Here is a 144,179-nt window from a genome sequence, read left to right as displayed (position 1 = left end):
CAGTGTTTCCAATTCTACCACATTCCTCCTCTCATTTAAACTAATACATTGCTTTGAATATGTTTAGAAACCTGCAGTTTATAGAGTAATAAATATCCTAGTTATTTTGAGAAGGGAATTAAAGTGGATCCATGGAAGCTTTCCAGAGGGCTTGTGGGGCTACCCCTCAGTCTTAGCTAACAGAGGACTCAGGGTCCATCTTGTGCTTAGTGTACTCTCTGCCCCAGAGCAGGAATCCCACAACCATGATAAAGGCTGCCATTCACTAAGCTCCTACTGTGCGTGCTGGTCATTCAGTTCCATTGCTTTTAATCTTCGCAGCAACTCTGCAAAAGTGAGATTGTAAGCTCTATTTTAGGATGAAGATATTGTCATGAATTGCATATGGTGTCTCCTGAAAGGGCATGTTGAATTGAAATTCTAATTCCTAATACCTCAGAATATGTCCTTATTTGGGAAAAGGGTAATTGTTGATGTATTTAGTGAAGTTAAGATGAGGTCATGCTGAGTAGGGTAGGCCCTCGAACCAGTATGAAAGCTGTCTTTATAAGGACAAGAGCCAGACCCACAGAAAGAAGAAGCAGAGACAAGTGCTGCATGTGCAAGGCAAGGGGCACCGAGTGTTGCCGGAAGCTAGGAGAGAGCAGAACTCTGCCCACACCTTGATCCTGGACATCTGACTTCTAGGGCTCTGACACAATACACGCCTATTGCTTTAAGCCCCCAGTGTGGTAGTGTTATGGAAAGCCCTAGGAATCAAATGCAGACATGGAAGCTCATAAAGTAGAAAGCACGCCTGAAGCCACTCCGCCAACAAGTGGCTTGGCCAGGGTTCAAAGTGAGGTTTTGTAGATTCCAAAAGAATCATCTCCACTCCACCCATCTAAGCCCAGATGGCCAGAGAAGATGTGTGAGGACAAGCCTTACCACTGCTGCTCAGTAATGGCCACAGAGGGGGAGGGAAGGGAGAGCCCAGAAAAGAGTGCTTTCTTTTCTGAGCTTGGCAATTGTGCAGGCAGGCTGGCCCAAAGCCATCACAATCACACAGAATCACCAAAACGCCATTGTGCAGCCAAGGAATGTTTATCCTAGGAATACAGATTGAGCTAGACAAGGCTTAATAATAATAACAGCAATAGCAGAAGAATAGCTCAGGTGAAGAGTTTCACACTTCTGAGGATGCTTTGCAAATGCCAGTCTGATTTAAGCATTTCTGCTTTTTGAGACAGACATGGTGAATATTACTGTCCCCAAGCAAACACTACTCCTTTTCAGGGTTTCTTGGCGTCTTTCCTAAAGACACACAGCAGACAGGTGGGGTCTGGATATCAGCCCACACGGGCTGGCTCTATACTCCATGCTGCCCTAGCAGAAAGTCTTTGGTGGTGTTGAGCTAGGGATATGGCTTTGCTGTGTGCAGTAAGTAGGTCATTTCTGGCTGGTTCTCCTCCCAGGATCTCACCATCAGCTTCTGGGGAAGATGCATCTGTACTTTTGGACTTTGGGCCCAAGACCCCTTATTATTGTGACCAGGAGAGTGAGGGTTGCCTAGGGGAATCCTAGACTGCAGGGAGCAGAGAAAGGCTAGAGGCTGCTGGAGGTGAAGGGTAAGGAGCTGAAGGTGATGCCCCTCCTCTCTCTGCTGGTAAGTGTGTACTCAATAATAACTAGTATATAAGAGTCCCTCCTTCCCCAAAATCTGGTATCTGTTGCTTGGCCTCAATCCTCTCCTTTCCCCTCTCTCTTCCTATTCTCCTAGAGCTGAGTCTTGTCCATGGCTAATGCTAGAGAGAAAGGTGGAAGAGGGGGTGCCCTGCACAGAGCCAGCTTGGGAACCAAGGAGAGGCCTCTAGCAGCTGGAACTTGGGGCAGCTTCTTCAACTTTTGCCACTGTCAGTATGTTGTGCCCAAAGCCTTCCTCAGGAATTCAGGGTTTCTTAAGTCTCTGTTTCATTCCTATGCTCTGTCCTTTTCCACAGTGAACCCAGATAAGCCTAGAAAGTCAGGAGTCAGGGTTTCTTTCTAAAGTGTAAAATTTTGATCAGTGAACGTAAGTATTTTCCCATTCAAAAAAGAAAGAAAAAAAAGAGAAAGGTTTTGGAAACTTCCCAGGGTGAATTTCTTTGCTTCCAGCTGTGCTGCTGCTCTCTCTTTCTCATTCTCTTGCTCTCTCACTCTCTCTGCTCTGTCTCCTCTTTCTATCTCCCTACCTCATTTTCCAGTTTTTCAGACATCACAGAGCAGAAAAGAAACTTATCTTATAAAGACTCATCCAGGACATGATGTCCACCCACACACTAAAGGCTGTGGTGGGGTAGTGAGGTTAATCATTTCACAGAGAGAAACTTCTCTCTGGGGAGAGCAGAGAGAGAAGAGGTCGAATTGTTTACTCACTGAGATTGACAAAATAAAATTAGAGAAGCAGGGTCTCTGAGGCAAGCAGGAAAGAAAAATACTGAAAGAACAGCCCCATTGGTTACCCCCCAACCTGTGTCCTTCCTGGTCCCCAGATCCCACACCTGTTACAATCAAGTAGGAACTTTGCATTTCTGACCTCAAACCTGTGCAAACAATAAATGGAATTTTCTTTCAGTACCTGGAACCAATTTCTCCTTGAGTGCCCATTTCCCCCATTGGCAGAAGCTTATTTTCAGCCCACTCAGGCCCCTGCCTGTCAGCCCTCCCAGGGCGCTGTGCTGAGCACTTTCCACAGTCTCCCACGCCCTCCAGGAAGTCCCTCTCTCGCTGGTGCCATGCTGGGCACCCAGAACCCTCTAGAAGACTTAGCCCATCTTCCCAGACACACTATCTCTGATTTTTCTTTCTTGGTAATTCCCTTTTACCCTGCAGCCATTTTCCCCATTGCTGTTGTGCCTTGAGTCACCTGGGGCTTCAGAGAAAGTCTGTTCACAAGAGGAAAGGCAGATGCCCTGTGCCTAAGTTGCTCTGGTCCCATAGGAGAAGGAAAGCTCCTAAACTGCTCCAGGCTGTTGGATTTTTTCTTCTTTCTTATGACTTTAGGGCTCTAAAGAATCAATGAAAACTAGAGTCTTGACCCCAAACAAGAGTGCTGTGCCAGTTTTTACTCATAATATTGATATGCAGACGTGCGTGCACACACAGACACACACACCTGTTGCCACTGTCGGATGTGCTGCTGGACCGTGGAAGTTCTCAGTCACGAGTAGTAGGAGGACAGATGGGAATCAGCAGGTAATATGGTGGCAGGTATCAAAAAACTTAAAACTTTGGGACAGCACCTGTAGCTCAGTAGGTAGGGCACTGGCCACCTACACCAAGGCTGGCGGGTTCAAACCCGGCCCAGGCCTGCTAAACAACAATGACAACAACAACAAAACAGCCAGGCATTGTGGTGGACTCCCATAGTCCCAGCTACTTGGGAGGCTGAGGTAAGAGAATTGTGTAAGCCCAAGAGTTTGAGGTTGCTGTGAGCTGTGATGCCATGGCACTCTACTGAGGGTGACATAGTGAGACTCTCAAAAAACAAAACAAAACAAAACAAAACAAACAAACAAAAAAAACAACTTAAAACTTTGAGCACACATCAGTTCTACTTAGAAGAATTTTAGTCCTGTATAAAAAATTATGTACACACCGAAAAATGTATATACACAATGTATGTATATGTGTATATATCATGATACAATATATATGTATCGTAACACCAGCGTCTCTCTAGATATATATGAAAACATATACATAATACGTATATATATGTGTGTATATTAAAACACATATATACATATTATATATATAATGTACATATATAATACATGTATATATATGTATGTACATTTTCATACACACTTCCTGTCTCATAACTCCAATAGTCCTTGTTGGAGTAATAATGTTGGGGCACTTTAGGACTCAAGATATAACATCTGTCTTTCTGATCTTGTTTGCCTTTCACCTGCCCAAGGCAGGACTCCAATCTGATGTGGATCAAGAGACCCTCATTTCAGAGGGGTCCTCCCCATCCCTGGAGGAAGGAATGCTGCACAGAGAGGCCAGGAAGAATCTGAGCAGACAGGCCTTGCTCAGTTTAGATTATGAGCTTTTTGTCCAATCACATTTCTACATAATTGTCCATCATGCCTGTTTAATGAAGCCTCCATAAAAATCCAAGAGGACTACATTTGAAGAGCTTCCTAAGGGACTGAGACCTCAGCCCATGGGATCTGATGCTATTTCCAGGCAGATAGTGCAGAATTCAAATGAAGGATGCCCAGCCATGGTCCGCTACATGGTGTATGAGAAAGAACCTCCGCATTTGGCCACAGAAGTCTTCTGTTAAGTTTTTGAAGACCACTTCACAGAAATGAAAAACCATTTGATGTTGAAGAAATAGAACTAAAAAGAGAATACATTTATTCAATTGCAAGAGTTAATTTCCTTTTTGTTTGATTTAAGACATTTCAATATGCTAACTTTAAATTTTCAATTAAATGAAAGATACATATGAATGTCCTTATTTTATGAGTAAATTGACCTTTCATCAAAGTCGGAAGCTCTGTGCATAAGCCCTATAGTTATAGTTTTGAACAATATACAGATGACACTGAAATTTCAGCTTCTTTGATGTTTCCATAACTTGTTTTCATTCATTCATTCCTCTGCAATTCATTGGATGTGTTCAAAATATCCTCTTATCGTGTCATGAGGAAGCGAAGTAATCACCTCACTTGGTCTGCTGAAGATATAGGGTATAGATTTAGTCCTTGGCCACTCTGGGACCTGAAGCCCTCATCTTCCAGATGGGAATGATGACAGTATCTTGGGATCTTCTCAGTATTGTTGAAAGATCAAACTTGATAATGGACCAGTGCAGGGTATTTTGGTGTCAAGAGCTGATGGTCACCAGGATTGAAACAAAGGGCCTTCCGAATGAATGATAGTGCCAATGCCATAGGTTGTTTCCCTCCTTCTGAGTAAACACTTGATCAGGATCCCAGCTGGGCATCTCAGGGGGCTAGCTAGGTGTTATCTCTTAGAACTCCATGGGATGACCATTACTTCCTATGAAATTAAGAAAATCATTCCACACCTTCCTACCGTTTTTTATTTTGACTGAACACATCCTTCTGCCCCCTCTGGTCTTGGTAACACTGCCACTTGCAGTTTATCTTCAGAAACAGCCCTTCTCGAAAGCCTTGCTGGAATCTGCCTGCATACTCAGGGAGTTTCCTTGTCCCACACCATTTTCATTGCACTCGTCTTTAGCTGGCAGAGTGGAACTCAGTACATGCTTTACTTCCCTCTCTGTTGTACAAAGTTTCTGTGACCTTTTTAGGACAATTTTCTAAATTGGGCTGGTTGACAGGATTCCATCTGGAAAAGGATGTAAATGGCAATTGGCAAACTGGGGCAAAGGTCAGATTCATTTAAATATATATATATATATTTTTTTTTTTTTTTTGTAGAGACAGAGTGTCACTTTACAGCCCGTAGTAGAGTACCACGGCGTCACACAGCTCACAGCAACCTCCAGCTCCTGGGCTTAGGTGATTCTCTTGCCTCAACCTCCCAAGTAGTTGGGACTACAGGTGCCTGCCACAATGTCTGGGTATTTTTTGTTGCAGTTTGGCAGGGGCTGGGCTCGAACCCATCACCCTCAGTATATGGGGCCGGTGCCCTACCCACTGAACCACAGGCGCCATCCTAAATATTTTTTTAACCTGTTCTTGTCTTTCACATTTTTCTCCTGAAAATCATACAAAATTAAAGCTGGAGTAACCCACCCACTCATTTTATGATAAGAAAATTGAGGCTGAGAGAAATGAAGCGGCCCATGACTTGAGCTTGAACAAATAATTAGGACCCAAGCCAGGGCAGGAATCTCAGGGTCTGGAACTTCCCGCCTCCACCATCCTCTTGAAATCATGCTTCAGAAAAATGACACAACTTCCTCTCCCTGGAAACTTGTCCCCTCCACATAGTCTGGCTCTCAAAATGCTAAACCAGGTACCACTACCCAGAGTAGGAAGTGCAGTGGGTGGGAGGCCAGTTGCAGCTCTGGAAATCTTAATGAGGTGCCTTCCTTGTACCTTGAGTCACCCCCTCTGTCCTTCCAGAGCCCAGTTCAGTGACCTCACCCTCTGCTTTGAACAAGATTAGGCATTTTTTTTTAATGTCCTTAGTTAGTCTCACAGTTCTATTTTTCTTATTTCCTTGTGGTACTTTACTGGTAATTTAAAAAATAATATTAGGGACAGACCAGCTAGTTTTATGCTTGGAACAAGTTCCAAGAGCTGTGTTTTCCAGAACGAGAGTCAGGGGGCATCAGTCTGATCTAAGGAGGGTAGATGAGTAAGTAGTACCCAGAACTGACGCTGGATCCAGGGCAAGCACCGCCCAAATGAGGGCCAGTATCCTCTGAGATGCAGCTAATGGCACCATTGCTTTTGTGGACCTTTCCTCTATAAAAAAAATCTTAAAATATTTTACAGTTGTTATATTGAATGGCTAATATAATCCAGATTAGAGTCACTGTATATATTTACAATTATTATGTGTATTTTTCTTCTAATTTCAAAAGAAATAAAAATTAAGCATATTTGAGGCTTCTAAAAAACAGCCTGGGCCCCAGGTACCAGGTCTCCCAAGTGGATGGAAAAGTCAGCCCTCATCAGAACCAGACAGGCTGCAAGAGAATCGTGTACCCTGAGTTCCCAGAACTTCTGTTTCCTGCTCTCTAAAATGGGGATAATCGCCTATCTTTTGCCCAGAGCTGCTGTGATGATGGACAAAGATAAATGCCCATTAGCTTCCCTCCCTCCCTGGGAGACAGGCCTTGTAGCATTTCTGGTCTGCCCAAGGTCTTGGATTTCTCCCTTCAGAAAACAGAGACAAACCACTAGTTAATGGCATAGCCAGTAGCAAGATCCAGTTCTTTTCCTTCTCAGATAATTTTTTTTCCCACTGGACAACACTCCCTCTGTGCTTGTGGACATGTTCAGAACAGCTCTAAGTCTTCCCTTGAGACCAAGTGATCTCGCATTACCCCCACCTGCTGTTGCACAAACATGAACTATCTGGGTTCAAATAATCCACCCTGGGCATCATTTTTTAAAAATTCACTAAATACAAATACTATTCCAGCCCTGAGAGACGGAGGAAGAATACATGTCCCAATTAATGGTGAAACTAAACAAGACTGATGCATCCTGGAGTATCTGGGGCCTGCCTTACTCATTTGTCATGAAAAATTTTGAAAGATGTTGAATGTTCAAAAGAAAAATGATGGGTCATGTTTATAAATTGATAAGACTCTTGAACAATATGGACTGGGACTATGTGAGTCCACTTAACACTTGGATTGTTTTCAATGAATGTTATCCCAAGGAACCCTGCCTCTTCTGCCCCCACTTCCACTTTCTCCACCTCTCCCTCCTCTGCCACTCCAGAGACTGCAAAATCCACCCCTCCACCTCCTCCTCCTCCGGCAACTCAGCATGATGATGATGAGGATGAAGACCTTCATGATAATCCACTTCCACTTAATGAATAGTAATTATGCTTTCTCTTCCTTATGAGTTTTAAAGCATTTTTTCCACTGGCTTACTTTATTGTAAGAATACAGTTCATAACACATATAACAAACAAGATATGTTTTAATTGACTGTTTATGTTATTGGTAAGGCTTCCAGTCAACAGTAGGCTATTAGCAGTTAAGTTTTGGGGGAATCAAAAGTTATATACATATTTTCAGGCATCTCTAATCCTTGCGTTTAAGGGTCAGCTGTGTGTGTATACACTACGTATATATTTCTCATCTTAATAAGTTAACCCCAACTTTGATTGTCTTTGAGCTCTTTTACAGCTGTTTAAGTTTGTAAAAAACTGATACTAATGCAAATTACTCTTGTTCATATAAACGCAAATTAATTGTTCCCCCCACCCACCCAACACAATTGATTATTGCCCTATGGAGATCAGTTTTAAGATTTTTTTTTTTCTGGATGTTTTTGAGTTTTTTTCCAGAATAATATGAGGGTACATAGGATTAGGTTACACTGTTTCCATTTGTGAAGTCTGAGTTGCAGTTGTGTCCTTCACTCAGGAAGTGTGCTGTATACCCATGCATTGTACCCTTCAGGTGGGAACTTCCTGAACCCTCTCCCCCTTCCCCCTTCTTGAATTTGAGTTTTTCTCTCATGTGAATAGGTAGTTGTTAATCTACTAGCTTCAATTTAGTGTTGAGTACATGTGATACTTGTTTTATCATTCTTGTGCTACTTAGGAGAGTGTTCTCCAAAGCCATCCAGATCAGCGGGGCACTGTGGCTCACGCCTGTAATACCAGTACTTGGGAGGCCAAGGCGGGTGAATTGCCTGAGCTCACAGGTTCGAGACCAGCCTGACCCAGAGCAAGACCTCATCTCTAAAAATGACTGGGTGTTGTGGCAGGCACCTATAGTTCCAGCTACTTGGGAGGCTGAGGCAAGAGAATCGCTTGAGCCCAGGAGTTTGAGGTTGCTGTGAGCCATGATGCCATGGCACTCTACCCTGGGGGACAAAGTGAGACTCTGTCTCAAAAAAAAAAAAAAATCCAGATTAATACAAAACATATAAAATCTCCATTTCTTTGGCTGCATAGGATTCCAGAGTATACACATGCCACAGTTTATTAATCCATTCATGTGTTGAAGGGCTCTTGGGTTGTTTCTACATCTTCAGGACTGTGCATTGTGCTGCTCTAAACATTCTAATGCAAATGTCCTTATGGTAAAATGACTTTTTTTCTTTTGGGTAGATATCAGTAGTGGAATTACAGGATCCCACCGGGAAGTCTACTTTTAGTGCTTTGAAGAATTTCCATACTTCTTTCCATAGAGACTATACTAGTTTGCAGTCCCACCAACAGTGCAAGAGTGTTCCCTTCTTTCCACACCAGTTTTAAGATGATTTATAAATTCATCTTATAATTCCTGTTCCCCCCATATAAATATGTGGCTCTTGGAATTCTCTACTGAACTGATTATAACATCTTACTAGTCCTATTTTTTTATTAATAAGTAAAATAAAATATTTCATGCACTCATTTTACATTTGTATGAAAGTCTGAAAATCATCTTTTCACACATTTCATCACTATTTGTGAGATGACTCTTCCCTTCTTCAGACAGCCTTGTCACCTTTTGACAAGGAGCAAAGCCTAAAGCATGACTGTTAAATCACAGGCCCATGAGGGACCTAGAGTCTCTGGCAGAAAGAAATGATATCAAATAAGGCAGATGTTATAAAATGAACACCTTCATTATGAGAAGTGTGGAAAATCTAATCTCTTGGTTACTGGTTTGATGTCATCATATATATATATATATATATATATACACTCTCCTTATATAAATTTTAAGTGTGAGTAGGTATGTCAAATCATAGGTCAAATCATATAAAATTGCTATATTATAGGTTAAAGTGGTCAAATATTAGCAAATTCATATGGTTCAATCTAATATATATGAATACATAACACACAGCTGTGTTATGCACAGATATACACTCACAGCACACATTTACACAGAATAAACCCCTAAACAATAAGATAATTTTCTGACTAATGTGTGTGTAAGTCAAGACCCATGTTTCTTAGTATATGTATTTGCTTTCTTAAGCTCTCATTTCTGAAGGTTTTTGTAAAATATCAAGAGTAGAGGCAGTGCAGTATTGTAGGAAACCTATTAGGACAGAAATGAAGCAATCCATAGTCTAACTCTTGCTCTAAAATGTACACTAGTAGACATCACATTAGGATTTCTTTTTATTCTGGAGAATTTTACAGTATCTTATCTGTTTTTCCTGAGGATCCAGAATGAATAGGAGATTGGGTTGAGCTGAAGCTTAAAATTCTCTATGTCTGTTTGGTTTGTCTCAGATTTTGAAGAAAAAAATTTCTGATGTAAACTTCTTTTCTGAGAGGACTCTTTCTTCCAAAAAGAGAAAGGAATAAAATAAAATGTGGCTGAAATTCCATTCATCAGCTTTCTAGTGATTCAGAGTTTGGCTCTCCCACATTTTATGGAACACTTCCTCCTGACACAAACCTACACTCTCCTGTGACCATCTTAGTGAAGGAGCCACCCATGATGACAATGCCTCATGAACACTGAGGAGGGTCACACTGGACCCACTCATAGTACTACCCATGCTCTTGATTTTCCAGTCGTGGCAAAGACTTGTGTTGAATTAACTTCATGTTCTTGCCTTCTCCTCTGCAATTCCTATATGATCTCTAAGCACAGCACCCAGCCCTTAGAAAAGATCAACCCATCAAATTTTTATAGAGGGGAAAGAGGTGTAAATGCTTCTTGGCAGGGTACATGGTTGGTGATGTTTGCTATTCTGTACAAAGGAATTGAACTTTCTCCAATCATTAGGAGTTGGTAGCAAATGCTCCTTAAGGAAGTGACTGTTGTGGAGGAATATAGGAGATATAAGGGCTGGGATGAGGGAGAGACAAAAAAGAAAAGGTACATACATTTTTCTTTCTTTCTTTCTTTTCTTTTCTTTTTTCTTTTTGAGGCAGAGCCTCAAGCTGTTGCCCTGGGTAGAGTGCTGTGGCATCACAGCTCACAGCAACCTTCAATTCCTGGGCTCAAGCGATTCTCCTGCCTCCAACTCCCAAGTAGCTGGGACTACAGGCGCCCACCACAACGCCTGGTTATTTTTTGGTTGCAGCCGTCATTGTTGTTTGGTGGGCCCGGGCTGGATTCGAACCCGACAGCTCAGGTGTATGTGGCTGGCGCCTTAGCTGCTGAGCCACAGGCGATGAGCCATACATTTTAATGTAGTAGTTTTATTGAGATATAGTTGATATAGTTCATATACTATAAAAGCACTCTTTTAGGGTATAAAATTCAGGAATTTTTAATACACTCAAAAGACTTAGGTAACTGTCATCTTTATGTAATTTAGAAAATTTTTATCACCTCTCAAAGAAAAATAAAATAATCTTATACCCATTATCAGTCTCTTCCTATCTTCTCCTCCTCCCAGGCGCTGGCAACCACTGATTTAGTTTCCATCTATATGAATTTTTTTCTGTTCTAGACATTTCACATACCTTATATTGTACATTATGTAGCCTTTTGTATCTGGCCTCTTTCAATTAGTATTTTCAAAGTTTTTAAAGTTTATATATATTGTACCATGTGTCAGAACTTCATTTCTTTTTATGGCTAAATAAATACTATTCTAGTGTATGGACATACCACATTGTGTTTATCTGTACATCAGCTGTTGGACGTTTGGGTTGTTTCTACTCTTTGACTACTATGAAAAATGCTGCTACTGTGAACATTCATGTCTTATGTAGATACATGTTTTCATTTTTCTAGGATATATACCTAGAAGGAGAGTTTCCAGGTCATATGAGAACTCTTGTTTAGTATTGTGAAGAACTGACAAATTGTTTTCCTAGGTGGCTGCACCATTTTATATTCCCGTAGTAAACTAAGATGGTTCTAATTTTTCTACATCCTTGCCAATACTTGATATTATTCATCATCTTAATTATAGCCATCCTAATGCGTATAAAGTAGTATCTGATTGTGGTTTTGATTTTCATTTCCCTAATGGCCAGTGATTTTGAGCATCTTTTCATGTATTCATTGGCCATTTATACATCTTCTTTAGAGAAAATGTCCATTCAGATCTTTACCTATTTTTTAAATTGAACTATATTTCTCTTGAGTTGTAAAAGTTCTGTATTTATTCTGGATAAAATCCCCTTTTATTCTAGATATATTTTCCCTATTCTGTGGGTTGTCTTTTTACTTGAGGGACCTTTGCCAATAAAAGCTTTTAATTTTGATTAAGTCAAATTAATCTATTTTATTCTCTTGTTATTGTGCTTTGGTGTTACATCTTGGAAGGCTTTTCCTAAACTCAAGGATATGAAGATTTGCTTCAATTATTCCTTCTCAATTGTTTCTTCTAAGAGGTATAGTTTTAGCTCTTACATTAAAGTTTATACCCATGTGGATTTAATTTTTGTGTATGTAACAATGGAGTTCAACTGCATTCTTTAGAATGATGATGACGTTCAGTTGTCCCAGCACCATTTGTTTAGAAGATTATTGTTCCTCCTTAAATTCTTTTGGAATTCATGCCCAAATCAACTGACCACACATATGAGTCTTTATTCCTGGACTCTCAATTCTTTTCCATTGATCTACATATTTAGCCTTATGCTAGTACCACACTGTCTTGCTTTCTGTTGCTTTATATTAAGCTTTGAAATCAGGAGATGTGTCTCCCAAGTTTGGTTTTATTTATTTATTTTTTTAGACAGAGTCACCTTATCGCCCTCAGTAGAGTGCCATGGTGTCACACAGCTCACAGCAACCTCCAACTCCTGGGCTTAAGTGATTCTCTTGCCTCAGCCTCCCGAGTAGCTGGGACTACAGGCGCCCACCACAACGCCCGGCTATTTTTTGTTGCAGTTTGGCTGGGGCCAGGTTTGAACCCACCACCCTTGATACATGGGGCTGGTGCCCTACCCACTGAGCCACAGGGATCGCCCCCAAGTTTATTCTTATTCTTCAAAATTGTTCTTGCTATTCTATTAATATGGTGTATTATATTGATTGTTTTTTCAATGATAAACCATCTTTACATTCCATGCATAAATCCATTTGTGTTAATCCTTTTTTTTTTTTTTGGGTTTTTGGCCGGGGCTGGGTTTGAACCCACCACCTCCGGCATATGGGACCGGTGCCCTACTCCTTGAGCCACAGGTGCCACCCATTGTGTTAATCCTTTTTATATGCTGCTGGAGTCAGTTCGTTTGTTAGTATTTTGTTAAGGTGTTTTTTTTTTTTGCAAATGAGAAATTTTTTAATTATATCATTTCATTGACCACTCAGGAACTGCAAGAGATAGTAAAGAACATAGAAAACTGTGTACAGATTTCTTACTCATTACATATCAGTTTTATCTATGAAAGCCTTCAGTTACAGAAGACAGAGCATAATTGCTGTAGCATTTGTCACTTCCCTGCAACAGAGTGACTAGAATTCTTGTGCCTGATGAGCCGTGATCGGCCTGAGTGCCCTTTAACAGTGGGTGAGGAGAGACTAATAAGGTCTCTTATTAGTTACTATTGTTCTGCGGAAAACAGTCTTGGGTCACTACTCTGCTGTGTGTTCTAAGATATCCTCTTAAGTCATGTGGTCATTTTGGTCATTTTGCCATATTTTAGTGCCTCAAATTGATTTCTAAATTAGCTGTGCCTTTGCTGATAAAGAGGAAACTAAATTAGTAACTTTCTCTTATTTTATGACATTTCTTTATTTGGGTTGAAAACTGAAGCCTGTAAATTCTAAAACTAGTAATCACAGTGTAACAAATTCCCATCACCCCAGCCATTCCTGTCGCTTTCTCTTGGAGAGGCTGTCACTGTTGTGGATTTTGTTTTACTATATTTTATCATATGTTACTTTTGGGTGTTTTAGAGTTTAGATCAGTGAAATCATACAGTATGTTCCTCTTTTACTTACCATATGTGTTTAAGATTTATTTGTGTCCTGTATAAAATTGTTCTTTTTTTGCTGTGGTGTACTCTGTTGTCTTGTTGTCAATAGGCTGCTTCTTTGAATATTCTGCTATAAGTCTTTATGTGAACATGTATACATTTTATTGGGAAAATATCTAGGAGAGGCAGGTATGTGTTTAGACTGTTAAGGATTTTTGCATCTATGTGTATCAAGCGTATTGGTTTTTACTTTTCTTATGATGTATTTGTCAGGTTTCGAGATCAGGGTAATACTGGTTTCATAGAATAAGTTGGGAAGTATTCCTTCCTCTTCTCCTTTTTTAAACAGTTTGCAAGAGATTGGAGCTAATTCTGCTGTCAACATTTGATGGAATTCACCAGCAAAGCTGTCTGTGTCTGACTTTTTCTTTGTAGGAAGTTTTTTTTTTATTATTACTAGTTCAATCCCCTTATCTGCTATATGTCTATTCAGATTTTTAATTTCTTCTGTCAGTTTTGGCAGTTTGTGTCTAATGTACACATATTAAGGGGAAAACGTTAATGTGTTATTTCTCCCCATCCCTATCATCTACCTATCCTCCTTATTAATTGAGTTCATCTTCTTGACAGCAATTATAGAAAAATGAGAAAGCAAAAATACCATCTGTTTACATATTGCAAATTCCTTCAGATTTTACTGTCCCATGGCTGCTTTTCATATTTTTGGTCTCTCATTTCCTCCTCTTTAAAACTGCTTAACTGTAGAGAAATGCAAAAGAGAAAGACTAAGAGAAAGAACATGTGATGGCTCCAGTGATATTTGAATCCATTTATCAGGGTGGATAAAAAGTCAATACATTGCACATCAAATTTCACAAGTAGACCTGGGCGGGGTGGGCAACCTAAGCCCTTACGGGCTGTAACTGTTAGGAAAGGTGTGATGATTCATAACTTCAGCAGAATTGAGAATATGAAATTCTACATTTCCTTCCTCCTTAGAACTGTTCAGAGGAAGAGAAATGCTATTTCTTCCCTGAAAGTTAATTGCAAGTTTCCTTCCTTTCTCTCTGAATCAAATGTCACATACACACTTTCACACAGCACTAGGTCAATGAAATTACAATTCTTCTATTAATTCCAGAGTGATTGAATAGAGAGGAAATAATCCATCATTTAGTTTTTGCAAGAGGTTTCATTTCTCTTGTTATTAAGAGATGAATTATTGTTTTTAAAAAACAAAAACTAACCACCAACAACAGTAAAAGAACCCTCTAAACTTAAATTCAAACTGCAGTAAGAACAACTATTTTAGCAAAGTTAGCATTTTTCTAGAATTGCTCCACCTTAGCATTTGAGTTTTCCAGTGACCAGAACAGCACTTTGTTATTTTGAAGAGATCAACAGCTTTTTCTATAGGCCATTCCCTTGAGCCCCTCCCTTGAGCCCCTCCTTATCCAGGCCTGCACTCTGATATTTTGTATCAAGAAGTTTTCTGGCTAGGCACTCCTAGCACAGTGGTTATGGAGCCAGCCACATACACCAATGTTGGTGGGTTCAAACCCAGCCCAGTCCAGCTAAACAACAATGACAGCTGCAACAAAAAATACCTGGGCATTGTGGTGGGCACCTGTAGTCCCAGCTACTCCGGAGGCTGAGGCAAAAGAATTCCTTAAGCCAAAGAGTTTGAGGTTTCTGTGAGCTGTGATGTGACAGCACTCTACCGAGGGCGATATAGTGAGACTCTGTCTCAAAAAAAAAAAAAAAAGCTATCTGTTTCTATAAAATGAAGTTGGATTATTCTTATTCAGTCTAGGTGCTTAAAGTTTTCTAATAGTTGTCTACTAAAGGCTTCCCTGCATCTGAATTTATTTCAAATGCTTCTCACCACTGCACACCTATTGAGTTGTTAAAGGAAGACTATCTCTCCATAAACTGGACTCGGGCTTGTGGTTTTGCAATTAACTATTGGTAGAGCTCATTGCAAATTAACTCGATTTAAACTCAATACTGTAAAGTTTATTATATTCTCTTAAAGCTTTTTTAAAATCATTATAAAAATGATAATTAGTGATGTAAAAGTTTTCAAATGAGCCTTTCAAATTGACTTCCAGTCTTGCTGTTTTGGTGTTCCAATGCCTGTATTAACTTTTGTCTTTATTTATATACTTATAAATTTACTGTTTATTATATAATTTCAGATTTACAGAAAAGTTGCAGGAATAATGCAAAGGAATCCTCATTCCATGAAGTGGCAGGCAGGCAACTTATCTTAAAATATAAAGCTCTAACAAGGCAGCATTATTGCTATTCAAAATACATTTATAGCTTCCTTTTTGTTTGTTTGGTTTTTTTTTTTTGAGACAGAGCCTCAAGCTGTTACCCTGGGTAGAGTGCCATGGCATCACATCTCACAGCAACTTCCAATTCCTGGGCTTGCCTCAGCCTTCCAAGTAGCTGGGACTACAGGCACCTGCCACAATGCCCAGCCTTTGTTTTGGTTGTAGTTGTCATTGTTTGGCAAGCCCAGGCTGGATTCGAAACCTGCCAGCTCTGGTGTATGTGGCTGGCGCCCTAGCTGCTTGAACTGCAGATGCCGAGCCATATAGCCTTAATCAGTTTCTTAATCACTTGCTCTTGTTTTCCTTCTAACTTTTGCTTGCTTCTTGAAACTTGTTTCAGAAAGTCTTAGAAACATACCATCTCGTTCATTTAAAAACATTGAAGGACTGAAAAAAACTGTCCTTAATTATTTCATAACTGAAACTAAAGCAAGTTTTAGCATGTCAGTCTGATATTGTAAGCCACACACAGGAAGCCCATGTTCAGTGTAGAGTGTCTTATTCTCGAATGGTAAGCCAAGCATTATTGTTTCTATTAGTTTTCTATAAATTAGAGGTGACACTCATGTATCAGTATTCATAGCTTAGAGTACATATCAAACAGATTAAAGAGACTTTCATTTTCTACCTGATGGTGACAAAGTAATTATCTCAACAGATAAAATCATAACAAAACTCCCAAATATTTGGCATGCCATGAAATGTTTATGTTTTTAATTTGAGAAGACATGACCTTGATACCATAATTACTCTTTCTTTTCCTTTTCCTCTCTCATCTATGGACCTCAGTTGCACAGAATTGGATTATTCATAATCCTTGCTTCACAATACGCTCATTATTGATCTATGGATGGCCCTCTTTTGTTAATTTACTCATTTGTATATTTCTAATAATGTAAAAAAAAAATCCACAAACCCATTGCCCATTACTACCAATATAAAAGCTAGGCTATGACAGCAATTTAATTCTAATGTTCTGGTCCTTTCCTGTCTTCCCTGTCTCTCTCACCTGCCATTTAGGGGGGTAACTATTATCCCAAATCCTGTGTTCATCATTCCTTGACCTTCCCTTTTAACATAGAGTTTTCTCTTTGTGTCTCTTGATTAACATGTTGTTTTATTCTGTTTTATTTTCAAGTTCTTCCCAGGTCCTACTCAGAAATGCCTTTCACATCATTGTATTTGAGGGAGCAGTTTTACTTATCAGTTTGGGGGTAATGAAATTCTTCATTTATTCATAAAACCAACGGTCAGCAAATAATCCCTAGGATTATTCCATCTTCTTGGACAAAAGCCTAGAAATGCCTCCATGGGTAGTCTTGGTTGCCTTGTGTTGGGTCTTTTCATGACACACCAGGTCTGGGAGGCTCCTTTTGCCCTTGGTGGGTACTGTCTGTGGCTAGCCAAACCCATGGTGATGAACACCAGAGCTTCCTTTTTGAGAACTTTTCTATATGATGAATTTTGGCTGAATTTCTATGGCTGAATTTTGAACCCATACTAAGGAAGTTTTAAGGAAAGGAGGCTGACTTTGGAAGCATTTTGCTCTTTTAAGGTCAATAAAGTTGGTTTAGCATTAAGGTGGTATCACAGGGCATTGGAAAGAACTTTGGATTTAGAGCTTGGAGACGTGAACCGTAGCTTCAGTTCTGCTGCTAACCAGTTGTGTGACCTTGAGTAAATGGTTTTTACCTCTCTGGGCCTCAGCTGCTTCTTCTGTAGAATAAATATTTGAACCAAATGATTTCTAAGTGTCCTATCAGGTGTGGAACCTGGAGAATGAATGCCTTAAGGACTCACTGCTTGCTCTTTGTTTATGCATTTGGTTGTGGAATCAACATACATTCCATCAAGTTCCTACAATGTGCCAGGGACACAGGGATGAACAAGGCCCAGAAACCCCCTAGTAACATCACACTGTTAAGTATAGTATTGCATAGTATGTTTTTTAGTCTGCCTTACTAAACTGACATCTGCTTAGGGGCAATGACGTTATGTTGAGACTTTTGACTGTGAGCAGCAGAAGCACACTGGGGCTAACTTAAGCAAAGGAGAAGATTTACTGTAAAAAGACAGAGGCATGGAGTATTTCATAAAAGTCCTGGCTGGATGCACTGGCTCATGCCTGTAATTCTAACACTTTGGGAGGCCAAGGCAAATGGATCACCTAAGCTCAGGTGTTCGGGACCAGCCTCAACTTTTAGCAAGACCTCATGTCTACTAAAAACAGAAAAACTCAGCAGGCATTGTGGTGGGTGTCTATAATCCCAGTTTCTTGGGAAGCTGAAGAAAGGGAACGGCTTGAGCCCAAGAGTTTGAGGTTGCTGTGAGTATGACGCCATGACACTCTACCCAGGACGACAGAGTGAGACTCTGTGTCAAAAAAAAATCCTGAGCGGGAATGTGCTCAGCAAAAGACTAGAGACATTACCCCTGAGTGGGGAGGTAATACCTTTAGAAAGTCATCTTTCTAGAAATGTCTTGAGCCACCTCTCTTCATTTCTTTTTGTTAGCTCAGTTCATTCTTCATTTTTGCATTGCTGCTACTTGGTAGAAAACAGTTTTGACAACCACCATATTTTATGTGGAAGAATACAAACTCTTTGGGACTCAGTTCCCATTCTGAATTCCTAGGGAAGAATTTTCACCAGGCTGGAGTGGAGGTAGACAAGGCTATATCATGTAATGGCACCTCATTCTTCTGCCACAGGGTGGAGGGGGAGATATACATGCCTGGGAAAGGTGTCCTGGCCTCCAGCTCTTGACAGGGCCATGATTGATACCAACTTACTTGTGTGTCTGAGCCTGGCTCTAGCCCTCAGTAGGTACTCAACACATGCTTTCTGAATGAATGCACACACGAATATGATCAACTAACAGTGAAATTATAGGGAAAAAAGGGGTACACCAAGTGAACTCCACTTCTGGCTTTAAGATAAACTAAAAGATATTAACAGAAGAGAGTAAGCCACACAAGCTTAAAATAGAGGTTCCTAGAAGGCAGTGAAACTTGACACTAGACACTGTACGTTTATAGCCACAGACTAGTACGCAGAACCATGCAATAGAGAGAAAAGCTGTCACAACTCTTGCAATACATGTGTGTTTTCATAAGAGGCATCAAACAAGTAGGAAGTGATAATGGAATGACATCACTTTTGAGTTTTCGTGACTTAGAGGTCTTTCTTAGAGCTTTTCACATCCCTTTAAAAGTACTGACATCAACGAGGGACAACCAATGAGGACAAAGAATCCTATTGGCAGTTTGCTTTCTCATAGCCATGACCTTCTAGTCCGTGGAAATTTTCTAAAGGAGAATTGTGGCATTTTAGAGCTAAAATGAGCATACCCTCATGTCTTATTTTTTGTCCTAATCTTACAAAAGAGGCTCAATTACTTGCTGCTAGCTGGAGAATCTCAAGCTTCAATTGCCACCAAAGGCATGTGTATGCAACACCTGAAAGCTACCCTGTTAGCCAGAGCTGACAAGGAGCATGGAAAGAAAATTCACATGTGAAAACCATTCATGACCAGTCATCATTACTGATGCTGGCCCTGATCTGGAAGGCACATGCTGAGCTTTGTGTTAGTATATCAAGTTATTTGCTTAGTACCATCTAAATCAGTTCTGCTATGCTGACATATTGGCCTGATGTGTGCTTGGATGCCCTCATTGTCCCAGACCTGGCTGAAGATGCATGAGTTTGAGCCCTGCTGGCCCTGGGGTGGAGGCTGAAGGAGGTCTCAGATCTGTATTTACAATGTCAACCAGGTGGGCAGCGTATGGAGACATAGTGGTAGGAGAGCTGTAATAGTTTTGTTAAATTATATTTGCTTTTTATGTTGCTATAGAAATATTTATATCATATAGTTATATAAATTTGTTATATATTAATATGATTAATTTTAAAATGACATTTAATATTGTATGTATGAACATATGTATATGTTCACAATTAAGTTTGTGAACTCATCCTAAAAAAAGTGCTACACACCTCCTTGCTGAATATCACTATGGCGGTCACCTTCAAAGTACTCCCCTTGGGAAACTATGGACTGACATAAGTGTCTAATCCACCCTTCAAAGCAATTTTGGAACTCTTTTTCTGAAATGCCCATCAGATTTGTCTTCATATTACCCTTGATGTCCTGAATGTCATCAAAATGTCTTCCTTTCAATATTCCTTTATCTTCAGGTAAAGAAAAAAGTCATTGGGGGCCAGATCAGATGAGTAGGGGAGATGTTCCAGTACAATTATTTGTTTACTGGCCAAAATTCCCTCACAGTCAGTGCTGTGTGAGCTAGTGCTGTGTGAGCTGTTGTGATGCAAGAGCCATGAGTTGTTGGTGAAAAGGTCAGGTCATTTTCATCTAACTTTTTCATGCAGCCTCTTCAGCACTTTCAAATAGTAAACTTGGTTAACTGTTTGTCCAGTTGGTACAAATTCATAATGAATCCTCCCTGTGATATCAAAAAAGGTTAGCAATATTGATTTGGACTGATGGAACTTTTTTGGTCATGGAGAATTGGCTGGCTTCCATTATGCATTTTGACACTTTGTTTCAGACTCATATTGGTACAGCCATGTTTCATCACCAGTGATAACATGGCCCCAAAACATCATCTTGCCTCTTCAAAGGGTCTTGGAAAACTTTGACTCCCCTATGCTTTTGTTCACTGGTGAGTTCCCTTGTGACCATTGTTGCACACATCTTTCTCATGCTGAGATTTACAGATGATTTTCCTGTATCTTCTATTGACTTCTACTATGCTTCTCACAGTTAGCTGATGATTTTGATGAACAATTCAAAAAAATTTTGCAATGTTTTCATCAGTTCTGTTCATTACTGGCTTCCCTGACCTCTCTTCATCAGTAATACTTTCTCTCCCCTCCGAAAAACATTAAATCCATTTGCACACCACCATTTTCTTCATGGCATTATTCCCATAAACTTAGACTTACATATCAAGACACTGTCACCCATCAACATGAACACAGCTGTGAGACATTGATAAAACAAGGTTATGAAACCTTACTGAACTGTTTCCACAGTGCTGCCAACATAAGCACACAGGGTGGCAAGTTCACAAACTTAATTGTCAGGCCTCAGAATACATGTACACAATTCATGATGGGATATACTTTCTCCGGTGTTCATCTATTTTGTATCTCATGGGCCTTTTAAAGGAAAGGAATCTTTGAGATTTAAAAAGGAATATTTAAGTTGACCATGATCTTAGATCAATGATCTAAAACTTTAACTTAGGACAAAAATTTCTTGAGGAAAAAAGTTCAGAAGAAATTCTTCAGCATGAGAATTCCACTTGTGTTATTGAAAGACAACATACCCATTTACAAAGTCAATGCATTTTCCTCTAAAACACTGAATGCACTCTAGAAAAGAAAGAAAAACACTTCCCAGAGAAGCAGTTTCTTTTTGAAATTAATTTTATCTTTCTCTGACTGTTTTTGGTTGACTAATCATGAGAAATCTCCCCTTGATGAGGTAATTCTAATTTTGATGTCTCCATGGGGAGAAGAAAACTTCCAATTTCTCTTAAAGAGGAAGTCTGTACCTCAGACATATAATCACTTCTCTGGAAGAACAACATCTCTTGATGAACATAATTTTTAATGTTTAAAAATGAAAACTGTTCCTTGAATTAATAAAGTGAGTACATTTTAAAGATTACATTTGTAAGTTAAATATCAATAAGAAAGAAAATTTTATGATGGAGCTAAGTGTTGATGGTATAAAATAAAATTTTTTACTTTTAACAATATATCTGTGGGCTTGAATATTTGGTGCCAGTGAGAACCTCTGTCTCAGGACAGCAGAAGGTGTGATACAAGTCCTTTATTTAAAAAAAAATTTTTTTATATTTCATAATATTACAAGGGTACAAGCATTTTGATTATATCCATTGCTTTTGTACCATTTTGGTCAAAGTTATAGGTGTGCCTATCACGCAGACAGTGTGCATTGTACCTGTTAGAGGTGCATTTATCCATCCCCTCTTCCCTTTTCTCTTGAACTTTGATGAGTGTTATTTCTATATGTGCACATAAGTGTTGATTGAATAGTTCCAATTTAATAGTGAGTGAAAGTACCTATGGTGTTTGTTTTTCCACATGTTTCTTGTGACACTTCACTTAGAAGAGTGGTCTCTGGCCATCCATGTTAATACAAGAGGTCTTTGCCCACCCCACCCCTATTTTTTTTGAGACAGAGTCTTACTCTGTGCCTAGGGTATGGGTACTGTGGCATCATAGTTCACAGTAACCTCAAACTCATGGGCTCAGGCAATCCTCTTGCCTCAGCCTCCCCAGTAGCTGAAACTACAGTTTCCCTGCCACAAAGCCTGGCTAGTTTTTCTGTTTTTAGTAGAGACGGGATCTTACTCTTGCTCAAGCTGGTCTCAGACTCCTGAGCTCAGGTGATCCACCCGCCTAGGCCTCCCAGAGTGCTAGGATCACAGGCGTGAGCCACCACATCCAACCTAGTCCACTATTTTTTAAGGCTGAGTGATACCCCTTGGTATATACATATACCACATTTATTAATCCATTCAGGTATCGATGGGCATTTGGGTTGAAGCGCTCAATTGCTTTCTACTCATTGGATCATACCTCATCACCTGGTTGAATTTGGAAAGAGAAACTGAAGGTGCCTGGCTGTGCCTCTCCCTCCTTCTTGCTTTTGGGAACAAGATGCTCACAGCCACCTGTGTTCCCACTGCCCAGCATTAAAACTTGCAGAGACAGAACTCTCCCTGGGGAGTATCTCTGACATTGTCTGTGCTTGGGCATGGAAGCTCAGAAGCTACCCAGGCGTCCTCAAACTTTTTAAACAGGGGGCCAATTCACTGTCCCTCAGACCATTGAAGGGCTGGACTATAGTTTAAAAAAAAAACAAAAAAAAAGCTATGAACAAATTCCTATGCACACTGCACATATCTTATTTTGAAGTAAAAAAACAAAACGGGAACAAATACAATCACACCGCCTCATGTGGCCCACGGGCCACAGTTTGAGGACCTCTGTAATTGAACTTACTTCTTAGTGAGTTAAGCCCCAGGTGGAATGAAAAGAAAGACCCCAATATTGACCAGAAGTCCTCTGCTCCAAACTGGCACACCTTCAGCCACAGCAAAACCTTGTGGAATTTTTATGTAAAATTATTGGCTGATCTTTATTTGTTCACTTTTAAATGCCTTTCATTCCTAAGAAAAATCTAACCCATTGTTGGTGTTTGAGAATGTATATTTATCACACCTCTCCCTATTACAGCTTTCTAAACAGACACTGAAACCAGATGCAAAGCAACAGACTAGTTTTAATCCTTGTAAGACTGGATTAAAAATCTTAGCATGGACCCAAGGTCAAAATGGACCTAAACTTAACTTTACCCACCCACCCATGGGCAGGCCAGCTGTGGGCCTTCCTGGCAAGGGCAGCACCTGGCTCCTTGGGCTCGCCCCACAGAGGGGAGGAGGACAGGTGCATCCTGTGGCCAGCCTGTTTAAAAATGTTGTGAGTGTGTGTTTGTGTGTGTGTGAGAGAGAGAGTGTGCGAGCACACCAAGGGGGGAGCAGTAATATTTATCCAGCGACCCAAACCCTTAGTGGGCAACAGAATTAGTCATCTATGCTAAGTAGGTAGAGGGGGGTAAGGAGGAGAAGGAAAATGTTCTTTGCAATACTTGTAAAAAGACAGAAGTTTCCTTTTCCTGGGGCAAGGCAGGAGCAGATGGGGATAGGGCGGATGGGTCTCCTTTGGTTGGTCATTTCAGTAGCTCACTGAGAATGCTATCATAGTCTGAAACTATAACTTGGCGTTGCCCACTGGGCACCAAAATTTGGAAGCTCAGCCAAAGTTTTCAATAATCATTTTAAAACTTTGCGAAAGCCACTAAATCCCACCTCTTCAATAAAGGTTCTCCACCAGCCAGCACCATGGCCTCACCAGTGAGCTGATGACCCGGCTGCAGCCTCGGGCAGGCTGGGCACCCCCACAGCTGAGCATAGCTGAGCAGAGCTGGGGCCCCAACATCCCTCTCTGGGCAAGGGCAGCACCGTCCCCTGCCCCCTCCTCTTTTCCTGCTGCATACTCAGGTGCCCCTTTTGGCTTAAAGGCTTTTCATTTTACTTGTCCCTGACATCAGCATTGGTGGTTAAGAAATTGAAGGCAGGGTGATACCTGTGGCTCAAGGAGTAAGGCGCTGGCCCCATATACGGGAGGTGGTGGGTTCGAACCCAGCCTTGGCCAAAAAAAAAGAACTTGAAAGCAGAAGGAATTCATTCATAAAAGTGCTAGGATTCTTTCAACAGTTATGCATTGAGCACTGACTGCGAGCTATTCCAGGGGCTAGAAAGGCAATATTGAACAGAAGAGTTTACCTTTTAGTGGAGGAAACATGGTGACTAAATCATTCCCCTCTGGAGAGAATTCTGCCTGTGTGCGTTTGCCTTTTACACGCTTCCACATAAACAGTGTGTTAGCAGGGCATAGGGCAGGCACCTGCGGATATTCACTGAGACTGTTCAAGGGTGGATGTTGTGAGAAGGCATGGAAGACGAACAGACACCGACACAGATTTACACAACTGACTTGTTGATCATGCACACTGGCAGTGGACGCTTTCGTTCTAAGGCTTACTACATTGCAGGAAGCACGTTGTAACCACAGACTGATTCCTTTTTAATGGCAAAAAATAAACCTTGAACTCACCTCTCTGCTTTGTTTTAACCAGATACCCAGGATATCTGGAAAGCTATAATGAAAGTTTTTAAAATAATGAAACTAAAATGCGTGTTACAGAAAGTATGCCATTTTCAAGTGTGCAGTTGGTTGGCATTAATTATATTCACACTGCCGAGCGGTCATCACCACAATCTATCTCCACCACAGTTTTTATCTTCTGAACTGAAACTCTGCTCCCAATAAACCATAATCCCTCCTTCCCTCTACATTCCTGCCCCTGCCAACCACATTCTACTTTGTTTCCATGAATTGGCCTAGTCTAGGAATCTTGTAGAAGTGGAATTGTATGGTATTTGTTCTTCTGCTAGTTTATGTCACTCAGCATAATGCCTTTAAGGTTCATTCATGCTGTAGCATGTATCAAATGTTATTCCTTTTCAAAGCTTGATAACATTCCACTGTACGGACATACAAAATTTTGTTTATCCATTCATCTGTTGATAAACATGGAGTGTTTCTGCCTTTTGGCTATTGTTAATAATGCTACCTACCATTAACACTGACAGACAAATGCCTATTTGAGTCCCTGCTTTCAATACTTCTCATCTATCTAGAATAGAATTGTAGAAGCATGTGGTACTTGTAGATTTAACTTTAGGAGCTACTAACTTGTTTGACTGAACCACCAATGTGAAAGAGCTCCAATTTCGCTATATCCTTGTCAATATTTGTGTTTTTTAAATACTTATAATCATCCTAGTAGCTGAAGTTTTGATAGGACTTTCATAATGATTAATGATGTTGATATTAATAATCCATAGGCTTATAAGCCACCTACCTGTATATCTTCTTTATAAAAATGTCCAAAGTTCTTTGCCCCTTTATTTATTGGGTTATTTACCTTTTTATTTTTGTTGTTGAGTTCTAAGAGGTCTTCATATATCCTGTGTATTAGTCCTTTATCAGATTTATGATTTGAAAATATATTCTCCCTTTCTGTAGTTATCTTTCTTTTTTTTGTTATCTTTCATTTTTACAATAATGTCCTTTGATGTGCAAAAATTTTGATTAAGTCCAATTTATCTATTATTCTGTCTTCTTGCTTGTGTTTTTGGTGTCCTGAGTCTCCATTATTAAATTCAAGGTTGCAAAGATTTAATCCTATCTTGTCTTCTAAAAGTTTTTTTTTTTTAAGACTTCATAAGAGCAGTTTTAGGTTAACAGCAAAATTAGGAGGAAGGTACAAAGATTGCCCTCATGCCCCCTTATCTATGCATTGCCTCCCCCATTATCAAAATTTCTCAGAATAATACATACAATTGATGAACCTATATTGGCACATAAAAAGAACTCAAAGTCCGTAGTTAACTTTATGGTATACTCTTGGTGTTACATATTCTATGGCTTTGGACAAATGAACCATTGCTGTGGTATCATGCAAAGTATTTCCACATCCCTAAAAATCCACTGTGTCTTCATAGAGTTTTACGATTTCAGATCTTCTATTTATGGCATCGATCCATTTTGAGTGAATTTTTGTATATGGTGTGAGGCAGGGGTTCAACTTCATCCTTTTACATATGGAAATCTAGTTGTCCTTGCACCATTTTTAGAAGAGACTATTCTTTCTCCCATCAAATGGACTTGGCACCTTGTGTCAAAAATCAACTGGCCAGTGACTTATAGATTTATTTTTGGACTCTCAATTCTATTCTTTTTTTTTTTTTGTAGAGACAGAGTCTCACTTTATTGCCCTCGGTAGAGTGCCATGGCATCACACAGCTCACAGCAACCTTCAACTCCTGGGCTTAAGCGATTCTCTTGCCTCAGCCTTCCGAGTAGCTGGGACTACAGGCGCCCGCCACAACGCCGGGCTATTTTTTTGTTGTTGCAGTTCGGCCGGGGCCAGGTTTGAACCCGCCACCCTTGGTATATGGGGCCGGCGCCTTACCGACTGAGCCACAGGCGTGGCCCCTCAATTCTATTCTTTTGGTCTATGTTTTTATCCCTATGTCAGCATCACCTTATTTCAATTATTGTAGTTTTGCCATAGATTTGGAAATTAGAAAGTGTGAGTCCTCCAACTTTGTTTTTCTTTTTAAAGATTGTTTTGATTATTCCATTTCTGCAGCAAAGGCTGTTAGAGTTTTGAAAGGATTTTATTGCATCTGTAGATTGCTTTGGGGTAATATTAATATCTTAAAAACATTAGGCTGGCATAGTGGCTCATGCCTATAATCCCAGCACTCTGGGAGGCTAAGGTAGGTGGATCCTCTGAGCTCACCTGAGCTAGAGGGAGACCTCATCTCTAAAAATAGCTGGATGTTGTGGTGGGCACCTGTAGTCCCAGCTACTCTGGAGGCTGAGGCAAGAGAATCCCTTGAGTCCAAGAGTCTGAGATTGCTGTGAGCTATGATGCCATGGCACTCTACCAGGGGTGACAAAGTGAGACTCTGTCTCAAAACAAACAAAAAATACATATATTAAATCTTCTAATCCATGAACACAGGCTATCTTTCTTTAAGTTCTTTTAGAAAGGTTTTACAATTTTTACTATACAAGTTTTTCACCTCCTTGGTTAAATTTATTTGGGGGTATTCATTCTTTTAGATGCTACTGCAAATGGAATTGCTTTTTCAATTTCCTTTTTTGGTTGTTCATTGCTGATGTAGGGAATCACAGCTGCTTTTTTGTGTATTGATCTTCTAAGCTAGAATTTTTCTGAATTTTGGTCTTGTGTATTCTTTGGAATTTTCTCTATATAGGATCATGCCCTCTACAAAGAGAAGTAGTATTACTTTTTCCTTTTCAGTTTGGATGACTTTTCTTTCTTTTTCTTGTTAAATATTCTGATGAAAACTTAGAATGTTGACTAACAAGGGTGAAAAAGTAGATATCTTTATTTTGTTAGGGAGAAATTAGAAAATCTTACAGGGGAAATCTTTAGCCTTACACTGTTGAATAAGATGGTAGTGAAGGGGCTCAGAAAATTTTACCCCAAAATATGATTCCTTGGTAAAAAGAGTATTTTGAATTAAAGGCCCTTAAAGATCAACAGGCCTTTGGAGGGGACTTTCCCTCTATCTGCATAACCAGGTGGACCCATCAAAAGAACAATTGACTTCTCAATACATTGCAGAAAAGAAGATAAAGAATGAAACCAGAGCTGGCCTAAATCGTTTTAACATAATATCTCTCAAGTTTAATTTAATTTGCAAAGAAAATCATTTTCAAGTCAATCTTTCCCCCACATCCATTCATCCTCCCTAGCAACCATTTATTATCCCTAAACAGAATTACCTATATTCCTTGTCTCACCCTTTTAAAAGGAGTATACAAAAATATCTAGATCCCACTGGGATACTGGGTAATCACTCTGTGATTCTCTATATGTACATGGTTAAAAAAAACAAAACAAAACAAAAAGCCCCTCTTCCTCTTATTAATCTTCCTTAATTGTGAGTTAATCTTTCAGCAAACTTTTGAGGGAAAGGGGAAGTTCCTCCTCACCCCTCATCCCCCCCTCCATTAGTTGTGGGTTTTTTATGAATTTCTTTTTATCATCTTTAGGAAGTTACATTCTGTTCCTAGTTTTCTGAGTTTGGGGTTTTTATAAATCATGAGAGAGTGTTTAATTTTGTCAAATGCTTTTACTGCATCCATTGAAAATGTCATGTGGCTTTTCTCCCCCTCTATTCTATCTATTCTATTATCTTAATCAATCTATTACATTGATTTCCTTTTTTTATTTTTGAACCACTTTCTTCACTCCTAAGATAAATCCCATTGAGTCATGATATATATTTCTTTTAACGTGCCACTTGATTTGGTTAGCCAATATTTTGTTGAGGATCTTTGCATCTATATTTGTGCAAAATACTGTATAATTTTCATTTCTTGTGATGTCTTTTACCAGCTTTGGTATCAAGCTAATTATGCCCTTATAGAATGTATTAAGAAGCTGGGCATATGGTGACTCAGGCCTGTAATCCTAGCACTGTGGAAGGCTGACCAGGTGGATTGCTTCAGCTCAGGAGCTCCAGACCATCCTGAACAAGAGTGAGACTCCATCTGTACCAAAAGTAGAAAAACTAGACTGGAGTTGTGGTGCGTGCCTGTAGTCTCAGATACTAGGGAAGCTGAGGCAAGAGGATCTCTTGAGCTCGAGTTTGAAGTAGCTGTGAGCTATGATGACACTATGGTACTCTACCCAGGTGACAGAGTGAGACTGTCTCAAAAAAAAAGAAAAAAAAGAAAGAAAGAAAGAAAAAGAAAATTAGTTAAAAAACATTCTCTCCTCTTCTATTTTTTAGAAAAATGTGTAATGAATTGGTGTTAATTTTTCTTTAAACATTTGGTAAAATTCACCAGTGAAGCCATCTGGCTCTGGACTTGTCTTTGTTGTGAAGTTTTTGATTACTGATGCAATCTCTTAGATTATAGATTTGTTGAGTGTTTTTTATTTCTTCACGAGTCAGTTTAAGTAATTTGTGTATTTGGAGGAATTTGTCCATTTCATCTAGGTTATCTAATTTGTTGGCATACAAACTTTCTCAGTACTCTCTTATAATTTTTTATTTCTATAAAACTGATATCCCCATTTTTATTTCTGATTTTAGTTATTTGTGTCTTCTTTATCTTTGTCTGGCATAAGTCACATTTTGGGTTTGCTGATTCTCTAATTTTTTTAATCTTAATTTCATTGTCTTCACTCTAACCTTGTTATTTCTTTCATTCTTTTACCTTTATCAAAGAAGTTTAGTTTTCTTTTTATAGATCCTCAAAGTACAAATTTAGTTTATTGATTTGAAATCTTTTTTCTTTTTTAATGTAGGCATTTACAGCCATACATTTCCCTTGGAATGTTGCTTTTGCTGCATTCATAAGTTCTGGTATGTTATGTTTTCATTTCAATCATCTCTGAGTATTTGCTAATTTCTCTTGTGATTTCTTCTTTGGCACATTGGTTGTTTAAAAATGTGTTGTTTAATTTCCCCACGTGTATACCACTTTTCCATTTTCCCTTCTGTTCTTGGTTTATAGCATCATTCTATACTGGTGAAAGAATATACTTTGTATTACCTTAGTCTTTTAAAATTTACTGAGAATTGTTTTTTTGATTTAACATATGGTCTACCCTGAGAATGTTTCACAAGCACTTGAGAAGAATGTGTTTTCTGTTATTGTTGGGTGGATGGAGTTTGTTTATTGTGTTTTTCAAGTCCTCTCTTTTCTTTTTTTTTTTTTTGTAGAGACAGAGTGTCACTTTATGCCCCTCGGGTTGAGTGCCGTGGCATCACACAGCTCACAGCAACCTCCAACTCCTGAGCTTAAGCGATTCTCCTGCCTCAGCCTCCCGAGCAGCTGGGACCACAGGTGCCTGCCACAACGCCCAGCCATTTTTTGGCTGCAGCCCAGCCGGGGCCGGGCTTGAACCCGCCACCCTCGGCACATGGGGCCAGCGCCCTACTGACTGAGCCACAGGCGCCGCCCTCAAGTCCTCTCTTTTCTTACTTATCTTCTGTTTGGCGGTTCTAGCCGTTGTTGAAAGTGGGATATTGAAATCTTCAACTATTATTGTAGAACCATTTCTCCCTTCAATTCTGTCAATGTTTGCTTTATGTATTTTGGGACCCTGTTGTTTTAGACATATATATCTTTTTATGAATTGACTCCTACTTTCTTGCCAACACAATTGTTGCTATCAAAAATTTTCATCTCTGAAATGTTTATGGTTCATTCAAATTTCTATTGTGAGTGCAACAGAGTGAAAGAAATCAAAATATTTTACCCCAAAATATACTTCTTTGACATATTTTGAAATGGATGTTCAGCAAGTAGCACTGCAAAGCTGCCTTTTGTGGGAAAATTTGCAACTGTAGAGAAAATCTGCATTGATGCATCCAGATATTCTGCAAGGCCTTCCTTTGTCTGATCTAGAAAAGAATGAGAGTCTAACACCTTGAAACATCTAAAAGAAGCATTCATCATCTAATCTTTCTAAAGACTGCTACCTGTGAGGTTTCATCTATATAAGAAGACCAGTTTACTGGCAAGGCTTTCTCTTATCCTCCCACAACCTGTTTTGCTACAATCGAAGACCCCATTTTTTCTGTAACCTCAGGATGGTATATAAGTTTCTAAAACCCATTGGAGGGTTGGGGTGATCACTCTGTGATTCCCCTTAGTATGCACATTAAGAAACTTGTAGGTTTTTTTCTGCAAATAATCTCTTTTTGTGAGTTGATTTTTTTTTTCAGGAAACTTTCAAAGGATAAAGGGGAAATTTTCCCTTGGCCCCTACGTGGACATCTTTTCATATGATTAAAATCCATTTCCCCCCCCTTTTTTATAATCTCTGCTTGTGTCCTTAGCTCATTTTTCTGCTGTTTAAAAATTATTTGATTTTTGGCTCAAATTCCATCAAACAATAAAATCCAAATCAAAAAAAAAAATACGCAGGCTTTCCTATTTCTACAACTGATTGTACTTACGCATTTTGTACCAGTGGAACTTTTTATACTGGAGATTTTAAAAAAATGGGAATTTCTGTGGCTTGCTCTCGTGGGCCCTGACAATGACTGATTTCAAGTTTGATTTCTGGTTGATAGAACGAAAGTTGCTTTTCTTTTGAAGATTAAAAACTTTGGCTTGATTTCTTTTTTTCCCTTTGCTTATATCTAGCATTAGAATTTTGTCTTAAAAATACAGCGGTAAGTTTCACTTTTTATTCTGTATCGTGCAGTTACACAATAAGGTAATTAGATTTAGAAGTACTCAGTCACTTTAAGTGGATAAATGTATTAGTTAAAACATTAGGGGTTTGCTTTTTTGCTGTTTAGATCCAAGTTTTCCTGATTCTCCCATCCTCATTGTGAACATGACCGTGTAGTTGAAACAGTCAGACTTATTTTTGTAATGTATGTTACTGTGTGATGCGGTTTTCTGCTTCTGTTCCCAATATTAAACCATTTTCCTAAAAAAAAAAAAAAAAATTATTTGATTTTTTAATTAATAATTATCTATTTCTTTAAATATGGATATCCAATTTTGAATCAAAGATGTAGTTTATTGTATCTCAAACAAGAAGCAATACAGTTAATCAAAGTATGTGCCTAATATCAACACAGTTTTGCCATCTTAACCATAGCTTGTGTCTGCCAGGAGGGAAGAAGCCTGAAGAGTGAGTGGCAATGAAATTGTGGAAGGCATTTTCCACAACTTGTTGAGAATTGAATATTTTTCCTTGCAACAAGTAGTCCAAAGTCTGGAAGAAGTGGTAGTCTCATATTTTGTTACCAAATGCTGTCCTTAGTAGAAAAGCCATCTAGGGATCCTGTGAACTCAAATAAAATCTTAAGCCCCCCAGCTGCCTGAATGGACACTCTCTTGGCAATAGTGACCCCAGAAAAACCTATGAGAAGAAGGGATATCAAGACGTGCCTAATTATGTCCTATTCTTTCCAAGGAGTTCTTTGTAACAATAAGATACTAAATCTCTAACAGGCCTAAGGTCATACAAGACAAAGCTTAAACCCTACCTGCAGGCCACCAATTTACTTAACAGACCACTTGAGTTTTAGAAAATCTCATCTGGCTTGACACTGATAAACAGACTTCTTTATCTTAAAATATTCTAAGCCTTTAGACCAGTGGTTTTCAATGGTGAGCCACAAAAGGTACAAAAATATTTAAAGATCATTAATTAAATTATTTTCAAAATAAGTTCAAAGCACAGTAAGTATATTCTTTTTTTTTTTTTTTGATCAACATAATTTAAGTGTACCACAGAAGTTTAACTATAGGTTCAAGTGTGCTGTGAGATAAAAAAGGTTGAATAACACTATTTTAGGCAAAGCTTCCTCTTCTTCTTCTTTTTTTTTTTTTTTTTGAGGCAGAGTCTTACCTTGTCACCTCCAGCAGAGTTCCATGGGATCATGGCTTATAGCATCTTCAAACTCTTGGGCTCAAGTGATTCTCTTGCCTCAGACTCCAGAGTAGCCAGGACTACAGGCCTCTGCCACAATGCCCGGCTACCTTTTTTTTTCTTTCTTTCTATTTTTAGTAGGGATGGGGTCTCGCTCTTGCTTAGGCTGGTCTGGAACTCCTGAGCTCAGGCAATCCACCCACCTCAGCTTCCCAGAGTGCTATGATTATAAGCATGAGCCACTGCACCTGGCCTGTAATCTTGGCCTCTAATCTTAGTCCAGAGACATTCTTTTCTCCTTCCATACAGAGCACCTACTGGGATTTCTACGCAAACAATACCCTTAGTTTTTTGTTTTTTTTTTTTTATAAATAAGTAAATGTAGCCCTACTATAGTCTACTATTTATCTACTGAGCTAATATTTATTCTTCCCCAGCCAAATATTTATCCACTGAGCTGTATCTCTGAATGTTGCTTTCTATTCTTATTCTAATTGTGATGTCCCACCCATCGAGAAAAAGTATTTATAAAGAACATCTCTGATAAAAGACATATGTCTGAAATAGACTGAGTCCTTAAAGCCCAATAATAAGAAAACAAACAATACATTAAAAATCATCAATTTTTACAAACATTTGAACAAAGAAAATTATATAGATGGCAAATAACCACAGAAAAACTATTCAATATTACAATGTCATTAGGGAATGAGATATCACTTTGTACTTATTAGAAGTCTAAAATTATAGAGATTGACCAAACCAAGTATTGGTGAGGATACAGAGTCACTGGAGCTCTCATATATTACTGGTGGGGTTGTAAGTTAAACATAGTCAAATGTGAACCTGCTACATGACCCAGCCATTCAACTCCTAATTATTTACTCAAGAGAAATGAAAGCATATATATGTTTGTACAAAGACTTGTACATAAATATTTATGACAGCTTTATGTATAATCACTACATATTACAGACCATCTAAATTTCCATCAACACATGAAGGGATAAACAAATTTTAATATTTCCATATATTATACTATTTAACATTAAAAATCAACCAAGTATTGATACATGCAGCATCATGGACAAATCTCAAAATAACTATGATGAGTGAAAGCAGACAGATAAAAAGAAGTGTACAAACTACATTATCTCATTTATGTAAAACTCTAAAAACTACAAACTAATCTTCAGTGATAGAAAGAGTCCAGTAGCTACCTGGGGATGGAAGATGGGCAGAGAGGGGCAGAATGGAGGGATTACAAAAAGGCCTATGAGGAAATTTGCAGGATGATGGTTGTATTTATTCCTTCTCCTGACTAGGGTGATGGTCTCATGAGTATATGCATCTATACATGTGTACACGAGTATATATATATGTGTGTGTGTGTCAAAAAAACAAATTGTGCGGTCTACATGCGTCCAAGTTATTATATGTCAGTTACACCTATGTCAATAAAGTAATAGACTGAGGAACAGCCTTTGTAAAATAAATTTTCAAGTTGAGAGTTGGTATTACGTTTATGTGCGATGGTGGAAGTACTGAAAGGTTTTGAGAGAAAGATCATGCCATTGATCCTATGTTTTAGAGATGTCTGAAATTAAATGTGCAACTTAATTTAGGAAACTGCTATTATGGGGAGGAAACATAAAAATATCACCCCCTTGGTAGGTTATAATGAACTATGTGGTACTGGAGTAGAGTTGTAAACATCAGTATGGACTCATAATCAGCTTAGTACAGTTGGGGTAAATACAGAATTAAAATAGATATGTAAAGGAAAATAAACATCTCAGGAACACCCCTCTCCCAACTTCATATGTAAAAAGAAAAGTCAAGCCCGGAAGATGAGTCATGCAACATCCCCTTCCACAGGATTATCTCTTACTAACATTATGTACCAGGCAGATCCCCACAGAAAGGTAAAAGGTTTCTGGCATCTACAAGGACAGATCCTTCAGAAGGAAATTCTTTTCTGGCCTTCCATAAAGAAGGACATGTAAATTTTAACTTTAGGTCTGCAGGCTAAGTCTACCTCCTAAAAGTAAAGTCTGTTTGGTTCCATACAAATAATGCTTATTACAAATTTATCTTCCCAGGTGCAGAATAGAGACAAGATCAGTCACCTACCCAGAGTCACCTGCAGGATTGATTCTCTGTCACTACGTTTTTCTCTTCAAACATTCACCTTATCATATGTAAAATGTAGATTTACTGGATACTAACTAATGTCTCATAACAATGTAATCATTTGACTCCCTGCCCACCCCCCCCTCCTCTTTTTTCTTTTTGTGAGCCCTCTCCTCTTAAATACAGACTTCTCTAATCTCCCTTTGGAAAAACAGTCACAGATATATCTGTGGCTTGGGTTTTTCCAGGGCACATTCACAAACTTTGGCTTAATAAACCTCTGTTGATTGAGATCTTTGCCTCAGTGACTTATTTTGAGTTGTCAGATATGTGTGTGTGTCTATGACTTAGTAAACATCATATATGTCCTAGCTCTGACTACCAGGAGGGCCTTCAAGCAATGAGACCCCAGTAGCAATGGGCACATCTAGTGCTGGTCTCAATTTTTAACTGTTCTTCAACAATGGGAACCAGGGACCCTGAAGAAATAACAGATTCTAGGACTGTTTTGTTTTGTTTGTTTTCTTTTGACAGTCTCACTTTCTCAGCCTGCATAGAATGCAGTGGCATAACTCACAGCAACCTCAAATTCTTGGGCTCAAGCAATCCTTTTACCTCAGCCTCCCAAATAGCTGGAACTACAGGCACCCGCCACAACTCCCAGGTAGTTTTTCTATTTTTAGTAGAGACAGGGTTTAGCTCTTGCTCAGGCTTGGTTCTAGGACTTTAAACAGAAAATCCAAGATGAATCTGAAGTTATATTGTAATGCCAGCAAGAAAAGAAGTACTCAAGAAACAAAATGATTGGAACATAACAAAAGGACACAGGAACCAACTTGGAAGAGCTTCCAATGGCCAAAGCTGTAGCAATCTAGGTTATAATCCAAAGCGTAAAGTAAACATTTATGAGTCCATACTAATATAAATGCACAACCAAATAAACAAATAAATAAATGGAGGAGAACAGTCAATAAAGAAGGACAATAAATAGTTTATGTGGGTACTTTGCCCTCCAGGAGATGTGCTTGTTCCTCCTTCCTGCGTCTTCCCACTCTTAAGTGTGGGCTTACAGTAGGGACACCTGGAGACCACCACCTTAGTCACGTGAACATTAACATCATCAGAGATAGGTCATGTTGAGATTATGGACTCCCCGTATGGTACAATGGGAATGGCACTTCACCACAATGGTTTCCCTCCTAAAAACGCATAACACCAGTCTAACTGTGGGTAAACATCAGACAAACCCTAATTAAGAAACATTCTATAAAATATCTGGCCACTATTCTTCAGAGTAGTCCAAACAAAGAAAAGATTGTCCAAAACAAAGAAAATCTGAAAAACTCACAGACCAGAAGAGGCAACTAAATGATGTAATGATGGCATTCTTTTTTTTTTTTTTTTTTTTCAAACAGTCTCCCTCTCTCACACTGGGCAGAATGCCGTGGCATCATGGCTCACAGCAATCTCAAACTCTTGGGCGTAAGCAATCCTCTTGCCTCAGCCTCCCAAGTAGTTGGACTACAGGTGCTTGCCACAACACCTGGCTAGTATTTTCTATTTTTAGTAGAGACAGGGTCTCGCTCTTGGTCAGGCTGCAGGCTGTTCTTCCAACTCCTGAGGTCAGCCGATTTACCCGCCTCGGCCTCCCAGAGTGCTAGGATTACAAGCATGAGCCATCGTGCCTGGCCAATGATGATATTCTTGATGTGAATCTGGAACAGAAAAGAAAACATTGATGAAAAATATAATGAAATCTAGGTCAGGCACGATGGCTCACACATAATCCTAGCACTCTGGAAGGCTGAGGTGGGTAGATTGCCCTGAGCTCACAGGTTTGAGATCAGCCTGAGCAAGAACAAGACCCCGTTTCTAAAAATAAGTGGGTGTTGTGGCGGGCACCTGTAGTCCCAGCTACTTGGGAGGCTGAGGCAAGAGGATCACTTGAACCCAAGAGTTTAAGGTTGCTGTGAGCTAAGACACCATGGTACTCTATCCAGGGTGACAAAGTGAGATTCTGTCTCAGAAAAAAATAAATAGAAATAGAAAAATCTAATGAAATCTGAATAAAGTAGGGAGTTTATTTATGTACATACCAATGTTGGTTTCTTAGTTTTGACAAAGTACCACGGTTATATAAGTTGCTAGCAATAGGAAATTGGGTGAATGTCATACAGGAACTCTGTACTACCTTTGCATCTTTTCTGTAAATCTGAACCTATTCTAAAATAAAAAGTTTATTGAAAATATTACTCACCTTCTATTGGTATTTGCTCACCTGAAAGTGATTTCTCAGGAAAAAAGAAGATACAGTTATTTTCCAATGTAATTTTCAGCTATCAGTATTGCTGGCCTAAATTCTCAATGTTGTAAAGTTTAAATCTGAAATCTTTGTTTTCCCAAAGTGGTAAATTAAATTACGCAAAGAGACTCCTGAGGGACTAGGAGGGACTTGGTGAACCTGCCTGGAGGTTCCCAGGAGGCTATTCCAGAGGGCAGAAATTGAGTGGATAAGATTCACTATCAGAAATAAAAGTTTAGGACATAAGTACTTGGAGTTCGCAGTTGTCATCTTGGAAGTCTTCCTGAAATGTCATTAATTTCATGTACCCTACTTTAGATTCTAGGTCTGTATTCTGTGCACCCTAGAGATCCCAATACTGTGATTATCTATTATTTCTTTCCCAACCAGACTATAAGTGCTATGAGGGTCATGCTCTTCCTGTGTCCTACTTTCAAAGACCTAACCCCACCTTGGCTTGGTATTTTCCATTTAATAAATCTTTTGTGTTAGTTTCTGCCCTAACAAATTACCACAAACTCAGTGTATTGAAACGACATAAACTTATTAGCTTAGGTCAGAAGTCAGATGTGGGTTAAGGTGTTAGCACTTGTTAACACAATCAAGGTGTTAGCATTCTGCCTTTCTTTCTGGAGATTGCAGGAGAGAATCTATTTCCTCTTCTCTTGGTTTGTTGGAAGAATTCGTTTCCTTGCAGTTGTTGAACTGCATGGAGGTCCATGTTTTCTTGCTTGCTATGAACTGAGAGCCATTTTTGTCCTCCAGAGGTCACTGGATTCCTCAACCCATGGCCTCCTTCCTCCTTCACCTTCATCCCTTCCTTCCCTGGTGGCTTGACCCCTTCACACATTGCACCACACTGGCCCACTCTTCTTTCATTGTCTTCCTACCTTTAGGGATTCATATTTAGATTGGGTCAGGATAATCCCCTCCATCTCAAGGTTCTTAACCTTAATCACGTCTGCAAAGTTCCTTTTGTCATGTGACGGGTTTCAGAAAACAGTACACCTAAGTGAAGGCTTCCGAAGCAAAAGTTCTTCTTTGACCTTTGTTTGTCCTTCAGCCTCTCAGTCTCATTCCTCCCTGGGGCTAGCCAGAGAAACCAGAATCTCCTCCAAGCAAGTTGTAAAAGCCAGAACCCCTTTTCCCAAAAGCCAGACATAAAGTCTCAAATCATTCTGTGTAAAAACTGGCCATAAAGTAATTATTTGATCTACCTTGTTTGACTATAGGTCATAAGACCTCCCTTCCAGAGAGGGTGCTGCCCCATACTTAGAAGCAAGGAATGCTGTTCAGAGAGGCCAAGAACTAAGACAGACAGGTCTTACTGGGTTTCCCCACTCAACCTGTTAGCATTAGATCAAACACTTTGTGTTCAATCATATTTTGACGCAGTTGTCCATACTTTGCTGAACCTAAGCATAAAAATGGACAATTTCCCTTGTGTCTTTGAGTTTTCATTCTGAAGTCTCCCTTGTATGCATATTAAAATGAAGTTCTGTCCTTTTCCTCCTATTAATTTACCTGCCTCATGTCAGTGATTATTTTCAGTGAGTCTTTCTGGGAACAGGGGACTTTGGTCCCTGTTCACATAAGGCAACATATTCATAGGAACCTGGGATTATGATGTAGACATCTTTGAGGGGCCATTATTTTGCTCACCACCCAATTGTTCAATGAACGTTGAATAAAAGAGGCAAAAACTATAGGCTAAGAAGTTCTTTTTTAATATACTGCGGCAATTTTATAAATTTCATACATTTTCATTTGTTCTTGTATCATTTCTGGTTTTCTGTAATGATTAGTTTTGTTGCAACTTCTTCTCAGTACTTTTTCTCCCAACAATTTTATTGAGCTAAATTCATATTCCATAATATTAAAACTTTTAAACTGTACAATTCAATGGTTTTTAGTATATGCACAGAATTGTACAACCATCATCACAATCTAATCGTGGAACATTTTCATGACCTAAAAGAAACCCATCACCCGTTGGCAGTCATCCCCATTTCTACAGATGTAGGTCTCATCATCTAGGGCTGGACATACACCCCATTTTCTCAGCCCCAACAGGCTCATAAACCAGTTTGATGGATGTCCCATCTAAGCTGCCACTCCTGGGGAGGAATGCAATGCCCCAAACAACCACATTCCTACACAACAGCAGTTTTAAAATTAACTTCTGCCCACAGGTCTTTGGGGCCAACAGTTGTGATATATTTTAGGCATACATTCCATTTCCCCACCCCGCCTGCCCACAGGGAAAGAGAAGCTGCATATAACTCCATACTCAAAGAGCCAAAATCAGCAACCCACTTAGAATCCCCTCGGCTCTGCCGGAGTCTTTGCTTCCCTGGTTAGCTTATATATAACCTTACCTATAGTAAAATCTGTCGTGTTGCTTACCTGTGATGGTCCATGAATTCATTCTTTGATTTTCTGAGACCAAGGATGTAGCAGAGAAATTCTGGTAACACTATTCCCCGTCCCCCAGCCTGAGGAAAATCATAATTTACTTACTGTCTTTATAGATTTGTCTATTCTACAGATTTCATATGAACAGAATCATAAAATATTTATCCTTTTGTGTCTGGCTTAAGTCACTTAGCATAACGACTTCAAGAGAATTTTATTTAATTGCATTTTAAGGCTGGGTAATATCCATTGTATGGATATACCACATTCTCTCCCTTTATCAATGGGCCTTTAGGTTGTTTCTATATTTTTATGTGTTTTAAACAATGCTACTGTGAACATGAGTGTACAAATAACTGTTTGAGTCCTTGCTTTCAATTTTTTTGTGTATATACCTAGAAGGAGAATTGCTAGATCCTTGTTTAATTCCATGTTTAATTTTATGGCGAATTGCCATGCTGTTTTCCACAATGGCTACACTATTTTACATTGCCATCAGCAACGTACAAGTTTCCAGTTTTCTCCCTACGTCCTTGCCAATACTCCTTACTTTCTGTTCTTTTCTTTTTTTCTAATAGTACCCATCCTAATGGGTGTGAAGTAATAATCTCATCGTGGTTTTAATGTGAAATTTCCTAATGATTAGTGATGTTTAGTATCTTTTCATGTATTTATTGACCATCTGCATATCGTCTTTGGAAAAGTGTTTATTTAAGTCTTTGGCTCATTTTGGAATTGGGCTTTCTGTTTTTTCTTACTGTTGAGGTTTAGGAGTTCTTTATATATTCTGGATATTGAACTATCAAATATATGATTTGCAAATATTTTAGCTTGTTATAGGGGTCATCTTTTTAACTATATCGTGTTTTTGAGGCAAACACATTTTTAATTTTGGTAAAGCACAATTTGTCTAGTTTTATGTTGTTGCCTGTGATTTCGGTGTTATCCCTAAGAACTATTCATCAAATCTAATGTCATGAAACGATTCCTCTACTTTCTCTTTGTTGCATATGGTCCAACTTTATTCTTTTGCACATGGATATCCAGTTTTCCCAGCAGCATTTGTAGAAAACTGTTTTCCTCTTGAATGGTTTTGTCAACTGTGTCAAAAATCACTTAATCGTACCTGTGAAGTTTTATTTCTGGGTTCTCTATTCAGCTCCATAGATCTATACGTCAGTCTTTATACCACTACCACATTGTTCTGTTTTCTGTAGCTTTGTAGTTAAGTTTTGAAATCAGAAAGTGTGAGAGTTCCAACTTGTATTTTATTAAATTTTTTTTTTTTTGCTTTTTATGGTTCCTTAATATTCTGTATGAATTTTAGGATGGAGTTTTCTATCTCTGAAAAAAATAACAATGTTGTTAGAATTTTGATGGGGATGGCATTGGATTACTTTGGATGGTGCTGATATCTTAACAATATCAAGTCGCAATTCAGGAACATGGGATGTCTTTCCATTTATTTATCTCCTTTATTTCAACAATGTTGTATAGTCTTCAGTATACACATCTTTCACCTCCAAGCTTAAGTTAATTCCTAAGTATTCATTATAATTCTATTGTAGTGGAATTATTTTCTTAATTTTTAATTTGGACTGTTTAAGTGTTTAGAAAAACAAATAATTTTTGTGTGTTGATTTTATATCCTGCTGAATTTGTATACTAATTCTAAATGTGTGTGTGTGTGTGTGTAGATGTGTAATTTTTAACATTTTCTACATATAAGATCACAGAAGTAATTTTACTTCTTCCTTTCTAATCAAAATGCTTTTTATTTACTTTTCTTGCCTAAGTGCTCTGTCTATTCTATGAACTGAATGTTTGTGTCTTTCCCAAATTCATATGCTGAGGCCATCACCCCAAATGTGGTGGTATTTACAGATGTTTTTGTCCATGAAAGAGCATGAATTTTGTGAAATGCTCTTTCTGCATCAATTGAAATGATTATGTGTTTTTTCTTCATTCTGTTAATGTGGTGTATTAATAATTGTTTTTCATATGTTGAAGCATCTTTGAGTAAATTCCACTAAGTCATGGTGTATAATTCTTTTCACACACTGCTGAATTTGGTTTGGTAGTATTTCTTGAGGATGTTTAAATTAATATTCATAAGAGATATTCATCCTTAGTTTTGTTTTCTTGTGGTATTCTTGTCTGGCTTTGGCATCAAGGCAATTCTGGCTTTATTAAATAAGTTAGAAAGTGTTCCCTCCTCTTCATTTTCAAAAGAGGGAATGATTGGTCTATTTCTTCCTTTAATATTTGGTAAAATGTATCAGTGAAGCCATTTAATCCTGGGCTTTTCTTTGATGGGAAGTTTTTGTTTACTGATTCAATCTCTTCACAAATTATAGGTCTATCAAAATTTTCGATTTCTTCATATCCAGTCTTGGTAGGTTCTGTGTCCTCTAGAATTTTGCCCTTTTCTTCTAGATTATTCAATTTGTTGGCATATAGTTGTTCATAGTACTCTTTCAGAATCTTTCATATTCTGTAGAATTTGTAGTAACCTCCCCAATTTCATTTCTGATTTTAGTAATCTGAGCCTTCCCTTTTTTTCTTAGTCAATCTAGGTAAAGTTTTGTCAATTTTGTTGATCTTTTTGAAGAGCCAACTTTTGGCTTTGCTGAGTTTCTCTATTGTTTTTCTATTCTCTATTTCATTTATCTCCACTCTAATCTTTATGATTTCCTTCCTTCTGCTAGGTTTGGGGTTAGTTTGTTCTTCTTTTTCTAGTTCCTTAAAGTGTAAATTTAGATTGTTGATTTGACATCTTTCTTTTTTTTTAATATAAGCACTAATAACTATAAATTTCCCTTTTAACTGTTTTCACTGCATCCTATATTTTGTTATGTTGTTATGTTTTAATTTTCATTTATCTCTAAGTACTTTCCAATTTTTCCTTTGACCCACTGGTTGTTTAAGAGCATGTTATTTAATTTCCACATATTTGTGAATTTTCCCATTTTCTTTTTGTTATTGATTGCTGGCTTCAACTTGTGTTCATAGAAGATACTGTATTTTGTATGATATTGATCTTTAAAAATCTGTAGTTTGGTCCATCATGGAATGTCCCATGTGTATTTGAGAAGAATGTGTGTTCTGTTTTTGTTTGTTTGTTTGTTTGGAGACAGAGTCTCACTATGTTGCCCTATGTAGAGTACAGTGTCATCACAGCTCACAGCAACCTCCAACTCATGGGCTTAAGCAATTCTCTTGCCAATCCCTATCTTTTCATTTGAGTGTTTAACCAATTTACATTTAAAATATTTACTGATAAGGAGGTACTTCTACCAGTTTGCTATTTATTTTCTATTGGATTTTTAGCTTTTTTGGCCTTTATTTTCTGCATTACCGTCTTATTTTGTGTTTAAATAATTTTTGTAGTGGAGCTTTTTAATTATTAATACTTTCTCATTTCTTTTTGTGTATATGCTATAACTATTTTCTTTGTGGTCTCCATGAGAATTACATTAACATCTCAAATTTGTAGTACAGTTTGCAACTCACCTCTGTCTCTACCTTTCAGTTATTAATATAACAAATTATAGATGCTCAGCTGGGCATGGTGGCTCATGCTTGTAATCCTAGCATTTAGGAGGCTGAGGTGGGTGTATTGCTTGAGCTCAGGAGTTCAAGACCAGCTTAAGCAAGAGCAAGACCCTGTCTCTACAAAAATAGAAAAATTAGCTTGGCGTTGTAGAGGGAGTTTGAGGTTACTGTGAGCTAGGCTGATGCCATGGCACTCTAGCCTGAGCAAAAGAGTGAGACGCTATCTCAAAACAAACCAAAACTGCAAAAAACAAACAACTCCCCCCAAACCAAATTATAGATGCTTGAAAATAATGACTAATAATTGTTTTTTTATGTATTAGTCTTTTAAATCATTAAATTAAAGGGAGTTACAAACAAAAACTACAATTATAACAGCTTTATATTTGCCCATGTATATTCTCTACTAGAGATCTTATTTTTCCATATTGCTTTGAGTTTCTATCTGGCATCCTTTCATTTCAACCCAAAGGCCTTCCTTTAGCATTTCTTACAGGTCTAGTAGCAATGAACTCCCTTAGCTTTTGTTCTTTTTGGTCTGCTTGAAGGTGTCTCATGGATCCCTCAGGCTCTGGTCACTTTTCTTCAGTCTTTTTTCTTTCTGTTCCTCAAACTCAATAACTTCCATTGTCCTGTCTTCAAGTCTGCAATTTTTTATTCTGTCTACTCAAATCTACTTTTGAAACTCTTTAGTGAATTTTATAATTCAGTTATCACACTTTTCAACTCCAGCTTGTTTTTCCTTTTATGTTTTCTGTGTCTTTATTGATATATCCATTTGTTCATTTATCATTTTGCTGAATTTGTCCATGTCTTCCTTTATTTCTTAAAGCATGTTTAAAACTGTTGTTTTAAAGTCTTTGTCTAGTAAGTCTGACATTTTTTTTGTCCTCAGGAATGGTTTCTGTCCATTTACTTTGTTCCTCTGAGCAGGCCACAGTTTCCTTTTTCTTTGTATGTCTTGTGATTTTTGTTGTTGTTGTTGAAAACTGGATTTTTAAATCTTATAATGTACCTTTAGAAATCAGATTTCTCCTCTTATCAGAGTTTACTGGTTTTAAAAAATTATAGAATCCTCTGTGCAAGGGATTAGCATGATGTATAAACCTAAGGTTATCTCAAGTCTTAATGGGCCTGCATCTTTCCCTAAACATGCATGGTGACTTACTAAATTTCCTCATATATGCAGTTTAGTTTGAAAGTCCTAATCCTAAAATGTCAGTCAAGCCTCTTCCTGGAAGCTGGAAGCTTTCAAACAGACTTTTTAAAAAATCACTACATCAGACAGATTTTGGTAGCACAATGTTGTCTTCTTGGAGAGAAAATCCCTTGCATTAAATTTTAGAAAAGCTTTTATTCAAGAGCGTGTATATACACACACATACACAAAGTCCAGAGTAATATATGAAATATGTGGCATTTTTACTAGGGGTGTGTGTTGTGTGTATACTCATACACATATACATATATATTTATATACCATATAAATATGGTATATTTATATACCATATAAATATGGTATATAAATATACATGTATATGTGTATGAGTATACACACAACGCACACCCCTAGTAAAAATGCCACATATTTCATATATTACTCTGGACTTTATTAAATTAAATACTTAAAAAATGAAAACATTGAAATAAGAGTTAATTCAATTCTCTGCAACAAAACATTCCAATGAAGACAGGCTGTGATTTGTTACACAAGTTCACTTATCAATGAAGGCACTAAACTGATGCACCATAGACAACCTATCAGTTGAGTACCTGCTACAGACTCACTGGTCAGAATCCCCCATATAGGTAAATGGTTTTCAGAGGGATAAAAAGGTTATGTAACAGACAGCTCTTCATTAAAGGTCTAGCTCATCATTCTCCGAGAATAGTCCCCAGTACACAGGGCTAATCTTCCAGGGTTAGACCTTGTCTCAAGATCCCTGACCTCTCAGCCATAGTTAAGCAGTCCAGGAGTGGACATATGCCTTAACCTGAGCCAATCAAATTATTTCTCCTAGGAATTTAAAATATGGAAGAACCTAGAGATGAGGAGAGTTTTTGCAAGAGAGTCAGATTATGGCAAGAACCTTGAGGTGGAGCAATTATCCTGACCCAATCTAAATATGACTCCTTAAAGTGGAAAACAACGAAAGTATATGTGGTGCAATGTGTGAAGGAGTCAAACCACCACAGCTTTGAAGAAGGAGGAAGGGGGCTGTGAGTGGAGGAATCCAGTGATCTCTGGAAGGCAGAAATGGTCCTCAGTTCACAGTGAGCAAGAAAACGTGGACCTAAGTTCTACAACTGCAAGGAACTGAATTCTTCCAACAAACCAACCAAGGAGTAAACAGATTCTTTCCTGCAATCTCCAGAAGGAAATGCAGAGTGTTAGCACCTTGATTCTAGCCCATGCAACCCACGTTTGACTTCTGACTTAAAAGACGGTAAGCTATTAAATTTGTATTGTTTCATGTCACTAAATCTATGGTAATCTGTTATAGCACCAATAGAAAAGTAATACATACACCTAGTATTATTTCACTAAATTCAATTTCCCTCACCAAGAACTAAAAGAACCTTCAGTAATTTAAGAATTTAAGTTAGTAGAATTAAACCCATATAGTCTGTGATTTATTTTTTAATGTGTTTTCCTCAAACCCGTGATGTACTCCAGGCTGTGCACAGTATTATCTTTCCTTTGTTAGTTCATACTCTAAAAAGATAAAGGCATTTCCACATTGCTATTGATTGTTCCTTAGAATAGATCTGAAGTTGTGGCTCCTTTTTGTGGCTTCCTCAACTGACTTGGATAAGCTCAGCCAAGCAAAGATAAATACATAGCAGATGTTATTCTTTTAGCAAAATTAGAATCACAGCAAATGTCTAGAAATATAAATATATGAAATAAAAAAGTGACTCTACTAATCAGCTCACCATTAATATTGTTAATTTGTTAATATTATTAAAAATTAAATATTACTAAAAATTAAAACAACTTTATTATTTAATAAATAGCTATTAGGATTTCAAGTGCAGTTGTTCTGTGATCATCTCTAATGGAATACAACATAGTGAGTGAATACATGTAACACAGAGAGTTCACCTTAGAGTAGTGTGTAAATATTTATCCTCTGAAGCTGCACTATCTGGGTACAAATATACCTCCTTCCCCTTTGTCCATGATGTGGGAGAGTTACCCTGTCTTAACTTTCATTTTTGATCAGTTAAAATGGAGTAAATATAGTACCTGAGTCAAAGAATGATAAGTATTAAATTCGATAATATATTTTAGACACTTAGATGAATTCTGGTCCATGGTAAATACTTAGTAACTCCTATTATTATCATAATTATAATTATTCAATGAACAGCCTATGATGAATATAGTTTTAAGTGAATATTTCAAGTATCTTCAAAGGGCTGATTCATCATCCTGAATTGGCAAGACCATTTTATTTTACATTTGGACATTATTAAGTAGTATTGTTGCCAAAACATCTGCTTTTTTTTTTTTCTTGAGACAGAGTCTCACTATGTCGCCCTCAATAGAGTGCTATGGCGTCACAGCTCACAGCAACCTTAAACTCTTGTGCTTAAGCAATTCTCTTACCTCAGCCTCCCCAGTAGCTGGGACTACAGGCGCCTGCCACAACGCCCAGCTATTTTTTGGTCGCAACTGTTTAGCTGGACTGGGCCAGGTTCAAACCTGCCACGCTCACTGCATGTGGCTGGAGCCGTAACCATTGTGCTACGGGTGCCGAGCAAAACATCTGCTTTCTTATTGGTTAGGATGCTTTTAGCTGCAAATCACGTAAACCCAATTTATCGTGACTTAAATCATGAGGAAATTTATTGTTTACCCAATAATTATTCAGGTTTTTGTTGTTTGTTGTTGTTGTTGTTTTGCCTTTCCATCTAAATTTTAGAACCAGCTTGATTTCCACAAATAATTGTCCAGGGATTATAAACGGCATTGTACTGAATCTGTAAATCAACTTAGGGGAGATTTGGCACTTTAACAGTATTGCATTTTGCAGTTCATGAAGTACATGGTACGTATATATTTATCTAGATCTTCTTTGATTTCTATCATCAGTGTTTTATTATTTTCAAACATACAGCTCTTACTCATGTTTTGTTAGATTTATAACTATGTGTTTTCTATTTATTAGTTCATTTGCTGTATAATACACTATAAGTACACAGTTTCTACTTCTTTATTGCTATCATGGATTTAAAAATTGATATTTTTATATTGACCTTGTATTCTGTGGCCATATGTAATTCACTTGCTAGTTCCAGCCATTTTGTGTGTGTGTGTGTATTATTTGAGATTTCTCTATGTAGGCAATCATGTCATGGACAAAGCGTTTTATTTCTTCCTTTTCCTCTGTATTCTTTCCTGTCCCCCCTTGCTGTATTGATGAGGATGGCTAATAATGATCTTGAATAGGAAGGTGACAGTGGACATCTTTATCTTGTTCCTGATCATAAAAGGAAAACATTAAATTTTTTGCCATCAAGTATAATGTTAGTAGCAGATTTTTTGTAGATGTCCTGGCTCAGGTTGGAGAACTTCCCTTATAGTCCTAGTTTGCTGTTGGTTTTTATCAGAAATGATGATGAATTTTGTCAAAGTTTTTGGGGGTTTTTTTGGTCCATCTTTATTTAAGGCCCTCATTCTTTTTCCCAGCCTTTCTATAAAGGTCTTCTATCTGATCTCACACCTTCAGCCTTTCTTACTAGAACAAGTGAAAACTGGTTCCTGCTGTATGTTCAAAGCAGCAGAAATGCTCCTTCCCAACATTTCACCCATGAAGTGTAAACACAAAGGAAGGTGCTTAAATAATAATGACGTCTTTTTTTTTTTTCACTTGATTCACAGAAATATACCAAGATGTAGGATAACCAGCTGTCCCTGACTAACGGGGCTCCTTTAGTCACACATCACATTCAGTAATACTTACCCTGACTTTGAAGTTCTAGAGTTTCTATTACTCAGAAGGAAAATAGAAACATACTTTTACATGAAAAAGAAGCTTCACACCATCACTCAAGTAAAATACCAGCAAACGAGGACTGGTTAGTCATCCTACACAATATATGCTTTATACCCCCAAACCAAATTATCTTCCTCCTTTCACGTGATGACTAAATGTCTTAGAAATAAGAACTACAAAATTAAAGTGCACCAAGTAACTAATACAACTAAAACCATATGTCTCCTGAAGGAAATAGGAAAAGACACCCAAGGGATTATGTATCTTAACTCTGTGAGACAGTTGTATTTAATCAAGAACTGGAAAACACGTTTCCAAGGAGTGGATCGGCTGTCAACCATCTGGTTAGACATTTCATTTCTATAGCCCTGTGACACTCAGATATGTCATTCTAGCAATCAGTAGCAACACTTACTGTGACTTGGAAGTCCTAGAGGTGATATTACTCAAAAGGAAAATAAAAACATACTTTTACACAAAAAAGAAGCTTTATATCATGGCTCAAGTAAAATACCAGCAATGCTGAGAGCTTTGCTTGGTTGGTGGTTATCAATGTGACAAAAGTAATAAAACTTTAAACTTTAAAAAGCAAAATTTTGTCTTAAGTTGCACATATTTTGAAAATCATTACAGCAAGGAAAGATACCTACACTGTCTGGCATATCAGTTGTCTAACTTTCTGCCTGTTCCTGGCACTTGTCCACTTATTGGGCTGTTCTAAAAACAGGAGGGAAACTGCCATTTAAAAATTATGAAGTTTTGGGTGGCGCCTGTGGCTCAAAGGACTAGGGCACTGGCCCCATATGCCAGAGGTGGCGGGTTCAAATCCAGCCCTGGCCGTAAACTGCAAAAAACAAAACAAAAAAAAAAAAAAAAAAATCATGAAGTTTTCTGTCAGTGGAAACAGGGATCTTGTATTACCTTGAAAACAAACTGTGCTGCCATCCCTAGGGAAAAATCCCCACCATGGACCCTTTAGTTACATCAGAGGTCAAAGTAAGCACTGCCTTGTATCTTGGGATAAAGTGGGGAAAAAATGATCCATTATTAAGACAAATAAATATAAATGGGTTTAGATGGAGACGTTCTCTTGTCTGTTCAGTAATATGAGTTGTGCATCAATGAAACAGGGCCAGCTTTGGTTCAGGCTTTTCTGCCCTTTTTGTGGGGAGGTGAGGAAATCTTTCAGAGGTGAAAGAGAAATATATCCTGACCTTGTGTGATTGTGATTATGCTGCTATTGTTTTATCCTTTTAAAGGTTGCTTATGGGGGTCTGGAGTTCAGGCCCCATGTAGAAAGGGCACACAAGTGTGACAGAGAAGGTGAAAAATACAGGTCTTGAAGGTGAGAGATTATCTTTTTTGGGCAGAGGCAGCCCCTCTCTTGCAGACCAAGTGGCATTCTGTGAAAAAATGCAAGTGCCCTGTTTTGGAGAATAAAGAAAATGATCCTGCATCCACTTCCTAGCCTCAGAAGCCCTTAATGTATGATGATTTTTTCACAATTCACAGGATTTTAACACTAAGTAGTCAAAATAATGACAAATATTAACAAAATGCAAAACCCAACAGGGAGTGTTCTTCATGACAGTGTTATGTCACATGAAACGGACTTCCCCTCTCGGGGCAAGTGAAATTTCTCTTGGGACATTCCATTCTCTCAGGAAACCCCCTGCTCCCTGCAGCCCCCTACTCAGACATTTTTCAGTGTCTTCACATCCAGTTCAATTTCAGTTTCACATAAAAGAGTGAATAACCAAAATAAACACAAGTGATGCAAAGCTCGGCACCAGAGAAGAACGCAGGAGTACATTCAGCGGTGTTAGGCTCTTCAGGGAGGGCTGCCTTTGCCCAAGTCACTTCCCGTGCTGTCCTCCCTCCTGTCTTCCCTTCTGGGCTGGACCTTGGTCCCTGCAGGCATTTGAAGAAGCAGCAGTGTGCTTCACAGAGGGTGGCTGGCCATGTAGGTGCAGTAAGTGCAGGCGGATGGGACCTCGCGACACTTAGGGACCATCTTGCTTTCCACAAGATTACAGCCTACATGGTCACTTCAAATAGGGTTTTATAACGTTCCGGAGATTTCAATGAGAGTTCTACATAGAAGGCAAATGGCAAGGGCTTCCGGAAATGCCTTCTTATGCTCAGGTGAGTTAGGCTGTGAGAACGAGGCCAGAGTTGTTATCTTATTCCAGTCCTGTCAGACACTGATGAAAAAGATGATTATTCTCCTGAGATTCAAAAGACAGTAGTCGTTCAGATTTTGTTAGTTGTTTGGAATAGAGCCATCAACCATGAAAGTTGTTTTTATTTTGTTCTTCTACCAGGGGTCCTCAAACTTTTTAAACCGGAGGGGGGGGGGGCAGTTCACTGTCCCTCAGACCGTTGGAGGGCTGGACTATAGTTTAAAAAAAACAACTATGGGGCGGCGCCTGTGGCTCAGTGAGTAGGGCGCCGGCCCCATACGCCAAGGGTGGCGGGTTCAAACCCAGCCCCGGCCAAACTGCAATAAAAAAATAGCCGGGTGTTGTGGCGGGCGCCTGTAGTCCCAGCTGCTCGGGAGGCTGAGGCAAGAGAATCGCGTAAGCCCAAGAGTTAGAGGTTGCTGTGAGCCGTGTGACGCCACGGAACCCTACCCGAGGGCGGTACAGTGAGACTCTGTCTCTACAAAAAAAAAAAAAAAAACAACTATGAACAAATTCCTATGTACACTGCATATCTTATTTTGAAGCAAAAAAACAAAACAGGAACAAATACAGTCACACTGCCTCAGGTGGCCCGCGGGCTGTAGTTTGAGGACCCCTGGAACCATAGAAAATTTTGAAAGACTGTTTGTTGTTTCAGGTAGACTTTCCTTGGCAGAGACTGGGAAATAATATGGGTCAAATCAAACCATTCCCAATAAGGAAAATACCTACAGGTTAGGCCAGGTGCAGTGAGCTATCTCTACTCAGAGTGACAAAGTGAGACTCTTCCCCCCCCAAAAAAGAAAGAAAATTACTACAGATAACTTGCAAGATGGACATTTATAAATAAAACCCAACTTTTTTTTTTTTTATTTTGGAGACAGAGTGTCATCTGCTGCCCAGGCAATAGTGCCATGGCCTCAGCCTAGCTCACGGCAACCTCAATCTCTAGGGCTCAAGCCACCCTCTTGCGTCAGTCTCCCCAGTAGCTGGGACTATAGGCACCTACCACAACACCCAGCTAATTTGAATATGATGCCAAGAGGCAGAGCTACTGCAGAGTCCAGCCACATGTGAAAGCATTGTGTGACAGCGTGCCACACATGCTCTCTCTCTCTCACTCTCTGTCAAATGTGTACTGTGTAATCTGTTTCAAAAACAGAAGATAATAGGACTTTGATCACTTTTACATCTCAGGGCCATCCCATATGGAAACCACACAGATGTAGAAAAGGAAAGACAGGAGAGGCAGTGTTGGTGGAGTATCTGGTATACAAAAGGATGAATTATTAGTGATCTTCATACCTGGACAAAATCAACAACCTCCCAGCTATGTTTCTTTCCTCAATCAAAAAATATCTAAATGTTTTCTCGCATACTGGGGCTGATAACAATTAGTCCCTACCTTCATGCAGTTATAATTTTGAAAAGAATCAGCTGTACTGACAAAACACAGGCATACATGTTAGACCTGTGAGCCAAGACTGTCATCTTCCACCCAGAAACAGGCCTCTGTCTTATTTCCCCTTTGCCTGACACACTATTTTATAATTGCCTTATATATCGCTTGATAATGTCATCCCTGAAGCCCCTGCCAACATTCCCAGGGACTCTGCTGCAGACTTTTTTGACTCCAACTACACGCCTGCAGCATCTCTTACCTGCTCCAATTCTCCATGCTGGGCATTTCCCAGAGAGCACTTCTTCCTGCTGCTTTTCTCTGAGCCCATACTCTCCAGATACCTGTGCTCTGAGATCTGAGCTCCTTATATATAAGTGAAAAAAGGAAACCGTATTCATAATTAAAAGACTGCTTGGAAGACTGGAAATTGTGACTTTTTAAAGGTTGAGGCTGTACACCATAAGTGCCGGTCTTTGTGGCTAGGCTGTCTTGTTTGGTCGGAGAACTCAAGTACTCCACGGCACCCTCTCTTTGGATAACGCTGGAAATGGACAGTCAGTGTTACAGTGAAGCTTCTGCTTCAGTAGTTAGTCCTAGATTCCACCTTTTCTTTTTCTTTCCACAAATCATTAGATTCTTCTACTTTCAGTTATGTTTTGGCTAAATTAGCTCCTCATTTTAACATTCTTGTTTTTGATTCATTAAGAATTAACAAGTATGTCTTTAGAATTCTGCAAAGAACTGACATGATCTACCAGTGCATATTTAACTGGTTATGGAGGAAAGGGAGGTTGGAGACATTTCTGATTGCCATGACTGAGGTGGGTGCTCCTGGGATGTAATGAGTAGAGGTCAGGGATGCTTCTAAATATGCTACAAGGCCCAGGACTAGACCTCAACAAAACTCTCCCCAGCCCCAAATGTCAGTAGTGCGAAGGTTGAGAAACCCTGACCTACAGTGTGTTCAAGGGGCCAGAGAAGATAATTACTTCTTTTTTTTTTTTTTTTTTTTTTTTTTTTTGTGGCTTTTGGCCGGGGCTAGGTTTGAACCTGCCACCTCCGGCATATGGGACCGGCGCCCTACTCCTTGAGCCACAGGCGCCGCCCGATAATTACTTCTTAACTGGGGAAAGTTTTATCTTCATTCTCTGAAATTATCACTAATAGCTCTAATGATGTGGCTGACCTTAATGGCTCAGCTTCTTTTGTGAGCCTTTACACATCCTTACTTTAAAGTTCAAAGTGACTGCTCACTAAATACACCATTAACCGGTTATCTTTAACCATGGGTACACAGCTGGACCACATAACTTGCAGACTGTTCCTTATTATGCACACATGGAGGCTTTACTTGCTTGTGAGTTATTCCTACAATTGTGATGTTGGCAGTACTGAGAAAGAGAAAAATGGCAGGAAGAAAAATGGAAGTAAAAGTCTTACAAGGAGTGAAGACCCACTAGGCTTCTGATTCCTTAAAAATTTTACAAGAGGGGTGGTGCCTATGGCTCATTGGGTAGGGTGCCGGCCCCATATACCAAGGGTGGTGGGTTCAAACCCGGCCCCGGCCAAACTGCAACAAAAAAATAGCTAGGCGTTGTGGAGGGCACCTGTGGTCGCAGCTACTCGGGAGGTTGAGGCAAGAGAATCGCCTAAGCCCAGGAGTTGGAGGTTGCTATGAGCTGTGTGACGCCACAGCACTCTACTGAGGGTGATAAAGTGAGACTCTGTCTCTAAAAAAAAAAAGTTTACACGAGACAACACAAATGGTCCACTTTGGATGTGAAACATGGTACCTTTGTTTAGCAGTTTCCTTTCTTCTCTGTATAATCAGGAACTAGAAAGAGTAAAAGTCACAGAATTGCAAGACATAAAAAATGGATAATTATTGTGTTACAGTATAGGGAGGTGGATTCTAGGGTTGGGGTGGAGGGGAGTATAGGAAGATAGAATCTCTTGTGGAAACCCCCAATACTTTCCCCCAAAATAAAAAAACAAATTTGACTCTTTTGACTTCTGGTGTTAAGTTTGTTTTCCCATTTAACCAAAAAGAAAACTGAGATGAGCTCTGGGCAAGTGGGCCTTCTAGGGACCACACTAAATTCAGGCCAGAATATTGATTTTGACTCTAGGAGACAGCCACAGCAGGTTCTGAACTTAGGAGGGATTGTCTTGCAGATGATCCGAGCTAGAAAAATAAGTTTAGAGGAATAGTATGACTAAGAGAAGAAATGTTCCAAATGGATGATAGAAGAAAAAATTGCATATGGTTTTGTCATTTATGGGTAAGTACCAATTATGAACTGATTGTGTTTTTAAAAGTTCACCTGACTATTGGAAATGATAGCATAAGGAGAGTGGAGGGAAACAGAAGTAAATCATTGATTGCTGGGTTGGACCTTCAGAAATTCACAGTTCAATGCTTGGATTTTAAAGAAGAAAAAGATAGCTCAGAAAAGGTGATCATCTTGTCCAAGATCACTGGGAGATTTAGAAACACAAGCTGGTCTTGGGACTCTCCCAGCAGTCCAGTAACAGTACTGTGCTGTCTCTAAGCAGGAAGGCAGTAACATAGTGAGGTAATGGGATGAGCTGTCCAGGTGACTGGGAGGCAAGAGGGAAAAAAGAAAGGCTGGGGGGAAGGGCAGAAAGGACACTACCTAGTCTGGCTCCCAAGCTACCTACAGAAAGTGCAAGGGCACACTGAGTGGGGACTTCCTATACATGGGCTTCTGATACCTTTTGTTGCCCAGATATGGTGTGGAAGGAGAAAAACAACAACAGTTGGAGACTGCCAGCCTTTGCAAAATGTTAGCATTCCTCAGAACTTCACCACTGTTTCCCCAGCCCACAAGAATTCATTAATTTGACAAATATTTATAAAACCCCTATGCTGTCCCAGGTCTGGTGACTCTAGTGGGGAATAACACAGACAAGGTACTTTTATTCTCTGAAGGCTGCTGTCTGCAGAGAAATAAAAAGCAAATAAACATTACTATTTCTGACCAATAATACAGAAAAACTTGAGTGACTGGAGGATTAACTTGAAATTGGGTGGTCAGGAAAAACCTCTTTGAAATGACATTTGGGCTAGATCATAAAGACGGAGCAGCTATGCAGGGAGCTGGAGATTGAGATGTCTGGTAGAGGGCACAGTTCAACAAAGGCTCATGGACAGGAACAAGCTCGACAGGTTCAAGGAACACTAAGAAGGCCAGTGCAGCTGTAACTCCAAGAGCAAGGAGGAACAGACAAAATGTGGTCAGCAGGGGTAAACCAGGTCACGAAAGATTGATGCACATGTCCATTCAACAAATATTTATTTAAGCTCTCACAACGTTCAGGGGACATGGCTGAGAATATAAAATTAAAACTTTGAGAAACCACTACCTCAAGGATTCTGTCCTCAGAGAGCAACTTAAGAGTTCAGTAAGGATGACAAAAATACCCAAAACAATCCTCTAAGAGGTTAGAAAGCCATCCACTCCAGACAGCACCACATGCTGACAGGAAGAGGCACATGATCTGAAGTCGCGGAGTCTGAGGTCAGAGGGCCTGCCATCGGCTCCACCAGGGCAGGGAAGTCAGGCCTCTCCAGCAGTGAGTCACCTAGCCCACCTTTCCCCACGGGCCAGCCTTCTCGGTCGCGGTGGGTGGGGCAGGGCCGCAGGAATCCCCCCGGCCTAAATCTGTCGCACTCTGGAAATCCAGGCAGGGGAGCCCCGAAGACTGGGCCTCTGATTAGCACCTGATTCACCGAGGCAGTCAAGGCAAGGCAGCGACTGCTGGTAACAGGCCCCCAAGTCGCCCCAGGGGAAAAGGCCACCAAGGACTCGGGGACACCCCAGCCGCAGAGACACGCGCAGCTGCCGAACCCGGGCAGCGCGGGCGCGTCCAACGGGCCCCGCCCCTGGCGGCGGCGTCCTTCAGCAGCGCGGTGACTCGGACGGCGCGTGCGCCCTCGGCTTTGCCCGCTGCCAGGAGCCGCGGCGGCCGCCGGGAAACCAATACGCAACCCAGGGTGCGCGCGGGCGCGCGGAGCGGGGACGCCTGGCCCGTCTAGTGCTCACAGGGGCGGAGACCGGCCGAACGAGACCATTTCCCAGCAAAGGCGCCGGCGCCTCTGCCCTGCTCCGGCCGGGAAGTTCCGGGGCGGCGGAGCGGAAAGCCCTGCCGTCCAGGTCGGGTTCCCGGAGCACTCCCAATCACCCGGACCGCCCCCGATGATGATGATTGTGGTGGGGGTGGTTGTTTACACCCGGAGCATTCAATCCTTCCTGAGCGCCGCCTCCCCTGCCCGTCCCACCTGCTCCTCCCTCCTGTTGTAACATGCCATTAGCGAGCCTGCGATCACATTTCCAAGGGCGCTAGAGTTCGCAGCCAGCCACCATGGGGAATGGGATGAACAAGGTAACGTGTTTTTCCGTCATTTGTGCAGGGTTTGCACTTGCCTCTCCGGCCGGTGCGTGGGCGTCGGGGCAGTGGCTGCCCACCGTTTCGCCCGCCCCGCAGCGCGGCTGTCGAGACACCGGGTGCACCTCTCTGCGGCTGGGGGCGCGGCGCCCAAGTCTGTGCTGGAGGTGTCCCCACCCCCACCACCTGCTTCCGGGGAGCAGCACTCCCCCGACTCCTTGCCAGCCGGCGAGTCTTGTGGCTGAAACAAGCAGTGCCCTTTAAAAGCGTTGACACTTGTTCTGCCGAGATCTCAGCTGGGCTCTGAATGTGTGTGGTTTCTTCTCTTTTTCCTTCCCCTTCGCTCCCAAACTAGACTCTTGAAGCATCACCACCCACATCATTAGTGAACTGGTGTAGATGGGTGTCTTCTGTAATTTCCTCTTTCTACACACACAGAGTGACAAATAAGTTCTTGAGGACAGAGAAATTGACAAGAGACCTGGGCTGTTTTTAAATAACTGGGGTGAGAGAACAGATTCAGAGTTGATTTCTTAGGTAATGTGGCTTCTGCTGCGAGGGCAACCTGTAGACTGACTGCTTGTAACTGTGTAACTCTCTTTGCCCCTGCCCTGGCCCCCCTTTGTTCCCCAGTCTCCCCATATCCCCTTTGTAGGCTGTGGTGCAATGCTTGTCTTTCTTGTGGAGGGAGGGTGCCAGATTCCAGCTCCTGCCCTTGAGAGTTACTTGGGATGTATTCATGTGAACCACAAGGTTAAGAGTTTTGTGATTTGGTACTCACTGGTTTAAAGGAAAGACTTACAAGACTTTTTTAAAAGCCTTCAAAAAGGGCGAGATTTGTCTCTGGCTTTCTGCTGCTCTTTTCCTTTGTGTCCTACCCATTCACGTCTGCCCATGCATTCGGCCTCCCTATTTGGTGGGTCTTAACAGTGTGGTATTCTTCTATTTGTCTTAGCATTGGGGTCTACAGTGGTTTGATTCCTTCAGCAGAAGTGTTGGAAGTGGAGATTCAACAGTTAGGGAAAGAAAAATGCAGTGGGGGAATCCTGTGTACCTATGTGACTCTCTTCACCTGCCCATGTCATGTTTATCCTATCCTGGAAGATACAGTTTATGAAAGAACTATTGTGTTTTGGGGCCTGCATATCACTCATTGGTGTATTTAGTAACCACAATTTTATTTATTTATTTATTGGCCAGTGATCAAGTTTGGAAACAGACTCTCTCATATAAATACTTGGATTTTATTCCCATTAGTACTAGAACCCATCAACACCATGAGCCACACACCATCTGCTTTTTAAATTAGAACAATAAAGATGTTCACAACTTTATGGGCTCCCTTTGCCTTTCCTTTCAGTGTGGTCATTCTTAAGGTATCCATTGGTCATTTCTGCAATTTTCCCCTCTTGAGTTGTTTCCTGTGCACCTCTTTCGGCATTTAATTTGTAGTATTTTTATATTATAATTTAAAAATATATTTAGGAATTCAAAGGATTGCCTAAGGGATCAAGATTAATTACATGCTTTTCATAAAAGCAGTAATATTCATATCATATTTTTTACCTTTCAAAGTGAGTAATACATTCTTGACTATTTTAGTATCACAGTTATCTTGTATTGTAAGTAGGCACATTATTTCCAGAATAGAAATGGAAAAACGTATGTACAGAGAGACTTAGAGACTTCTCACATTTGGGAGCAGTTTGGTGGAGGGAATGCAGTGGTAAATAACACGGACAAAGGTCCTTCACAGAACCCTCTGAATAGACTGGCACTTATGTTACATGAGCCATATGTGTAATTTAAAATTTTCTAGTAGTCACATTGAAAAAAAGGTGAAATTAATTTTCAAGGAAAGAATTGTTGATTTGCAAGATCAGTGATAGGTGCTAACCAAAGACATGCTTTTCTCAGAATATTTATTTGTAAGTGAAAACATGCAGTGCCTTTAGAATTAAAAATGTTACTTGGAATGTGTGAACCCTGAGGTTACTGGGACAAGATTTCTTTCTAATGTCATACCAATTGGTGATCCTCAGCAAGAGAAAATTTGTGTACTAAACAATGCAGACTCCATTCTGCTTGCTTTGAGGATAGCAGTTTTTATTTATATTTTATGTTCCCATGGTGGATCTTCTTCTCAATATGTCCCAGTGTCTTATAAGGTAGAATGTTAAGCCAATCTCAGGTGCTATTCACAGCATTTTGCACAGAGGAAGCAATGGAAAGAGGCTTCTATGTTCTGGCCAAGTAAAAATGATGAGGAAATAGAGAATGCAACACAGAAGTTGTGAGCTATTATTTTTTGAGCCTCATAGCATTGCTTGCTCTTTATAAAATCTAAGCCTCACTATAGCCTTGTGAGATCAGACTGCTTTATCCTCTTTATACAAATTGGGAAATGGAGACTGAGAAAGGTTAGGTAGCATGACTAAGGTTCCTAATGCTAGGAATGGCAAAATTGGGTTTGGACTCCAGTTTCTATTGATTTTGAAGATAGTATAAGTTTTTCCTTTGGGCTATGATGTCAGTTCATCCCAAGTAAATTCTAAAGTCCCTAAAAACTAACTGTAAAGCTCCCCATAGTTTCAGATTACTTATGAGATAAATATAATCACTTCCTCTGTTCCTTTATGTTTGACACTGATAAAGAAGAGGTCAAAGAAAGGCAGCCAAATTATCTTTTCAGTGCTTTTGTGTAATCTCCCAGTAGCTGCCCTGAGCTGGCTAAAAGTATAATCTCCAGAGAGCTTATGATGTGCCCACCTTGTCTTGAGAGCTTCACCCAGCAGAATAACTCATCTGCTCCTTACCATAACCTGTTTAACAGGTGATGTGTACAGAGGTTAAGGGAACTGCCCAAGGGAACCCTGCTGGTATGGCTCATCCACCATGCAGAGCACTACACTGTGCTGCTAAGAGATCAGTCTAGCTAGTGGCTCTGGTAAGGTTAGATGAAACAGGCTGCTGTATGCAAATGTCATGTTTCTCTGGAGCCTTTGAAAACTGGTTGACTCAAAGTTTTCTTAAGAGTCTAAACCTCCAGGTTTTTACAATATCCCCACCAAAAACAAACAAAAAAACTAGTTTCTTTAGCCAAGCATCATGTCAGAGAAAGTGGCTCCAGATACTTGTGTGCAAATCTATCTCGATAACTTAAAAATGGGCTGACGCCTTGCAGTCCTACAGCAGGATGAAGGCCCTCTGGCTCTGATATGTTGCCCTTCACTGACTGTGAGGGTTGGATCAGCTCATCAAACATCTCACTACCTGGCCTTGTAGCCTTTTCCTTCCTCCCTGCTTTCTGTCCTCAGAAAGCATCCTGTCTGGTGGGAATAGCGGGCTTCCCAGGATTTCATGGGAAACTCGCTCATGGTTCTGGAAGGCAGATACCTCTTTTGACACATCTGTTGAGAAGCCCACTGCTGCTATGGGGGGAGGTTATTGAAAAACCTCATTTGGGGTATCTCTGCCATTCCGCTACTTGGATGTGACCTTGAACGCATCACTTCATGTTGCTGAGCTTCAGTTTCTTTATCTTCCTGAATTCATAAATGTTTAGAACTAAAAGACCTTCAGTGATTAGCTATTCCAGTCTCCTTTTTGGCTGTAGAATGAGTATAATAATACCTTCCCCTGGGACTACTCAAGTTCTTGGGAGAAACAACCAAGAATTTATTAGAAGACATTTTTCTAAACTGTATAGAGTATGAATATACTCTGTTACTAGTGTTCTTGGATTTGTCCCTACAATTGTGGCAGTGATGACATCTGCTTTGGATTTGGCTGACACCTATTTTAGGATGTCTCTCTCCTTAGGAAGATAAAGGAGTTTAGTTGAGGAAGGATTATAGTTCCAGGGGAGTATGTGCCCACTAGGCATGACCAAGGATCCTCAACCTTGGCACTATTGATATTTTGGGCTGTGCAGTTATTTGTTGTGGGAACTATGGTTTAGCAACATCCCAGCCCTTTACCCAGTAGACACAAGTAGCATCCCTCTCCATGTTGTGACAACCAGAAATATCCCTGGACTTTGACACATAACCCCTTGGGGGAAATATCATCCCTAGTTGAGAATCACTCGTCTTGGGTTCTTCATCGCAGAATCTCCAGAAGCCTGTGTGATCTGTTCATGGGTAGTTATAAAAAGGTGGAATGGGACTTTAAAACTTGAGAATCACAGTTAGAATGGGAAGGGGTTTATCCATTCACCTGTTCATCCAATTATAGTAATGAATACCTACTATTGTCAAGGCACTGTGTTAGATGCTGTAATGGGTCATAAATATGAAAGACTTGAAGTCCTTGACACTCAAATTAGGCCTAGGCAGTTTACAGAAGAGCCCCTGAAGGGGTGAACACAGCCACGGCTGCAGGGCTGACTGACAGATGGCTGTGTGCTGGGGTCTCTGTCTTCCCTCCTCCACTGCACTCCCTGAAGGTCTTCTCTTTTCTCCTTTTAATGATACATTTTGATTTCACATGGGAAGACTACATGGTCAAGGCAGCATTCCATGGCACAAGAGTATTCTCAGCTGCTTCCCCTTTTATGTGCAACCTGGTTAAGTCCATGACCAAATGGCATTAAGAAAGTCTCTGACATTTAACCCTTCAGGGGATCCACCAGAGTTTCCCCTTCATCTCTGGCCTTGAAACCCAGAAGGTCCTTTCTGACCTAAAAGAGTTAAGATTCTATCCCCCCTCCCCCACTCTTGTACACAGGGCCTCCTGGTATTGCTTAACCAGGAGTTCATCTTTTACGCCTGTTTGGGTGGGGCTCTTAGCTTCCATGGCATCCTGAAGTACTAAGAGGAATGTTTAAAAAATAAACTCAAACTATTTCCTGCCTTAGAAGCAGTATTCTTTTGTCCTTAAGTACATATTTGTGGCTGAGGGTTTGTTTTTCTTGCATTTCTATGTTGCCAGAGTTAGCACAGTATAACTTGTGTGTGGAAGGGTATTAGGGACCAAGAGGAGCCCTCACCATAGAGAATCTTTTGTATGATCTGTAAGTATTTCTGCAGAAGGAGTCTTTCTTTATTATCTATGCTCAGATAGTCTTGTTAACAGAAATCAGGAATCTTTTTGATGGGCAGAATGCAGGGAACATCTTCCTCTGTGGTTTGTTGCCGTTTCATCCTGGTTTATTCGCTGATTACCTCTTCGTGTGCCAGACTTTGGGACAGGCTTTTGAGACACACCAGGGAACAAGACAGTGCACCTCTTGCTTCAAGGTCAAGCAGAAAGTAAATAAGACCATTTTAGGTACTGACAAATGAAGAAAATAAAACAAAGTGATATGAGGGTGTTTGGGAGTTTGATGGTCAGGAGAAGCCTCCCTAGAAATATCACTGTGGGAGACCTGAGAACACAGCTAGGTGAAGAGTGGGGGAAGAATGTCCCTCATGGCAGGAAAGAAAGAAAGGCCCAGAGATGATTAGGACTAATTCTGTGCTTACTCGCATTCCCAAGTTGCATTTACTGGCTTTTTCTGGTTGTAGTTCTCAGTATTGTTTGGCAGGCCCAGGCTGGATTCGAACCCACCAGCTTTGGTGTATGTGGCTGGAGCCTTAGCCACTTGAGCTACAGGCGCTGAGCTATTTACTGACTGTTTCTGACTGGTCCTTGCTTCCTACCAGAGTGGGATTTCACTCCTGCTATGTTCTCTGTGAATAGGCTGGTCAGTCAGATACCAGATGAGCACTTATTCTTCCCCGTCTCCTCTGTAAACCATCCATCTGCCAGACAATTATCTTATTCTATTTTATTTTCTCTTTTTCTATGCTCAGGAATTACCAGCAATAATAATATGTAGTAATAATATATGACCATCTAATAAGTAGATGGGTCAGAATTTTTGAGCTTCAGGTTTGAATTACAAAGCTGGCTAGGGTGGAAGTTTAAATATTCATGGGCCCACACTAATACGTCCCTTCTGGAAGGATGTTTGGAGAATACTTAGAGACCTAAAAATAGACCTGCCATTCAATCCTATAATTCCTTTACTAGGTTTATACCCAGAAGACCAAAAATCACAATATAACAAAGACATCTGTACCAGAATGTTTATTGCAGCCCCATTCATAATCACTAAGTCATGGAAGAAGCCCAAGTACCCATCGACCCATGAATGGACTAGCAAATTGTGGTACATGTATACCATGGAATATTATGCAGCCTTAAAGAAAGATGGAGACTTTACCTCTTTCATGTTTACATGGATGGAGCCGAAACATATTCTTCTTAGCAAAATATCTCAGGAATGGAAGAAAAAGTATCCAATGTACTCAGCCCTACTATGAAGTTAATTACAGCTTTCACATGAAGGCTGTAACCCAACTATAGCATAAGACTATGAGAAAAGAGCCAAGGAAGGGGAAGGGAGGGGGGAGGTTATGGTGGAGGGAGGGTAATGGGTGGGGCCTCATCTATGGTGCCTCTTAGAATGGGTACAGGTGAAACTTACTAAATGCAGAATACAAATGCCTACATACAGTAACTAAGAAAATGCCATGAAGGCTACGTTGAACAGTTTGATGAGAATATTTCAGATTGTATATGAAACCAGCACATTATACCCCTTGATTGCACTAATATACACAGCTATGATTTAACAATAAAAATAAATTAAAAATAAATAAATAAATATTCATGGGCCTTTGGTCTCCTTGAAACCAGCCCTTCTTGATCTTGTTTTGTAATTCTACATGGAAGAGAATCACAATCTGACTATGACACAGGAATTGAATAATCTTGTTTTCTATTTTTGGCCCTTGAAACTCGTGCAATCTCCTGGTCTGAAAAATGAAGTTAAAAGTTGACTGACACAACTCTTGTCCTCTTTCTTCACCACTTAAAAGTATTTAAAATGCATGTGGAATACACATCCTGTATTTCTTTTAGTAAGATGCCTCCTTAGGTTGGACTGTCTTTCCCATGGGTGGCTGCTCTGACCCCATGCCAGCCCTGCCTCCATGCTGCCAGGCACTGTTTCCCACATGGAAACTCACTGGGGGCACAGAGGGCCAATGTTTGATCTCTCTGGCAAAGCTTGCATCGGGCTTTGCTCCCCATCATTTTTTAATCTCTCTTTTCCTCCCACCTTGTTCACATTGTCTGTTCGTTCATTCATTGAACATTCATCGAAGAAGCATTTGACTCCCCTCCCAAGGGAGAACCAATCAAGTTTAGAAAAAGATGTATTTACAAATAGGACACAGACAGCAGAGAGAAGTCAGTCAGCCTACAGATGCATTTTAGTTATCGATCATAGTATTTAAGTTATTTTAAAAATTTTACTTGAGACAGTATTTGAAAATGATAGTTTCTAGTAAAAGCTGTATGCTAGAGTTGGGGAGCCCTGGCTTATGACTATACTTGGACACATTGGCTGGTCATACCATGGCAAGCACCTCAGATGTAGGTGAAGTTGGAGAAGACACTTGGGGTGGGCTGAGGCTGCAGGCATAAATTGGCTCACTCCTGGAAGGTCTCACCTGCCCAGGTGTAGAATGTGGGTGTCCTGCTGAGAGCGCCATTAAATCCTAAGAAGATTTAAGCTAATGAGTAATTGGAGGGATATGTCTGGATGTGAGGAGACCACTAGCCGGCTGTCATAGTGCTAAGAAGTGAACAAAGACACACTAAAATTTCAACAGGGGCAAATATTATGAATTGAAGTAGAAGCGGATGCCAATTGAGGCCTGATGGAATCCAGAGGAGGGCAGGCAGGGGCAGGTGGGGGTCTCTTGTCAGCATGCTCTCCAGGTGGCTCCTAGTTGAGCTGCTCCCAGCAGGACACTTTGGTTTTGTTGGCAGAGGCAGGCTGGGAAGGGGCAAGTTATGCCTAGGACTTGCCTCAAGGTCTGTGCCACTCTTCTGCATTTGTGCATTTTTTTCTGTTTGAAAGCCAACATTGGGGTCCTTGGTCATAAGCAACAGAATCAAGTGCAGCTACTTAAGCTAGAACAGTACAGATAGCCAGGAAGGCTGGAGAACCAGATTCAGGGGCTATCCTGCCGGGAGCAAATCCCATAAACCGGTCAGGTGAGAGCATTTCTGGGGCTGCCCCAAGAAGTAAAGGCTATGGCCAGCAGACACTAGATGTGCTGCCAGCCCCAATGCCTCTGGCTGCCAAAGGGGACACTCTAGGTTGTCTCTGGATTCTAGTTGGTAGCAGAGATAGAGAGAGATGTGTTGCACTTGAGTCCCACACCCATGCTGTAGCAGATACAGAACTGTTTGCAATTACTGCTATAAAAGAAAAGTTCTTATTTAAAATGGCAAAAAAGACTTTATTCAAGACTATTGCAACAGGGGAGAGATCAGCCTTGACTCCCAGTATAGCAGTGGCAAGTGGGGATTAAAAGGCAACAGGCAGGGTGAAGGAGTAGATGGAAAGTTACCAGGGGAACCTGATGAGATGTCGGGGGGAGGGGGGAGAGAGGAGCTTGGTGGGGTATCAAGGATTGGGGGATCCAATCCTGCTAAACTGGCTTAGCAGGACTCAGTAGGCCAAGGACAAGCCTCCTTGAGAAAAGGACTCAAAAGTGTCCTCAGTTTGATCAAAGAGGGAGTCTTCGTCACCATCAGCCAGAAAAGTCATTGATGTGTGATCTTTAGTGTCTCATGGCACATCCTGATAAAGATAGGACCCACCCTGGAGAATGGGAGATTCCATGCGGAAAAGCTCCTTGCAGCACCAGCTGCCAGTGAACAACAGTTTGAGCCATCTCCAAGATGAACTTGCATTGTTCTCATGTTTTAAAACAGGAACGATGAAGTAACAGCACCACCACCCTTCCTCCCAGGAGAATCCTAAAGGCTGATTCTATTTCCAGAAAGATCTGTCAAATGCTGTAGGTCCTTGGCAGGGGATGCTGGTGTTTTCCTCTGAGACGATGTTTCAAGTACTTTTGGTTACAGAGTAACCTGCCTGCCTCTGCCTGTGACTTCAGTCATGGACATAACTGACCTCACAGTCCCATAGGGCACTCCCCAAGCTAATTTTGCACCCCTCGGTATTGAGAAAGCCACTGTGATGGCACAGCCCTGTGCCCTGGTCACTCCTAGGTTTTGCCTATTGTCCTAGAGTAATTAACAATACCTCTTTTCATTCTCAGAGTGTCCCATGTTGGTCAATATATTACATAGCTCCTGGGCTTGGGCATCCTTTGCACAGAGGCTATCTCTGGGCCTGATATTGCTGTCCTGACAGGCCACAGCAGATCCCTGCAGTGACTGGACACAAGCTGTCAGTCTTTTCCAAGGCAGCTGGTGACTGAGGAGATGCTTGAAGAAATCAGTGCTGCTTATGACTTCTCAGTGGGCATAGACAAAAATAGCGGAGCTGACAGGGCGGGAGTGGTGATGAAAGGAGGCCATGACCAGGCATCAGGGATCTGTTGTGAAGTGTCACTAGAACCTGCCTGCTGTATGCACTTGGAAATCCATCGAGGGTGAACATAACAAGTGCAGTGTTCACATTTGGATTTCAGAGTGTTCACACAAAGTACTGGCAGGATGAGACTTGGCTTTGTGTTTTGCAAGTGATGATATGCTTATAAAAATACTGTGCCTGATTCTCATCTCAGATCTGCTGAATCATTCAGTATGGGGGCTGGAGAGAGGGGACTTGCTGGATTGGGCTTCTAACGGGTAGTCTGACTTGAGAACCATTGCCTTAAAAGTAGACAATTTGAAATGAATTGTCTTCTTCTAAGGCAGTGGTTCTCAAGTCAGACGGAGGGGCATGGAGGGCTGTAGCCAAGGAGTCAGGGCCCACCCCAGATTCAGGGCTCAGGATAGCCTGCCCTAGGTGGGAGGGGGGCAGAGCCAGATAGAAGGAAGGGGGAATGGAGACAGCTGTTGGGCAATGGGGACAGCATGTTGAAAGCATGGCTGCTAGGGCTGAAAGAGTTGGGGGTTTAGGCAGAGTGGAGGGGATCTTCAACTCTGTAAGCTGATGGGCACCAGCGTGCCACCACCCACAGGTCGTTTGAGTGGGCTTCCTAGTAGCTGTGGGTAAGTACAAGCCTGGACAGGGATGCTGAACCACCTGTGTCCTCCATCCAGGGACACGCAGAGACATGGGCATGCTGGGATGGTGGGGACCTTGGGTGAGGGCCCCCGACGTCTGCAGCACTCATGTCTGTGTCTCTCCCCTAGATTCTGCCAGACCTGTACATCGGCAGCTTCAAAGGTGAGTTTTTTTTTTTATTACTGTGGTAGAATACATATAATATAAAATTTAACCTCTTAAGTAATTAGCATTGTTAATTACAATTACAACCATCACCACCATCCACCTCTAGCAGTTCCTCATCTCCCCATCCCTCCCAGCCCCGTCCCTAGCAGCCACTTTACTGTGTGTCTCTATGACTTTGACTGCTCTACATACCTCATATGAAAGAAGTCACATTTGTGTTTGTCCTTTTGTGATCGCCTTATTTCATTGAGCCTAGTGTCCTCCAGATTCATACACTCAGCACGTTTTGGGAGTTTATTTTTAAGGCCAAATAGTATTCCCTTGTGTGGATTTACCATTTTTCCCCCCATTCATCTGTCCTGGGTTGTTTTCCATCTAAGGTGAGTTCACTTTTTAAAAGGTAAGCTTTAGACTTCTCATGTATGATTGGCAGGCAAGGTGTAGACTCCCTCTATACACAGTCTGTTCTGGAAGCGGCCACCACTGGTGCACAGGCCCCTTCCTGGGCCCTCATTCTGGTTCCCAGCCTGATCAGATCAAGGGCTGGGCAAGTGATGTGAGGCTGTGCAGACTCCAACTGAACTTCAGTTCCTCCCTTTAACTTTCCATGATTGCTGGGTCATTATTATCAAAAGATGGTGAACAACATTTATCAGCCATGTAATTTATTTATAATTTTTTGCCACTTCACTTTCATTTTCTAGTTGGTTTTTTTTTGTTTGTTTTTGTTTTCGTTTTTTTGAGACAGAGTCGCGTTATGTCGCCCTTGGTAGAGTGCTGTGGCATCATAGCTCACAGCAATCTCAAACTCTTGGGCCTAAGTGATTCTCTTGACTCAGCCTCCGAAGTAGCTGGGATTACAGGCGCCTGCCACAACGCCCGGCTATTTTTTGTTGCAGTTGCAATTGTTTAGCTGGCCTGGACTGGATTTGAATCCGCCAGCCTCGGTGTATGTGGCTGACGCCATAACCACTGTGCTACGGGCACCGAGCCCATTTTCTAGTTTTAGCCTACTTTTTAAATAAATCACCTGGGATTGATGAAACTGAGTGACAGTTTCATCTCTGGCAGGTTATTCTCATCTTGGGTTGTCGTCTCGTCTCACATGTTTCCTGGGGGTCACCAGGCTTTCTGGATTTCTAGGGAGGGGCCTAGTCCTTGTGCTGTGTGATGTTCTGAGTTTGTATAAGTGAAAACACTGGCTCCTTGCCTTGAGATGAGGTGCCCTTACTAGGATGGAAACGTGCAGGGAAATTGGCAACAAGCAAGTCCTCACTTGTTTTGGGTTGGACAAAGCTATGCCTTGTCATAGGCTTCTCACGCTCCTCCCTCCCCTAGCCAGCCAGAACACAGGAAGCACCGGAAAATACTCCAGCTGGTTTTCTGGATGTTGCTTAAATTTGTGAGTTCAGGTTCCAATTGATTGTGCAAATAATCTTTATTACTTCTCTTCATAAGTTTATTTCCTTTTCTTCCCCTCCACCTCAGATTCCTCCATCAGCTCCTAGCACCTCTGATCAGCCTCAAAGACAATTGAGTACAGGGGACTGAGAGCTACTGGTTGCTACTAGGACATGTTAAAAATAATACTGGAATCTGAAATTAAAAGAAAAAGAAAAAAATATTGGAATTCCTAAATTAGTAACTTTTGTATTCTCAAAAAGTGGCAAGCCCTTTTTAGTGGTAGGCTGGGATACGTTAACTAAGCAAGTATCTTCATAGAGTTACTAAGTGGGTCATTATTAACTGCTTTCCTGGTGTGAGGGAGTGTCTTTGAGTTTGGACTTTAGGATAAGTTCTTAGAAGTAGAATTACTAGGTGAAAGGTTTGCAAACTAAAAATTTTAACAATTATCAACCAAATTTAATACTTCTGCCAGCAGTATATGAGAGTTTTCTCCTTCATCATAAAAGGTCACCTGTAAGAAGAACATGCGTGCACAGTTTAAAGGAAATACTTAACACACTTTTTATCCTAGAATCGATGCCTGTCTTCTAACTATTCAGTGAGGTAGGAACCCCTTGCAGTTCCTTGGATTTCTTTTTTTGTTTGTTTTTGAGACAGAGTCTCACTATGGTGCCCTCGGTAGAGTGCTGTGGTGTCACAGCACACAGCAACCTCAAACTCTTGGGCTTAAGCAATTCCCTTGCCTCAGCCTCCCAAGTAGCTGGGACTACAGGTGCCCGCCACAACACCCGGCTGTTGCAGTTGTCATTGCTGTTTAGCTGGATTGGGCCGGGTTCGAACCCGCCAGCCTTGGGGTACGTGGCTGGTGCTGTAACCACCGTGCTATGGGCGCCAAGCCAGTTCCTTTGATTCTTGCTTTGTGTTAGAGTGTTCTAACCAGCCTACCACCTGTCCTTGTTGAGACAGTTGTTGTTGTTGCCTACAATTAAATTAGTATGTGGTATGTTTTGTTCTCTTATTAATTCACCAGACATTTGTTAAATACTCCCAAGGTGCAGGGCTTACCTAAAACAGAGGAATGCAGTGGCTCACATCTGTAATCCTAGCATTCTGGGGGGCTGAGGTGGATGGATTTCTTGAGCTCAGGAGTTCCAGACCAGCCTGTGGGAGACCCTTCTCTAATAAAAATAGATAAAACTAGCCAGGTGTCATGGCAGGTGCCTGCAGTCCCAGCTACTCGGGAGGCTGAGGCAAGAAGATCTCTTGACCCCTAAAGTTTGAGTTTATTGTGAGCTATGATACCAGGGTACTCTATCCTGGGCAATAGAGTGAGACTCTTATCTCAAAAAAAAAAAAGAAAGAAAGAAAAAAAAAGAAAAGCTGGAAGGAGAGGCAATGTTGCTTCTCTGTAGTGCTGTGAATTAACTCATTCATTCTTCAAGCATGTCAGGAGCACACAATGTGCTCAGAGTTAGATGTGGACAAGGGTCCTTGACTTTAGAGGTCAGAGTCAGCGGACAGGCACAGAGCAGAAGGGGCCCACTGAGTGCCATAAAGCTGTCAGCTGGCCTGCCTTGGAATCCCAGGCGCCCCACAAGCCAGGGAGTGTCCTCAGAGGAGTGACATACACACTTGGGCATGAGAGTGAGGATGGTGACATCATCCTCGGGCTGTGGTGGGGCTGAGGCAGATAGTGCTGTGACGCTGTCAGTCAGCTCAGGGCCCAGTACCTGGTTCCCTCCCTGTCTGTGAAATGGGACCTGTACACTTACTGCAAGCTGTTGTGAGTGCCTGGTAGATGCTCACGAAACACCAACACCTTGCCAGGTATGCAGCAGGCAGCTGGGTGCCATTAGCTAGCAAAGGTGGCCCCTTTCCTTCTCCTAGAAGGTGAATCCAGCTGCTATCTGTGCTTGAGCATGGCATCTCAGTCATTTAGCCTCTTCTTCTTAAATTGTAAGTGATGCAGGCCCTTTGTAATACAACTAGTGAAGTAGAATGTTGTAAAGAAACAGTCACTCCCTTCTCCTGGCCCAGCTCCTTCCTCCCCTTCCGTCTTGTCCCCTCCCTTCCCTGGCCTCTCTCCCCTCCATCCATCCTTCCTTTCTCCCTCTTTCCCTCCCTCTGTCCCTACCCCCCCTCCTTCCTTCTTTTCTTCCCTCTTTCTTTCCACTGGGATTCCTCCCGTCTTTCTGAAACTTCCTTTTTTTTTTTTGTCTTTAACTTCTCATTGAATCACAGTTTTCCAACACCTGGTGATTTTTCCACCTAGAAAAAGCCCACAAACAACCCAGCTCTGGAGCCTGTCTCTGATGTGCTGACAGCCCCTTGGTTGAGGGGCCAGCACCCAGCAGCCCACTCTGCCCCACACGCCAGTGGGGGAGGCAGGAGTGGATGCCCTGAACAGCAGCCCTTCCTTTGGGCCACAGGGTGGGGTTTGTGGCTTCCTCACAACAGACAAAAGTGGATGTCAGCTGACAGAGAAAGCCCTCATTGTTCGAAGATGTCCACAAAAAATCTAGAAAAGTAGAAACAAGCACAGTCACCGTGCATGTGGGGGTGATGTGCACAAAGATGATGTTCAAGGTCTGTTCCTGGCAGTAGGATCCCTGTTGCTCAGATGAGGCCCAGCTGGTGAGCATGGGCCTGGGGTGAGCCACTGTCCGCTTAGCCTGGGAGAGCTGGGTTACTGTGTCTTTGCTGTAAGTATGGATTTGGAAATGTGCAGAGGTGATGGATTGAGGCCCACACCATAGCCTTGGGACTTAATCTGTTCGTGAAAATAGTAAAAACGATGGTGAAGACCATGCATATACCAGAACTCAGTCACTGTTCTAAATCATTTAATCCTTTCAGCAGCATTTGGAGATTGTTGCTCTTACCATCATTCCCACTTTACAGGTGAGAAAAGTAAGGCACAGGAAACCTTGTCTGAGGTCAGCACACTAAGTGTCAGAGCCAGGGTGTGGTCAAGGCAGGCCCTGTCCTACTTCAGTCCCTGGCCCAGATTGGTATGTATCCTTAGAGGTCAAACCTACTGACAGCTAATTTGTCTAAAAGTTGTTGTACTGTGTGGTAACTTGTAACTCTAGATGTCATTAAATGTGGTCTAAATGGGAAGCAGAATGCAACCAACGGGGCAACCAACATTAGAAGGTTGTTACTTCCAACGGGGGTGGGGATCCCTTGCTGGTTGGTGAGCATATTCTCAATTTGGAAGACAAAAGGTTTAGGGAAATGACCCAGACATGGTGTGGGGTTCAGAAAAGAGCAGGAGGTAGGTCCCCCACTGCATTCTTTCCTTCAAGCAAGCGCTCAGGTTTAACAGTGTTAGTTTCTTTTTTTTTCAGTGTTAGTTTCTGCTGCTTGCTCCAAGATATTTTTGGTAATTTCATTCAAAGGCAGCTCTGCTTGACTTTCACCAGATTAGTTTGTTTCCCGTAGCCATGCTGGCATTCCGTGCCTTAGGACTGGCCTCCCTGTTCCCCCCTGCATCCACACCCATGGCAGAACTGGAACACTAATTCCCCTTTTAAGGAAGCATGTGGCTGCTGCTTTGCCCTCTGAGGATAGCATCTTCCAGCAAAGCCACCTGCTGCCCCAGTGAAGGCTTCCTTAGGCTATGTGGGAACTTCCCCGGAGCAGGGTAGAGTGTACAGCCTGAAAGGAGGGAACGGGACATTTCTGTGTCAAGGCTCACCCTGTGTGAAGGGGGCTTCTGCCTCTTCAGAGGGCATGTGAGGCCTCCAGGGTAAACAGAGGCAGGCAGCAGGGGTTGGGCAGAGTCCAGAGACCTTGGAGATACTACAGAGACGGGAAGAAAACACGATTAGCAATGGGGAATTGACTCTTTATTTACTCTTTATCACATTTATTTTGAATTTTATGAACAGTATTTTTTAGTTTTTCCAAGTTAAAAAAATAATGCAGGCTTATCAGTTAAAAAAACATTGCAACCTGATAGAAATACTTATATTAGAGAGAGTGAGATGTCCCATAACCTCATATCCTGAAATAACCGTGCTTAATAGGGCAGCATGTGTCTCTGTAGATTTTTTTTCTTCTTCTGTGTGAATGGAAAGTAGCTATGAGTGATTTTTTGGATTAGGAATAGCGTTGCTATGTCATAGTGGTGAAGGGGCCCTTTGGTACCAGGTCGAAGGTCATTCTCTGCAGGGCTCAATATGTAGAAAGTACACCAACTTCTGGGGTTCTTATTAAAGTGCAGATTCTGATCAGTAGGTCCAAGGTGGGCCTGGGAGTCTGCATTTCTAAAGGGCTTCGGGTGATGCACGTGAGAGGAACTCAGAAGAGCCTGTTGGAAGCATGTAGGCTTGTGTATGTACGCACTAGCAAGATTGACTGCAGAGCCTGGTCTCACGATGTATCCACAGCCCATTACACCCGTCCCTGTTGGTTGTAGGTCACCATCCTAAACAGTCAAGCGTGTGAAGTCAATAAGAATAAAATGTCCAATGTCTAGGCTCTGCAATGTTGATTAGGCATTTTATTTATTTATTGATAGAGTCTCACCGTGTTGCCCTGGGTAGAGTGCCGTGGTGTCATAGCTCGTAGCAACCTCAAACTCGTGGGCTCAAGCGATCCTCCTTCCCTAGCCTCTCGAGTAGGTGGGACTATAGGTGCCCACCACAACACCCAGGTACTTTTTCTATTTTTAGTAGAAATAGGGTTTCGCCCTTTGCTCAGGCTGTTCTTGAACTCTTGAGCTCAGCCGATAAACCCCCCTGGGCCTCCCAGAGTGCTAGGATTATAGGCGTGAACTACCCAGCCTGACTCAGATTTGGTATTTTATGCACTCTAAATTAGGCAGATGGAGCTTTGTGGGAATGGGTGACCCCACAGTAGCGCATCAGTGCAGACAGCTCTGATGCAACAGAAAGCAGCGGGAGGCGCTGGAGCGTTAGCCAGGGAGTTGCTTCCCTTTTCTGTGGAGTCTAGGAGTCAGTTGGCTGTTTTGTGGTATCGAGTAGTCTCTGTATCCACACATGTATAATTTTTTCCAAAACTACTTTAAAAAAATGTTAATCTGTATTGCAACAGTATAGTTATAGGGTGATAAAAATGTTCTGAAGTTAGATTATGGTGATATTTACACAACTGAATGGATTAAGAACCATTGAATTCTATACTTTGAAAGGATGGCTATTGTGATATGTGAATTATATCTCAGTACAGCTGTTGTAAATTTTAAAAAGTCTATCTAGACAAAAGTTACTAAAATTCAAATGTTGGGCAGGATTGGAATCCTAAAGCACCCTATGGCTACCTGCCTCTCCTGGTCACTGCCGCCTCTAGCTGTGTAAGAAGCTTCAAAAACTCCAGTGTTTAGCTTGTTTCACCGTTTATCTAAAACATGCTCACTGGTACTGATTGCCAAATGACATTTTGGTGTGAATGTGGTGACTGCCTATGGGTTCAAACCCATTCTAGAGCCTGCCTAATTCACAGCCAGCCTTGCCCATACCCCCTCATGGAAGTTGAGCCCCTCGTTGACCCCCTGTTTGTGCAGCGGCTGTCCTGCACATCAGAGTCTAAAACTCAAGATGGTCAGAGCAATTAAGAGTTTTAAAATAAAACCAATACTTAATATTACTTTTCAAGATTTTTTTCCTGACATTGCTGAGTATTTATTAAAGAACAATATTTCTTGATTTCTGCCTCATCATTGAGGCTTATTAGAAGTAGATTCCTCAGCCCCATGGTAGGCCTGGAACTAAGTTTTGGCTCAGGAATCTGCCTTTCTAACAAGCCTCCCAGGCATTCTATAGACATGTCAGACTTTTAGAACCACTTGTGTACAAAACACACACACACAACTATAAAGAAGAGAACTCATAATTCCATCTCTTAATTGGCACTGTCTTCATCCCAGTTCCTCTCCAACCCCCACCCCCGCCCCATGAGGGTTTGTCTCTACATTTTTACATATTGAGTTTATATCATATTTATAGCACTTGCTTCATCCTTCTACTTAACATTGTATCCTAAGCATTTTCCATATTGTTAAGTATTCTCTGGAAACATAATTAACCATTTGCTTTTCAATCCATTTTATCCTGTATCATTTTAAACACCTTGGGCAGGCCAGGCGCTCAGGGAAGCTGACCTCCTCCCTTCTTGCTGGACCTCTGTTCTGGTTGCCAGAAGGGTTCTAATTCAGGGGATTGTTGTATTCAGACTGCTTTCTACAGGAGGAGCATTGGAAGGGAACAGTATTTTGGTATCTTCTTGATTTCATATTCAGGTAATTTAATAGCTAACAGATAATTGATGGTCAATTCTGTTTGGAATTCCCAGAAAATGTTCTGTGTTTACTTTTGCTCCAAAATGAATGTAGACATTATAAAGCACAGTGCTGAGTCCAGACCGGTCCTTGCTTTTGACATCAGGGTAAAGATATATCAAATAGATTCTTCTATCTTCTGTAGTAAGTGGGTGTTTTGAATTCTGTTTTTTTAAGGGTATTAATCATTAAGAAATAATTGTGTTTTTAATATTTTAAATATCTCTATTAAGTGTTTTGTGCAAAAGATTGACCTAAGAGTCAAAAAGTTTGCATTTACGCTACAGCATGATTGCCTAAATTTATTTCCTTTGATCACAATGTTTATTAATATTTATTAATCTAAGTACATTTCAAGTTTTAGGTTAATATTTTGGATCAAAAGATATGCCAATCAGAAATAAACTTAGGCAAAATACATAAAAGCTGTAGCCCTAAATTTCTCAGAGGTATGGTCAATTACGAAGTTTTAAGAAAGAAATAGGCAAGCCATTTTAAGAAGAAATAGGCAAGTGTATTTTTCTGGGCTAGACTTTAGGAGCCATTAATTTGCACAGAATGTTAAGATGTCCATCCTCCCCTTTCTTCCCTGACAGATGCAAGAGATGCAGAGCAATTGAGCAGGAACAAAGTGACACATATTCTGTCTGTCCACGACAGTGCCAGGCCTATGTTGGAGGTAAGAGTGAGCCGCAGGGTGTGTATGTGTGTACATGTGTGCATGTGTGTGTCTTTATTTGTACTCCGTGGGGGTGTATAAGACGTTAGGGAGGGCAACCCTAACCTCTCCCATTCCAGTGTGTCTGTGCTCTCTGGCAGGCCTGATTTGGGCTCAGGCCGTATTTCTGTTAGTTCTCTGTTGGTAGCATGGCAGAAGGGGGTGCGCTTTCTGATCATACTTCTGCTACGTTGCTAACTTGGCTTCTTGGCTAAACACCAAAGAATAAGCTGATGCTGCATTTCCCTCTGGATTGTAAGGACTTTTAAAACTTATTTTCGTTACTTTCAAAATATCTCTGGTTTCAGAATCCAAAAGAATTCAGGCTACTCATATCCTGATTATTTTACTTTTAAGCTCAGGTAGCTACTGTTTATATTGAAGGGTAAAAGAAAGGAAGGTAAATTGTCTTTGGAGGTTTCCCAGGGCTGCTCTGGTGCGGAGACTCTCAGTGTAGAAGCTGTTGTTGTGTTTCAAGCTTTCAAGGTAAACAGGGTGTGTCTGCTTATGTACTAATCCAAAAACCTCTTCAATTTTACCCTGATAAACGGTTTGAGCTGTTGGCCAAGGCTCACATCTATTTCTGTTTATTGGCCTTGACAGAGCCCAGATTACCTCTTTTTAGAAAAGTACACATATATGGTGTAAGGTGTATGTTTTTCTATTTTAGGGTGGGGTGTTGGAAAGGGAGGGGTGGCTTTTTCTAAAAGAAATAATCCTGGTTTGGGTTGTTTAAATTCATATTATGCAAAAGTAGGTAATGCTTTTTATTTTAAATTTATCTGTTCTCTTTAGCCGTCAGAGCTGCCAGATTTTAGTTAGTATGAAACAATCTAAAACAATTCAGAACATAGACTAATAAATGATTCTATTGAGCGTCATAGCATCAGAGAATCATAGGTAGTGAACAAACCTCAGTTCACTTCTCCAGCTCTGTGAGTGCTGACTTCCTTCTGTTGTTTTAGCTCACGGTTCTTTTGCTAAGGTGCTATAATTTATGTTGCAGCATGATTTTATGGGAAAGAACAACAAAACATTTTTTGGAGCCTAACAGTTCCTTTGAAAATAGCTACTCGATTTTTAAATCAGTCATCGATAGTTAGTATTTAAAATATAGCTATGGCCAAGATGTTAAGTTAAACTGCAAACTGGTCATGATTGACTTCCTCTTAAATCACAAGATGAGGCTTGAGGTTTCCTTTATTTTAATAAATTGCATAGATGCCCTTCCAACCCTCACTCTCCAGGCCAGCCTCACTGCTTTATGCTGCATTTATTGAGACACATTGTCCTATATCTCGTGATCTTTAACAGTTGCAGACCAATGGGGGCTGATGATCAGGGACATGAGAAAACAAACCATCCCCAATTCCCCCCACCTTGGTGTTCGACTTTAAATCTATACACATTTTAACTTCTGTCTAGATATAAGACTTTACAGTGTAAGAAATGAAAAAGCTCTGGCTCTTATCACCTGGGAAACCAAAGGCTAGAGGGGAAAGCAGGTGGATTGAAACCCAGGTATAGAGACCACTGAGTATGTAAAACCTCAAAGCTTCAGGTAAATGTGTTCCCCCATCAATGGTATACTATGTGTTGTTTTTTATTCCCTGTATATCTCAGTCTAGAAGGACAAATTCTGCCATGAAGGAGAGAGAAAAAGAGAAAAAAAGAAAGAAACTCGGCCCCTTTTCTTCCTAGGGAGGGCTTTTGTTGAGAGACGTCCTTTTGTAATCTTTTGGTGCTATTATTACCTCAGCTAGGTAAGAAATACTTCCATGTGATTTTATATTTATTAACGGTTATACCACCATTGCATAGCATACTGTAGTTTAGCGTTGTTCCTCTCATCATTTTATTCATTTTTAACTTCACAGGTAGTTCACAAATATATCCTTATTTGCAAAACTATAAGAATTGCCTGATTGCACAGGTGGGGAGCCTGGAAACTGAGGCACCAGAAGCTGTTGGAACTAGTGTGCCAACTCTTAAGGCCCAGAAGTTTCAGATCTTTGTTTAGGTCTGACAGAGGCCTAAAGGCAGTCTACTATCTTGAATATCAAATTTAGTTCCAAAAGCCATGACCTCACCCAGCCTCAGGATGAGTCAGGGAAATCCAGTGATTGGAATCAGTAGGGAATTAACAGATGAGTTTGATTCTTTAGCGCCCTTTTCTGTGCTAGACTGATCCTTGGAGGGAAGTGGAGGGGAGAGGGAGATAATGTGCAGGGATAGCAGTGTGTGAGCTGATCTCCGCCTGGTGGTATGTGGGCCCTAATTGAAGGTGAAGGAAGAAATCGAATTGTGGGAGAGGAGGAGAGAGCTGGGCCCTTTTGTGAAACTTTGTGCCAAGAAGCCAAGCACTGTGCATTACACTGTAGATGCTTCTTTGGGTCGTTTCCAACAAACATCTCAATGAGTTTTAAAGCTCTGGGATGCTTAGCATCAATCGTCAGAAGCATTTAGAGTCTGTAGGCCTGCTTCTGAGGCCTTGGGGGCTAAGTACGAGAGGGTCGATGCATTGTTGGGTGTGCTTTCTAGAATAGAGGTCATAGGTCAGGGGTGTCTATGGACTTGCAAAGATTAGGCTGTTGAACAGTAGGCCTGGGAAGTGAAACTTTAGGGAAAAAGGAAGTTCAGGGAATTCAGCACACTTTAGGCCCCTCTGGAAGTTTCATAGTTGTTTTGATAGAATAAGGTTCAAAATCTCTGTAGTCAGACACATTGATCAGCCTTTCTGAGCAGGCGTGTGTGTGTGTGTGTGTGTGTGTATTGCACGTGACACAACACCTACTGAGATCTCATGGAACTCTATTCTGTGGAATCCATGGGATCCCAGCAAGGAGGCCTATGTGGGCCTTGTGCCTCCTGGCTGGTACTAGGCCAGAGAGCTGGTTCCACAGCTTCTGAGCTAATGCGGCTGGGCTGGAGCAGCCAGCACCTGCCCTGGACTTGTTGCCAGCTGAAGCTACCTTCCTATAATTGAGAATCTGCCATAGATAGAACAGAAAATTGTACAGTTTTTGTACCCATTACACTTTCCGTGGATGTAATAATCTATAACTTGTCATAGTTACTGCCAATGACAATGCTATGAAGTGTACTCACCAGGACAGGTCTGATGAAGACATTTTTGGTCATTATTTATTTACTTATTTTACTCAGGAAGGAATTAAGGAACTTTGGCCTTAGTTGCTTTTAGGTGGATTAGATCTGACTGTCCATGATCTGGGTAATGTTTTTAGCAGGGGATGGAGTTTCCAAAATATCATCCATCAGGTCTTCTCTTACTCTTCCTAGCGGCTTGCCTAAAGGAAGAAGGCAAAGGACTGTGTTCAGTTTTCCAGCTTGGCCAGACCTTGCCCTTGCTCACTGACTACAGCTGGGTGGTCTCTGATGCTTCTTGGTGGAGGAGATAAGATTTGTTTATTCCTTGGACCATGGGGTGAGGTGGTCAGTCCAGGGAAAGAGGCCTGTGAGTTATTTACTGTGTCTTCCGAAGAGTATTTAAGGAATAGATCTTCTAGAGCAAAGGCTGTGAGGAATGCTATAGAAACATAGAGACCTTCAAACTCACCAGTCAGCCCTAAAGGCACAGATTCTGAAGAGCCCTGACATTTCTGTACTGCTCTTTGTCTGGCCTAGGTATCCTGGCTAAATGGGATCTTAGGGATCATTTGGTCTTACTCCCACTTTGTGTGGACAAAGGCCCTGAAGCTGGGAAACATGAAGGGACTTGCCCAGGATCCTATAGCTGGTCTCGGAGCTGGATGGAAAGCCCCGTCTTCTCTCTCAATCAAGGAGCTAATGATTTATTCATTACATGAGCTCCTACTTTGTGCCATTCTCTGGGACATGTACTGAGGGTAACAGAAGTACATTCATCCTATCATCTGCCCTTGGTGAAGCCCTTAAGTGTATAAACAAGATATGCGTTATGATACTTTATGAATATTCGTGACAGTCAGAGAACAGCTATGGCTCAGGGAAGGTGACTAATCAAATGGAACAGAGTCTGTAGAAGCCCAGAGAGCAAGATCCTTCTGCCACATGAATCTGGAGGCATTTGCAGTGACAAGGCATTTGATTGGGTCTTCGGTGATGACTAGGAGTTCCAAAAATGTGGTCTGTGACATTCAGCTGGTAGAAAGCTGGTGGAGAGTAAAAGGACATGACTTCCTCTAGTACAGCCTGGACTTTATGCCATGATCTCCTTGATCTTGTGAGAACTCTGAGCCCAGCAAGGCACATAGCGTTGTCCTGACTCGTTCATGGCTTAACCCAGCTATGTGACTTTCTCATGTCACCTGAGGAACAGGTCTTCTTCCCAGATGTAGCCCTTCGGGACTATAATATCAAAACTTTGGAGCACATGATACTAATGTTTTAGGGTGGGGGAAATCATGGTCACATATGTTACTTCCAAATAGAAACTAAGTCCACATCTTTAATTGTAATGTGTAGAGGGAAAAGAAAACTTCCTTTGTCATCGTGCTTAGAACTTGATTGGGAAGTTGTTTGCATTTATTCAACAATGTTTTCTTATTGGGGGTATGAGTGTGAGCAGGTGTCTTCAGCACCTACTAATGGCTCCAGGTTTGGGGGGTGGTGAAAGCTCCTATTTCAAAGATGGTCATCTTTCTTTCTTTCTTTCTTTCTTTCTTTCTTTTTTTTTTTTGCAACAGTCTTCACTTTGTTGCCTTGGGTAGAGTGCTGTGGCATTACAACTCACAGCAACCTCAAACTCTTGGGCTTAAGCGATTTCTTTGCCTCAGCCTCCTAAGCAGCTGGGACTACCGGTACCCACCACAAAGGCCAGCTTTTTATTTTCTTTTTGGAGATGAAGTCTCGCTTTGCCTCTGGCTGGTCTCAAACTCCTGAGGTCAGGCAATCCACCCACCTCAGCCTCCCAAAGTGCTAAGATTATAGGCATGAGCCAGCAGCCCAGCCGCTGTGATCTTTCAGATTAGAAACCTGATGCTGTTTGTAGGTGCTAAGGAAGTAATAATGAGCAATGAAAGGTTTCTCCCTTCCCCTGAAAAAAGAAACAGAGCTGTCTTTCTAATGTAAAAATTTCACAGTTTGTTTCATTTTTCATTCTTTGTATTTAACCAGAACACCTGCAGGAAACAAAACTATTTTTCACTATTAACAAAAAATGCTTTGAAAAGTATTCTCATGCCTTCACTAGGCTGATAACACAAAGCATTTTAATTTTTAAATGATCCATATTATATAATGAAATAGAAAAAAATTACATTTATACAAATCAGGGTATTTCAGGTATATATGAGCTAGAATTTGGCTTAGATTTAAATATTTTGTACTTTAAGTGTGTCTTTTATAATTTGAACTGTTTTTCTTTTTTAATATATAAAGAATATACAGACATTCTTGGTGATTCTGTTTTCTACTTCCAATAACATTAAAGACATTTTTTGAGGTGTTGGCGCCCAGAATTTAATTGTGTTAGTTTTATTTGTAGTCAGCCTCTTCTCCTTTTCTGATATTTACTATTAGCTATAAGTCTATACTGAATGTCAGTGTAAGTCACTTACCTGTTTCCCTGTGAGGAAACTCTCAGCAAGTTGACATTGCCCAGTCAGTTTGGACAGTCCTGTCCTTCCACACTGAGTCTGTGACTAGGGGCTGAATGGCCAGGGGGCAGTGGGGCTCCCAGAGGGTCCCTGGTTCTCCATTCCTCTTAAACAACAGTTTGCTGGCTTCCCAAATGTAAAGCAAACTAAAACCAAGATATCAGATCGTATTTATTTATTTATTTATTTTTTAAGCGGCAGAGTCTCACTATGTTGCCCTCGGTAGAGTGCTATGGCATCACAGCTCACAGCAACCTCCAACTCCTGGGCTTACGCTATTCTCTTACCTCAGCCTCCCAAGCAGCTGGGACTACAAGGCACCCGCCACAATGCCTGGCTATTTTTTTGTTGCAGTTTGGCCAGGGCTGGGTTTGAACCCGCCACCCTCAGTATATGGGGCCAGGGCCCTACTCACTGAGCCACAGGCGCTGCCCAGTATCAGATGGTATTTAAAGTTTCAGAAAGAATGCTTCTATTCTGCTTCTATTCTCTCTTCTTTTTTCTCACTCCTTCTTGCCCACCTGAGCACCCCCATCCCTCAGAGCTCAGCCTAGCTGCCCTTTCTTTGAAAGGGATATTCCCAGGCCCCTCCAAATTCACAGCTTCTTCCTTTTTCTATAATATCTGTAGTTGGTACCATTGGTTGGACCACAGATCATGAACGTTTTGTGACAGCCTCTCTATTGCATCAAGTGGCTACTGAACTTCTACTTTTTGATCTGTCCTCAAGGCCATGTTGTGCTCCTGAGCTGGTCTGTAAGGTCCAGGCAGGCACATGCCATGCTGCGGCTTCTCTGGTTCCCCCAGCACTCAAGTTGTGAGCACAGGGGGCCCCCTGTGCAGATGGCTGCCGATGAGCAGAGAGCTGGGTGCATTTTCAGGTACATCCCAAAGTGAGAAATCATGTCTTTGGTCACTTATGGCTCACTGAGGGTGTGAAAGGAGAACCATGGCAAGAATCATTTATTAATCATGAGTAATCTGTGAAGCTAGAGGATCCGGTTCATGCAGTGCAGCCTCACTTTTGCGGGCTCTTTGTGCGGTGCCCCATCTGTCAGTAAGCATCAGCATGTGTGGATGTCCTATTCCACAGAGCTGCTGCGTCCTCTAGTTCGGAATCATCTCTCTCTAAGTTAGTACAACCAAGAATCCCCCCTGTAGCTTCTGTGACTCTGATTGATCTTCAAAGGTCTTGGAGCTATTTTTAGTTAGCATTAAAGGCTTGCTACTACAAGGAGAGCCAGGTATCTAAGGCACAGACAGTGAATAATCAGTTAATAGAGGATTTGCCACAGTCAAGGCTGCATGCCCAGAGTGGGGACATGGAGTTGGTGGAGACATTCTCTCAGTCTTCATGGAGGGCATAGTCAAGTCATAAGAAGCTAAGGGAACATTCAAAGCACAGGGACTCATGTTCTGGCTCTTAAGGGAGAGCCTCATTGCCTATGGTCTTCTGCTGGCAGCCCCTGAGGCCGACCTGTGGGACATCAACTCCAGCTGTACCTGGTGACCACATCAGCCTCAGCTCTCAGGATCCAGGGGCTCATGCCCTCCAGGACCTGCAAGTCGCAGAAGCTTCGGGCTGCAATTTCTGGGCACAAGGAGCATAAACTCCAAAAGCCACACATCTCTCACACACAGAAGTGTACAGAGGTTCATGGAAGCTCTCTTTATAATGACAAAAAATTGGAGCCAGCCCACCATTCAACAATAGGGTAGGGGTAGTGGTCAGTTACAGTTCAACCATGTTAAGGAATATTTGGTAGCAATTCACAAAGAAGTGGAAGGTTTCTGTGTGTTCACAGGGAAAAGTTGATTGTTAAGAAAAAGATGCCATAGAATAATACCCATGGTATAATCTCATTTGTGTCAAATTCAAAGTTGACGGTGTAGCTCTTTATGTATATACATAAGCATGAAAATGCACAGATGATTCTTAAGAGTAGTTATGTCGCAGAAGAGAGGGGGAGGGTGTGAGGAGAGGGGAGGAAGGATGATTTCTACTTTTTGCCCTCTTTTCTTTTTTTTCCTTGAGTTCATTTGTCATAATGAAAGTATCTCCAAAACTATCTTTCTGAATGACAAAAGGAGTGGAAGGCAGGCAGGAGGTGGGTCGTGTCTGTGGTAGTGACAGGTAGTAACATTGGGCATTCGGGCCCAGCTGGAAGGAGTTCTGTGTCTGTGGATTCCTGGGTGATGCATGACATCAGACCTCAGACATGCTACATCCTTGTCTACAGTCCACGGACACATACAAAGCAAGTACATCATTCGGTTCAATCCAGTCTTAGTCTTCAGAAAGAGAAGACCACTCAGGATGCGTAGAGTCAGTGTGCTCTGCTTCTGCTTCATTGCTTGTGTATTGAATGACTTTATGCCCTTTTCTTAGAATTCACAGATCACCTGGGATGCAGCTTGAAGCATTGGCAGGATTTCCTGGTTGACCAGGCCGCTGTTCTCAGTGTGGGTGACTTTAGTTGTCTTACAGAAACACCTTGGCTATCAAGTCTCTAAAGAGGTCGAGGGCTTTGCAAACAAGTCATTATCTGACCTGGAATTATTTTCAGATTGAGGGATGTTTTCTAGTGAACTTCAGTTGTTTTTGCCTCTCTAGGAAAATCTCTTTGATGCAGGAATCAGTGGTACCTACTCTTACCAAAAGCTTGCAACATCTTTCATGTGTTGAGGCAAATTTGTTTGAAGCCAACCCCAGATTTAAATAGATATGACTCAAATAGAAATGATTATGGTAGGTATCGAAAACTGTCTAGTAATCGCTCTTTCTCAAATTAAGCTGTGTCTAGGTTCCTCGTGTGTGGGCAGTCAAGTGCATGAGAGCGCGTTCCTCTCTGCCTGCTGTGCCTTCTGCCACAAATCCCCTGTGAAGGTGGAGTTCTAAACTGAGAATTCCAGCGTGAATGGACCAGAAGGACTTGAGATCTTCTGGCCCTTAATCAATTCTAGGGAGGAAACAGTGTCTTCTACATCTCTAAATGAAAGCGTGCTGCATTAACCTCCTTTTGGCTGGGCATCCTAGAGTCACTTGGAACCTTAGCTGTGGACCTTCCCTCTAGTGCAGGGCTCACTGACCAACCTCCACATAGCTGAAGATGTTCACTGAACTCTCTTCCTAGGTCCTTCATGTCAAGTCTCAGTTCTGGCATGGTTCCTACCAAGCCCTGTTTTGTCCCACATCTCCTGACTTCTCCATGTGATCAAGTACTAAGTGTGTGTGTGCCAAGAATTGCATTCTCAGAGCAGGTTTTCTGGCTTGTTTGTACCAGGGTCTCTAAACCAAGGTCTTAGAAGAAGCACGTAGCATGTGATCTCCTGTGTGTTTCGACTAACTGTGTTACGTGTAGGCACATCACAGCTAGATGGCATTTATGTGCTGAGGTGTGTGACATAGAAGGTAAAAGTGCTGTCCGTCTCTGCCAGGTCCACAGGCCCATGGGCTGGGGGGTTTGGGGAAGACTTTGGGAAAAGAAAGATGTTGAGACAGACTCGTAGGACTAGGGTGCTGTGACTCAGTGGGGAGGAAAGGTGTCTGTTTTCAGTAGGAGCAGCCCTTCAGGGCAGGAAGGAGGAAATGAGCCCTGAAGCCCTAGAAGTTGCCAGAAGGACTTCCACCTGCTCATAGACTGGAGGGGGGTGTCAGTACAGAGGGGTGAGGGTGATGCCACCTTTAATTCTCCTTTTGGCTAAATGGGGAGTTATTCCTGCAGATTCAGCAAACATTTACTGAACGCCCACCTTGTATCAGAGATTGGGGATAGAATAGAAGGAGAAGTGACATGGGCCCAGCATGTAAGAGAGATGGGCACATAAATCCTGACAACAGTGCAGAGTTGCAAATGCATGTCAGGGGCAGGGATCCTTGGAGCACCCAGGGGAAAACAACCAACCCTACCAGGGCGGCCAGCAAAGCTTCACCAAAGAAGTGACACTTTGGTGTGGTCCTAAACCGTAAGAGGGATTTGACTAGGTCAGTGGTTCTCAACCTTCCTGATGCTGCAATGTATTTTCATTGATAAACAGGGGTCGCGACCCACAGGTTGAGAACCGCTGGACTAGGTAGTGATGGAGAGGAGAGGCAGCTGGGATTGGGTGGGCTGCTGGGCAGGGAGAGCGGCAGGAGCAAAGGCAAGGTGTGTCCCGGCACTTCTGAAGGACTCAGCAGAGCAGGTCTGCAGGGGCCAGACTGGAACAACAAGATGAGGAAAGGTCTCGTTTGCCAGGCTGCAGAGTCTAGACTGTATCTTGTGGTAAGCTGAGACTCAGCAAAGCTTTGTGAACAAAGTCAGCTGACACGTTCGGATTTATTTTCCAGGATGCTGACTTGGGGTGGAATGGAGTGAGGGAGATGAGTGACCCAGAGACCCTGGGGAAACTTTGATAATCCTGGTTAAAAATAATAAAAGTTTGGACTGGGACACCAGGGAGTGGGTTTTTTTTTTTTTCTTTTTTTCTAGAAATGAAAGAGTCAGATTAGATCTGAAAATCTTCCGCAAAGAGACACCTCAAAGTTGAAAATGAAAGGATAGGAGAAGATTTCTCTTGCAAACATGACGCAAAAGAATGATGACATAGCAATGGTTTGATCAGATAAAAGTAGACTTGGAAGCAAAAAAAAAAAATTAATAATTGAGATAAAGAGGGGAACTACATAAATGGAAAAAGGAATAATTCATTAAGAAGTTTTAGTAGCCAGGAATTAGTAGGTACTCCATAAAACACCTTGAAAATATAGAAAGACCATGATTGCATTAATGTACACAGCTATGATTTAATAAAAAGAAGAAGGAAAGAAAATATAGAAAGAAAGTTGTGTCTCAGGTGAAAGAGTCAGAGATGCCTGAGGGTATAGCTTGATGGGCTGAAAGCACCTTCTGTGAACCGCCAGTGGATGTGAGCATTTTGAGAGGCAGAGCTGAGACAGAAGAAAGGGACCAACCTCAGCACTGGCTGATATGCCTACGGGATGTTCCCAAGAGGATGGACATACAGATCCATGACTCAGGGGAGAGGTCTAGGCTGGACATGAAGATGTGACCATCACAGTGTACATACATAGCTAGAGGCCACTGGGGTGGGATAAAACCATGCGAGAAAATGCCATGGCAGCATAACCAGAAGACAACGGGATGATGCCCTGCTTTCAGATGGTGCTAAGTTATAGCATTCAGAACTTGTGAACACATGAATGATCTCATCAGCCACATCTTTGTTTCTCCTGTAACCCCTTGTGTGAGGCTATGTGTTAGACTCATCTCTTCTGCACATAGTTTTTGGGTTCCCTGCAGGAGTGCCTCTGGGCACTCTGGCCCCTTGTGGAGTTTGTATTTTGGTTCACCCCACACTGAGAGTCTGCAGCTCCTCTATCAACAACTTTCACACAAGAAGATCCTCCTGCACAGGTCTGTGAACCCATGAGCAGTAGAAAGGGGAGAGTGAGTGACATGAAAAGCTAAACTGGGAAGATTTGAGAGGGGATGCAGTTCTGCTCAGGAGTTTGAAAGGAAAGAGTGGCTTAGTTTGGTGCAAACAACCAAGGAAAGAATAGCAGAGGGAAAGTGTGTTTCTGGTTCTGGGTCAGGACCACACTGTGTGTGGCCAGGGGAATGGCAGAAACTCTGAGATTCATGATGGTGATGGAAGAGGACATCTACCCCATGGAGATCCTGTGGATTACCAGCTGCTTGGATGGAAGGCCTTCATGTCTACAGTCAGGAGTTTGAATAGGAAGTTAAAGGTGGTCAATTGGTTAAGACCCAAAGCAGGGCTAAAGAGCTCTTGTGAGCTCCACTGTTGTTTTTAGCCATAAGAAAAATAATTATTTAAATGTAGGCTGGTTTACCAAAGACTGGTGTAAGCAAATTTGCTGTTTTCAGGTGCTCTTAATAATCCATTGCCTGGTAGGCGATGCAGGTGTACCTTGAGCCTGCCCACACCTGCAAGGGAAGTGATCTGACCTTATTTTAAAATTCTGAGAGTGAAGCCCTAGCACCTAGTTTCGTCACCTCAGTGTAGGCTAAGTGGCCAGGCTCTGTACATGCTGCTTTTGAAAATGTGTTCCCCTGTTTTTTATGCAACTCCCTGGGATGTTTGGGAGGTGTGTGTGTGTGTGTGTGTTTGGGTGAAGGACAGTGTCACACCCTTTGTTTGAATTGAGAAATTACTTCTCTCCTTTCAGTTACCACCACAACTAGTACAGATGGCAAGTTTCAGCCTTCATCACTGAGCAGGGGCATCTTTTAGCTACCTCATGCCCCCTTTTCTGATGGGAAAGCAAATGAAATGCATGGTGAAAGTTTAGGCTACTTATACTGCTTTCCTTCTAGCCATAGAAGAGAAGCTGGTGCATCTGAAATCTATAGCCTGATTCTCCTGAGCTCCAACTTTTGCTTCTCAGATACTTTCTCATCTAAAAGGGGATAATCCATAAGGCACTTGGCATCTTTGGTAAGAGCTTTAGCCACTGCCAGAGCAAGGGAAGGACATGAGGGAAGCAGCCAATGGATGGTCCTTTTGCCATCCTAGAATAGCTGCAAAGGGACAGGCTTCTCTGTCGTTTTGTAATTCTGAAGTAAGGCATCTCAGACAGAGCTGAGCCTAAACATTGGCTTGAAACTCTTGCTCTTGGAAACTGTTCCTGACCAGAGTAGTTCATGGATCATTTCAGGTTAATCTGACCTTGGAGGAGGCAGAGCCTGGTAGTGGTGGAACAGGTAAGGATTAAATTGGTCTGTTTTATGACATATCTTACTCCAGGAGACCAGTCCCACGGCACCAAGCAGAAAGCAGTTCTTAGTCTATTCTAAATGATTGTCAGTTTAACCCACATTATGGAATGCCTTGACTCTGTGCCCTAAAGAAAAAAGAAATCTCATAGCTAACAAAGTAAGAATAACATTTCCAAGTGTCTTTTGGTCTTCTGGGTTTTTTTGTTTTTGCTGTTCTTTTAAACGGAGGTTTCCTGCATTTTCTGATGAAGGCCTCTCCAGCTGCTCCCACACTGGCAGCCGCTCAGTGGCTTTGGCCAGTCCACTGGCCTCCGTGGTGACCCCAGCGGGGGTACTCTGGCCTCTTTAGTGGCTGGGGCTCTTGGCCTAGTGCTTCCCCACTTGGGTTCTGACCAGCGTGGCCTGGGGTTTCCTTCTGTGCCACAGCGTAAGAGGATGCAGCTGTCAAACAAAAATAGCTCTTCAGATTGCTGGCAATGGCGGGGTGGGGGAGGGGCTTGGTGAAACACAGGCCCTTCAAGGGAAGGGCGACCCACTGGTCCTCAAGCAGAGTTAGCAGCACCCCCAGGCCACACCTGCTGCGTGAGAACATCAGGCAGTGCGATAGAGCACAGAAGTGTACTGCCATCACTAATTATTCACATTCACCCACATCACGGAGGATGTTCCTCTCGTGTTGAGAGAAACAGAAGAGCTGCCCTTCTTTGCTTTCCACCTCTCCATACTACCGCCCCCTGGGCCTGCCTTCTGCCTTGAGCACCTGTAACCCTTCTCCTGTGGCCCATGTACCAGCTTTCACCACATCCAGCCTTTGTGTGTTGTGAGCCATAGGACTGGCCAGCCCTGGAGGGCAGCTTCCAGCAGATGGGTCAGCCGTTTGCCTCAGTCTTGAAGCTGTTTCTAGGGTCTGATCTCAGGGAAGGGATGTGGTGTTTGGCTGGAGGGGTCACACTTGCTGCTCAGAAAGGGCGTGCTTGGGGGTGAAGACGAGTGGCAGTCCACAGAGTACATAACTTACCTGCAGGTGATGCATCACTCCTGCGCAGGTGAGGGAGTCTGAGGACTCACGGGTTAGCCTTCTGCGGAAGAGGCACCAGTATGTGTGCCTCCCCAGTAGAGCTGTGTGTGAGGGAGGCAGGCCCGTCCTGTGCATAGGAGCAGCCGGCTTGGTGGTCTGCCTGTGGCAGTGCAGCACACACACACAGGCGCTGTCTACGCGGCACTGTGTTGGCTGATCACCCAGCAGATGGGACTGTTGTCAAGGGGCAGCCACTGCAGACAAACCTGTCAGCTGCCATATACTGAGCATCTGCTATACCCTGGCACTGCATTTAGTGTTTCTCATGTACTACATCTAATTTCCTTGTTTAATAAATTCCTGCATTACAGGGAAATCCCATCGTCTTTCTCTCTATTGGAGTAAGGAAGAAGACTGAGCACAAGTGCTGATTAAGAAAGTCGCAGTTCTAATAAAGTGGTCTGCTGTGTCAGATACCATTTATTTATTTTATTAAATCATAGCTGTGTACATTAGTGCAATCAAGGGGTACAATGTGCTGGTTTCATATACAATCTGAAATATTTTCATCAAACTGTTTAATATAGCCTTCATGGCATTTTCTTAGTTATTGTATGTAGACATTTGTATTCTGCATTACTAACATAAAATGAGTTTCTAGTCATTGAAATGACCCTGTGGAATGGGACTGTTTAGACTGGGGTTCAGCACAACTTGTCTGTCAAGGCCCAAAAAGTATCTGCTGGCAGCCACCCTACCCTCCAGTGTGGTGTGAGGACTCGCAGACAATACTCAAGTGAAGAGGTCAGCAGTGCCTCATAAACACAGGCCCCAGTTTACCCAGCCTGAACTTTACCCCTGGGTGGCCGGAGCTGAGTCCCTGGGAAGTGCCTCAGTGCTTCCAGTAGTGTGGGCCAGGTCTGACACTGAGGCCATGTGGGCCCCAGGTTAATGTAGACCTGAAGATGCCCCCAGCATCTCTGCCTTGTCTTCATCTGTTACATGGAATTCTCCATCATCAGTCAGTCTGCTCACCACTGCTGGACCCATGTAGGGTGTATAGTAAGAGAATGTGGGAGCACAGGCCACCCTGGCAGCCTACACTGGACAGTGACTCTAGGGCCAACTGTGGGCACCTCAGCCAGCTTGGGAGCAGCCTGGCTTGGTGGCCATGTGTTTCTAAAGAAGTATCTGGAACAATACTTTGGCTTGGTGGCCAAATTCTAAAAATGCATCTCCCATCCCACGCATGCATGCTTTTCCTTGGCAACCCTGTATCAGCGAGCAAGGACAGCAGCTCTAGGATGCCGATAGAAAGATGACTGCCATGGCACTTGGTAGTCAAGGAATTTGAGGGCTTTGTTATGGGGTCTTTGGAATAGGAACCAGAGTCTGCTGACAGGGAGGCCCAGGAGCAGAGGGAAGGCTCTCTGGGGAGCCTGGTCATGTTAGGGGTGGTCTAACTGAGGAGTAGCCCTAAGGAGAAGGCTATTCCAGAGAGAAGAGACCACAGGAGCTCAGCAATGGGAGAGGGAGGGAAGTACAGGATGTTTGGGGAGACCACAACAGGCCAGGGTCCCTAGAGTTAGGTGAGCTGGGGCGGTGGCAGGGAGATGCGTGGGGGTGACAGGTGTTGAAGGACTTTGCAGATGGATCTTCTTAATTTTGCAGACAGGGAGGAGTGACAGAGCGTTTTTGAATATTTTTGAATATCCATCAAATATTTTTGAAATATTTACTACTGATTTCTCCTGGTGATCTCTAAGCAGCATCTTCCATTAAGGCAATTCTTAGATGTAGTTGTTTAGCATTAATGTTCATTAAGTAATGCCAAAGAATGACTTGGTTTGGAGCCACTGAGGAAACTGGCCCCGTTTTCATGAGTCACGATGTGAACATCAGCGAGCCCTCCAACTGAACCGAAAGCACTCAAGAGGGCTTTCAGTGGTGAGATGGAGCCCCGGTGAACGTCCCTGGCTGTCTTCCCATACCCACCCCGTTCTGGCTTGAGGAAATCCGATGTTCTGACTGTGCCCACTTTAGCCTTGCGTTGAAGTATCTGGAACAAAAATAAGCATTCAAGTCCTCATCTGTTGATCTGACGAGTCAAATGTATGTCGTTTTTTGACTAACCTGAAAGAAGCCAACAGGTGTTGAGGGTTCTCATTTGCATCTTTGTCTCACAAAATCAAACCAAAGGCTAAATCTTGTCTCTCCACTCGGACCTTCCCACCCCCTCCCCACCCCAGCTAGTACCGCAGAGTTCTTGGAAGTTGTTATTTGTAGCAAGGTTTCCTAAATTTAGCTCATGCAGGAAGAATCAGGGGCAAATGGGTGCTTTAAGAAAATGTATCGTCAGGCCGGGTGTGGTGGCTTGCACCTATAATCCTAGCACTCTGGGAAGAAGCCAAGGCGGGTGGATTGCATGAGCTCACAGGTTTGAGACCAGCCTGAGCAAGAGTGAGACCCCCTCTCCAAAAATAGCTGGGCGCTGTGGTGGGCACCTGTCATCCCAGCTACTTGGGCGCCTGAGGCAAGAACATCACTTGAGCCCAAGAGTTGGAAGTTGCTGTGAGCTATGATGCCATGGCACTCTACCAAGGGTGACAAAGTGAGACTCTGTCTCAAAAAAAAAAAAAAAAATTAATATATATATTCAATTTAGAAACCCGGACTTAAAACATGAATTATGTGGGCTTGGCACCTGTGGCTCAAGCGTCTAAGGTGCCAGCCACATAAACCTGAGCTGGAGGGTTTGAATACAGCCTGGGCCCACCAAACAACAATGACGGCTGCAACCAAAAAATAACCAGGCGTTGTGGTGGGCTCTTGTAGTCCCAGCTACTTGGGCAGTGGAGGCAGGAGAATTGCTTGAGCCCAGGAGTTGGAGGTTGCTGTGGGCTGTGATGCCACAGCACTCTACCCAGGGCGACAGCTTGAGGCTCTGTCTCAAAAAAAAAAAAAACATGAATTATGCTTAACTAAAGGACTGCTTTTATCTTTTGTGATGAATTTCCACAGTAATTTCATTGAGATTTTTGCTGTAGTACAAACAATAAAGAAGAAAGGTAGTCTCATCTCCTAGACTTTATCTATTTTTATTTTTTAATACTGGCTTCTAGTTCTTTTTTTTTTTTATTTCCTGAGACAGAGTCTCACTTTATTGCCCTCCGAAGGTGCTGTGGTGTCACAGCTCACAGCAACCTCAAATTCTTGGGCTCAAGCAATTCTCTTGCCTCAGCCTCCCGAGTAGATGGGACTAAAGGCATCTCCCAAAACGCCTGGTTAGGTTTTAGAGACAGGGTCTCGCTCTTGCTCAAGCTGGTCTCGAACCCATGAGCTCAGGCAAACCACCCGCCTTGGCTTCCCAAAGGGGCTAGGATTACAGGCGTGAGCCACCGCATCTAGTTGTTAGTCTAGTTGGCCTGGCTTCTAGGTTTTAGTCCATAGGCATACCTAAGTTTTTCTAGTTTGCCCTGGAACAGAGTATGAACGAATATCGTGCTGCTTTTCAAGCTGTAATCTTTTTAGGGATGCAATTCTGAATATTACCTTTTACTTAAACATTACATAATTTCTACAAATGTTATGGGCTGTGAAAATTCTTTAAATTGAGGAGGAATAATCAAAATGCATGTGCCATGCACAGGGTTTGGCGTCCACACACATAAACAAGGCGGAAAATCTGCATATACTCTCTCTGGAGTGGAGACCACTCTGCAAAGAGACCTTGAAAGGGAGGCTGAGAGCCTCAGATCTGGAGCCTACATCCACAACGCACCTCCAAGTCAACAGTGGCCGTCTCTTGGGTCTGCCACCTTCAAGAGTGTGGCCAGAGAAGTTTTTGCAAAGTTATACTTGCCTTTAGGTTTATATAAAAGTGCAGAATTAGTCGGATTCATAGAGACAAAAAGGAGGATGGTGGTTGCCAGGGGCTAGGGAGTGGAGGAATTGGGGAGTTGTTTAATGAGGACAGAGTTTCAGTTTGGGAAGATGAGAAGGTTCTGGAGATGGATGGTGGAGACAGTTGCACAACCATTTGAATGAACTTAATGCCACTGACTTGTACACCTAAAAATAGTTAAGAAGGTAAATTTTATGTTAAATGTGTTTTACCACCATAAAAAAAAAAATTATAGAAAGTGCTTGTCTCCCGTGGGGGAAGCCTTTGCTGTGTGTGTTTCTCATAACAGTGTTATAACCTGTGATCAAGTAAGGGACAGTCCAAATTTAAGATTTGTTTTCAATTTTATTTTTCTTTTTCAGGATCAGCTTTTTTGAGGGGGAGGTGATGTGGTAAAATTAGCCCCTGGTTAGGTGACTGGCTTTTTTCGCTCCCCTTGTTAGTAAGCGGTAGATGATCGGTGTGAATGGAGAGTTGCGTGCTGCGGAGGCCGGGTCGGCAGAGTCCAGCGCCTCTTCCACAGGATTGCTGGTCACAGTAAAGATAAAGAGGCCGTCTCTGCAGAATGGGCTCACCCGTGCTGCATGGGCTAAGATGAGAAACCAGGGTTTCCCATCGTGACATTTTTATGAGCAGCTAAAACACCTTTTCCATTATGTGGATGTCCTGATCCTGGCCCCTTAACTTTCCTCCTCAGGTTTTGGACAGCACCCCCTGCAGGGATCCAGTTAGAGTCCATAACTGGTTTTGGTTAGCTTTCCTGGGAGACAGAAAACGCATCTGAAGGGCTTGATCTTTCATTGAAAAGTGGGATGTCAACAAGGTTCTTGAGAAGACTCTTACTTACAACATTTCAGAAAGAATAGTGAATGTTAGAAGTCATATTTGAAACAAGCGAGAGTCTGATCTCTTTCCTAGTCTTGAAATCAGAGTCTTAGTCCTGCCTTTCAAGGACCTGCTGATGTATCGTTTTAAGTGTAATCTTTGGTTTCAGACCCAAAGAAAGACAAAAACCTTACTTTTCGTGGTTACTATACTTGTTGAAACAGAAAACTGAAAAATATAAGAACTTTTGAGAAGATGGACTGAGGCAGCTTGAACCTTTTGTTCAAGAAGAGCCTCTGGAACATTTTCTGAGCTTTCTTTGCCAAGTGACATCTATTGTTTCTTTTGAAACCTAAACACAAAAGCTGCACCAGAAAGCTCTCCTTGGCAGATCCCTTCTAACTCTTTTGCTTCTCTCCTATATTTTCCAAATTTGTGCACAGTATCATTTACTATTTAACATGTTGCTTGGTATTATAAATGTTGACTGTATATAGGTGGTTGCCTCCACCTAGATAAAGACATTTTCTTAATTCTTTTCCTTTTCTCCCTCTGGTGCCAGCATCATCAGTACTGGTATAATTCTGTGAACATGGTAAGCCACTCACAATGCCATGCCGGTCTTAAAGGATAGACAGAGCCCCTTTGCCTTAACTGATTTTGTTTTTGTATTTCAATGAGAAACAAAGACTCTGGATTGAAACACCATAACTTGACATTTAATAGCCCCATAAAACTTTAATTTTAATTGACTTTCCACCAATTTTTTTTCTAGAAACATCATAGAAAATGCTGAATTTTTATGTAGCGAAAATTTTATTTCAAAGGAGAAGATAACACTTTTTATTTTTTTAAAATATTAGCAGTAAATAATCAGCATTTCCCTAATCTTCCTAAGTGCATTTTTCATTATATTTTGCATAAGTGTTTCTTAGCATTAGCAGAGTAAATCATTAAAATTTTGTTGTGAGTTGTGTATGCTAAGTAGCCACAGTGGGTGATAAGAAATTCCTTCTGCATCTGTGTCAATCCATGGTATGCAGGAGTCCGTGCAGTGAGCAAGTACGAAGACTAGTGAAGACTTGCCAATTTTCCAGATTATTCTGGAATTTTCATAAGTTCTTTTTTAAACCTCTAAGTTTGCTATGCTTTTTGTAGTTTAGCTAGACACATCCTATCCCTTATCTCTGTCTCTGAAAAGTTCAACACCAGAGAGTGGTTCTTTGTTTAGATCCTATTAGATGAAGCATCTGTTCCATATCACATTAAGACACTTTTGCAGAACTCGATTCGTTAGTACTAGGATAATTTTAAGGTGGCCTAGCTTTCTTGTGGCACTGAGGGACTCATGCTGCTTTCTAAATTAGTAATTAACTGTCATGAATTGTACACATGTGCAGACTTCTGAAGCCTTTTTCAGGTAGTGCGGGTTCTATAGTCTGTGGCCTCCACAAGGGACACTTTCATGCTTTGTTAATGACTAAGCCAGGATGAATAGGTGTTCTTGGGCAGCCAGCAGCTGAGCCTTTTTGACAGTTTTGACTCCTTTCTTGACTGAATTTGCATACTTATTATTGTAGATCACCGGTGGTGACTGATTCTTAGCTGCCTTTGGTTCCAGGGGCCAGGAGGGAGGCTGATGCCCTTTGCATGGTGTGGCCTGAAGGCCTGCTCTTGTTTTCCTGGTCACCAGGATAAGGGATGGCTGCCTGGCAATATTTGTCTTCCCTTGCACTGTTCTCATAGAGGGATGTTTTGTGTTAATTGCTCTCCTCATTCTGTCTCATCCTTTAGCCAGTGCCTACCGTGTGCCAGACATCATTCCAGGGAAGTTTGTTTTTATGATTGTTGTTATCTGTCTTTGAGAGAGGGGGACCTCACCTTACCTTTTGTATTTTCTCTGCCCTGCCTTAGCTGCGGGGGGTCCCCAGGGAGCCACCCTGTTCCCCTTTACCAGTCTCACAGATGGAAGCTGGAGCTGCCACACCCACTCACCCATCCCTGTGTGAGGGTGGGGCCGGTGTGGCCAGGAGTTGCCACTTCATCCTCTGCGGCTCACAGAGGGAGGGAGAGATAGCCTTCCCCGTCTTCCCATGGCCGATTCTCCAGCCCATCTGACAAGGTGTCCCTTCCTCATGAGGCTGACCTCTTTTTCCTTTTGAGCATTGGGCACCACAAAAAGGAATGTGACCTCATCTGGGGCTGGGGACTGCCTAAAGGAAGCACAGTGCTTTCCAGTCACGCTGCTATTGGTATTTATTGTGAATGCTCTCAGTAAGCAAAGAGATGTTTAACCCACCCTCTGTCCATTCTTTTCCTGTTCATCTTTTTTTCTTTCCTCTGAATGTAGGGACTGGCATGATTTTAGATTTCCTTTAGAGTAAAGTGGCTGTCGGTCAACATTTGTAGTAGGCAGGCATTTCATCCTTTCTCAGAAGGGATCCACTTCAGTGTCCTGGCTTGATATAAGTTAAGCTGAGACTGAAGGTGGCCTGAGAAGGGAAGGTGGGAACTCCCTCCTGGAATTGTTAGTCTAAAAGGAGGGTGGAGGAAGTGTGTGGGAGAAAAGAATTTCACAAACTTCTGGTCTGATCCACTGCCAGCTCTCAATTAAAAGTAAATGAAAAGAAGTGACTGAGTCATTTCAATGGCAGCCGTAGGAAATGATCAGTGCATGTATCTATAACAACAAAGTCACTGGGTCCCCATGGAGGGAAGGAGTGAGATTACTTTTTTTTTTCTAATAGTAGCATCTGTCTTTCAGGCTTCTTGACCTTTAACTCACAGCTGGGATGCCTCTCTGTATTTGGAGGTGTTCTAGGATTTCAGACAACTGCTGGGTGTTCAGAGCAGAGCAGAGCCTCCAGAGTCCAGGAGAAATGACGGAAACAGAAGGGGGCAGCCAGGGATGATGAAGTGAAATTTGAATGACGGAGAATCTGCTCTTGACTTTTCTCTTCCACTAGATGGTCTTTAAATCTAACCCTTGGGTCAAAGCCCATTTGATCTCAAGTGAAGTGTTCCCATGTGGATATCAACAGTGGTAAAATTCACCTCCTTCAGGACCCAAAGGAGCCTGTCTGAGAAGATGTAATTATTAACTCAACTGCTAGAAACAAAATACACACAAACTATGCAGGGGAAAAAGTGGTTTTATGTTTCTGACCCTTCATAACTGGGGGAGGCAGGGAAGGGAGAATGGTATCACTCAGGTCTTTGTGCAGACAGGAGTTCCCACTCTGAACCAGTTTCAGCAGCAAGGAGTTGATTAAGAGTTAGTTGAAAATGCCAGGAAGGCTATGTTAACCAGTGTGATGAAAATGTGTCAAACGGTCTATAAAACCAGTGTATGGTGCCCCACGATGGCATTAATGTACACAGCTATGATTTAATAAAAAAAAAAAAAAGGAAAAAAAAAGAGTTAGTTGAATGCTCATGGTTTCCTCAGAAGAGATGGAGAAGCTGGCTTTAGGCTGAAGTTCCAGGAAGGATCCCCAGACCACATAACACAACTGGCCCAACAGACTGTATTAGAACTGCCCTCTGCACCTGCACCAGCAGAGCACACGCACTCTGTGCCTCTCCACCCAGCACAGAGTTCATGCACTCTGCCCACCTGTCTCTGCCCACAGCAGATTGTGAGTCTGCACCCTAATATCAAGGGAGATTGGGAAATGGCGTGTATATGGCTCTTGTGTTGGAAAAGTGAGATTCACAGAGTGCAGAACTACCAAAATGTAGAGAAAGTGTGGACGATTTGGGGCAGTCACAAATTTAGATGTTCGTTACAAGACTATGAGCAAATATAGCACAGAAATTTTTAATGCTGGGAGTTAACAATAAAAATTTTAATAAAAAATTGAAACTTTTTTTTTTTAATAATTCTAGAAGACATGCTTTGCAACGTTGTCTTCTGAGGGACCTATGTCCACATCACTGTGCCACCAATCTGTCCTTTTATTCTTTTAGGTTGGTTATTTCTCTAGTTGCTGATGTGTCTTCCTCCCCCAGTTATCCATAACTTGGTGACAAGATTCTGTGAGGTTAGGCAATTAAGAGAGGAAGGTTTAAAAATGGTCTGTCGAGGCTGGGCAAGGTGGTTCATGCCTATAATCCTAGCACTCTGAGAGCTGAGGCAGCTGGATCACTTGAGCTCAGGCGTTTGATACTAGCCTGAGCGAGACCTTTTAGAGTGAGACCCTCGTCTCTACTAAAAATAGAAAAAAACTAGCCAGGCGTGCACGTACCTATAGTGCCAGCTACTTAGAAGTCTGAGGCAAGAGGATTGCTGGAGCTCAGGAGTTTGAGGTTCCTGGGGCAACAGAGTGAGACTGTCTCAAAAAAGAAAAAGAGGAAAACGTTTGTCTAATTCTTCTTAAAGTCATATTCTTTTGCAAAGAGAATATCAGATTTTTGTATTTTATATTTTTTCCTTTTTAATTTTTTAAATTTTTTGGCAGTTTTTGGCTGGGGCCGGATTTGAACCCACCACCTCCGGCATATGGGGCTGGCACCCTACTCCTTTGAGCCACAGGTGCCACCCCTATATTTTATATTTTTTCTTACCATTCAAGACCTTTTGAACTATTCTTTCAATCCCTCTGAAAGAGAACCAACCAGGTTTTTGATAAAATTCATATTTAGCATGATGTTTGTAGCATAGATTTACATAAATTATCTTTAGCATTTTATAGAGAACTGTGAAATCATTTTTTTCCAAATTGAGCCATACTTTAGAAACACCACTTTTGTACACAAAATTTTAATGTTCTGAAAACCAAGTAAAATAAAGCAAATTGTTTCCAGGACATAAGCATCAATCAAGTATGTCAGTGAAACTGTTAACTGTCATGATACTAAAATTGGCAGAGAAAGCCATAACATGACATTATAGTTTTCAGTCATTATGTTATGATTTTTACTACAGTGCTTCCTATTTGAACATTGAGGATCCTACATTAAATGTATAATAAGTTTGAAGTACATAAGCAAGCATCTGAGATGATAATTGTAAAACTTGTTGACTCTTACTGAAAAATACTCAGCTATTTCACGTTTTTGATACACCCTTTGAATTCTGCCCAAACCTACAAGCTATTTACAATCTAAATCATGAGTATTTGTATGCATGGTCATGGAAAATAACCAGAAACCTTAATTAAAGAGTTTCCCCCGTTCCTTGGCAACAAAAGGCAAGTGAAAAAACTTCTCCTTTTTATATTTTATTTTTTGACCCGAGTAAATAGTTCCTTTAAGTACTTTTCTCCACTGAGTATCATCTTTTTAATTTATTTATTTGTTTTATCATTCTACAGGGAGTTAAATACTTGTGCATTCCGGCAGCGGATTCACCATCTCAAAACCTGTAAGTTTTTTTGTTTTTTTGTTTTCTGTATAATTTGGAGATAGATAGTACAAATGAGTACAGAACGGTAAAGTCAAGTGAAGGGTTGCGAAGTAGCCAGAGCCCACCAACCCATCATGTTACCCCAGGGAGGAGGGTGTGAGCCTGCAGAAGTCAGCACTGGTCAGCCTGGGACCGAGCTGCCACCAGGGTCACCTTGTTGTGGCAATTTTATGCAGCAGGACTGAAGGGATCTTCACAAGGAGGGTCTGATTTTTAAATTGGATACCTTAAACCAAACCTTTAGCATTATTGCCATTTCTCTAGATGCAAATTAAGGAATCTGTTGGGTTTTGTCTAAAGCAGAACTGTTTAATAGAAATAGAATATGAGCCACAAATTCAAGTAATTTAAAATTTTCTAGATGCCACATTTTAAAAAGCGAAAAGAAACAGGCAACATTAGTTCTAATAATATATTTTACTTAATCCAATATATCTAAATATTATCAGTTCCACATGTACTCCATATAAAAAAAATTGAGGTATTTTACATCCTTTTTTCCCCCCATACTAAGTTTCAGAAATCTGGTTTGTTTTTTACATTCACAGCACATCTCAGTTCATAGCAGCTGGCATTTCAACTGTCTAGTAGCCACGTGAGGCTAGTGGCTATGTAAGGGACAGCGCACTTCCCAGGAAGTTGAGGGAATAGACCTTCCTGGTTAAGGAAAGTCCAGTCCTTTGTTTCTTCATGGCTGAATAAATCTTTGGTGTCACTTTAGTTCTGTTTGCACTGATAGAGATTCATAATTGCTTCCCTTTCCAGATAGTAGCAATTCGATGGGAGTGGGCTTTGGCAGAATGCGGGTAGAGCTCTGGAGACCCAGGATAGTTACGGTTTTAACATTCACACTTGGCAGTCCAGAGAAGACCCAGAAATAGCATGACGTGGAATAGAGTATAGTTTTCCTGAAGCATGGATTTGACCTGGCAAAGGCTGGAACAGAAGTAAAGTACTTATCCATGCCCAGGCATCCCTCTGGGCCTATTCGCTGACTCTCAGGCTGGCCATGGTCTGTGCATTGGAGCGAGAAGGCACAAAAGCCCTCCTAGCATCCCATGTTACTGGATTTCATCGGAGAGTTGTGAGCTGTGGTGGTATTAGAGAATTTGGGAATCTGCAGGCTTGTGCAGACTCATCCTTTGTGCCCTCAAGCACTGGTGCATAGGAGTCCTACCTGCCACCTATCAGGAACACAGACCACATTCCCTAACGTTCTGTATTAAGTGTCCAGCCTCCCTGAATATCATCAAGCTGACCTTGAGTTTTCACTGCTGCAGAGCAAGGAAATCACAGGTTGTGTCAGATGGATGATGTGGATGAAAGAGCACAGGACGTGGGAGGTTGAGGCTACTGTGCTACCTAGGGGCTGTGTTCCACACAGACCATTCATATTTCACAGAAAGGTAAAACTTAAAGATTGAGGGTGGTGGAGAGGAGATTTTACTAGGAAAATAAAGTAGTACCCTAGGCCTGGAAGGAGAAGCAGCATTAGAGAACTTCCTTGGTTACTAGTCGTGTCAAGAAACAGAAGTGGTTGGAAGGGCATGGTGTGTGCGGAAGGAAGTGAGCCACTGCCTTTCTCTGAAGACCACAGCAATCTTCTGCCCATGTTTTGGTGGCTATTTTTAGAATGGTTGCTTTGCTCTTATCTCAAGCGAGGATTCTAATGTGCTGTTAAACCTGTCAATGTCTAATTAGTGATTTGATTCCTAAAGAAGAATCGAATTTTAACCCGTTCTGGGGTTGCTGTCAGGGTAGATGGCCACCTGTCCTGGAGCTGTCCCCAGGACTCCTTAGCTTTGCCAGGAGCCAAGTGCTGTCTTTGATATTAATAATTACGTAAGTATTGAGTGGTCCTGTGCTATAGACAAATAAGTAGTAGACCTAGATGTTAGAAAGTCTCTAATTTAAAACAAGTTTATCTACCTTGAGCAAATCATTTTAAACCATCTCTGCCTTAGATCTCTTATCTGAAAAATGTCTGCCTTTAGCATTTTTGGAGGCAAGATCATGTATGTAAAAGTGTTCTCTATGAACTCTAAGGCATTTTCAAAAACGGATCCATTTTTACTCTATTTGAAGTGTATTAATATATCTTCAGAGTTACAGAAAAAGTATTTGAAGTAACAAGTTTTGGCATTCAGAAACCTACTTTAGTTATTTGAGAGATTTGGGACATATGTGTACTTGGATAAGGGAAGCAGATATTATGACAGTTTCCTTTTTTAAAAAATTATTTCAGATTAATATGAGGGTACATAGGATTAGGTTACATTGTTTGCATTTGTAAGGTAAAGTCTGAGTGGTAGTTGAGTCCATCACCCAGGAAGTGTGCCATATACCTGTGTATTATTTTGAAGTTTTTTTTTTGGCCAGGGCCAGGTTTGAACCCGCCACCTCTGGCATATGGGGCCAGCGCCCTACGCCTTGAGCCATAGGCGCCACCCATACCTGTGTATTATTGTTGTCGGGTGGGAACCCTCTACTCCTGCTCCCTTTCTTGAATTTAATTGAGTTTTTCTCTCTTGTGGTCATGAGTTGTTAATTGAATGGTTTCAAATTAATATTGAGCACATGTGATGGTCATTTTTTTATTTCAGTGATACTTAGGAGAGTGTTCTCCAAATCTATCCAGGTTATTACAAAAGATACAAAATCTCCATCTTTGTCTGGCTGAATAGTATTCCTCAACAAGTTTTTTTTTTCTGAGTTCCATCATCTCGTGGGTCAATCCAGAATTTCTGTGAAAACCAGCGTGAGTTTGAGGCTGGAGGACTAGCTCAAAATTTTTAATTAGTTATCTCCTAAACTGGATATGTAAAGAGGTCCTGTTAAGTTTGTTATTTGCCTTTTTAACCTCTCCTTCTATTGGCTGACAGTATGGGCTGGGATCCCAGGAAAGACAGGCTTGGGTAGTTTGTAGCAGCACCATCCTTTGGGCTGATGTGTGGAGAGCGTGCTCATGCCCTGTTTCCAGTAAAGTCCTACAATAGTATGACTTCTGTTTAAGTTGGAAAAGGAAGTTAAGACCAAAGCTCATCAAAAGGTGGAAAAGTTGGGCCCTTTCCTATTATGCTCATAGACACTTATGTAATAATTTGGAGAGACTTTTATTTTTAAATCTATTAGCAACGACCAGATTTATGCCTCCGTTAAGTCCATGACACTATAAATATTTCTTGTACTTAACTTACACGTGGAGTTGACTTTGGAATTCTGAGTGCACTCAGTTTATTAAGAGACAAGCTGTGAAACAGCTGGAGTTTCTTTTTACCTGTTGCAAGTGTTTCATGGGGGGAGCATAGCTTTTTAGTGGTGAGCGTGCTTTCGTGGTATAATCAAATGATTCACCTAAAGTTGGCAGGCAAAACACCCACCTCTTTGGGTAGCCTGTGTTTGTTACTCACCAAATGTTAAGTACTGACAAAGAACTTTTGCTTTCTGTATCATCAGCCAGAGGGGAGACATATATATTCTTAATGCTCTTGTTAACAGAAACAAGAGAAATCACACCCGTCTCTTGGAAAATGTGCTCTTGATAACCCAAACAGTTAGAAATAGTAGCTCTTTAGCCATTTTTAATCCCTGATACCTTAATAGTTTCTCTATTCAATGACAAAATAAATTCTGAAAAACTATATTGCTATTGTTTTAAACTTAGGGACAGTTTTTTAAAATGAGTTTCAGCTTTGAATATCATTTAACACATTATATCTCAAATCTTTCCCTGCAAATCCCTGCACCAACATGAATTCTGGCTAATTATGCTTAGTAAGAAGTTTGTGACCTTTGAGACAGACTATTGTCAGTTGACATTCAGTTGCTACAAACTGCTCAGAAAGGTCAATTTTCTGTCTTGGCCTTAATCCTCTCAAATCTCCCCCTCTGATCTTCAGAAATCTGGTTTGAAACAACTTTAACACATTAGAATTTCAGCTCAGTTCCCCCAACCACCTAGCCTTGCTGGGTCAGGAAATGTAAAAGTTCAAGTTCTCAGAGTTGTAATAACCCCACAGCCCCACTGTGGTATGTTTTGCATGATTTTGTCTTAATTAGAGACATCATAGAGTTTGTATCAAATGCACACACCGCATGTTCCTCAAGTGGCCAGCTGGGGATGGGTTAGTGAATTAAGGGGTTTAGAAATGTTTATTTGCTTTTGCTTTCTTTTTGGGCTTTGTTAGGCAAGTCATTTTAATCTCTCATCTGCCAAGTGCTGGCTCACAGGATTTCTAAAGTATTAGGTGAGATGATACAAGTGAAAGTGTTTTATGTGAGTACTAAGAATTTCTGAAAAAAAGACTATTTTCTGTCCACTCAATTAAAGACTATTAATGTGTTTTGAGAGTGACTGGTTGGCAGTATATATTTACTTGGATTTACTCATTCTTACTTTGTTATATGTTAAATTGGCATTTTAACATATAACATCATGTTAGACATCATGAAGCAAGTAATTGTCTTTGTTTCTTCTTCTTCTGTGAAGTCCAAGGGCGTTTGGTCTCTGCCAGGCCGTGGAGTTAGTCATGTTGCATCATCAAGTAATGCTCCGTGACATTCAGTGGTTTGAGAATCTACCAGGTCTCTAAATTTCTTGAGGTTTTTGTGGGAAGAAGACACATTAGCAATACAGAGAGCTCATATTTAAAGCGCCAGTAAGCCATCCTTGCTTTATTCTACCTTCCTGTCTGTTTGCCTGTGTTTTATTTAGTTTAGCTGATAGCTTCTATACTTCCAGCTCTCTTTTTCTCTCCTGTACATTTTTCTTTACTTCCATTATAAAACAGTGGTTTTGCAGGATCAGACCTAGATGGCTCCTTTGTCAACTGTGAGCCTGCTTCTCAAGGAGAAAATGAGAGTTATCTGAAAAATGAATATGCTATTTTTCATAAGACTTCACTTTCTGCATCCTTCTTAATCTTAATCTGCATCCATCTTCTTTTTTTTTTTTTTAGTGTAGCGTAGTATGTTTTTTTATTTTCTTTGAGATGTGATACAGTGAATGATAGAGGTTTTTTTTTTTTTTGTCTTTGTTTTTTAATTTACTTTTTAAATGACCTTATCTGGAACAATGAAAAATATGATGTACATATCCCCCCAAGTTTATGTTTAATGTTGACAGTGCATCAAATATCAGAGTTAGGGAATCACTGGTACAAGCATGAGGCTGTGCACCGGGGGATCAGTCCCACCCATGTCTGTGTGGTGAAAGGAAGATTCCTCCACATGCTTCTGGGCGGGGTGGGGGCTTCACCATCAGAGTTCCAGCTGGAAGGTACACTGGGACAGGGTCTGATGGGCCCAGACCAGTTCACCAAGAAGCAGCTGTCTAAATCTCGGGTCACTTTCTAGAACCCGGGCCCAGTAAAATACTCTACCTGTCTGCTTTTTATAAAAACAAAATGGAACATTTGTTTTTATAAATGGAACACAAGGGTGTTTGCCTTTCCTAGGTTTTTTTTTTTTTTTACCAATACACATGCACATACACGTTCATGCTAGTGGGAGGGAAGGAAGAGCTTCCTGCTTTCATGTGGACTTTGCTGTCTATAAAAGCCTGGTCTGGTCCAGGGTTGGGTTTGGAATAAGAGCAGCTGCCCTGTCTGCTCAACCAGACCTCTGGGCTCCCATTCCAGCAAGGGGAGTCCTTTTGAAGAGTCCTTTTGAAGAGGACTCCCCTTGCTGGAATGGGACATCACTGCCTCAGATCCCACCGTGGGGATCATGGCCTCCAAATCTCATACTCTTGGAGTGAGAAGTGGTTATTTAAACCTCCAAAGCAAGCATCATGTGGTGTGGTTTTACAAGGCCCTTCTCCCGTCCTCTCTTGTACTCTCTGAATGTCACTAGCTCTTAGCTTCTAATGCAGAGAGGGATAGGCCAAGGAGGGCCCTAGTCAGTGAGGAGGAAGGGGACAGTGGCTGCCCTGGTCTCTGTGCAAATTCCACTCAGAGGACATCTCTCCATGGATGTGCCCCAGGTTTCCCCCCAGGTGCCTGGCTGGACTTGGCATGGTCACCCTGAGGCACTGTTTGGTGAGTTGGGAACACAAGCGTCCACTGTGCTTCCCTCTGGATGCGCTTAGCATGTCTTTGTATGGAAGTACAGTCAGCTGCCTAAAACAAGAGCCAGAATAGGGAACTTGTGTTCATTGAAACAGCTTGTGGCAGGATGGTGCTTCAGATTTGTGTTTCTGCCTCATATTGGAGTTGAGCAACAGAAGGACCAGGGTCGTGGGTTTTTCCCACTGTGGAGGAGGGAGTTTAACAACCAGAGCTCAGGCTTATGTCATCAGCTTCCCTGGAAATAACCCCCCATCACATCCCATACCAGAGCCATAGTGAACTGAGTTGATGCTGGCTTTTCCTGGAAAAGGCACTTCTAGGAATGTCTGCCTGGCTTGGCTGCCTGCCTGATTGTGTATGTGTGTTAAGCTGCACAGCAGGGCTCTGAGCAGCGCCCCACCCACACCTCCTCCACCCTCCACTGTCATACTTCACACTCCCAGGCTGCAGCCTCTAGTGGCTGTCACAGTATCTGCCTGGGGTCTCCACACACAGCACAGTGGAGGACAGGAGCTGTGCCCCAGAGGCTGCCTAGACTTGACTCTTGTTATAGGCAGAGCTAAAGGGGGATCGAGCAGTCGGGGCAGGGTGGGTGTTCACCCCACAACTTCCTTAGCTCCTTCCAGCTCCCCCTTCCCTCCTGTTTCAAGACGTGGCTGTTTCTCAAACCCAGATTTAACCCCATAGTATGTACGAAGCCTGGTTCTGTCGTTCATGTGGTTTGGGCTCTTCAGGTGAAAACACTAGATGTAAGGAGTGGTTCCCACTCCAGGATTTCAGTGAAGGAATTCATTTGTACTCTTTGCAAGAGTTTGGTGAGCTCCATAGAACCAACTGTATCTCCAAGACTCTGAGTCTTGTCCCGGTTTGAGGAGCACTGCAAACCTGCATTGTCACCATGTGGTCTTTGCAGTCTGTTCTGAGGTACTGTGTGGTTATTCATCAACTCAGGTGGTTATCATTCATTTCTAGATTTGCTTTTGCTTTTTTGGCTGCTACAGCAGCTCTCCTCAACCAAAAACAGACCCACAAAGAGCAGGTAAGAGCATGTGCTGCAGGCAGGGGACAGGCTCTCGGGCACCTTTGGGGACCACAATATGGATGGCTTGGTGGGCCAAGGAGGGTGCTGTCTGGCTGCACCCCGCAGCTAGCCTGTCAGCTGTCCTAGCCTGAGCAGCAGCCTGCAGTGGAGAGGGAGCCTAGGTTCCGGGAGGCCTGTCATGTTCCCAAGTCTGTGGCCCAGCTGCTTACAGCCCTGCCCGTCCGCTGTGCACCGTGATCTGCAAGGAGAGCAGGCACCCTGCATCAGCTACGAGGCCGCCTGGAGCTCCTTCTGGGACGGATGAGTTGCTTCGGGGGTTAAAAATTGTTGAATCAGTTGCTGATAACAGGTAGGGCACATTGGTCATAGTAGCAGAACACAGCACCTGACGTTCTAAGGGAGAGAGACCACTGGCAGCCCCAGTGCAGCTCTGAGCAGGGCCTCACAACCAGGTCTCTACTTCCTTCTCTTCTGGAAGGAGAAGCTTTTAAACATTCCCTGCCCACAGACTTTCTTTTACTTCTCCATGGCCAGAGCTGGAGGAAAACAGGCAATGCGAAGGGTTCGAGCACTATGCTGCCCCCCAAAATATCAGTGCAACTGACCGTGTCTTGCAATACTTAAGACCAGGACACTGCCGCCAATTCCAGGTGAGGGGACGGGCACTGGCACTGAGCCTGCCCTCCAGCCCGACAGTCAACCCGACCTTGCTGGTCAGTCAGCTGGCCCAGCCTTCCCAGCTCCTTGCCAGGCCCAAGCCCCTGCCCAGAATGTGCCCTCAGTGTCCTATCACTCTGCACACAGCTGACCTGCCCAGCTGCCCTGGCTTTTGCTCTCAGGTCTCTTTCAGCACTGATACCTCAGATGTCAGGATTACAGCGAGAATACATTTTTTTGCTGCTGTATACCAAGGCGGTGTTTGGGAGAAGAGTTGCGTTTCTCAGCAGCATCTTGTAAATTTACATCTGGGGGCATTTGTCCCTGGAAAAATTAACAGAAGCAGATCTTGCAGTGTTGTGCTGGGTGGGGATTTCAGGGGTGGGTCTGGTCTAGAGCCCTTGGGTTGGTCTTGTGGTTCATGGCAGAACACGAGTGTGCTTGTTTGTGTGTGCATGCACACGTTCTCAATTTCTCCTGCCCCCTGCCTGTCCTGATTTCACTGATTATCTAAGTTTGGCTGTTCAGTTTCTTTTGCACTCAATACTTGAGTGAGTTCATTATGCCATGCCTGAGTTACCCGTCCATGTCCCCTGGCATTCTGCTGTTGGGCACTGCGTCCTACTCATCACTGAACATCTTACACTGATCAGAGTTCCTGCTAAGTCAATATGCAGTCAGTGTTTAAAGGGAAATTAATTTAGTCCATGGGCAACGTTGGGTGTTTTGCTGCTTCATAAGCCATCCGAAATAGAAGACATCAGAGAAGCACATGCTGTCTGCTGAAGTGCCTGTATTTAGCCCACCCAGAGCACAGTCTAAGTGGCGCCAGGCGCACACACTGCTTGGGAACTTGCCAAGGTGGGCTTGAGTCCTGCCCAGTCTTATATGTCGTGGCCTCACCACAAGGCCATACAAGTGGGCTCTCCCTGAACAGTTAGGGGCTGACCAGGTAACCAGAGGAAGGGGTAGTCCAAAACCGAAAAAGCTAAGGGTAAAAAGAAGAAAGCATTACAGCATTCATCATCTTTAGGAAATTAAGAATTTGCAAAGCACACTGGCACACATTATTGTTCATCCTTAGAGGTACCAGAAAATAAGTGACTTTCCAGAGGCCACATGGCCAGGAAGTGGCAGAGAGGGATTGGAGCCAGAATTCCCATTTCTCTCTTGACATGCAGGCACAACTATACCAAAATCCACAGAGACCAGTCTGGGAGAGTGCTTTTAGGGATTCCAGATCGTCAGAAGTAAACTAACTTTTAAGCCTTGGAAAGCTCACACAACACGGGCATCCTCCTTCTCTGGGTCGCTACTACTGAGTCACATTCACCGCTGAAGTGAGGGTCCCTGTGTGCTGCTGAGCACCGAGGTGCTCAGATTGAGCAGACCCTCTCCCAGCTCCACTCAGTGGTAACTGTGTATTATAAGGATTCCTTACAGAGAAATCTCAAAATTCCCAGACAACTGACAGCTTTCCTGAGACCTCAGCTTTGTGAATGACGTGTTCTAAGGCTGAGGCAATGTGACCAGGCTTTGAAGGTGTGGAGCTCTGAGACCTTTCAAGAAACCTCAAGTGGATTTTTCTTTTCATCATATGTTGAGTAGAGAGATGTCACTTCTCTCTTTTCTTCTTCCCCTAGGACAAGACATTTCAAAGAAAGTATTAAATTCATTCACGAGTGCCGACTCCGCGGTGAGGGCTGTCTTGTACACTGGTACGTCTGTCTCTAACTTAATAGTACTTCATCATGCTCTGCTCAGCTTGATTTCTCATCAAGTGTCTTTTTGTGGTACAATTAATTTTTCATCTCCCAAAAGTTTCCTCTAAGCTCTGGATCTCAGACACACACTCCACTTCTCCCCTCCTGTTAGTTCACCATTGTACACTTTTGTTAAGAGAACCTTAACTCTGCTTCATTTCACCCACTGCTAGGATCTCTGTAAGGACAGTCAAGGTCGCTGTCCTTGCTACTTCTAGCATTTCCTGAGAACAGCCTCCTGCAGAAGGTACAGATGCTGCAGGCTCATTCCTGAAACCTCAGTGGCTTTTTCAAAACACCGTTTCTTTCAGGAGAGTTTTGATTACAGCTGTGAGTGTTCAGCATTGCATTACTGTGTCAACAAAATGACCAGTTCTCCCCCTACTCATAGGATGGGGCATTTATGTGTGTTCAGCTTACACCTTTGCTTTTTACAAAGGCATGAATAGACTCTTAGAATTAAACAGTTCATTGACAGCTGTCCACCTGCATTCTGGTATACTTCGCGTGTGTATATAATTTGTGTGTATACACAGGGGCACACACACACGCACACACCATGAAGAGAAAGCTACTATAATGCGCCTAACCCAAGGATGGTGCTTTAGATGTAAAGCTCTTGGCAGTGTACCTGGCACATAGTAAATTCTCAGCAAATGTTGCCCATCATTTTTATTACTGCTAATAATCATGCTAATAGCATGGCTAATTTGTCTAGTGAACCAGTAGCGAACATTCTGGAGCCAGGGCTCTGCTATCTGTCAAAATGTGGGTTGGACATGTCCCCGGTCTGTCTTGAATGAGGTGTGACACTTATGAAAACCATGGTGTGTTCTGAGGGGAAGGGACCCATGATGGGGACGGGGGGGAACACTAGACAGGTCAGTTGTTTTGAGAAGGGTCTTCTACAGTTGCACAGTTCTTGAAAGAGTGTGTTTCTGACTTCACATTTTGTTTTTTTTAGAGACAGAGTCTCATTTTGTCACCCTCGGTAGAGTGCCGTGGCATCACAGCTCACAGCAACCTCCAGCTCTTGGGCATAGGCAATTTTCTTGCCTCGGCATTTGGAGTAGCTGGGACTATAGGTGCCTGTCACAACACCCAGCTATTTTTTGTTGCAGTTCAGCTGGAGCCGGGTTTGAACCTGCCACCCTCGGTATATGGCGCTGGCATTCTACGCTGAGCCACAGGCACCACCCCTGACTTCACTTTTTTAAAGAGTCAAGTGTAATAAATACAAATAGTAGGATTTTAACATTTATTTACCTTTACCTTTACAGCCCTTTAGGGGATTAATTGGAGCTAATTTCAGGGGAAGTCTAAAGCTCCTGCCCCTCACCTTCTCCAGGCCCCAGGTGAATGTGAGTCTCCAGGGCTGCAGCCCAACAGGATTGTCTTGTAAAAGCTCCCTCAGTGTTCTGAAATGAAGCCCTCAGGAAGAGCCACTACTCAGACTGGGGGATATTATTAATACATATATTTAAATATGAGTAGGCCTGATGTTCTAGGAATTCATAATTCATACACGTGTATATATCTGAATGAAGATAGGCTTTTCTAAAAGTGAGAGATTTGCTGAACTTCCCCATCTTAAACCGTTGCTAGAACACTCTAAGCGTGAAGCACAACCTTTCTGTGACCACCTTAATTTGCATAGGTATTTAAAGTTGGTCCCCTTCTTCAGCCTGTTAGAGGTGACTAACTGTTACAGCCTATAGAGCACCTTGACCCCACACTGTGGACACATGGACTGTGCCTGCTGTGACATTCTGCTTTTTATATCAAAAAAAAAAAAAGAGCAGGAAAGTAGTATTTGGTAAGGGCTTCTGTATCTCAGGGGCTTAAAAACTTAGAGATCCAGCCCTCATATAACTAAGAAAACCAGACTTTAAAAAACACAAAGCATTCCAAACTAATACAGGTCATAAATGGATTTGTTGTGTATATCATAGACGTCTCACTTTCTCTTGGTATACTTCAGTTATCTGTCTGAGAAAATGGGAAATACCTGAGGAAGGGTTCAAGGGCAGTTGAGACTCATCCAACTAAGGCATCAGAAGCCATATCCCATAGAAGTTCAATAATTGAGGCTAAACAGCTAAAGGATACCGGAGATTCTAGTGTCATGAAGTGGAGGGAAGCTGGTATGCATCTGAGGGATCTCCTGGTGGCGTGCTTGCAGTGCTCAGCAGGAAGACTTTCTAAAACGATGTCCCTAGAATCCCCTCTCCCAATGGATGGGGAGATGGATCTGTGCCCCTGCACATGTGTTTCTCTTGACCCTGCAGCCTGGCTGGGGTTTCCAGGAGTGTGACGCTGGTGATTGCCTACATCATGACCGTCACCGACTTCGGCTGGGAGGACGCCCTGCACACTGTACGTGCGGGCAGATCCTGTGCCAACCCTAACCTAGGCTTCCAGAGGCAGCTCCAGGAGTTTGAGAAGCATGAAGTCCACCAGGTAAGTCATCTTCAGAGGACTCTGAGATGCAGGCAGTTGCCCTTGAGACTGTGTCCTCAAGTCTTCCCTCACACACCCAGAATCACGGAGGCTGGAGTTGAAAAGGCCCCACGGTGCCCATCCACATCCCCTCAGAAGATTTCTCGGCTCTCTCGTGCACTTGCTCAGCCACAGGCTCTTACGCTTGGTCACATTCCTTGTTCCTAGTAGCCTGTATTAGCTTCTGTTTCCCTTTTGGGGTGAAGGACCATTTTCTTGGTTTGGCTTATTTTCATGTCCTTAGGCCCAAACCCTGAAGGAGCAGTTATTTCTCGTGCTTGACACTGGAGGGCTGACTTCAGAGCTGTGATTGCCCAATGCCAATTTATTTCCCTGTTTGTGCAAAGATCTCTATCATGAAATAGTAGGTCGAAGTCTACATAAACACAGATATCTCTGTGTGTGTGACATTCAGGTTTGTTTCCTCTCCAGTATCGGCAGTGGCTGAGGGAAGAATATGGAGAGAGCCCTTTACAGGATGCAGAAGAAGCCAAAAACATTTTGGGTAAATATAAAGAGCAAGGACGCATGGAGCCCCAGCCTGGCGCGCGGCGGTGGAGCAACTTTCCGAGCCTGCCCCCTCTGGCCTACAATAACTATACAACGGAGACCTAACATCGGGACCTGATGCCTGCCTTTCCACTGCTTGTTTCTGGTGCATTCTGGCGCAGGGCGGTGTGATGCAGTGGTGCCTGACTGTCCCCTTCGCTGAGAACAGGAAAGGGAGGTGGCCAGGGCCAGGTAGAGCACTCTGGGGTCCTTCGCAGTCCGGCCCTGCCCTGCCCAGGCCCCCCCACTCCATTCCATCCTGCCCACCCCCCTCTGCTTGCTGCCCCTGGGATAGCTGCCACGCACTGCCGTGTGTACACGTTGATGTGTGCGCGTGACTGTGTACATGTGTGTGCGTTGTGAGCAAGTGTGTATGCGTATAAATGTGTGCAATGTATGTGTGAACTCTTTCAGGAGGTCACAAAACTTGTGCGGCCAGGATTGGTGGCCACCGTTCCCTTTGTCCAAGACTCCACACGGAAGGCATTTAAATAGAGCAGCCTGTGCCTGTGAGCAGACAGTGAGGAGAACTCAGGGTGCCAGTGGGGTCTCTCCCCGAACTTGGGGTGGTATATGTAGTGGGGGGAGCAGGGGTCAGACTCCTCCAGAGTGGGGGTGGTTCCGGGACCTTAGAAAGTGAGTAGCATGAGGTGTGCTCTGTCAGTGTCATCCAGTGTCAGTGCACCAGGCCGCTAGCCCATAGATTCCCTGCTACCTTGAGTTAAGGCCCCTTTTCAGCCCATGGTGCCCTGAGTTCTCCTTGGTGTCTGTCCTTTTGGACTGGTCACATCTGCTCTCTAGGGTGAGCACCACTCCACCAAGGTTGGCCTTACCAGAGGGCCCCTCTTCTCTGCTCCTCACCATCTTCGCTGCCTCCCCTCCTCTCGCTGTCCTCCCTTCCCAGGGCCCCTTCTCAAGGTTTGCATGCTCCTGCAGGAATTGGGAAGAAAGAACATTTCTTAGGCACTGTCACCTTTTGCATTTAAAAATGCCTGAGCATTTATTAAGCTTCTTGGTATATGCTGTGGGTTTGATAATTTGATCTCAGCTACCTCATTAAATGTTTTTTGGAATGATGTTTTTTGTTATTCCAGTCAACTCTGCCTCATAGTTGAAAATGTTTGGTTGTGATTGTTTTTGAAGCCAAAGGGAAAGGCATCATTGAGCTACTTAAAGTTTCCAATATGGATTTTAATGATGCTTTCTGGTGGGCAAATTCCACATTCAAGCTATGAGAGAGTCTGCAGGCTGCATTTGGGGCATCAGGCTTCCTGGGATGCTATGCACAGCTCTGTGGTTCAGTCCTTTATACCAACTCAAATTTTTTAAGCACGCAGAGCCACACGAATGAAAAAATATATTCGACCTCTCCCTAAAAAGATGTGGCAACCCAGTTTCTTCAAATTCCACCACAAAAGAACCCCTGACTAAGAAGAGCAGTTTTCTCGTGCATGTAGAGGGTATGTCAAAGGTGAGCTCTTTGGGGATGGGGAAAACACAGTTGACTGGCCCTGTGCACATGTCCAGGGCCCGGACAGACACTGAGCAAGGGGCCCATGGCTGTAGAATCAGCCGTCAACAGCTGCAGCAATCTTCCCTCAACCAAGAAGAAATGTAAATATATTAAGAGAAAAAAATATTTAGAATATTAACCTGAATGCTTAAATGTGTGCACTTCTACAAACCTCTAAATGTATTCTTGTAAGTCTTGCAATGTTATTTTAATATTTGCTGCCAGTAATGTTCTTTCTTCACAGCTGCTCCGGGAATTCTGAAGTACTGGGCCTTTCTCAGAAGACTGTAATGTACCTGAAGTTTCTGAAATATCGCAAAGCCAGAGTGTAGGCTGGTGCTGCCAAAAAGAAAAGCAACCTAGAGTTTATTTTTAAGAATTGATTTATAAACTTGTTTGTCTTTCATGTAAAACTCAACACATATGTAACCATGTTGTGATACGTTGAAGACTAAGGATATTCTTTAGCAAGAGAAAACATACTTTTACCTTAACTCCACTGCTGTGGCAGTTTCTTTACCTTACTTTGATGCCTAAAAAATATGTTCAAAAGCTTTATTGTGCTGTCTTGGTTACTGTTTAGTAATCCTGATCGTTTCCCTTGAACAGTTACCTAAGGGGGAACCTGGCACCCCGTGGTTATACTACAAAACTCTGCCCACGTGTTCTTAAATTCTTCAGCTTGGGGAATATCTTGGTGTGTGTTTTAGCCATGGTGTGTGTTCTTCATGGTAGAATTTACCAAAAGCTAGCCATTTTTGTTAATAAAGGGCAACGTAGCCAAGTTTAATGTCATGTGCAGTACATTCTTCCTTAGCTGAGGTGTGACAGTTGCATGCCTTTCTGCCTATGAGGGATTACAGAGCAAGATTGAAGCCTGCTCCTGGTTTTGTTTTAGAGGTCTTGTTTTATTTTCCTCCAGAAAGTTATACAGCAGATGCTATGAAAGATGAATTAATGTCTTTATTAATTATTTCTTATGAAAGAAAAATTGATCATTAATGTGAGGTGAAAGAAATTCAGACATTGGCATTACACTATACCTGCACAGAGTGGGGGCAGAATATTGGGCACCCCTGGAATTGTATTTAACAGAAAAGTGCAGCCCAGGCATGCTGCAAACATTTGCCGTACATACTGAGCAGTTATTCTGATTCCATATTCGGCTCTGAATTTGAAGGAAGAAACTGACTTGAAGACCACTTTAAGTGAATTTTCTGAATTTTCTTTGTCGAAATCCAGTGGGAGAGTAAGGAACTTTAACTTTTACTCTAAGGATAAGTTTGGCTTAAACTGAGGGCAAATGAACTCAAGAACTAATACACGAGGGTCTCTGAAGGCCTCCAACTCTCGGAGACAGTCGTCATAGACTCTGATGTCTGGAAGCTCCTGGCCTGGGCTCAGGGAGGGGTGAAGAGGACCTACTGTGCAGGTTGCAGCCCTGATGGGTGTCAGGAAACAGCCTGTCAGTTTCAGGCAACAAGAACATGTCGAGCATGAAAGTACTTAACCAGACTCTACACAGGTCACCCTGCCTGGGTGCCTCTGAGAGCCCCGACTGCTGTAAGATGTGGGGCTCACTCCGGGGGTAGCAGCCAGGCCCTGGCAGTCTCAGGAAGCCCTCCCTGGGGGAATCAGGGTGAGAGGCAGGGACATCAGCAGAAAAAGAGGTTTCAGGCAGCAGCTCCAGTCTGGCAGGGTCACCCATCCTCAAGTCTGGATGTCACTTCTTACTGCAGGACTGTATCTGACACCAACATTACTCATCATTATTGTGTGATGCTCGGCAGATCCCAGACTGTTACTTCTGGGCTTCATAAACCTGTGGAGAAGGCAGTGTTGCAATGACTCACAGCTCAGAGAGGCCTTGAACTGAGAATGTTAGCGCTGCTGGAACCTGCTGCATCTTTTGGTCCCAGATGAGTGAGGGAGGGAAGACGGGAGCAACTGCCGGCTTCGTCTGGAGGAAGGAGCTCAGCAGGCTCACACCTATACCCCACACTCGGGTCTGCAGAGTGGGCTTGCCAAGGGGGGAGCCTGTTGGAGCCAGAAATCTCCACTTGCCTGCCCCCCTTCCAGTCTCTCTGGGGAGTTCGTTTTGGGCCATCGTGGAATGGTGTCAATTCTTGACCTTGCCTGGAAGCTCAGAGCCATTCTGACTTGTTGGCTATGCTTAGGTGTTAGAAGCCAGAGGTCCTTTTTCCATCCATGACTAAACCAAGTAGGTGCTCGTGGGCCGTACTGGAGGTGGGGATCGGCAACCTCTGAACCTGACAGAGACCTTGCTATGGAAGGTGAGGTGGGTGGTGGCTCAGGGAAGTTTCCTTAGGCTGTTTTTTCTTCAGTTTTCTTGGAACACAGAGCCATTCTAGCCTGGAGCCCAGAAGCACAGCATACAACCGGGGAGACACACCCAAGCCGCCCATGCTTACCTCATTCATCTGTTTATCCCTTCATTTGACAGATCTGTCTTCATCACATCAGGTGCCGTGGATCCAAGCCAGGACTCAGACACACTCCTGGCTCTCAGTCTGTGGCCTGGTAGGGTTGGCAGTAAGGACAATTGTCACTTACAGAGCAGCATGATAAGGACTGTTAACAGCTGCCCGTGTCATGAGGAGGCATTAACCCTGTCTTGGGGACTGGAGCATTTAGGGAATGTGTCCTAGAAAAAGCAAAAAGTGATGCCTAATGTGAGACCTGCAGCATGGTGAGGTGAAGGAGAAACCAGGCAGGGTCCAGCATGTGGGAAGGTTGCAGGCATGAGAGACCTCAGAGCTGGAGAAGTGCAGGCCAGCACTACAGAGCCTGGCGGCAGCGGGGGATCACGCCTGCAAGGCTGCAAGCACAGCAAGGCCTGGCCATTTGGTAATTCATGGTTACAGCTACTCCTGGTTTGCCAAGGACCTGAGACACATGAGCTGGGTTGCATCTCACCCCAGCCCTTGGAGCTAAGCCCACTCTGAGGCACCTGGCCAGGTTCCCAGAGATCCGACGCCAGAGCTCAGAGCCTTTAAGTCACGCAGCTGCAACAGTGGGGACACTGGGGCTGGCTGCACAGTGCTAGGCAGCAGGCCGTGTGATCACTGTGCCGGTATCGTGCAGGGTAGGGCTGCATGCGGGAGGTGAGTCAGGAGGCAGTTGCTGCCAACACCCAGGTGACAGAAGACAGTGACCTGAAGCAGGTCCAAGCAGGTGTTCTTGGTGCCAGATTGAGCGTGGAGGAGTGAGGGCTGTTCGCTCCAGCATCTTGCTGCCCATTTGATGGCTGTCGTACATGGAGCAGCACCTTCCCACACTGTGTGGTGGTGTGTGTGCCTCTGCAATGCTAAGGCTGGATTTAAGAAAGATATCACAGCAGGGGCTGGCTGGACCCCAGATCTGGGGCCTCTTAGGGGACAGGTGCCTGTGTGTAACCCAGCACTGAGATTAAGTGCTCAGATTTGTCCCTGTACCCAGGGACATACTCCCAGGGACCAGACTCATGAAAATGAACATAGAATTCAGATTTCCTATTTCCTAATGACTATGAAGGATAAAATATTGATGTACTGAAGACTGATTTTATCCCCTGGCCAGACCTGCTCTCTTTCTCTCATAATCCAGACTTTGGGGACTGGGCATTGTGCAGGGCGCATGGATGTTCAGGACACAGGGGCTCTGTCCTGACCTGTCATATCCCCTGGCCAGAGCACTGCTCACGCACCGACAGGGCTCATATGACCCACCGTGTTCCCCAGGCTTTATCCCCACCCATACTCCTGGTGGGGCAGGATTGTTTGCTCCCTGAAGCCACCTTTCCTGGGTCCTAGGCAGATCACCTCCCTTTACAGACTGTTTGCCCAAGGTGATTCTTTCTCTTAAATTGCATTTTTTCAGAGCACCTTCCTTAACCTTGGGCATTTTCAGGTCTCCTCAGTGTCATTTATGCTACTCCCTGGGTTCCTGCTAGTGGCATTTTTTTTAGTTTACTTGGTGCCAGTTCTTTCTATACTAGTTTTGTCTCAGCGAGGAACCCTATTTCGGCTTCTGGGACTGTCTTGTGTGACTTGCATGGGAGACAACTATAAATTCTGCTGAGTGGGGTGTGTGTGCACACATATGTGCCATGTATGTTTTACTGTTTTGAAATTTTATTTCAAAGAACTTCTTAGCCCCCAGGGGAGTCACGTGTACAACATCTGGGAGCAAGCCAAGCTCAGGTACCTGAACGCTCAGGTGGCTCGGAAGGCAGTGCCCAGGAAAATGTCCAAGCCCACACTGCACAGCCAGAGTTGGTCACCAAGCGTCCATCTGCACACCAGCTTCTAGTCATAAAAATAGGGAACACACTAAGAATCACACCCCTGTGATCCCACATCAGATGGCTCCTCCCATCCTGAGTTATTAATAATTTTATTAAGAATGTGCTTTCAACATGCTCATATTTATATATGTACTTAGCAAGAAATCACCAGAACTGCAGAGAGCAGTTCCTCTTCCCTTTCCTTTTTATTGCCCAGAAACAGGGAGAAACAGAAAAAAAAACTGCCTCTGACTTGTCCATGGGAGGTTTCTTTTCCCTAGCTGTAGCCGTGTCTCCACCACTCAGACGCAGCTTGCTTTGAGACTGCAGTATCACAATTAGTGTTCTGTTTTGCAACTCAGGCTTAACCAGCCAAAGTACCATCTGCCTGGAGGTTGCAAGTGCTCGATCTGTGTGTCTCTTTCCATCAGGGGAAAGATTGGCCGGCGCCTGCTCGAACATCTGCAACTTTGGGTTTATTTTGGCTCTAGATCTCTACGCAAACGGTTGATCGTGAAGACTTAGTAGTTCACAGTTAACTGGAGCTTCTAGTTCAGTTATTAGAGTTAGGTGTCAGACAGAGCTATTTTAGCAGATGCCTGAAAGTACAGGCAATTCAATATCCTAATTGCATGTGGGGATAGCTGTTGATTTAGAGGTACTAGTAGAAGAAATATTTTGGGTGGGCTCCTGACTAGGCTTGTCCCATGTGCAAAGGCCTGATTCAGAAAACTAGATGGTGAGAGTGAGGTGGGTTTGATCATATTTGGGTTGACAATTCCTTCAAGGAACAATGTCCATGGGAAATGTGTTCAGAAAAGTCTCAATCCCAGTACTTGCCATCATCCCGGCTTGGCCCAAGAACACATCAGCGTGTGGCGGCCCTACCGCCCAGGTGCTCAGCCCCAACCACGCACATTACTAGCAGGTGATGTGTGAGAATGGAACATACCAGAGAGGGAAAGCTTAGCCCTTCTCCCATTGGATCCTCGGATTGGAGAGCCCCACCCTTGGACTCAGGGTGCCCCACCCCACCCCCCGAAGCAGCCTGTCTGGCACAAACAGGAACTGTCCTTTGCTGGCGAGCAGGTTTACTGCTTGTCGGCCAGTTCTGGGTTTCCCCGACACACTGATGGGAGCCTTTTTGGAGAATAAAAATCATAAGGCCCCTCCACGTGCATCAGAGAAATGTCACCTTCTGCTTTACAAAGGGTGTGCCCTGCTCATGGCAACACAGGTCCTAGAGGCACAGGACTTCCTCGGAACCAGTAGTGGAGACAGGCCTGTCACATGCAGGGGTCAGCAGTCGGGGGTCCTCCTTGGTTTTGTGTGAAGCTGCACTGATGTGGTGATGGAGGGAAAGGTGGGAAGGTGTGAGAGGAGAGGAACCATTTCCTGGCTGTTAGCAGCAGCTGTTTGCACATTTAGCTGTGCCTGAGAGGAGGCTGCAGGGATTGGCTGAAGTCATTTAACGACTTGATAGTCAACTGCCCCACAGCAGAGAGGACACCCCTTCCTGTGTCCTCATCCTCCACCTCCCAGGAGTGGGGGACAGGTTGGAAGTGGAGGTAGCACTCAGCAGATGAGAGGCCTGAGGCTTCAGACCAGTGACCAGGAGGGCCTGGGAGTCATGGCCACGTGGGCCTGGCCAAAGTCCGGAGAATCCTGGTTCTCTGGAATACCTTGGGGAAGTCCCGGAGGAGGCAGCCCACTCATGTGGGGAACTTCTCGCCCAGACTGCCATGAAAGAAACTCCCCAGAAGAGAAGAGCAGGGCAGGATGCCACCCTGTCTGGTGGCACAAGGAGGTGATAAGGGCCTGCCTTCCTGAGTGGCATGTTGTGCCTGGGAGGGTCCCTCCTGATCCCGGAAGACCTCCCATCCTGATGGCAGGAGATCCACCTAATGGCCAATCACTGCACGTTACTTCCTGCCGAGAGCGGGCACTGAGACTTTTCCTTTTGAAATCACGTCCTCGTGATGATCTTGTGGGGTAGGTTTTACTCTTATCCTCACTTTTCAGATGAAGAAACTAAGTTTTATTCTCACAGCCATGAAGTGGCCAAGTCAGGATTGAAATGCAAGCAGTCTGCATCCTCAGTTATAGGCTAGCTGTGCCTAAGATTCTCTGGGCCTTTTGAAATGCTAGTACTGCAGGGAGGCGGCAGTCACCTAAAGTCCTTTCCTTAAGGTGGGTTGTTAGATTACAGGCCCCATGATGTGTGGGGAGATAAGGGTGGAAGATGGGAGTGGCACAGAGTGATTCTTTTTTCTTTTTTGCAAACAAAGCCTGCTTTGTGTGTGTGTGCCATGGCCACTGTACATACCTATGGCTGGGCCCTTTCTGATCTAGCCTACAGTAACTGGCTGAGCACGGGGGTGTCCTGGGCCCCATGATGCCCTTTGCAGGAATATAGAATTTCCTGGGTGTGCGTGAGTGGAGAACTCAGTACTCAGTGCAATTGGCCCATAGCTTTCTGTTCTTGAGGCTCCATTCCTGTGAAAGATGAGGAGCACTGAGTGTCCAGCAAGGTATTTGCCGGAGCTCAGAGATTGCATGCTAGTACAAGAAGACATTGTTATTATGCAGAACACCCACACTGGCCGTTCTTCCATCACCTGGTACCAGGGTCCTGGCAGGAAAAAGTTTAACTCAAATAACTCAAGGATGAGTGAAGGAGAGTAGCCATGCACAGCAAAGCAAGCAGAGACCAGCAGAGCTCTCTCTGGCCCCTGGGGCTAAGGGGCAGCACTGGGAGATGGTGGTGCCAGAGCCCACTGAGAATTGGAATGTGGAAGGGTGTACAGCAGGCCTGGGCAAGGTGGTATCTATGAAGACTGGTGAGGAAGCTACAGGGACAGGACAGAAATGCCCTGTGCTGTGTCCCCCTGTCCTGTCTTCCAGGGGAGCCTGTGTGACGTGGCCCCTGGCATGATCGCCTTGCACACAGGACCTCTGGCCCTCAGCCATGGGCAGGGCTGGTGCTTGATAATAAGATGGAGGAAGTGCCACCACTTCCAAGAAGCATCTGAGTGTCAATAAGCAGATACTAAAAGTGGGTCCGAGTGGGGAGTCTCCTACACGTTACCCCAGAAATGTGCTATTTGCAGCTTTGCCTATGACTCACTGCTTTCATCTTTAGAAAGACTTCTAGAAGCATTTGTGCCCATGTACCCCCACTGGTCTGTGCTTTCCCTGGTGGCCCGTCTAGAGAGATGACATCCTCCAAGGAAAGATCATCTGGGTTGGGTGGTGTCTGAGCATCGGCTATGGCCTGTCCCCTCCTGAGAGGCCTCCTCAATGAAGATGGGGGAGGGCATCGTCTCATTGCCCACAGCTCAGGGTAAGGGCAAAGCTGGCAACGTGCAAATTGCCAGGAGGGAAGAGAGTAACTAAGCACGGCAGCCCTGTCCTCAGAGGCTGTTCAGTGCTGCTGGGGAGAGAAGGCCATCGCTCCGGATATTCCCTGGCAGATGCAGAGCATCAAAGTCCAACTCTGGGCAGAGAGAACCACAGATGCTCAGTGGAGAATGCCCAGGGTGGGGATTTTGAAGAGGGGTCATTAGTATTTCTCCTATCTATTTGTATATCCCTTGCTTATTGTGAAAGAAATTAGTGGCTCGGAAGTAAAGCCACAGACCCAGAGTGGGCCCTGCTAAGTACTTGGAAACTGCTGAGAACCTGTTGTGCAGGAACTGCAGGAGGCTAAATCCGGTGCCTGCTGGGGACAGAAGGGGAGGGCTGTTAGGAGATAAGGTAGGAGCCACCCCAGACTGGGTGCCTTGGGGCACCTCTCCCAATGGTGATGACTCATGGACCTTGCTGCCATGTGGTAGTGCCTGGCCATGTTCTCCAGCAGCAGAAATAGAGTTAAGGGAACTAGAGGCTCATCGGGGGTCACACCTATGACTGGAGGGAGAGGAAGTCATTGAGACCAGGGACCCTCACTCCTCTCCACCAGCCCCATGGGGCTCCCTACTGGGAATGCCCTTTGGAAGAGCCTGGAAGTACACATCGCTGGCCCTGAGCCCCACCTTGCCCAGGTGTGGCTAAGGGCCCCCAGAGGGCAGCTGGCAGGTGAGGCGAGCCCTGAACCGACCAGAGCCCAGGAGTACCCACCATGTTCTCTGGAGTGGGCAGCCTGGATGGTCTCCCGGGGGTCTGGTCCTAAGGGACACCTTGCAGAGATGAGTATCCCACAACAGGACTGCCAGGGATGTGTTGCATAACAGGGCTGTCCCATGTCCAGCATGCAACTGTGGAGGTATTATCTGGGAGCCCTGGTGGCTTGAAGGCCTCCCTTCTTCTTCCTCTCCCCCCACCTAGATTAGAGTGGGGTGCAGTGGGGAATTATGAAAGCAACTACAGGGGAAGGGGATTCCATCTGTCCCTCCTCACAGTAACTGAAGCCTCAGGACTCTGCCCCAGAGCAAGAGATTTAGGGACCCATAGGCTATTGAGCATTAATAAAAGCAAATTGTAATACACAACTGAAAGTTGATCTGGTTTTTTTCTTTTTCTTTTCATTTTTTTTTTTTGCAGTTTTTGGCCGAGGCTGGGTTTGAACCCGCCACCTCCGGTATGGGGCCAGCGCCCTACTCCTTTGAGCCACAGGCACCGCCCGATCTGGGTTTTTTTATTATCACCCAGGGCCGGCAATCCTGAAACATTTGGTGATAAAATACTCCTCTCACCTCAAAATATTCATTATTGGTCTAAGATGACGCAATCACTGTGTTTGCTATAGAGTTTTAACACTGTGTAGGTAAATTTTAAGTTAACATGTTTTTTCTTTCTTTTTTTCTTTTTTTTTAGAGACAGAGTCTGACTTTATCACCTACGGTAGAGTGCCGTGACATTGCAGCTCGTAGCAACCTCCAGCTCTTGGGCTTAGGCGATTCTCTTGCCTCAGCCTCCCGAGTAGCTGGGAGTACAGACGCCAGCCACAACACCGGGCTACCCTGTTTCCCCGAAAATAGGTGTGCTCCCAAAAATGCGCTAGATCTTGTTTTCAGGGGATGTCTTATCTTTCCTGTAAGTAGGTCTTATTTTCGGAGGATGTCTTATTTTCGGGGAAACAGGGTATTTTTTTGTTGCAGTTTGGTGGGGTTTGAACCTGCCACCCTCAGTATATGGGGCCGGCGCTCTACTCACTGAGCCACAGGCACTACCCCAAGTTAACACATTTTTTTTTGTCTTACTAACACGGGTTATTTTTTTTAGTTTATTATTTTTTTATTAAATCATAGCTATAGACATTAATGCAATCATGGGGCACCATACACTGGTTTTATAGACCATTTGACATATTTTCATCACACTGGTTAACATAGCCTTCCTGGCATTTTCTTAGTTATTGTGTTAAGACATTTATATTCTTTTTATCACGTATTCTTTCCTTAACCAAGTACTCTATATAACATTACCCTGGAGAACTCCCAGTTAATAAGCCAAGCAGTACTGACTCCCAGAAATGCAGCCAGTAAATTTAGAACAATTTGTGATCTGAGCTTCATGGGAGCAGCTGGGTCTGCAACACTGTGGTATTCCATTACTGTACTTAAAGAAGAGATCTGAAAATTTGAAATAGCCTCTGAGATCGCAGTCACTGCCATTCTGGCATGCCACATGACCACTTGGGATATTTACTGGTCTTCAAAATTTTTGACTGCAGAAGTATTTGAAAGCCACTAGAATGGACCCCATAAGACATCAACATGCTACAGTGGAATGTGTTATGAGGTGGGACTTTCATGAATGTCTCCTGATCCCATCCTTTTGCTCAGTACTTCTCCTAACTATTTGTATATCCCTTGCTTAATATGAAAGAAACTTTTCAAAATGAAAATAAGGCAGAAGTGTTCCATGGTCAATGAATGAAGGCAGATTGCTAAACCTGACGTAAAGAGAAGTTCAGTCTTGACCAAATCATTGCCACATTTGCAGAAGTTAGGGCTTGAAAAGAGAAATTATAATTATTCATCAATAGATAGAATAACTTCTCCCATTTTTCAAAATATCCATTATTGTAATTAACAGATCTCAGTACACGACTTCCCTGTTTTTCTAGCATGATAATAAACATAAAATTCAGTAAAAGAAAACTTTTCCTGCATGCATTTCTTTTCTGTGCCTTATTATTTGTTTCATTCCCTGATCATTAATGATCACCAGCTAGGGGGTGTCAGATCCACTAGATAAGCCTCTTGTTCACAAGCTCCTTCACAAAAACAATGACTTTTATGTGCTTTACTTTCCTCTTTCTCTATCAGCTCCCTTTTTCTTTGGAAATACTGGAGGCCCTGGAAGCCCATCTGATTTGTGATTTTGCAGGTGTCCTGTCTCTCTATTCTAATTAGGTTTTATCAGATTTCCCTAACACCTGAGACTTGGCCAACTGGTTCCATTTCATTTTTTCTACAGAAACAGAAGTGAAAAAAAGATCATGAAAATTCTCTTAATTTTCACATGTTCCTTTTATTTCTTCCAGTCCTTTCTTCAAAGATAATCAAGGATTCTGTTGGTTATTGTCAAGGACCCTGGACAAGAAAGCTGCTTGGTTTTCCCTGTGCTGTGTTCTCCTGTGGGTGTCTTTTCCTCCAAGAGACTCAATATAGGACAGTCTACCTTTCATAGGGGTCAATAGAGGCTGAAAGTCCCCCTTCTCTCTGTCAAATAATTCCTTTCAGAATGTCTTTAAAATACTATCACCCCTGGAGCCTTTCAGGTTCAGATTTATAATCTATGTAGATACAACTTAGTAAGAAAACCGTACAACAACAACAACAACAAAAATTACAGGACATCTCTATCTGGTGATGTGTGTTGATTTAAATATTTGTGAATTTTTGAGGAGCCCTAGTCATAAAATGCCCCTGTGCTCCTCATCACCATGCGTTTTTCTTTAAAGTTGGGCTGCCCCTCACCCGCCCTCAGGAAGGACTTGGTCAAGGTCTTTGTGGACTCTAGTCAAATCCTGTGTCCCGGGGGGTATCTCTGCTCTTCCTTCCCATTGCTTGTTGCCCAAGCCTTCCTATGACCTTGCTTCATTTGCACAGCTGCTGCACCCCCGTGGGCCAACAAGGACAGCTGTGGGACCCCCAGCCTGTCCCTCAGAATCTGAGGCCTGACGTCTGAGGCTTCCACCCTCAGGACTCCTTGCATGCCCTTGGAGCCATATGTGAGCCATCTGGTTTCCCACGTGCTGGCTGAGTAACCTGCCCGGGAACAAAATCCCCTCTTTGCAGAGTCCTTCCTACACAACCAGTTTTTAGAAGCATGCTCCACTTTGGACCTTCTTTGCCCTCTGCACAGTGAGCATGCTGGGAATTGTAGAAATCCAAGCACAAGGCGGACCAGGCAGGACCTGGTTTAGTCTGCCTGGAGCTTCCTGACCTTCTCCACATGCTAACATTCTTTGTTTCTGAACTATTTATTTATTTTTATTTATTTTTGGAGACAGAATCTTGCTTTGTTGCCCTTGGTAGAGTGCCATGGCATCATAGCTCACAGCAACCTCAAACTCTTGGGCTCCAGCAATCCTCTTGCCTCAGCCTCCCAAGTAGCTGGGACTACAGACACCTGCCACAATGCCTGGCTAGTTTTTAGAGATGGGGTCAATATGCTCAGGCTGGTCTCAAACTCCTGAGCTCAGGCAATCCACCTGCCTCAGCTTCCCAGGGTGCCAGGATTACAGGCATGAACCACCGTGCCTGGCTTGAACCATTCTTTTAAAAAAATGTTTTGAAAATCAAATCTTAGAATCTTATACTTTCTTTTTTATCTAGGGAAACAGTAGCATCCTAACTTTTATTTTGCTTTCTTAAGCCAAAAACAAACAAAAAAATAAGCTTAAATGTTCCTTTGCTTTTTCTGTACTTAAATCAGTTAATCAAAATCATTGGTGGCCCCCACTGTCTACCCATCAGTGTGTGGGACACCCCTCAGCTGATCCATGTGCCCACTGCGAGGGTGTAGCCTGTGCCTGGCTGCAAAAGGAAGGCCACTCCCCCCACACCCCTGTGTCCTCTGTGTACTGTGGCTGCAGCCCAACCAGAGCCGCCTTCCGCCTTCGGGTTTGGATTTTTAAACTGTTACCTGTTTCTTAGCCTGTCATTGACCTTATTCTTGTCACCTTTCACTCAAATCCCTGCAGTTACATCTGATAGCCTTGCCTTATTTCCTGAATTTTTTCATTCACTGTCTTTCTGACAATTTACACTCATTTCTTGGAAGGGTGTGATGCTGATTGTTTGCTGTGAAACTCGCTCTGAACAAAGTTCACTGCATCAGTTGAAACGGTTGTTTTGAGCAACTTTCCTTTTAGAGATTCACAGCTTCTGCTGTGTCATAATACATTTATGCAGGGGAATTGCTTTCCTCACAGGTATGCCCTGAGGACTTTGAACCTGAACTTGCAGTTGAGGCTCACAGTAGACGTGAACTGGCTGCATCTGGGATCCCACTGAGGAGTTCTGGCATAAGCCATGCAGGTGGCATCTCTGTTAGAAAGGGGCAGCAGGTGGCTACAGGTCTATCCGGGAGTGAACTTATTGGGAGAGTCAAATGCAAAACCAAGAAAGACAAAGGCGCTGAAAAGCAGCAAGAAGACCCTCAGACTCTATATGGGAAAATGGATGAGGTTAGTTGCCCAGAACTAGGAAAACAGAGAGGAGTCTAATGGGTGAGGATGACTGTCCAGGTGCCAGGTGTGCTCCTGGGATCGCTCCAAGGCAGACTGAAGCCACTGCTTCATCTGTAGTGGGGCAGGTCGAAGGTGGGATGGTGTGTTATGAGAAATACAATTCTGGGCAGGGCACAGTGGCTCACACCTATAAATCCAAGCACTCTGGGAGACCAAGGTTGGAGGATCACTTTGCTCAGGAGTTCAAGACCAGCCTGAGCAAGAGACCTGGTCTCTATACAAGATAGAAAAACTAGCCAGACACCTGTAATCCCAGTTACACAGGAGGCTGAGGCAAGAGATCACTTGAACTCAGGAGGTTTAGGTTACTGTGAGCTGTGATTTCAGAGTGCTCTAGCCTAGGGCAACACAGTGAGATATTGTCTGGGGGAAAAAAAGGAAGAAAGAAAAGAAAGAGAGAAAGAAACAGAGAAATAGAGAGAAGGAAGGAAGGAAGGAAGGAAGGAAGGAAGGAAGGAAGGAAGGAAGGAAGGAAGGAAGGAAGGAAGGAAGGAAGGAAGGAAGGAAGGGAGGGAGGAAGAGAAAATTCTGAACCAGTAACAGCTACTCTAGTCTAACACAAAATCATCCAACGTAAGTCAATGTCCTTTTAAAGCCATATAGTCAATATTCTCTTGACACAGAGGTAAGAACTGTTTTGCCCCGAAACTTCACTCCCCCCAAAATTTCTCAAGTCCATGGGGGGAAAAATGGACTTTTTTTCAAAAGATAAGTTTGAGCAGAAAAGAAAGCAGTAGGGCAATTAAAAAGCAGTGATGACAATCAACCTTCTTAAAAGGCGTAAGGAAGTGGAGTGGGGACTGTCACTCTGCCTTCCCCAGTGGATGAGCCTCCTCACCTGCTGAATCAGCACCCACTGCCTCTCAATCTCTGTTTGTTTGTTTGACAGTCTCACTCTTTTGCACAGGCTGCAGTACAGAGTTTGACATTTTGGAAAGTATCCTCTCATGCATCGTTTGGGTGGCAAAGATTTGACTTTGACCCAGACGTATGTTTTTGTCCTGTAATGATGTTTGACAACTGTCCATATGTAGAAAGAAAACTCTTCAAATGGCTTCTGGAGCTTATATTTGTTTATTTATTTATTTACTTGCCAAAAGGAAGCAGGCAAGATTAAGGGTTAAAAAAAAAAATCTTTGGATCCTCTTCAGTGAGGTCACCTTTTTCTTATTTCCATATTTTATGAGATCATTGTTTTTACAGTGTGTCTGTTGTCTGAATCCCCTCAACAAGCTGTCCCTGTAAGATCCCAGCATGTGTATTTCACAGAATACTGGTTGGGCCAACACTGCTGTCCTGTGCATCTTTTGGTGTCTGTTGACCAGAATAAACCAAAGAGAACATTCTACGTGATGTTTTCTAGGAAACATGTGAGACTTATCAACAAAAGGTTAAGTGCCCTTCCTAACCCTCCCTTCCAGTTTGCAAGTGGGGCCTAATTAGAATTATTTATTATTTCAGTGACTTTTCCCCACAGTGTCACCAGGCACCGTTGGGCTCAGAACCTCTCTGGGGCCTTCCTGCCTAGGTCCTGTGTGACTTCTCCAGTCCTGGGTACTTAAGATAGGGGCAGGATTTCTCAGAATTTTGATGTTCTATATAACATATCAGATGGATAGGTGTTCAAAGAAGAAAATGTCTTTCTTTGTGTGGCCCTTAGGGGAAATTAGAATTATTAAAACGATCTCTTCTCTTCATTGTCCCCACAATTTCCAGCTAAAGGGAGAGAATGAATTTGCTACCATCAACTATCTTTATCAAAACTTTACCACACTGAGGTTTGGGGTTAATGCATGCAACAGCCACAATTTCTAACCCATTTCTTGCTTTCCTATCTCCATTAAGGTAAAGATTCTAGAAATGTCAAGAGTTGCCTTACACAAAGCCGTGTGTTCAGCCAAGTTAGTGTTTATTACGTGACCAGGAAAAGCCACTCCCAGGCAGCCCCAGACAGGTCATGAACCCCCTGAAAACCACTACATCTCCAACACATTTTTTTTACAGTAAATTAACAGCCAAACATTCTCCAGCAACACATATTCTGTCTCATTTATACTAAGAGAGTCCTCAGAATTGTTTTGAATAATGTAATGCAAACCAAACGAGAGAAACCTTTTTTTGTTGTTGCAATGGTAGAGTTTTGAGCAGACAGTGGGGAATTCTGGGTGGTTTCAAGCCTTTTTCCTTTTTATACAGCATGTCACATTAGGCATGTTTTATCATTGATGCAAATTATTTTATATCTGCTGTATGAGATGTGCTCATACTGACCTGGGCTGCCTCCCTGGCCGTGTTGAACATGGGTGCTCATGCGTGCACATTATTTTCCATAGAAGGATACATACCAGAACTAATTAAACAGCCCGTTGGGTTGCATCAGGTGCTAACAGACATTGCAGCTGTCTGACCAGCAAAAATATTGTGGGCTGCTGTAACCGTCATCTGGGTAGGGAGAATATGGGAAACTGAGCCCTGTCTTTAGATTATTTCCCATAGTTGAAGGAAATCACTGGGATTCTTCTTAATTTCTTGTTTTGATTCTCTTACAATACATTATTCTTCTCCTAAGTTTTTCTTTTTTAAAAAAATAAAACCAACTTTTTACATCCCATAAGTTTTACCCTTCTAAAATGTATGATTCCACAATTGTTAGCAAATCTACTGAGTTATGCGGTTGTCATCATAATCCTGTTTCAAAATGTTTTCATCACCCCAGTAAGATCCCCCAGTCCGTTTGTAGTTAATTCCTGTTCCCATCCCCAGCACTGACCACCACTAATCTTTCAGTCTCTATCGACCTGCCCATCGAGGACATTTGGCGTACAGGGCCTCCTTCAGTACTACAGTCTGTCCCAGCTGCCTTCCTTCAGCTAGCATAAAGTTTCTGAGATTCAGCCATGCTCTAGCCCGCATCAGTGTTTCCTCTTTCTGGTTTGTTATTTATTGGAGTTAAGGACTGATCACTAGTGGGTTGGAACAGTGGTTCTCCACTGGGGCCAGTTGTAGCCCCAGTGGACATTCAGCAGTATCTGGAGACATTTTTTGGTTGGTGCACCTGGGGTGGAGGATGCTCCTGGGGTCAAGTACATTGAGACTTGGGAAGCTGCTAAGCAACCTCCCATGCACAGAACAGCCGCACAGCAAAGAATCACCTGGCCCAAACATCAGCAGTGCCAAAGTTGAGCACCTTGTGTTAAACTTCAGTAAATTTTCACTTATCCTCAGGGTGACCTGTTTAAAACCAAGTGGTACAAGATGTAAACTTTCCCTTAGAGTGTACTGCATGTCATTGTGTTGGGGCTTCGTCTAAATTTTATGTATATTTAAAATATAAACATTTTGTGGAATTGGAAAAATATGAACATTTCTTTTTTACCATTAGTGTAAAGTCTGGAATCTCCTAACATCATTCATTAGTATGCACTGTCCACAAGAGAAAGATGAGGAGGAGAAAAGTACAAGTCTTGTCTCCTGGTTGAGATCTCAACCAACCTGGTTTTAGCAAAAGAAAAATAGCGAGTGGTGTTAGCTGGTACAGGCTAAGATCCCAGGAAGCTGTAGAAAGAATTGGGAGGCTAATACTAAAAGCACTAAATAAAGTATATTCAGTTTGTTCAGCAACAAATTGCACTATAATTTTTGTGGTGTTGAGGACCAATGTTGTGCATTCTGGTTACACTTTACCAGCACAGCTCCAGAATTTTGAATCTGCTGTTATTCTTTTTTTCTTTTCTTTTCTTTTTTATTAAATCATAGCTGTGTACATTAATGTGATCATGGGGCACCATACACTACTTTCATAGACCGTTTGACACATTTTCATCACACTGGTTAACATAGCCTTCCTGGCATTTTTTATTCTAAATGTGAAGGAATAAAGTTCACATGGGGGCACAGGTCAAAAGAAAACAGATCTTCGAAAACAAAACTGAAGAAGTTCTTATCATCCAGTCTTTGGCGCAGCCTTAAACCCCTCTGGGAGTAAGGAGAAATCAGCCTGAATTTCAATATTTTGTTTTATCTGAGACCAGAGACCCCCTAAAGGCTGACTTTTTCCCTCTGGGGTAAAGATGCCAGGAAATGGAATTCTATCTCTCAGTTCTTGGGAGCTCTGTGTGATGGTGAATTAGAAACAAGTATCCCGTTTGGAGTTTAATAACGTAAGAGGAGACTGCTGTGATGCGAGTGGTGAAGTACTTGGCAGGAAGTACCTTAGGGAATGTGACAAATAAACAGTGGCGTTTCAGCTGCCCGGAGTGATTTCTCCTGCTCTGAACCCTCTCTTGCTCCAGTGGGCAGCTTCTCCTCAGCCCTGTCTAGAGGGTGTGCTGGGGCGGGGCAGCTCCTGTGTCCCTCACCACCTCTCCTGTTGACCCCAGTAGTAAACCACACCAGAGACAGGGGGTAGAAGCAAACTGACAGCGAAACACACACACAATGCAGAGACACACAGAGTGTGCGCGCGCACACACACACACACACATTGATACATTGTACATGCATACACTCACTGTGTGTGCACATACACAGACGCACAGAAACAATGCGTGCATACGTACATCCAGGGTGTGCACAAATGCACACGCACAAGGAATGCATACATACAGTGTGTGCATCACACACACAGACGCACCATACATGCGGACACACATACAGGGTATGCACATACACACACCCAAACACACATATACGTACACATATTCTTCGGAATTATTAAAGGCGCCTTGACGCCTTATTTACTCATCACTGTTGCTTACACTCAGGCTAAATAATTTGCTCAGAGCCACACAGCTAGTAATAGAGCCTGGACTGAAACTATGTTTTCTCTAAATCTAAACCCCAAAGAGAGAAGCAGCACAAAAGAAAGTATTGCCTTTGTAAAGGCATAACTCCCCACAAGGGCTTCAGCCCGGTGGTTCCCACCCTGCTGAGCAACTTTCACAGGTGATTCAACAGGGGCAGTCAAAAGCCCTCTGTAGGTCAAAGGGTCTGCACATTTAAATACCCTCCAAAATATAGGATCAGATTGTTCTTCATACAACAGTCGAACCGAATTCCCTCTCTGTCTGCCCCCTGAATTTGAAGCGTAATAGGGCGACAAACCTAATTCTCCCTCTGTCTGCCCCCTGAAAAAACTAGCAATTTTTTCTGAAAATAAAAATAATTATTGCGAATGTTATTGCTGAAATGGTATACATGTATATGAAATATAAAGAAGAAAGTAAAAATTATCTTGCCCCTTTCCCTAAAGATAAGCAATTTTAACATCTGGTGAACATGCCTCTTCCTGTCTCCCTGGGCAGGTTACCTGGATAGAGGGTACAGTTTTATATAAATGATGCCGCCACGTAGATAGTGTCATGCAGCAGGCTTTTGTCATTCAGTGGTGTATGTTGATGCTCCATGTCTACATTTCTAGTTTGATATCAGTATAATGGCCACGCTGGCTCATAAGCAAGATTTATGTAGCCTCTGCTCTTTTATGGACATTGAGATTGGAGTCACTGAGTTTTTTTCAGTGTCATTCATTCTTTCAGCAAATATTAACTGAATGCCTACTCTGGGCCATGCTGTCTTCTGGATCCCTGTGCTGGGGGCACCTATGTTCTAATGGGAGGGGAAAGAAAATGAAGTATGTGGTAGAAAGGAGGTTAGGGCTGGTATGACGCCTGCACAAGTCTAAGTGATTTCCTCCTGCAGATAATTTCCCAGAAGTGCCTTTGTAGGCCAGGCACGGTGGCTGACACCTGTAATCCTAGCACTCTGGGAGGCTGAGGCAAGTGGATTGCCTGAGCTCAGGAGTTTGAGACCAACCCAAGTAAGAGTGAGACTCCGTCCCTAAAAAATAGCCAGGCGTTGTGGCAGGCACCTATAGCAGCTACTTGAGAGGATAAGGCAGGAAGATTGCTTAAACCTATGAGGTTGAGGTTGCTGTAAGCTAAGCAGATGCCATGGCACTCTAGCCTAGGGCAATGGAGTGAGACTCTGTCTGAAACAGTTAAAAAAATGAAGGGCTATTGTAGGTCAAAGGGTCTGCACACTTAAATACCCTCCAAAATATAGGATCAGATTGTTCTTCATACAACAGAGAAGAATAGCAGATCATGGCTTTCACTTAACTTAGAGAGGCAGATGACAGATGTTTAATAGATGATAGACGATGATAAATGACAGATATGATGGATAATGTGTGTTGGAAAGATAGATGATAAAGATAATAAATGACACATAGACAGATAATAGATATGATAATGATAGACAATAGAGAGACTGATAAATTGATGGAGAGATGATAGGTAGACAATGATAGATGATAGTTGATGATGATGGTATATAATAGATAAATAGATAGATAGACAGACAGACAAAAGTTGATGTGAGTGAAGCCCTCCACCACCACCACCAGTTTTCTCTATACTATTCTAGGAATAAGTATTTTGATTTTTGGCCTTAGGGGATGGTCTTGAGAGGGGGAGTAAGCGTTCTGCGAATTATCTCTGTGCTCATCTCTCTTCAGAGTTGATCAGAGAGAGGATGAAGCTCACAGAACCCCGTCAAAAATGTGTCTGTTTCTGCGTGAGGGCAACACTCTGTGCCCCTGAAACTGTTTGCTGCTGATGGAGCCCTAACAACTCTTGGTTCTTGGGAGCAGCAAGCTCTCAGTTCAGTAGGAAGCAGTTACTTTCTAGAATTTTTCCCCAGGGCTGTGCCCTAGGACCTCCTTCTCTTTTCACACCCTCCTTCAAGCACGTCCTCATTCTTTTTTTTTTAACTTTATTCAAATTAATATGAGCATACAATATTTAGATTACATTGTTCTCACTTCCAGGGTAAAGTTCCATTTGTAGAAGAGCCCCTCACCCGGTAGCATGTTATACACCCTCACAATGTGCACATTAGGTGAGAGCCCACCTCCTGCCCTCCTTCTTCTGCCAATCGTCCTCCCCCTCCCTCCTCCCACTTCTGGATTATAATAGTGTTTTATTGTTCTTAGGAACATGTAATTGTTTATATATTGATTTCATATCAGTAGGGCATACATTGGATATTTATTTTTCCATTCTTGCGATACTTTACTAAGAATAATGTATTTCAACTCTATCCAGGTAAATGTAAATGATGTAAAGTCTCCATCTTTTTAATGGCTGAATAATATTCCATGGTATACATATACCACATTCATGGGTTGATGGGCACTTAGGTTGCTTCCACGACTTGGTAATTATGAATTGAGCCGCAATAAACATTCTAGTGCAAATGTCTTTGTGGTAAAATAATATTTATTCTTCTGGGTAGATACCTAGCAATGGGATTGCAGGGTCAAATGGAAGGTCTACTTTTAGATCTTTGAGGATTCTCCCTACTTCTCTCCAAAAGGTCTGTATTAGTTTGCAGTCCCACCAGCAGTGTAGAAGTATTCCCTTCTCTCCACATCCACGCCAGCATCTGGTGTTTTGGGACTTGGTGATGTGGGCTAATCTTGCTGGGGTTAGGTGAGATCTTAGAGTAGTTTTGATTTGCGTTTCTCAGATGGTTAAAGATAATCAGCATTTTTTCACGTGTTTGTTGACCTGCATCTGTCATCCTCAAAGAAGTTTCTGCCTACTTATAGAGAGGGTTGTTTTCACTTTTCTTATTGTTTAATTTGAGTTCTCTGTAGATTCTAGTTATCGGGCCTTTGTCAGATTCATAACATGCAAAAATCTTCTCCTATTCTGAGGGCTGTCGGTTTGTGGTACTCTTAACTGCAAGCACATCCTCATTCTTAGGTCTTCTTTGGAGACATTTTAATTTGTAAAAAAGAGGGCTTCAATTACTATTATTTTAAAAATGGGACTCTGGCCGGGCGCGGTGGCTCATGCCCGTAATCCCAGCACTGTGGGAGGCTGAGGAGGGAGAATCGCTTGAGCTCAGGAGTTCGAGACTTGCCTGAGTGAGAATGAGACCCCAACTCCTAAAAAAATGGCAAAACCCATCTGGGCGCTGCGGTGAGCACCTGTAATCCCAGTTGATTCCAGAGGCTGAAGCAGCAGGATGCCCACAACCCGAGTCTGAGTTGGAGCTACGACACCACTGCACTCTGCTCAGGGCATAGGGTGGGACTCTGTCTCAACAACAACAACAACAACCAATGGGACTGTGGCACTCAGGGCATGTTTATCCCCAAGGACATGTTTATCCCAGCTTTAGAGACACACTGCCATCTGAGTGCCACTGGGGAAAGGCGACATCTACCTTAAATGGTGAAATGCCTGCAGCACTCAGCCCAGATGCCTCTTCATGGTGCTTATGACCATCTTTTCTACCAACAAGCACAATGCATTTTTTTTAAATCTTTAAGTTGACAAATAAAAGTGTATGTATTTATGGGGTACAACATGATGATCTGAAATATGCATACATTATGGAATAAGTTCAAGAGATCTATTGTATGCCATGGTGACTACTGTTAATAATAATGTATTATATACTTGAAAATTGCTACAAGAGAAGGTTTTAAGTAGCCTCAGCTCCAAAAAAATAGTAAGTATGTGAGGCATGCATATGCTAAGTAGCTTGGTTTAGCCACTGCACAATGCACAAAGCATCTTAACCCTCATCTCATTGTCCTTAGGGAGAAGAGGCACGTTTCATAACTCCTAAAAGGTGAGAAGATCATCCCATTTCCACTCCATCACAGAAAGCAAGATGGCTGCTTAAAAAGATGGCACTGCCCACCTCCTCCTCTGTGCCAGGCCCTTTGTTGAGGGTTTTCAAATCTCACCTCCTTCAGTGTCAAGCCAAGCTGCTATTTCCATCCTTAGCCTGTTGGAAAACTTTCTCAGGGTTGTTTAGCAGACAAGGCAGAGCCAAGATGCAAAGGACTCCCTGGACCTGAAGCTGCCCTGTGGTCCTGCCAGCAGAACACAGGTCGCCTGTGTGCTCCTTCAGTGGTGAGGAGCCACAATAGCCCCTGGAGCAGCTGGTGAAAGGAAGTTCTGGATTTGGGGGTCTGGTGTGAAGAGAAGGGGCAGGGAGGGGGCTATGAGCCACCTGTGGTCTCAAGCTTTATTAGACTTCTTTTGAAAAAGAAGTACTAAATATACAAAGCACCCTATTGCAAACAACCAGATTTCCACTATAGGAACTGATAATTTAATATTTAGTCATGTTTACTTTTTTCTGTAACAATAGCCATAGATAACCACAAATATAGTTTGTATACATTTCAAATATAATAGTATCTCCATAGTTGACCACCTCCCTACATTGGCCACCTACTCAGGTTAACCTAATTTTCATAGACTGGACATGCACCACAAATATGTATCAGTACAGCAGAACTAGTTCCTTATATTGACCACTTCTGTATGTTGACCAGTTAGTTACAATCCCTTAGGTGTTCACCTTATAGAGGGTCTCCTGCACGTTGTCTATAATGTTTTTAAAACAAGCAAAAGTTGCTATATATGGTTCATAGATGTTCATATAAAGGTTAGTAAATAGGTGAGGGGATTATGGTCATATAAGTCACACTAATGGTGGCCTCTCTGGGAAGGGGCAAGGCAGGGCCCAGGGGCAGAGGTGAGGTTGGACCAGGTCAGCACTTTCACCGGCTCCCCATGAAGCTGGGCTTATCAGTACAGAGTATATGGCACTGCCCTGTCCCCAAGATACTTGTGAAAATCCCTTGCAAACCACAAGTTCTATGGGCAACTTGTCTGGAAGGTTCATCTAGCATTAGTCATAGTTTTCTGGTCCTTGGAATAGGCTGTGTGGCCTGGGGCCATGGGATGTGGTGTGGGACATTTCAGCAGCACCAAAGCCAAGACTTGTCTATCAGCTCCGGCCTCCTTCCCAGAACATTTAGCTGTCCCTTCGGTGTGCCATATGCACGTGGGGTTACCTCGCTTCTGCATAGCTGGCTTCTTGGCCTACCTACTTGCCTCCGTCTCTTGTGGGAAGCTATAGGGCTCCCCATCCTCCAGGAAGGAGCCCCTCATTCCTGTACCCTCCCCGCATACCCTAGAAACATCCCTTGCTGCACCCGCAGAACTTCATCCCTACAGGAACAATCGAAGCCTTCTAGCGTCCCACACATGACACTGTATGTGCGTGTGCGTGTGCATGTGTGTATGTGTGCGCTCCATGAAGTCAAGGATGGTGTCTTTTTCATTTCAGCACCCCCAGTTTCCACCAAGGTGCTTGGTACACGTGTTATTGAATGAGTCAATCACTCAGGAAACGTGGGGTCTGTGTGGCTCTAAGCCAGTGTACTCCAAACTTCTACATCCTGCATGTCAACTGGGGGTGAGGAAGTACTCAGATGGGGTCAGTATCATGAGCTAATAACTCAGGGCACATTCTGTATGAAGTCCAGGGTTGCCGACAGAGGATGGAAGTCCACACTTCAAATAACAATTTTGAGAATTTCACTCGGAGGGGCTGATTTCGTGACAGATCGGACTGTGCTGCAGGTGCTCCATCTGGAAAGGTGGCTGGCAGAGCCCACCCTCAGCAGGGAGCGCCTGCCTCCAGTTTGCTGTTCTCCAGTTTGCTTGTTCTTTGTTGGTATTATCTCTCATTCAGTTTCTTTTGGGAGCCATCTGCTCAAAATCAGAACCTGCAAATCCACTGAAGGGGCCACCTCAGTGGGCTGTGGCAGTTGCCGGGGAAGGTTCCCACCAGCCTTCTGCCTTGGGAGGCCCACCTCCCCTTGGGGTCCTCCCTACAGAACACCTGGAAGCCTCATAAACAGCCCATGTAGGGCACTCCCTATGCTAAGGATTACTTCAGCTCATTTTTGATATTTTGGACTAAAACAAGTAGAAACAGAACCTCTGATATATTCTTTTGGTGACCCCTCTCATGCGCTGCCCACCCAGATGTAAGCTCTGAGGGGCTGGGAGCTTCTCCCTGCTGAACCCCTACAGCTGTACTTGGCACAAGTGGGCACACAGCACATATTTGGATTGATGTCACCTTTTTGGGAACCCATATTGTTGTGGTGGCAGGGAATAAATGACCCTGTGGAGTCATGGCTTCGTGGTAAGCTGCGGGAGGACGTGCACACGCACACAATCATGCACATACAGTGTCATGTGTGGGACGCTAGAAGGCTTCGATCATTCCTGTAGGGATGAAGTTCTGCGGGTGCAGCAAGGGATGTTTCTAGGGTATGCGGGGAGGGTACAGGAATGAGGGGCTCCTTCCTGGAGGATGGGGAGCCCTATAGCTTCCCACAAGAGACGGAGGCAAGCAGGTAGGCCAAGAAGCCAGCTATGCAGAAGCGAGGTAACCCCACATGCGCATGGCACACCAAAGGGACAGCTGAATGTTGTGGGAAGGAGGCCGGAGCTGATAGACAAGTCTTGGCTTTGGTGCTGCTGAAATGTCCCACACCACATCCCATGGCCCCGGGCCACACAGCCTATTCCAAGGACCAGAAAACTATGACTAATGCTAGATGAACCTTCCAGACAAGATGTGGTAAGATGTCTTCTCCAAGCTAGAGCTTCCTACAGGATGGAAAGGCCTCGCCCAAGCTCCCCAGGCTCCCTGACACTCTGTGCCTGCGGAGCGTGAGCAACATTCCTGCAGAATAACAGAAGGATGATGGAGTGACCAGGATCCATTAGGGGCCTTCAGATATGCAAAGAGGTCACTAAAGAAAAGTGGTTGATTATAGCTTCTCAGACAGGGGTTAACAATTAGAAATAGTGGGAGAAACAGCAGTTACAGTAGCAGCAGCAGTAGCAGCCACCCCTCCCTGAGTGCCCCTCGTGTGGCAAACACTATACTAGGTATTATCCCATTTAACCCTAAAGCCAGCCCTGCGGAAACCTGGGAATGGCTGTAGTTCCCCACATGCACTAGAGCTCCTGCACTTGCCACAGAAGCCCTTGCAGCAGCACCCTGCCAGCTCTGGCCACACACCCAGCCAGCTTGAAGCCAGCATCCTCCTTTCACTTCCTCAAAGGCGCCATGCTCTCTCTCCTTTGCACTTTCCACCCCAACCCCACCAGCCTCTCTGCCTTTCCCCCTCTGGCCTGACCTTAAGTCATTCCACCTTAGACATGCTGGTTAACCCTTCATTTCTCCCATGTGTGCAGCAGAGCAGAAAGATGTGCCGTAGAAAGGATGGGACCTACCGAAGGGCAACAGAGCCGACATGAGGGGCTCCTGATGGCAGAAGCTGAAATAAGCCCAGGAAAAAATAAATAATGTAGCATTAGATCCTAACTCCTAGAATAAAAGCAACAGGCATGCATCTGCATTGACATAAAAATTGCAAACCCATAGTGGAGTTCCTCTGCCTTGTGCACCCTCACTGTGGCATCTCTGTGAGTCCTGCATAGAACATGGCAGAGCAGGTGCTCAGCAAAGAAGTGCTACGTGCAGGGGTCCTGTTCTTGGTGAGGGCTGAGGATGGGAAAGCTAGCTGACGCCTGAGGCAAGTGCTGCTAGGATCGGGCAGGGCAGGAGTTGGGACTCAGCAGCTCTGTCTTGAAACTCTTCTTCTTTTTTACTAGTATCTCCCACAGGTAAGGCGAAAACTCGATGGGCTTTCTCATTCTCATGTCCCAACGTGAGTCAGGCACCAGGAATACTATTTAACAGCTTTGTAAGATCCTGACATCCTCCCTGTAAAGCATAAGGAACTATCCTTTACCTTTGGTGACGCCACTTTTCATGAATCTTTGTGACTCCAAACAGTGAACAGCCTCATCTTAATAAAGCAGTCTGACCAACTTCCATCATTCAGATTGCATTTTTGAGACGTTTAATTAATGTTTTGCTGACTGTAACATAACCAAATGCATTTGCCAGGTGCTTTACTTCAGAAGAGTTAAGTGGGGCTATTTAGGGGCTGCTCTGATGCTTCTCACCCTGCCCACAGGCAGTCCTACCCCGAAAGCACCTGAGAGGTTCCCACCTGGGTGCACGTGTTTGATTACAAACCTGGCATGTGTGTGCCTTTGCATCCCCAGAGTCCCTGTCAGTATCCCATGTCACACACCAACCGAGCTTGCTGACAAAGCGTCTCTGGGCTGCCCAATGGCACATCCCTGTCTCCTGGCTGATGCGTTCAGCTCTTGGGAGCGCCTGTGCTCTCCTGGATCATGTTTTCTTGAGAACTATTCTTAGAAATATTAGGACAGAGGTTGGATTCCTGGTTTTCAGCTCCCCAGGCTGGCAGAAGCTGAAATTGCTTCAAAGGCACCAATTCCTTCTTTGGCCACTGACCACAGATCTTTCTGCCAAGTGATGAGGATCCACCAGAGAAGATGGGAGTGAGCTGAGCCCAGCACATCCCTCTAAGAATGTGGGTGAGCTGCTAAGTTGCAGCAGGGGCTGCTCTGGGTGGTGCTGCTCATGGCCAGAGCAGCTGGCTCCCCGCTCACCTGGGGCCGGCATCTCCTATTAATTCTGATGCAACTGATTGCAAAACAGATTTTAAAATGTGGAGAAGTGGTTAAGTCCAGGCTAGAGCAGGAAAAATACCAGATGAGCTTCAGATATCTTTGTGGGGCCAGAAAATAAGGAAGTACTTGAAAAAGAAAGGGACATGTCATAGTGCCACAAGAGCCAACCCGAAGGAGCTCCCAATGGCCCAAACTGCAACAACCTGAGCAACAAAATAAATAACGGGAATATTGGGTTCTAATCCACAGAATAAAATAACTACCCACGAGTCCATATTGATGTAAATAAATAATTGAATAAATAAGCAAATAAATGGCAGAGAAGGGACATTTCTCCCTCATAGAGGAATTCAGGTTAACAAATGGGGAAGGAATTAGGAAAATACAAAACCACCAAATTGCTGGCAAGATACACTGGCAGATTTTAGTATCCACTGGGCATAGCCTTGAGAAATAGGATATTGGCATAGTCTCAATTTATCTCCCCCAAGAGGCTGATCAAGTACAAAGAGAGAAGCAGCAGGTGTTCATGGGGAAACCCTGCGAGTGGTCCAAGGTAACAGCACCATTCATAGGACCTATGGACATCACATCCCCTGACAAGGGGCACCAAGGAGCACATTCATTGCTTTGTTGGAATTTTTGCCACAAATGCACTAAACTCAATGTAACCAGAGAGAGGATCAAACTCCAAGGGAGAGATGTTCTACAAAGTAACTGACTAATACTTTATGGTAGTAGAGTATTAAGGTAACAGAAGACAAAGAAAGACTGAGGAGCCACCAGAGGAACCAGTAACAAACTCCTAGTGATCTGCTGTCCTATCAATTAAAATGACAGGAGTTGGGCTAAAGTGACACTTTTGAAAAAAAATTCAGATTAAATAAGGGTACATATGAAACTGTTTGAAGTCTCTGCTTTGTGTGCCAGGTAGTTTGATTTGATTTGCACACAGCACTATTTTAAGTCATGTGAAAAATAGTCAAGAACCAGAAAATAAGATTCTTGCCCTTAGAATTTATTAGGGAGAAACAAGATATACAAGAGAAATACATAAATCAAAGATTAAAAAGCATGCCCATCAAAGGAAAGGGAACTCTGTTACACTGTTGGCCACCCGTTAGATTGGTGCAGCCATTATGGAAAATAGTATGGAAGTTCCTCAAAAAATTTGAAATACAGCTAACAAATGATCTGGCATCCCCCCTATGGGGTATATATATAAAGAATTGAAATTAGTATGTTGAAGAGATATCTGCGCTCTTATTTTCATTGTAGTAATCAACTACAATAGCCAAGATACAAAATCAACCTAAGTGGCCATCAATGGATGAACAGGTAAAGAACATGTGATGTACACACGATGGAACACTGTTCAGCCTTTAATAAAAAGGCTGAAATTCTTGCAGGGGCGAGGCACTTGCAGCCTTCTGATTTCAGGATTGTTCTTTTTTAAGCTCCAAAGGCAATAAAATCATCTTTCTCTACTGCAACGGTTCTCAACCTGTGGGTCTCGACCCACAGGAACTGTATTAAAGGGTCGCAGCATTAGAATGGTTGAGAACCACTGCTCTACTGCCTTTCAATAAAAGGATTTGTTTTATTAAAAATTGGATTCAGTCAAAAGGCCACACGTGGCCCTACGGCTACTGGTTCCCCACCCTTTAGACTCTAGGATCAGAATTTCAGTTAGACAGGTGGAAAAGTCCAAGAGATCTACTGTACAATGGGTGGTGATCATCATCAATAACGATCAATTATGTACTTGAAAATGGCTACAAGAGTAGATTTTAAGTGTTCTCAGGAAAAAAAAGTACATGAGGTAATGCATAGATTAAGTAGCATGGTTTAGCCACTCCATGTATATCAAAACATACATGCTATATATATATTTTTTATTTATCAATTAAAACAAATAAATAGGTAAAAAGAAAGATTCTCTAACCAAAGTAAGTAGCCAAGATAATCATGTTCTGGTGTTTTTAGATACTAATTACAGTACAGAAAAATATTTCCATTTAGTTACAAAATAATATTTTTAAAATGCCCTTTGATATTTATATGTATTTAGAGCTATAACCTTGGGCAGCCCATTCAAGGTGAATGGGTCAGACAGGACCATCCAGGACGAGAAAGCTGTGGTTGAATTAGGGCTGAAGTAGAGGGAGGCAGCCTGTTTCTGCTAAAGACAGAGGACTCGGATCATTAGGAGATGGGAGTAATGTGGAGGTAAAAGACATGTTTTGTTTTTGTTTTTTTTTTCTTTTGGTTAAAGAGGGCAGCTAGCTACTAGAGCCAAGGTTAGGAACACAGTTGGTATCCTAAAGATAAAGATCTTTCTGGTATCTGATAAATAATCAACAGCATCAGGAGTCCTGGAGATTCTAAGAAGGAGAAAAGGAGTTCAGTTAGACACCCAACAGGTTATGAAGATGTTTCTGAAGACCACACTACATGGGATGTCATGGAGAAGGCAGCTGTCACCTCAACTGAGGGCTGAGAGGCCTAGAGGTTCAGAAAAGGGATGAGGTCTTTGGATTTTTGCCAGAAAAATGTTACTGGTGGTTTTGGTAGAAGAAGTTCCTCCAAGGTAAAGACCGAAGAACTAGAGTTACGCAACTGAAAATTTATTGAAGACAGGAACCATGCTATAATTTATCTCTGTATTTCCCCAAAATACCTACCCCAGAACATCATCTTTGAATTTTGACAGTGGGGTTCTGTATTTCCCTAATGAGCTTCGATGAAAGATTTCAAACAAATGTGAAAATAAGAGTAGCTGGCCCCAGTGATGTATTTAAGGAATACATTTTATAATAAGAAGGAAGAGAAAGGGAGAAGAATCACCCAGAGTGAAGGACTGCATAAGAAGGCCAAGAGATAGTCCCAGGTTTTGGCATAACTCAACGTGAGGAGTCAACATTAATTTGTGTTGATTTTCTGTTCTTAAGAAACTACCTTTATGGTTTTGATAATAATATATGTTCATCTCCCAAAAACATATAAAATTCAGGGAAAAAGTGGAGAGAAAAGCAATTTATATCAATAACATGTGACCCCCCACCATTCCCCACCACCTCGTGTTGGAAACACTTTGGGGATTTCCCTACGGGTCTTACACAGTTTTCTCAGAGCTAAGATCCTATCAAGCATGCGATTTTGCATCTTCCCTTAATCTCACATCATAAGCATTTTCCCCAAATTAACAAAAATTTTCATACATATAGTTTTCCAGCTGTGCAGATGTGCCAGTGTATTTGATTGTTCCCCTCACAGTGAGATATTTAAATTATTTCTGAATTTCACCGTAACCAACCCTGAGATGGAAGATGGACATCCTGGAGTGTCCAGTTGCTCTTCAGAAGGAATGTGTGCATGTCAACCGCCCTGTGGTTGTCTTGTGTGCTCTCACTTAGATGAGTGTGAATTTGCTTTCTCTTTTTAATGATCCCTCACTTATTCATTTATTAAAAACCATTTATTTGAGCATCTACTATGTGGGGAGACTGCTGTAGCACTGGCCATGCCAAAGAGCAAGAGAGGTAAAGCCTGCGCTTCCTTGGTGCTCACAGACAGGCCAGGCAGGGGACAGAGTAGGATGTGCCTGTAGGAGGCGCTGTGGGCAAAACGAAGGTGCTTGCTTCCTGTGAGTGCTGGGGACTTCAGGGCCTCACAGGAAGGCCACAACATGGCCTTTGAGGAGAGCATAGAATGAGGCTGAACTCATCTTTAATACTGATCCAATTGGGCTCATTTTTCTCATGAGGTATGTAGCAGAGGCTGTCCTTGTTCCTTGTCTGTTTCTGTTGACATCAGGCAACAGAAACTCCTGGCCTTCCATGTGTTTATCTCTTATTGCAGTTTTTTGTTTGTTTGTTTTGTTTTGTTGTGTTTTGGCCCGGCCAGGTTTGAACCCTCCACCTCCGGCATATGGATGGGGCTGGCGCCCTACTCCTTTGAGCCACAGGCACCGCCCCATGTGTTTATCTCTTTCAAATGGAATCATAATGACTGCTTCATTTTGCCACTGGGTTATACAAAAAATTATTGAGGATCTGTGAAGAGAGTCCCACTTAGCAGCAGACTAGACATGACGTTAGCCCCTCTGCAGCTGCCACTGAAGGCTGGTCCAAAGCGGCTCCCATGTGGAGTTTGCTGACCTCCTCCAGGGTCCTCCTCAGCAGGGAAATGCTTCCCTGATTGAGCTCGATGCCCCAGACTCCCTCCACCCGGCATGCCCAGTTTGAGAGAAGACCCCTCCCAGCAGTGGCCACACTCTTAAGTTCCCAGCATTCTGGCCTCCTCCTTCTGCACACCTAGCCCAGGTCACTGTCCTAGTCCGTGACAGCCCCACATGTGCCTTTGTAGGTAAGACCCAGCAGCTTTGTGTGCACTAGGGAACTCACTCACTGTTCCCACCCAGGGCACCTCCAGGCTGAAGAAAACCTGCTTGGAGGGAAGTAATCAGAGTCCATGGTCAGAGGAAACCTAGTTCCTCCTGACCTCCCCTTGGCCCAGACCTGACAACCTTGGGTGAGAGAAATGGAGAAGCCTGCTCTTTGCCACAGCACCCACTGCCCTCCAGAAGCAATCTATGATTCTCCAGTTCTCTCAAGCTCCATCCCCTCTGTGTCTGCAGAAGCAATCTATGACCGCACACCCAGGTGGTGTCCACCTAGCTCACCTGCTGGGGAAGTGAACTTCCACTGCTTTGTACAGGGCAGTCCTACTGAATGTCTCTCTGGCACTGCAAGCCATTTTCCAAGTCAGACTTCCTACCTCCAATCCTAAACACCACTCCTCTCTCATGGTTCCTATTCCTGGTGATGGCCCCAGAGTCCCTGGTGCTCAGTATCCCCAGGGTCTCATCCCTAGCATGGAGCCCAGCATGCTCTTTTTTGGTACCCTCCTTACTACCAGGACAGGCAACACCTGGTCCCTCCACAGGGGCTCTCTGGCACTGCCAGTCCAGCCTGCTCCCCCACTGCAAGGTTGCCTTCCTAAAGCTGGTGTTGTGTCATTTCCTACTGCAGAGCTCCTAAGGTGCCTCCTTTGCCCCCATTTCTTCCAGCTGTGTTGTTCAAAGTGTGTGGTCCTCAGACCCCCTAAATCAAAATCCCAGGCTGTCTGATGGAAATGCAGATTCCTGGGTCTATGGTCTGAACCCAGATCTCTGGGCGGGGACCCCCAAGTGACTCTGATGCATGGTGATGTTGAAGCAGTCATGTCCCACCAGTCAAGTAAAAATTCCATTGTTGGTTTTGAGTCTCCCCATGGCCTTCCCCGATGGGTTTCCTGGGTCCCTACCCCCAGCCCAGACTCCTTGCTCTTCCCACTGAAATCCTGCTGTCACATGTCAGGACTTGTGGCAACTGTGCTGGTATCTTAATCTAGAATGTTCTTCCCCTTCTTCTACTGTATTACAATCTTATGACTTCAAGGTTCAGGTCAAATGCCATCTTCTTCATGATGCTTTGCTTAGTTCCCTCAATTGCCCCCTCCCCCTTTGCATGTTGTCATTATGATGCCTTATTCTACTTTGTACTTCTCCCACTAGGTGACACCTTCCGAGGGTGAGTTGGCACATGCCTGTGCCAGGCCAAGGGACCATATCCTTCATGGTAGCCCCCATCTTGATCATCTTTGTGGGCCTGTTCTGAACTTCACAAAAGTTACTGAGTTGAGTCAA

General features: G+C 42.9%; 1 protein-coding gene across 4 annotated transcripts; it reads left to right on the top strand.

The window, feature by feature from the left end:
- Positions 1-55,472: 55,472 nt before the first annotated feature.
- On the top strand, positions 55,473-113,014 carry DUSP22 (dual specificity phosphatase 22). 4 transcript variants are annotated; one of them, XM_053602872.1, is made up of 9 exons: positions 55,473-55,865; positions 66,042-66,075; positions 74,389-74,471; positions 97,913-97,962; positions 107,415-107,489; positions 109,823-109,994; positions 110,466-110,538; positions 111,913-112,053; positions 112,340-113,014. In XM_053602872.1, exons 1-8 carry the CDS (start codon positions 55,845-55,847, stop codon positions 112,011-112,013), a joined length of 609 nt encoding a protein of 202 aa, XP_053458847.1. In that variant the 5' UTR covers positions 55,473-55,844; the 3' UTR covers positions 112,014-112,053; positions 112,340-113,014. The 4 variants fall into 4 exon arrangements, with proteins under 4 accessions (XP_053458847.1, XP_053458846.1, XP_053458848.1 ...); XM_053602871.1 differs by having other exon boundaries at positions 55,475-55,865; positions 111,913-112,939; XM_053602873.1 differs by lacking the exon at positions 111,913-112,053 and having other exon boundaries at positions 55,477-55,865; positions 112,340-112,909.
- The last annotated feature ends 31,165 nt before the right edge of the window (positions 113,015-144,179 follow it).

The sequence above is a fragment of the Nycticebus coucang genome, chromosome 9 (assembly GCF_027406575.1).
Source record: "Nycticebus coucang isolate mNycCou1 chromosome 9, mNycCou1.pri, whole genome shotgun sequence".
Classification (NCBI taxonomy): domain Eukaryota; kingdom Metazoa; phylum Chordata; class Mammalia; order Primates; family Lorisidae; genus Nycticebus; species Nycticebus coucang.
This window is presented reverse-complemented; position numbering and strand designations above follow the sequence as displayed.

Excerpts from the sequence above, each read along its gene's own strand:
- DUSP22 (XM_053602870.1), top strand. The coding sequence starts at position 55,845 with ATGGGGAATGGGATGAACAAG. Across the intron at positions 66,076-74,388 it reads GTACATCGGCAGCTTCAAAG|ATGCAAGAGATGCAGAGCAA; the intron begins GTGAGTTTTTTT and ends CTTCCCTGACAG. Across the intron at positions 97,963-107,414 it reads GATTCACCATCTCAAAACCT|GACAAGACATTTCAAAGAAA; the intron begins GTAAGTTTTTTT and ends TTCTTCCCCTAG.